This window comes from Sorex fumeus, unplaced genomic scaffold (assembly GCF_029834395.1).
Source record: "Sorex fumeus unplaced genomic scaffold, SorFum_2.1 ptg000030l, whole genome shotgun sequence".
Classification (NCBI taxonomy): domain Eukaryota; kingdom Metazoa; phylum Chordata; class Mammalia; order Eulipotyphla; family Soricidae; genus Sorex; species Sorex fumeus.
In genome coordinates this window covers 19,230,973-19,347,552 of record NW_026606087.1, presented here as the reverse complement: position 1 = coordinate 19,347,552, position 116,580 = coordinate 19,230,973, and the positions used below count along the sequence as shown (strand labels likewise).

The following is a 116,580-nucleotide window of genomic DNA, read 5'->3' as shown; positions in this document are numbered from 1 at the left end:
ATTAATAAGTTTTCAGCTCTGGAATCTGAAGTATATTGCATCGCATTTTTTATTTGGATCACGCCTTACTTGTCATTAATAAAACTTTTTTTTTTAACCTTTTGGGTCACACCCAGCAATGCTCAGGGGTCACTCCTGGCTCTGCACTCAGGAATCACTCCTGGCGGTGCTTGGGGGACCATATGGGACGCCAGGGATGGAACCCAGGTCGGCCGCGTGCAAGGCAAATGCCCTACCCGCCGTGCTATCGCTCTGTCCCTAAAACTTTTAAAGAAATTCTGAGCTAATATACTTTGGAGTTTATATAAAATTGGTAAGGCCTACATATACAAATTCTCCCCCCTATACTTTATATAAACTCTGTGGTTTGCAAAGTTGTTCATAATGATTTGTTACAGGCATTCAGTATTCTAACACCAATCTCACCACCATTGTTCTCCATTTTCCCAACCACTCCTCAATTCTGCCTTTATTGCAGATCCACAATAACTTATTTTATATTGTTTTTTATCAATAAACTGCTAACACTCTAGCACTGTCCTCCTGTTGTTCATCGATTAGCTCGAGCGGGTACCATAATGTCTCCATTGTGAGATTGTTGTTACTGTTTTTGGCATATTGAATATGCCACGGGGAGCTGCCAGGCTCTGCCATGCAGGTGGGATACTCTCGTAGCTTGCCGGGGTCTCCAAGAGGGAAGGAGGAATCGAACCCAGGTCTGTTGCTCCAGCCCAAATTGTTAACAATGATTAAAAAATATTTCTTTAGAAGAAAATTAATGTAAATTGTCTTATCTTACCATGGAGACATTAAGTCCTTGTCTGAGGGATTCTTAAGCTGTTGTTACAAGTTAATCCTTCTCTGTTACTATTTGGTTAGTTGAGATTGGTTGCCTTCTCTGTTACATCTCATCCAATTTGGTGTTCTACTACTGGATTATCAGTGTAGTTTGGAGATGTCACTCCAGGAAATCCAGAATTGTTAGGTAAAGGTAAAGGCCCTCCCGTTGATCGTCGATTTGCTCGAGCGGGCCCAGTAACGTCTCCATTGGAGACTTTGTTGTTACTGTGTCTGGCATATCGAATACTCTCGGTAGCTTGCCGGGCTCTCCGAGAGAGGCGGAGGAATCGAACTCAGGTCGGCCATGTTGGCCGCTTGTAAGGCAAACGTCCTACCCACTGTGCTATCGCTCCAGCCCAGAATTGTTAACTGGGTAATAAAGCTGGAGTTAAATTTTTAACTGGGCAGTGGCTTTGGGGGTGGATGTGACTGCTGGGGCTTCCAGAAGTACAGGAAAGTGGGAGTGGATGGGGAGGTAGCCCATCCCAACTCTGACAAGGCCCGAAGATTTCAGTCACAAAGACCTGCATGCCTGAATTTTCAGCAGTTCGGTTTCTGGGTGAGGCTTGGTCTCCAGACAGCAGAATCCGGCAGAGGCATGGCACTGATAATTCAGTGTGGAAGAGAGGGGCAGCTAGGGCTCTGCTTGGGCGGGTGCTGGGCTAGCCCCTTCAGGGTGCACAGCCATGAGTGGGTGTCCGAAGATTTTTGGTGGATGGTTGATCTCTTTCAGGAGTTATTTATGAGTCTCTGGAAGAAGGCCAATAGATGATCTTACATGGGGCCAGAGGTGGTTCCTGGGCATGACTAGCGGGGCTTCTGGGAGTACAGGGAGGTGGGGGGAGGTAGCCCGTTCCGACTAGGATGAGGTATTTTGGATTTCACAGTGCCTCATATGTAAGGAGGCAGAGATGCCGGATGGAAATTGACAGGGAACATAAGCTGTGTATTTGTTCAGCAAACACCAGTCCTCAGGGGTTTCAGCCAACAGCCAACCTTGTAGGCAAGTGGCCTGTGCAGATGTGTTCCCTTATTATGCAAGTTATTTAATAAGACAAATAGAAGAAAATGACAGGGCCAGGATAGTGCAGCGGGTAGGGCATTTGCCTTGCAAGTGGTCGACCTGGCTTCAACCCCCAGCATCCCATATAATCCCTCAACCACCGCCAGGAGTAATTCCTTAGTGCAGAGCCAGGAGTAACCCCTGAGCATCACTGGGTGTGACCCAAAAAGCAAAAGAAAAAAGAAAAGAAAATGAATGACTCTGGGGCCACAGAGATAGCTCAGTGGTCAGGGGCATGTTTCTGGCATGCACTGGGACCCTGTCACCACATGGTCCCCCCAACACACAGCTGGGTTTGGACCTGGAAGCCCCCAAGTAGTCCTAGGCCCAAAGAGCATCACATTTCTGGGTCTGAGCATTGAGCTATCTGGTTGGGCCCCTGAGCACTGTTTGGGAGCACCCCTAAAACGATTAACGTGATCAAAAAGAGAAGAAAATGGCATCGTCACTGGAACTCAGTGCAAAACAAACTCAGGTTTGTTTTGAGGAAGACAGCCTTGGCTTGGGGAGAACCTGAGTGGTAACTCAGGACTGTTAGCATCTCAGGAATCTCCACGAAGGCGTCTGGAACATCTCCCAAGGTTCTTAGAGGGCAATATGAGGGGCCAGTAGTGGTGCCTGAGGGGACTCCAGGCTGCTGGGGGAGCTGGGAAGAGAATTGACGGAGGGGTGGGTGTGGAGCAGCCTGAAGGACAGACGAGCACCCCCTGTGGGGCTCAGCGCTCCATGTTTCGCTCAGTCTGGTGTATTTTCGAAGAATTGGGATGAAGTCACATAAAATGTGTGTCTAGATGGGTGCAAAAGATAATGGCGTCTGACGACAGGATTGGGTTCCACAATGACTTATTCTGGCGTGACCTCGAGCTGACATCACAGGTTCAAGTTCTTGATACTGATGGGGCTCAGGCTGGGAAGGAAGAGGGAACTCTAAGCACAGAGTGGACCCCGGGCCTTTGCACGGGAGAGCCCTTTTGCATGTAAACTCTAAGAGGGCAGCTTCTTCTTTATGGAGGTGACACCAAGGCCCCAAAGAGCTGAGTATTGGTCGCAGGTCCCCTAGTTCAGGAGAGGCAGATGCCAGATCCAAACAGTGCTCAGGACTGGAGAGGCAGTTCAGCAGTTGGGCGCTTTCCTTGCCTGCAACCGACACGGGTTCCATCCCCAGCATTACGTCTAGTCCCTGAGCCCCGCCAAGAGAGATCCCTGAGCACAGAGATAGGAATAAGCCCTGAGCAGTGCCAGGTGTGAGCCACCCCCGTCCCCCACCCCGCTCCCCAACAAACAAAAACCAGAAGATGGTCAGGCCTAGGGCAGCTCCTCTGCAAGTGTTCAGGGCCAAGCTGAGCAGAAGTGAGGGGGTGGGGAAAACCTCCTGAGCCTCTTTTGGGTCATTCTTGAGCCAACTCTGGATGCAGTGACAAAAACATTGGGTTCCAGAGCACAAAACACAACTAAGAATCAAGCTACGCTCCTGGTCTGGGCGATGAAGCTTAAGGGCTCAGGGCCATTGGCAGGGCGGCAGGGGGCCCTGGCAGGACATGCTTTGGGAAGTCCTGGAAGCTGCAGGAGGCAGTGTCTGGCCCCAGGCCCTGGAGCTTGGGGAACATGTGGGCTGCAGGTCCAGGCAGTGCACACCAGCTGGGCCCTGCAACTGTCAGGCCCAGCGGGGAAGGTTGGGGCAGCGGTCAGCCTCTACCCCCAGGCCCTAGACAGTCCTGGAAGGAGAGCAGGTGAACAGTGGGGAGGGCTTTCCTGGACCGCCCCTGGGAGCCAGACCAGGACCAGCTGCTTGGACCCCTGGGTAGCTCTGGGACCTTGGCTATGGACATGCAGTTACTCTGATATCACCAGCGCTACTGTCCTGCAGGAGAAAGGCCAGAGTTTTCAGTGAAGTAAGTTTGCAGCACCCCCAGTGGGGGAATCATGCTCAAAAGGCACAAAGCTCACTGAGGTTAGGGGTCCTGACTGTAGGTCAGAGAGGTGATGCTGAGAGATGTGTGTGTAGGACACTTGCCTTGCACATGGCCGACCTGGGTTCGATCCCTGGCACCATATTGTCCCTTGAGTCTTGCTGGGATCGATCCTTTTGCACAGAGCCAGGAGTAGGCTCTGAACACTGCTGGAAGTGGCTCAAAAACCAAAACCAAAAAGAGATGGAGGAAGGGGGAGCTGGGATGCAGCAGCTGAGCTGGGTGGCCCACCTCTGCCTCAGAACTGAAATCCCATCCCAAGGCCAGGAGTAGCCCCTGCTAGGTTTTAAGGAGACCGACGAGGATGGCCTGGCCTTTCAGAAACATCACTGTCCCTGCAAGACGGATGGGGACGGGGTGGGAGGAGACAAGAGGTGCTTGGAGGCAGGAGTTTGGGTGGGTGTGGAGGAGGTGGAAGACGAATCCGTCTGTGGCCATGGATGGGCTGGGTAGGCGAGGGACTAGGATGACTTGGGGGTGTCTGACCCTCTGGAAGGGGGTCCCTGTCGCTGAGACAAGCGACCTGGTGTGGGGGGGTAGGCCAAGAGGTGGGCATGGCTTCGCTCTGGATGAGTCAGGGGTGCCAAGAGCTGCAGATGCTGGAATTGATGTTGAGGGTCCGGAAGCTACTCAGGGCTGGAGATGACGAACAAGGAGTTGAGGGGGCCTGGGGTTCTCCAGCTGCCCCTGGGCTCCCAAGAGCTCCCTGTGGCTGTGAGTGGGCAGCATCTGATCCCCTTTAGGTGTTCCAGCAGGGCCAAGACCCCAGTGGTGGCTGAGAGGGTCAGTGGCGGGGTGCCTTAGGAAGACAGGAGTTTCCTGTCCCAGAAGGAATAGCGTGGGGCCCTGTGGCCTGTGGGGTGGGTCCAAGTACCCAGCAGATACATCCGGGCACCCCCTTCCAGCACCTTTCTGGGACCCGTATCACTGCCCGTCAGCGGGAGCGAATGAATGTCACTTCCTCCCTCCAGGCTCCAGTCTCTGGGGCCTCATCCTCCCTTGCAAGAGTTTCTGGAGGCTGTGCTGACCTCAGCAGCTGCCACCGCCCCCACGGGCTCCCGCTTTGCTCCCAGGCTGCCTCCCTGGCGCAGATGCCTTGCTAGAGTTTCGCAGAAGCTGCTGAGGTAGCTTTGGCCTGAACTGGGTTTGGCCGCGTGCCCTGCCCACCTCCGCGGGCGACCTGGGTCCAGGCCTCCGCCCGCCCGCCTGCCCGCCCGGCCTTGCAGCAGCTGTCCCCCCCCCCCCCTCCCCCCGACCCCTCCACAGCTGACTGCAGCGGCGAAAAGGGGCCTGCAGGGTGGAGCCTGAGGGCCTGGCAGGAAGGAGGAGGAGAAGGAGCAGGCGCTGGAGGTGCTGGGGAGGCAGAGGGAGGCAGGAGATCTGAAAGGGACCTCAGAAGGGTGGAGGACGCCCCGGGTATCTGACTCCCTGGATTTTCCACGGGGAATTGGAGAAACAGACACACAAGCCCAAGAAACCCGGATGCTTTTTTTGGGGGGGGGGGCGGGCAGCAGGCCTAGAGGGCAGGGGAGACCATGACCGAGATGGGGGAGGTTCGGAATCCAGGCTGGCTGAGTCTGGTTTCTTCCCAGAGGAAACCAAGAGGGCCCCTGGCCCCCCCGTCTCCAGCCCCACCCCATTTCCCATGCCTTTACTCCTGTCATTGGGAGCTCCTGGAAAGTGGAGGCTGCCTCCTCCATCAGATTGGCACATTCCCAGGGGAGTGGAGCATCTGGAGGCTCCTGGGGGCCGCAGCATGGATGGTGTCTCCAGTCTGTGTCCAGCCACAGTGCTGGGCATCGGGGCAGCGCAGGGATAGAGGCCCCGGGCCTGGCCCTTGGATCAGGAGATACAGAAAGTCCTCTCAGAGGGGCTTCATGTTCATGCCACTGGGCAGCCTTCGCCTGTCCCCAGTACCTGGGGGACGTGTGGCCAAGCGGCTAGGGAGGAGTGTTGGTGCCCTGGCAGAGTCATGAGCCCAATAACCCACACACTGTAGCAGAGGCGGGAACAGAGCTATTGTTCCCTTCAGCCTGAGATCAGCAGTGACTAACCCATGGCAGCTCTGCCAGGGCACTCTGTGGGGAGCCCAGGCTCCCCTGACGGTCCCCATTCACCTTTGCCGCCGAGCTAGTTGGGGACACAGCTTTCCCAGGCGTCACCGTTGCTTTCTTAGAATCATCTCTATGTTTGGGGGTATTTCTTTGGGGGTGCACACAGCAGTGCTCTGGGGTCATGCTGGCCATTCTTGGAGACCCCTGTGCAGTGCCAGAGATGGGGGGGGGGTCAGCTGGGTCCCAAGCAAGTGCCCTGCCCTGTACTATCTCTCCTGTCCTATGTCTGGTTTGAGGATTGGGCCATGCCTGGCGGTTCTCAGGGCTTGCTCGTGGGTCTGTGCTCAGGGATCACTCCTGGCAGACTCGGGGGGTCATGTGGGGTGCCAGGAATTAAACCCAGGTCAGTTGTATGCAAGGCAAGTCCTTTCTTTACTTGCTGTGCTATCTCTCTGGACCCCTATGGCATGTTTCAAAAGGAGACTTGACAAAGGGTCTGTGTTTCATTATAAAATTTTTAAAAAATAGGCCGACAGGCTGAGTGCAGGCTTGGCATGTTGGAGGCCAGGTTCGGTCCTAGGCATCAGCTGGTCTCCTAAGCATGGCTGGAAGCACCCCCCGAACACAGCCAGGAGCAGCCCCCAAGCACTGCCAGGTGTGTCTCCCCACCAACCCAAAAATGAAAGAAAAGTTGGAAAGTAGAAGTTGAAAGAAAATTAAACACTTCTGCAGACTCAGGCTTCGAGAGCTTCCTTGTCTTTTGTCTAGGCCTGTTTTCTCCAAGGTTGCCATAACAATTGTGCTAATCTTTTAAATTGTTTTATTTGTTTTTTTCCTAATGATCATTAAGGTGATAAGGTGATGCATGCTCATTTTTTTAAAAAGGAAAGTACAGTAAGATATAAAAAATTACTTATAATCCCACTATTCTGTCAAATGTTCATTGACGACATTGCAATCTTTGCTTCTGGTCATTTTTCTGAATCTCACACCTCTCTTTTTTTTGGTTTATTTTTGGCTTTTAGGCCATACCTGGTGATGCTCAGGGGTTACTCCTGGCTCTGCATTCAGGAACAACTCCTGGCAGTGCTTGGGGGACCATATGGGATGCTGCAGATTGCGCCTGGGTTGGCAGCATGCAAGGCAAGTGCCTTCCCCGCTGTACTAGCTCAGCCTCCATGAACCTCATGCTTAAAAAAAAAGCCTTTCCAGGTCTCTGCATGCAGCACTCTGTGCTTACAATCTAGGAGACAAGATTATGTGCTTTTAGCAACAAAACCTCCACGTCCTCCTGGCTCTGTCAGGGACTAACAGAGCCGCTTTGGAGTGTGACTTCCCCTCAGTTTCTCATAAGACCTTAATTCCCTCCACGGCAAGTGGATCAACCACCACGCAGCCTTGAGAGCCGCTGTGCACTCAGGGCACCCCACCCTCAGTTCATGGAAGCCAGTGGGCATTCTCACTTTAGGGGGCTGCCCCCAAAGAACCCATTGCTCTATATTTGGGGCGACTCTCCCACTTGGTGAGTGCTTAATGGGCTCTAGGACAGTTCCTTTTGCCTCAAAGTCAAAGGAATTCGGTTCCTTTCCTCCCCCTCTGCTGGCAGTGTGGCCCACCACTCCAGCTCAGGACCAATGTGACAGTCCTCAGCCTTCATCTGGTCCTGTGTGATGAAGCTGGACCCCGAGTGGGACTGCAGGGAGGTGGGGACATTTAAAGGCTGTATTGGCAGAGGGGCTAGAGCCAACCTGACCTTCTCTGCAAGTCCAGCTGCCCACTCATTGGCTTCTCCAGTTTTCTCAATCATTTGAAACTGCCCAGTGGAATATCCCCCCTCTCTCCTCCCTTCCTCTCCCTCCCTCCCTCCCTCCCTCCCTCCCTCCCTCCCTCCCTCCCTCCCTCCCTCCCTCCCCTTCCTCCCTCCCTCCCTCCCTCCCTCCCCCCCCCCTTCCTCTTTCTCTTAGTTTTCTTTCCTGGCGCCTCTGCAGACTCTAGCTTGGCATGGGTGAATGTACATCCTGGAGCTCTTGGTGGCAGGGCCTGAGTCTGCCCCTGGTTTCCATCCCCTCATCTCCTGTCACCTTTCCAACACACACTGGGTCCTGCACAGGGGCTGGGAACATGGATTGATCTGAGAGTCTAGAATCATTGCCTCGACCTTTCTTGGCATTCCCTCAAAACCAGACCCAAACCTGTCTCCCTCTCCTGCCTTATCTCCCCCATTTCAGCTTCTCACATTGGGCTCCCACCACCTAGCTCCCCAAGTGTGTGCCAGGCGACCTCCCTGCCACACTTTGTATGAGCTGTTCCCCCTCTGGAGAGGCAGACGATGCCTCCCACCAATCCCTCCTTCCTGTGGGGTTCAGTGACACCAACAAATCCTGCATTCCCTGGGCCTCCTTGGAGCCCCTCTCTTGGGGGTCCCTGCTGGGTCTGCCTACTGCAGGCACAGGGACAGTAGCATGTGCCCCCTCCTTAGGTGGTGCTCCCTACGGACCTGGTCTCCTGCTTTCTGTACCTGCCATGGTTGGCGCATTTCTGCTCCAGGGGGAGAGCCGGGACCTGTTTAATTCTCTGTTCTACCCTGCCCAGCCACTCCCATCCCACCGCCGAGAGCTTGCAGGGCCTCCAGTGCCAGACCAGCAGGGAGACTTGCTCAGATTCTCACCGCTGAAAGTTCCTGTTGGCTGGGAACACGTTTACTGTGGGGAAAGAAGGCTGCTTTTTGTTGTTGTCGTTATTTCCTTTTTATTGATGTAATTTAGAGTCTTATTTTATATGATCTAACTATTTTCTTTTGTTGCTGTTGTTGCTTTTTGGGTCACACCCGGCGATGCTCAGGAGTTACTCCTGGCTCTGCACTCAGGAATTACTCCTGGGGCCGGAGAGATAGCACAGCGGGTAGGGCGTTGGCCTTACACCTGGCGGACCTGGGTTTGATTCCCAGCATCCCATATGGTCCCCTGAGCACTGCCAGGAGTAATTTCTGAGTGCACGAGCCAGGAGTAACCCCTGTGCATCGCCAGGTGTGACCCGAAAAGAAAAAAAAAAAAGAATTACTCCTGGTGGTGCTCAGGGGACCATATGGGATGCTGGGAATTGAACCCGACTTGGCCGTGTGCAAGGCAAATGCCTTGCCCACTGTACTATTGCTCCAGCCCCAGAAGACTGCTTTTTCTCTCCTCTTTAACTGTTTCCCAAGGTCAGAGAATGGGGATTTGGTTCTCAGCAGGGCAATGGGAGATAAACATTGGCCCCCGGCCCCTCCAGCCCGCTTTCCCCTTCTGTGTTCTGGCCCACGTTCTGAAGTCTCCACTCCCAAGGCGCCAGGCCTGGGATCCATCCCCTCTTTTGAAGGCCATGTCCAAACCTTAATCCCTTGTTACATAAGTGAATTATCTACTGTTCCCAACCAGCAGCCAGGTTCCCCCTGCCCCCCACTGCCGCCGCCTCCTTCTCCTCCTCCTCCTAATTGATTTAATCTTCTCATACCAGAGAGGCGGGTGGGGTTGGGAAATGGTGCGGATCAGAAGCCAACACATCAGTGACGTAGGCTCATTAATTATGGGGAATCTAGGTCACCGATTGGCTCCGGGTGACTGATCCGCCCCATCCCCGGTCATTGAGGCTCCTGAAAGGTCGTGTTCGGCCCTTTTTGGTTCCTCAAGCCCCCATCCCTGCCTCAGAACAGGCTGTATGTCCCCAGAGACCCTATCTATCCCACAAATCTCCCCAGCTCCTTAGCTCCGGACAGAAATTCTTTACATGCAGTCGGAGCGGGAGTACGGTGAAACCTGGTCTACTGAGGAACAGAGGGGGGGAGCAGATGTTGTCATTTGGGGGTCGGGAGCGGCCCCAGCATTCCTTGTATTTATTAACTCAGTCTCTGATAGAGGATGAGTGTGGGTCTGACTTGTGCTCCTCCCACCCCCTTCACTCCTCTCATGCTCTTCTCCTGTGTGAGTTTCCTGTGGGACTGAGACATCAGCCGTGTGACTTCTCTGGAACCCATCTCTGCCACCAGAGATCCAGGACATGCCCAAAGGCCCCCCAGCTAGATTCTGGGACAGGGTGATTGTCACCCCAGCCTCGGCTCTGGAGACTGAAGCCCCTGGTTCTCTCAGCATCTCCTCAGACTTGCAGATTCTGCCTCGCTGGATTGCCCACATGACACACCATGGTTTCCTCATCCCTCCAGAGGCAGAGAGCAGGGCATATATTCCATGACAGGGCCAGCACACAGGTCAGGCTAAGGCCATATCCTTTTAGCAAAAGAAATCTTGATTTTTGTTTGTTTGTTTGGGGGCCACACCCCGCAATGCTGAGGGCTTACTCCTGATTCTGCACTCAGGAATTACTCTGGTGCTTAGGGGACCCTGCGGGGATGCTGAGGGTTGAACTCCAGTTAGTCACATGCAAAGCAAATGCCCTACCTGCTGTGCTATCATCCCAGCTCCCCAAACTTGCTATTAGGCTTTCACCGTACAGCCTGCAGTTCCCTGAGATCTCCTGGGGCCTTCAAACACTTAGATCCAGCATTATCTCACCCCACAGCCATTTCTATGATGTTAGCATCGGGAGACCTCCATGAAAATTAGCTTTGTGATAGTCGAAACATCTCCATGTTGGTTCTTTTGCTTTTTTTTTTTTTTTGCCTATAACTCTTCTGACATTCATCTTCCCTGACATTCATCTTTCCATAAAATCATGCAATTATCCATCTATTCACCCACACAACTATCTAATTATATCTAAACCCATTTATTCACGAGCCCCACCACCCACCTCTGTGTTCTTCCATTCATCTGTCCATGGAGTCACCGTGGACTCATTCAGCTGGCCAGCCTCAGCTAACCTGCCTGCTAACTCATTTACCTTACATGATTATTTGTCCATTCCATCATTTAGATATCATCCACTCGCTGAACTATGTATCCACTCACATATTTATAGCTTCATTTATTCCCTTTCTCAGTTGCATATACATTTGTATGTATCATCCATCCATCCATCCATCCATCCATCCATCCATCCACAACTTACTACGTTCATATTACATTAAAAATATTGTGCTCAGGATTTTTTAAATTTTGGATCACACCCAGCAGTGCTCGGGGTGTATTCCTGCCTATGCACTCAGGAATAATTCCTGACTATCTCAGGGGATCATATAAGATGCCAGGGATCGAACTGGGTTGGCCGTGTGCAGGGCAAGTACCCTACCCCCATACTATTGCTCTGTCCCCATTGTGTAGTATTCTGATTCTAATGTGAATAAAATAGAAGATTTTCCTTCCTTCTTCCCTCCCTCCCTTCCTTCCTCCCTCACTCCCTCCCTCTCCTCTTTCTTCTTATGAGGAAATGGGACCAGCAGATTCTGTTGAGTACTATAAAATAGGAATAAGGAAAATGCTCTGAGATGCATTGGAAGTAATTCCATGGAGATGAAGTAGTGCATTAAAGATATGGGAAGAAGAAACAGTATTTAAAAATGTCTTTATAGAAGGGCCAAGTGGAGAGAGCTGGAGGCATTCTAGAAACCTACTATCTACTTGCTATTTGACATTTTCTCTTCTTTTTTTTTTTGTGACAGCCCTTGATTATGACAAGAGTTCACTTTTTTTTTCCCTTGAAGGAGATTCTGTTATTGCCTTGCTGGATGACTGAGGGCAAGTCACAAAATCTTTCTGGGCTTCTCTCAGTTTGCTGTTGAATTTCTGTCCCTATTGGTCCATCTTTTCCCCAACTTTTAAGTATTTCTCCTATGTTCTCATAGAGAGACCAACATTTCCTCATATTTTTAAATGTTATTTTCTTTTGTTGGCACTCATTAGCTCAGTCCCACCGGTCTTCAGCTTCCTAAGCCCCATCTTCAAGGAAGAAATGTTGTGATATTGGGACTTGAAGGATAGTACAGTGGGCAGGGTGCTTGCCTTGCATGCGGCTGACCTGGGCTCTGTCCCCATCATTCCATATGGTCCCCTGAGCCCACCAGGAGTAATTTCTGAGTGCTGAGTCAGTCACCTCTGAGCACTTCAGAGTATAGCCTCCTCAAAAGAAAGAAGAAATTTTGTTATGTGGATGAAAGATTCAGTAAGAGGGGCGTAGCACTGAGGTAGGAACCAGTAGCCTGTGGATTCAAACCCAGTTTTGCCATGAACTAGTTACATAACCTCAGGCAAATCACAATACCTCTCTGCCTTAGAACCCCCCGCATCATTAGATTATTAGCATTGGACACAGAGTTTGAGATCGTCTAGTCCAAGGTCCTCCCCATCCTCACTGGATAAATGGGAAAAAAGGCTCTTGAAGGGCACGCAGCCTGCTCCAAGGACAAAGTCAGAACTAAACTTCAAGTGTTGACGTCTTCCCTTATCCTACCACCACATTTCCATTTCTTTTCACAGCCCCTGTATCTAACAGGGAGAGCTTTCTCTCCCACTTCCATTTTCCAGGAAGGAATGTGTGCATCTCCCAACTGTTCTGTGTTACTGTTTTTTGCCAGGGTGGGGGCTGGGTGAGTGTTTAAGAGCAAGTATTCCCAGCCTGACGGAGTTAATTATGTTCATCAGGAAGAGAGGAGAGAAAGGAACAAGGCGCTCTGGCTATCTACTGGGCTTTAATCAAATTGAGAAACGAGGAAATCCATCACCCAGAGAGGCTGAGGGAGCTGGTGAGCTCGGCTCCTGCAGGCGCAGCTCTGTAATGGTCTGGGAGCTATCCAAGGTGCTGACATCTTCACTTACTGCTCCCAGTTTCAGCAAGGAGGAGAGGGTCCTCTCCAGGACAGGATAAAACAAGAAGGGTTCTGGGCACACTGGGTCAATCTTGAAATCCTGGTCTGGACCCTAAATCATTACTTTTCTATTTATCTATCTGATTTAGGGAATATATCGTTTCTTAAGTCCAGAATTCAGGATTGGTATTGAATAGAAAGAGGGGAGAACCCTAGACCCTTTGCCCTCAGGAAGATTATCCATCCCACCCCATAAAATTGGAAGCATAGGGGGCTGGAGAAATAGCACAGCGGGTAGGGCGTTTGCCTTGCATGCAGCCAACCTGGGTTCTATTCCCAGCATCCCATATGGTCCCCTGAGCACCGCCAGGGGTAATTCCTGAGTGCAGAGCCAGGAGCAACCCCTGTGCATCACCAGGTGTGACCCAAAAAGCAAAAGCAAAAAAAATTGTAAGCATAGTTACTGACTTTGGGAATTTACTTGTCTTAGGGGAGTATAAGTGGTTTCTGATTTTTAAAAAGTAGCTAATAAGCTTTATTAAACAAGTCATAAATTGGGCGTTCGCCCCTCAAGCACATAAAAAGTCACTGTCACTAGATTTTTGCTTTTAATTCCGACTCAGAAATTCAGAGGTAAATATGGTATCAGAAGACATGACCTGTGTCTATATGGAGCCCTTACTTTGATTGGGAAAACATGTTATTCTGGAAGGTTCCCAGTCTGTATCAACTAAGGTAAAATATTAACTGTGATTAGGGGGTCAGGTTTACAGATATCCCACTAATAAAGCAACGAACTCACATCTTTGAGCTTGTTGAGGTTATTGGTGCTAGGTATTTAGTGTCAATCAAGGAAGTTTTCCTGGTAAAGAGATGTTTGTGCTGAGCTTAAGGAAAAGCAATAATCCTTCCCCAAATTCCCTAGATCTTAAGACCCCCGAGGTCAAGTTCAGAGCTATGCCTTCTCAATCCCTTATATTTATTTATTTAGAAATGGTACAACCCTGGGCAAAGGGAAAGCTATTCTTTGAGGAACGATCTCAGGTAGAGAGTGGATGGATGACTGCAGAATGAGGATGGGGTAAGGATCAGATGGGGTCCTGAGTCTGGGGTTGGGGAAGATGCCAATGGAATGGTAACAGCACAGAGGGAAGATGCTAATGAATCCCCAAGCTACTGATACACAGTATTTGATTCATATCCATCTTTTTTTGGGAACTGGTAAGAGACATTTTATTGAATCTTGGACTGTTCAAGCAAGAGACTATCAAATTACAAGCTCAGAGACCGCTCGGCTTCTACAGTCACATAATCATAGAAGGTCAGGGTATTAAAATCTTATCATTGAGCAGAGCAGAACCACCATGTGTTGAAACGACAGAACTGAAGAACATTAGAGCACCTTTAACTCTTTATCCAAAAGTCCATTTTCAAGGGTCTTAAGATCCAAGTAGTCCAGCATCAGCATGGGAAGGAAACACAGTTTACTGAACCCCCTGACATACTGATATATACTGTTCATATCCAGTGCAGTGCTAGAAGTATTCTCATATATAATCCATTTAATTCCTACCATGAGTTCTGAGCAGTTGCTCTTCATGCCTATTCAACATGCACAAAGGCTTATTAAACACACACTTGCCTGAACTTTGTCATGGGGAGGGCCTGACTCTGGCAGCCTATGTGGCAGCTTGAAAATTTTCCTCTGTGTCAGCCACACTCTGTCCCTGAGGGTCCCCATATTCGTTCACATCCTTTGAGCTGCACGCAGTCTAATCTCATACTAATATGCAACTTTTCTGATGGCTAAAGAGTGCTTTCTTCTCTTGGATAAGCTGGTTGGTCCTTCGTGTAGCTGAAAATGGGCCAACCACTCTGACGATATATATTCTGGAATGGCCTGTAGAGGTCATCTTGCTCAGAGACTCCTTTCCCCAATGGTCAGTAGAGCATTATGGCTGGGACTTGTTCGGCGTCCAGAGACCCAGCACTCACTGGCTGTATAATTCTGGGCAAATTAGCTCCTGTCTCTGGGCACTCATGTCTGCATCCATAAACTAAAGAGACCGATGATACTGTCATAGCAGAACTGACACGATGATTGAAAGAGATAATAAAAGAGAATTCCTTAGCAGAGTGCTTGGCACACAATAAGCAGTCGATAAATATTAGCTATAATTGTTGGAGGCCCAGAAGCGTGAGACTTGCTGGAGAGCACAGAGTCACTCAGAGACAGAGCAGAGGTCAGACCAAGGACTCCTGTCTCCTAGACGGGGAGGGGGTTATCTGCCTTAGAGTAGCTTCAATCCCTTATTTCCTTAATGAGGAGGTCTGAGCCATGCAGATCCAGGATTTTACCAGGATCCTACACTATTTCATGACAGGCTTTTCCCGTTATAAATGTTATGTATTTATTTTTGGGGGCCATACCTGGCAGTGCTGAGGGTTTGTTTCTGGTTCTGTGCCAGGAGTCACTCCTGGTAGGGCTCAGGGGAGCATTATGGATTGCTAGGGGATGAACCAGGTTTTCTGCATGCAAGGCAAGTACCCCACCTGCTCTACTCCCTTTCTGCCCTGGACATTCTGAGTTTTTTAGGAGACTCCTGTGCCCCTAAAAAGCACTGATATAATCTCCAGCACAAGCTCCTCCCAGGAAGAAAGAAGGGTTTAGGGAATGAAATGCATCTTGTATTTTTATGTGTCTGATCCAGGAGGGAAGCTTCTCAAACAGACCAAACCAGTGTGAAACCACCTCCCCATTCTTAGACCAGCCTGGAGCGATAGCACAGCGGTAGGGCGTTTGCCTTGCACGCAGCCAACATGGCTGGCCCGAGTTCGATTCCTCCGCCCCTCTCGGAGAGCCCGGCAAGCTACTGAGAGTATCTCGCCCGCATAGCAGAGCCTGGCAAGCTCCCCGTGACATATTCGATATGCCAAACACAGTAACAACAAGGCCTCCAATAGAGACGTTACTGGGCCCGCTCGAGCAAATCGATGATCAACGGGAGGGCCTTTACTTTACTTTTTCTCTTAGACCACTGGCAAAAAGGAAGGCATTTGTGGGTAACTTGGACTCGTGACTGAGTCTGACCATCTCTGGGGCTGGGCATCTATGTCAGGATGAGGAGAGGAGAATTGGCTCTGGGAAGAAGATGAGCTTCCCCCATGTCACCCCACTGCACCTCTGCCAGGGAACCTCACAGTGCACCCACCTCTATCACGTGATTGGGCATAGTCCAATTCAAGTCACAGTTGACTTTGCCAAACCCTCCCATCTTTTCCTGTTGCTGTGTTAACATTGGGAGAATAAAGGTGACTGTTAATAAAAAAGCACCTATTGAATAAGAAGCAACATGGGGACAAGGGTCAAGATACATCTGTGGTGTAATACATGGTAAAGCTAAATATCCAAACCGGAGTCAACAACACCAAAATCATGAGAACCACAACTTAAATAAAAAAACTTGCAGAAGTGCCTGTTTAGATGGTAGGCTGGGCTGGGGTGGGCTAGGAGGGGAAACCTGGGAACACAGTGGAGGGAGGATGAAATGGGGTGCGGAGTGGGATCAGTGAGGAACATGGCTATGTCTAATAGCTTTGTAAATCACAGTCCCTTTATACAACAAAATTTGGAGTGGGGGAAGTAAAAGGAGAAGTACCTATGGGTCAGCATTGTTCTGGACACTATGGTAACCAGCTTCTGTTGGACTTTCAACATTCCATACCTCTTGGACACATCATGTGTCAGGGCATATCTGTGAAAATGATGGTGCGTCCCTTCTGCATTAAATTGTAAATGACCCTATTGGCTCTCATCTTGGTAGTACATGTTGGGTTATCGCTCTTGAACCACCCATTTGATGGGGAGAGACACCATATAAGGAGTTCTGTTATGGACAGGTTCATGGCAGGAGGATCCAAACCTGTCCACACACCTGCCTCAAAGACCAGAGTTCTGACTACAGAGTGAGCTTGGAGGTGGCGTCTCCAGCCCCATTCGAACCGGCTGATGAATATTCTGGCTGCTATTCAATGGCAACCCCATGGCATGTTCTAGGCTATGACGTAACTCCAGTTACTAACCCTGGAGTCCTGCTCATCGGAGTGTCATCATGTTCCCATCAGAGAGCACTGGAATTGTTTTCCACTGGAGTCAGAAGTAGAATGAGTGCCACTGTCTCTCTCAGTCGGAACGCCCTATCTTCAGCTCTCCAGAGATGGCTGAGTCATAAGGGCCAGAGGAGGAAGGCTCTCTCTGATGTGTTGTTTCCTTTAAAATTCATTTTTTTTAGCAAGTAGGCTGTTTGCCTTATACACAGCAAACCAGGTTCAGTGCCCGGCACTCGATATGGTCCCCTGAACCCCATCATGAATAATTCCTGAGCTCAGAGCCAGGAATAACCCCTGAGCATTGTTGGATGTGCACCAAAAAGAAAGAAACAAAACACTTAAAAAAAATTCCAACCAAATTAGTATCTACATTTTTTTTTTCTTTCTTGGTGCCAGTGATCAAACCTAGAGCCTCATACATACAAGATATATGTTGGTGCTTTATCACTGAGACATATCCTTTTATTTTTTTTGGCTATTTTTGGGGGGGATCATGCTTAGGGGTTACTCCTGGCTCTGCACTCAGGAATTACTCCTGGCAGTGTTTGGGGGACCATATGGGAGACGGGGCTGGAACTCAGGTCGACCATACATGTGCAAGGCAAATGTCCTCCCTGCTTTGCTGTCACTCTAGCCCATATCCGATTTTTTTTGGTGTTTTTTGAATTTGACTCTATTTTATGTATTTGTGAGTCAGGAACAAGTAGGTTTATTAGAAAATGCATCGGGCATTTTTAGAAGAGGGCGCTTTCCTCTTGAGCGGCCTTGGACTGGTTTCCTGTCCTCTCATAGGCCCCGTTTTCTCTCTCCACTCTCGGGGATAATAATGGCCCCTGCATTCCTTTCCAGGAAGCCAGGAGGAGCGGTGAAGGGGTTTTTGTTAAAGGCGCAGGGCTGTGATCACGGAAGGCTGGTTTGGAGAGTCCCTCATCCAGGGCTCACACAGTTCCTCTATCCAAGTGCTCCCTGACTTCTCCTGCCTAGGCACGGCTCAGGAGTCAGAGCAGAGGGAGGGACACGGGAGGCCCCAGCCCACTTCTCCAGCCCCCACCTCCCTGTGGCTCTCGGGCCATCCAGCAGCCCTGCTGAACTTGGTGGAAATTTCCTAAGCCTACCAGGCGCGTTCTGCCGGCCGAGCCTTATCTGTGCCGCTGCTTGCCCTCTGACACTGCTCCCACCTTCTCCACCTGGCATGGCCCTCCTCATCTTTCAGGACTCAGCTTAGATGTCCCCACTTCCAGGGCGGCTCCGCTGACCTGGTTCCGGGCCTCCCCACAGCTCAGGGGGCCCCCCGGCTCTCCTCCCCTGCTCAGAGAGACCACGGCACAGCCAGCAGCTTTCCGAAAACCCAAACCGTGTCAAGTCGTGCCCGGCTCAAAATAACCGGTCAATGGAATCATCCATCAATCAATGTTTCAAGGGCTTCTCCGCGCCCTCCGGAAGACATCCAGAACTGGAACTCGAGGCTTGCTCCCGGCCATGGCCTTCAGCTGGAGTTCCCCTCTCTCTCCTGACCCCCTGCGCCCACTGTGCTTTCCAGCCTGGGGACACACCTTGCTCCCCTGGGCCTTCCCCTGCTGTCCTTTCTCGTGTCCATCCCCACGTCCACCCGGGACTGCTGCTCCACCGGTCAGCCCGGTTCTGCCTCCTCTGGGAATCCTTTCCCAGTGCCCTTGGGGAAACCCACGGCTTCCTCTTTCCTCTGTGGCTGCTCTGGCTTCTGTGACTGCACCGCTGGCTGGCCGCCGGCTCATCTGGGGACTTCCTGTGTCTCTCTGTCTCAGCAGCACAGGCGCCCGGAGTGCCCACACAGCGCCGGGTGGCTGGGTGGGTGGTGGAGGGAATGAATGAGGGAATGAATGAATGGCAAATGAATCCATCCCGGCAGCATCACTTCTGGGCCAGACCCAGACGTGCTGCCTCCCTGGGGTAATTCCATTTTGTAGCAAAAGGGAAAGCTGAAGGAAGGGACTGCTCAGAAGGGAGAGAGAAAAATCAATAAAAATGTAAATCTGGTTGAGAAAAGCTGGTCCCACGCTGGCTGGTGGGAGAGATAAGACGGGGCTGACGGAGCCCGGCTGACAGTGGAGGAGAGATTAGGGACCAGCAGGGCTGCAGCGAGGGCAGGGCAGAGGAGTCCTGTCCCCTCCGTGCTGCCTCCGCCCTGTCCTCCCTCAACCCCGGCCAGCCCCGTGCTACCTGCTCATTCGTCTTCCAGGGGCAGGAAAAGAACCTACCAATGCCGGTCTGGTCGGGGTGCTGATGGGGGAGGGAGGGATGTACTGCCTTTATTTGGTCCTCACAACTTTGGGGGGGGCAAGAGACAGCCATAATCAACCTCACTTTCCAGGCGAAAAAACTGAGATGCTAAGTGGAATCCTTCGGCTGAGTCACACCTGAGTGGCAGAGTCAAGATTCGAACTCAAACCTACGGGACTCTCCAACTCAGCCCTGATGGCAGACAGCCCGTCTATGGTGACCCCCCCAAGTTCTGAACTCACAGACACTGTTGTGCATATGTCTGTGTGCATTTCTCTGGGGTGGGGATTCGGGTGCTCTCAGGGCCTCCGACTAAACATTTGCTCTACGACTAGGTTATATTTCTGGTTGTGTGTGTGTGTTTGCAGGGCCAGGAATCAAACTCAGGCCTCACACGTACAAAGTACTTTCTCTGTCACTAAGTTACATCCTTATCTCTTGGGTAGGTTGATGGATGGGAGGGTGAACTGGACCTGGGCTCAGAGTCAGGGCAAGTTCCTGGGCCACTTTCCCAGCCCCCCCCCCTTTTTTAATGAAGGGCCTTCATAAAAAGTTTTGCCTGGTTCCCATTTCTCTGTACCGTATTACCTTCCTGGAGGGGATGGCCTTAGAGCTAGGCCTGAGGGATTTGTGGGTCTGCACAGGTCAGCTGGAAAGGCAAGCAGGGGGCTCAGGAAGGGTGTCTTAGAGGGAAGAACCAGCACGCCTGAAGGGTAGAGAGGTTGCCAGGGGTTCGCTCTGTTCATTTATATATGTTCTTATCACAGCTCCTGGCTCTCCAGGGGCTGACTTCTCTGGAACTTTTGGCATAGAAGGACAGGGCAAAGGGCAGTAGGCCAGGCGTTGGGACATCTCTGCTGGTGTGGGATTTTACCACCTGGGGCCAGATCTAGCCTCCCCCCAATGCCCAGGTACAGGGGGCAAAGGTCACAGTGGCAGGTACTTGTGACTTCTCAGGGTTGGAAGCCAGATGGGAGAAGCCCCTTCCAGGCCCACATCTCCACACGCCCTCCCTCCGGAGGGGGGTTTCAAGCACAGGCCTGGAGAATCAGGCGGGTCCTCATCCTCTCTGTCAGCCGCAGACCCGCAGTGAGCGAGGGCTCCTCGAACACAAGGCTCACTCCCCAGCCCGGGAAGGGGCCTCCCCCTGCACGCCCCACTCGCATTTCTGTGTTTTTGTGCAATCAGCAGAGGAAGGACACTTGAGTCACCATCAGGGAAGATAGTTAAGTTTGTTTCTTCTCTCCACCGGGCTTCCCCTGGGTCCTGATTTCCTGTATGTGGTCGGCGTGACCCCGGGGCCTTTCTGAGATCCGGCTAAAGGGAAAACGGTGGTGGGGTGGGGAGAGGTTTAATTTGGGCTAGTTCGATCTTGTGCGCTGGTCCTTGGGTTCGCTCTGATCATAGGTCAGCGCAGCGAGCCACACACGTCTCAGAGGGACAAGCATGGGGGCCCCTCCCTCTTCATGCGCGTGGTCATGCAAAGGGCTCCGCGTTATCAAGGTGTCACATCTAGGGGGTCGCTCAGGCCTTGCCCTTCTCCCCGTCTCTGCCCTTTGTTACCGTTGTGGAAATGGCTAGGGGCTGCCTATGCTGGGTGGCGGGCTCACGGGGTCCCTACTTTGGCTGCTGTTTGTGCACTGAGCTCCCTGAGGCCTTCTCCTTGGGTTGTGAAGCTCCAGCCTGTCCTGGCCAGAGCATTGCTGGGGCTGACGCTCGTGGCTCACATGTCTTCCATGGATGCACTGTACACATCCAGCAGCAAAACGGGGTCCTCAGAGGCGAACAGGGCAAAGGGCAGTAGGCCAGGTATTGGGACGTCTCTGCTGGTGTGGGATTTTACCACCCGGGGGACAGGGCTGTCAGGACCATGTGTGATGTCTGTGGCCGGCAGCAGGGCTACACACACAACTACATGCTGCACGCACATACTTCCTGCCACAGAACCAGCCCCAGGGCCCCAGCAATGTTGTGCTCTGTGTCGTCTGCAACACAATACATGGGTTGTTGGGGGGGGAGAAAGGGGCTTGAAACATACGGCGCCTGAGCCTAGGCCAGCAAGATTTCTGGGTGTGGTGGAGAATGCACTTTGGGAGTGAGCGAGGAGCTGTGAGGGTCTGATGTGCAAGGCTGGGGGACACCCGGGCTATACCTGGCGATGCTCGAGTGTGCGTGTGGGGGTCCAGGGAGTGCAGGGGATCGAGCTCGGGGCCTGGTGGCTGCCAGACACATGCTCCAGCATGCTGAGCTAACTTCCGGTCCTGTGTTCTCTGAGGGCCCTGCAAATGACATAATTTTAATTTCCCACAAAATTTCGACCTCACCCTGCTTAAAACCAGGCCCTGCTACTGATTTTAACTCTGCTCTTTGTCTGGAGTGTGGAGCCAGGGGCAGAAGCAGGTCCCTCCTTGCAGGAAGGAACCACATCAGCTAAGAAGGTTCTTCTTCTCATTGTGCTTTTGGGCAAGTCCGTTGTCATTTCAGGACTGTTTTCTCACCTGTAAAGTGAGATTGACAATTTGGACAGGTGAGGATTGAGTAAACCCATGACTTCGCGCCAGCCCCCAGGCTATTTTGAAAGGAAGTGGTCCAGCCAGATGAAAATTAGACCAGAATCTAGAGAAGGGGCTAGATGTCACGGCCAGAAAATAATGGTGAGCGACGAATCCAGTAAAACTTGAATCTAAATAGCTGGAAATAATGTGGTTGCTACAAGCCCTAATGCAGTTTATAAGAAAGGATTTTTCCAATTGAGGAGACATTATGCAAGAATAAATTTAATAATAAGCTATATCGATAACTCCAGCATATTTCTGCAAAGTCTGGGAGGGAGAAAGAATTATAAATTTACAAGCAGCCTCATCTCGTTGGAGAGGAGTTTGAAATTCTTGTCATTGATAAATACGGGCTCAGATATTTGTTCAACATTATCAGGCATCGCATCGAGCGAGAGAATAAAAATAGGAACGAGAACTTCTGTACTGCCCTCATCTTTCATGTGAGAGCCTCAAAGTCTTCTTGGAGCCCGAGTCATGTGGACCCCAGCCCCCATCCCACCAGTTTCTCCCCAAGTTCCCTGCTCAGGCCTGTGTCCTGCCTCTTGACTGGAGGACCCCAGCCAGGTGTGATACATGGTAGCCATAGAACAGTCTAGAAGCAGGTCCCTCCTTGCAGGGAAGGAACCACATCGGCTAAGACTGGCTACAGAACAAGACCAAGTCTGATGCAGGAAAAGAACCGAGAGGGTTCAGAGCCAAGAGCCCTGCCCATCTGCTCAGCGCCCAGAGCTGGAACTGCTACCCCCAGCCTCCCAGGTCTCCCAGGGGACACAGCCTCACCCACAGGCATCCTGGAGATCCCCAAGCTCAAGAGACATGGAGCCACGCTTCCTGGAGACTCAGCCCCCAGCCGCCGGGAGGAGGGAATGGTGAAATCGGGGTTCGAGGAACAGAAGTCACTGTGATGTGAATGGGCCTCGTCACTCATAGGAGAGCTTTTATTTACTTTATGTATTTTTGGTGTGGGGTCACACCCGGTGATGCTCAGGGGTAACTCCTGGCTCTGCACTCAGGGATCACTCCTGGTGGTGCTCGGGGGACCATATGGGAGGCCGGGAAGCCAGCCCAGGTCGGCTGTGAGCAAGGCAAACACTCAACCCGCTGTCCTCTGGCTCTGGTCCCCGCTCCGTGTGAGATCTCTTGAGTGTATATCTTGGGCTTGGGGCCACACCTAGCAATGCTCAGGACTTCACCTGGCTTGCACTCAGGATGCTCTTGGTGGGGCTCAAGGCCCTCCATGGTGCTGGGGGTTGAAGGCAGGTTGAAGCCTGCTGTGCTCTCCTTGGCCCTACTGTGAGAACTTGACCGTGATGATCCTGGCTAATGTTTGCACCCACATTTGGTCCTCAATGGTAGGAAAAGCCCCCGTGGGGGCCCAGTTTCCCTCCTCACCAGAGCCTGGGGCGGAGACCCTGACGTGGCCACAGAAGGGTGGGATTGGTCACACCCCTCTGCTGGGGGTAGGGAGAGACCCGCCTTCCTCCTCACCTGCCACCTCTCAGAACCGTGCACACCCCCACCTCCAGGGGGCGCCAAGTGGCTGGTTCTGGACTGAGGACCTGTGGCCCCGGCTCCTCTGGGAGGCGTCGCAGGGGAGGGGACCTGAGTCCGCCAGGTGGACATACGCCGCCGGTGGACTCAAGCTAAAGCAGGCAAGCCCATTTCTGCCGCACTGAGGAGGCGACTGACATCAGGGCTGGGCAGGGCAGTCCACTCCTATGTCCACTTCTCCAGCTTTAGGCAGACCTGATTCCCCGGTCGCCTGTGCGGCGGGGAGAAACTCTTGTTTCAGAAGCAGCCGCCATGGCAATTTGGCTTGAGTTTCCTAGCAAAGGCCCAGAGAGGGTCAGTGACTTGTCCGAAGTCACCCAGCAAGTCAGTGGAGGGCTGAGAATGGGAGCACAGGCCTCCACTGCCAAGGGCTCAGACAGAGGCCGTCCTGCAGGTAGCTGCTGCCCTGGGTTCCATTCACACCCGGGACTCTTGTGTCTTCTTCTTCGTTTCCGACGCCTGCTGCAGCAGGGCTGGGGTGGGGCTGTTCTCCGGGGCGTCCTCCTTCTGGTCCTGCTGCCGGAGGATGGCCCAGATCAGGACGAAGCAGATCAGGCAGCCCGACTTGAAGAAGAACTGGAGGCCGATGAACCTGGAGAGTGACGGGATGGTGGGAGGGAGGCCCCGGCCCGTCTGCACTGGTGCGGGGTGAGGGGGGGGGAGCAGGCCTGGCCGTGGCCACTCACTGACCCGTCAGAGGCACCCAGGCCTCCAGCCACAGGGCCGTGGGAGTTCGGGGGAGCCCTGGAGTCGAGCCCAGGGACTCTGCGCAGGGCCTGGGGAGCAAAACCCCGGTTCCCTCCTGCCTGCCTCCAAGAACAGGGGGCCCACGCCAGCTGGCTGCTCTCAAGGCTGATTATCACGAAGGGGCTTCCCTCTGCCCTGCCGGCCAAAGCCCTGGATTGACCTTCTCTCTCTGGAAGACCCCAAACCCCAGAGGGAGACCCCTCTGCTCTGGACTCTGGCTGGCCAGCGCCCACTCACCCACCCCAGGAGCAGCTGTGGATATGGGGAGCCCGTCCTCATCCACATCCACAGCATCACATTTCTTTGAGCTCCCAGCTGAGCAGAAGGGGAGACCGAGTCCCAGGAAAGGCAGGTCATACCATGCAAAGTGGGGTGCCTTCTCGCCGCTGCACCCCAGCTTCCTTCCTTCCTTCCCTCCCTCCCTCCCTTCCTTCCTTCTTTCCTTCCTTCCTTCCTTCCTTCCTTCCTTCCTTCCTTCCTTCCTCCCTCCCTCCTTCCCTCCCTCCCTCTGAGCTAGGCCATTCCTGCTCCCTCCAGGCTCAGCCCTGCAAACACACCTCTTGCAGACAGTGACCAGGAGCTGGGATTTGGGTGGGGGTGGCCAGCTCTTGGCTTTCTTCCTCCCTGAGAATTCCTGCACCTCTCCTCCCCCCGCCCCGCCCAGCTGCCCCCTCATCCTCACCGGTTCCGGAGCAGGTCCAGGTCATAGTAGCGGCAGACAGCGCCGCGGCCACAGCTCTGGGCCCAGTGCACACAGGTGGTGTCGATGGCGCTGCCGTGGATCACGGGGCTGGGCATCCAGGCTGGAGGAGGAGGCACTGAGACGGGGCCCGGACCCCCCAAACACCCCTGCCCTAAAAGCCACTGATCCCATGCCCACCTCCAGACACCCAGCCTGGCCTGCTGCCCTGTGCTTAGCCCTGTGCCCCATCAGGACCCTGCACTCCCCGGAACCCCGGATCAACAGGTTCTTTACCCAGAACTCTCAGGAGCATGAACTGGATCCCCACGGCCAGGGACTTGTCTTCCTTCTTCACGCCCCTAGCAAGAGGAATGGTCACTTGAGGATGGGGTCGCCACCTTCAGGGCTCCAGACCCCCTGTCCCCCATTGCTCAGTGAGTCTCCTAGTCTGAAAGTCTAGGGGTCAGACCCTACCCCCACTCTCTACAACCTGCCCAGCCGGCACCCCTGTCCCAGCACACCTGTGACCAGGAGACTCTGCGCTCAGCCCAGGAAGGCCCTGGACACCTCCCTTCTCCCTCTCTGCACCCCGGGCCTCTCCTCCACAGCCCCCACCCACTGCAGTGTCACAGTGAGTGGGGGGCTTGCACCTTAGTCAGTGACTCCCCCCTGCTAGCAGTGGCGTTGGGCATTTCTGGGTCACTCGTGGATGGTCCGGTCCTGCTTCCTGCCCCCCACGAGATGGGCATGTAATACACCCCACTTCATGAAGGGAGACTGGCCAAGGTGGCAGAGCTGTGGGGTGTCCAATCCTGAACTCAGGCATTCTTGCGTCCATTCACCCCTATCCATGTTGCCCACGGGCCAGCTGCCCCCTCACCCCCTTTTCTGTGGGCCAGCACCCCCTCACCCCTGTGGTCGGCCTCTGGGATGCTGCCGTCTCTCTCTGACATTAGCGTGGGGCTCTACTGCCCTTCTGGGTTTTTTAGAAAGTGGATAGGGAATAATCACATAATCATGCAATAAGCAAATACATAAAATTGTTGATAGAAATGTGAACATTAATAACCAGCACAGCAAAAGCTTGGAGCCATCCTCCTCTAGGCTCCCCTCCATGCCCCAACCCAGACACTGGCTTGAGCATCCTCAGGTGACAGTCATTGGTCAGGCACCGTGGCTCTCCTGGGGACAAAGGCAGAAGCTCTCAGAGCAGAAGACAACACTCAGCCTGGGCTGAGGGACACTCTGAATCACGGGCCACACCCACCTGGTGAGGCTGGCTTCTGCATGCACTTCCTGGGCCCTCTTCCTGCTTCCCTAACTAGGGCAGTGGGGTGGATGGAGACCACTTCTTCCTCCCCGTCCTAGGAAGGTCCAGCCAGGACCAACCCAAGCACCACTGCCCCTGACCTTGGCTGCTCTAACACAGGAGAAGTGTCCTGCCCTGGATCATGCCAGAAGGGCCTATGGCACCCAGGATACCCAGGTCACCCTTTCTCTGGCTTCTCCTCCCTTTGAGACCCGCCAGCCAGCCCCTGCATTCACCTGAGAATGAGCATGAAGGATGGGGTGTGAGTGAGGCTGGCCAGCGCTGCGGCCACGCTGGTCAGGAGCATGTAGGGCAGCAGCAGGTGGCCACAGGCCGAGTCGCAGGAGCCCGCCAGCACGTGGCCGCCTCCAGCCACGCAGCTGCAGTTGGTGTAGTAGACCTGGACGCAGAGGGAGAATGACATCAGTTGCGGAGGCCTGGGGTGCAGAGCAGCGGGGGGCAGGGGCTGAGCAGGGCGGCTCAGGGAGTCCTGCAGGTGGGGGACACGCAGGGTAGAGCCTGTTGGGATGGGAGGAAAGTGAAGAAAGAAGGGAGAGAGGCTCTGAGGGGACCCGCCCTCAACACACACTCACACACACACAGACTCAACCACACCTATACAAACACAAATCACACATACTCACACACATACAAACATACACTATTGCACACACATATATATATTCACACACACACAACCACACCTATACAAACACACAAATCACACACACATACACATGCACACATTTACACTGCTTAGGCATGCACACTCACGTAAACACTCAACATATACAAACATACACAATCACACACATACACAATCACACATATACAAACATACACAAATCACACACATACACACATTCACACACAATCACATACACACATGCACACATTTGCACTCATATACAGTCTCACACATATACAATTCACATACACAGGTGTATGTGAATTACACTCACACATACACGCGCACACACGTACATGCACACACTTCACAAAAATCACACACTCACAGATATATACAAACACAAACACAAAGTCATACATACACACATACACACATACACACTCTCACTCCTATTCACTCTCACACCTACACATGTATACAAACTCTCGCAGACAAATACACACATACACAAATTCTCACACATGGGCGCACACATACACACACTCACACATATACTCAAATACATACAGACACACAGGTATACATACACCCACACATATACACACATAATACACATTTTCGCGCACATGCACACAAATTCGCACACATGCATATGCATACATATACACCATCCAAACCACATGCACCACATACACTTTTGTCTACTGACAGCAGTGTTCCAAATTTCTGATCATCCTTGTAAGGAATCAAAGGAACAAAGAGTGCTTTGAGGAGGAAATGTATAGGGAACCCTCTCTTTCCTCTCTCTCTCTCCCCCCCCATCTCTCTCCCCTCCTCCCCCCCTTGAGACTCAACCCCAGGCTCCCACATGCAGGTGTATGCAGGGCAGGAGCTCCCTGGCCCTGGCTCTGTGTGTCACGGATGTCAAGGACAGCTGTGGCACTGGACAGAGTGTAGACAGCACCAAAAACTTGGTGACACTGGGAAGAAAGCGGAAGGAGGGAAGCATCACCAAAGAGGGTTCCTGGACCAGGCTTGGAGAGTGGACAGGAGTCTGCCCAGGGAAATGGGAAGATGTGGAGGAAGGGTCAAGCTTAAAATCTCTGGCCCCCAGGAATCCAACAAACCTTTCCCTCCGCCTGCAGCAGGGAGCACAAGGGCGGGGGGGGGGGGGGCTCTTAGTGGGGGCTGGCCGATACTGAGGCGCTTGGGAAACAACACAGGAACCTGGAATGCAGCTCCCAGAGGCGCCCTGCCGACCAGCTGACCCGAGTGTGGGAAGGGATTGAAAGCCTATTCTGGAAGCTTCCACAGGTTGGCTGCTGCATTCACCGGCCAGTGCGGTGGGGACCAGAGAGGCCGGCGGGGCCCGGGAAGGAGTTCTGACCCAGGCACAGACTCTGCAGAGCTGCAGTCATGCAGGTGGGCCTAGTCTTCTGGGTGTTGGGGGCCAGAGGGCGAGGTCTGGCTTTCCTTCATATCAGCAAACGGAGCTCCAAGAAATCTAGGACCCCTTAAAGGACTGAAATATGAGAAAAGGCTGACCCTATTCCAGGCTGCAAGTAGACATCTGTCTGGGGTGGGCTGGTGGCAGGAAACCTCCAGCAAGGACCCTACCAGAATGGTCTGGACAGCCTGTGTTCCCCCACACCCCCTGGAGCCAACTGGCCCGGAAACTCAAACTTTCCATTTCTCCCGTAGGTAGAACTTCTTTTGGCCAGCGTGCCCCAAGAACTTCAGGTGTGCCCAGGAGGATGCTGGAGACAGGTGTGCCCAGGAGGATGCTGGAAGACTTGTAAAGCTCTATGCATGAGAGACAGACTGACAGACAGGATGGAGTGACTCCAGCCTTTGCACGAAGGCAGAGGAGATGGGGGAGCAGGTGAAGAGGCCCCAGGAAAGACACATCTGGAGGCAGGAAGGGGAGGGAGGAGGATGGGTCAAAGCAGGGGAACATGCAGGGGGCAGGGACTGAGGGTCCCAAACAAATAGCTCCACAGCCTGGGAGGTGCCTGCCCCAGCTTCTTTTCAGGTACCAGCCCGGGGGCCCCCTGCTCTCCTGCTGATTGCAGCCTGTGTGAATGTGGGGTCTCTGCAGGGGGAAGCTCTGGGGAGGGCGTCTGGACAACCTGCCTGAGACCAAACCACCGCCCATCCCACTTCCTCTGGGCCTGAGGGAGGTGAGGGCCATCCTGAGCGATTCTGGGAACTGAGGAGGGTGTGGAGAAGCCCATGGGTTCCAGTGCCCTTCCAGAGCTCACAGCAGATACCCTGCTGGTTCCAGCCTCTCTCCACCCCACAGGCAGAACCACTGAGAGAAGAGCCCGTAGCTCTGAGTTCTTAGCACCCTGCAAAGAGGGTCTTTTCCACATGGGGGTGCTTGAAGGCTGCTGCCTGGCTTTGGGCAGAATGCAACCACTGCTGCCCCCCAGGCCACCTGATCTCCTGGCCTGCTCACTCCGGCCACAGAGCACCTCCACTGTGATCACACACAGATGTGACCCCATCACTCTGCAGCTGAAACCCACCCCTGGCTCCCCACGCTTGGCCCCGCACTCAGTCCGGTCCCTTCTGACCTCACCGTTCCTCCTCCAGGAACCCTCGTGCTCTGCTCCAGCAAGTTCTCTGCAGCTTCCTAAGATACCATGTGTGAGTATATGTGACTGTGCCCATGTCTGCACTCACATGTGTGCCCTTGTGTCAGTGCGTTTCACACGTGTATCTACATGTGCACCCACATGTGTGCCTGTGTGTTCATGATTGTGCACATGTTTCATGTGGGTGTCTGCGTGTGTCTCTGTGTGTCCCCTTGTGTTTATGAGTGTTCATGCCTCTGTGCCCACATGTGCATGCATGTGTACGTGTACCCACATGTGTTGAATGCATCTGTGCCCATGCGCGCATATGTTGTGTGCTGGCATGTGTTCACACGTGTGAGTGCATCTGTGCCCACAAGTGCATGTTATGTGCCCACATGTGCCCGTGTGTTCCGTGCACATGTGCTGGCCTCCAGGCCCTGCTTCTGCTGCCTCTCTTCCTGGAAAGCCCTTTCCTGGCAGGCATCTCCCCTGGAAAATTCTGGCTGTTTCCCTGGCAGACCCAGCACAGATGCCCTGGGGGCCCTCCCGGGCAGGCTGTGTTGGTCCATCCTTCTGTGTATGCAGGGGGACTGCTGCTCCTGCCCGTCAGCACCCCTGCAATTCCTGAGATAGTTTCTCTGCCTTTGCCCAGCTCAGGTTCCTCTAGGCTCCCTGGCATGAGGCTGTACCCAGGCCAGAGAGAAAGGCATACTGAGAGAACAACGCCCTACACCTGCCAGCAAGGGAGAGAGTGAGAGGCGGGAGAGGAAGAGGAATGAGTGAGAGAAAATAAATAAGAAAAAGTGGAAGAAAAAATTGAAAGTGAGAGGAAAATGAGAAAGTAAGAGTGAGAAAAAGTGAGATGTGGTAGAGAAAATGAGAGAAAACAGCGAAAGTGAGAGAATGATAGAGAAAGTAAGAGAGAAAGAGAGAAAATGATAGAGAAAGTGAGGGAGAAAATGAGAAAGTGAGACAAAATGATAGAGAAAGGGAGGGAGAAAATGAGAAAGCGAGAGAGAAAATAAGCGAAAGTGAGGAAGAGAAAAGAGAAAGTGAACGGGGGATGAGACAGTGAAAGTGAGAGAGCACTGTGAGGGGAGGTGGGAGGATGCAGAGGCGGGTGTGGCAGGCCCTGGACTGCCCTGGCCTCACACCCACCTGGTCTTTGTCCGGGTCGACCTTTGTGACCCGGGCTGTGCAGCCTGCGTGGCACGGTGTGAGGTACTCCACGCGTGTGCTGGTATCACAGGTTGGGTTAAAGTCCCCTGAGGGGCAGGCGCAGACCTCCTTGCAGCTTGGATATAGCTCCAGCCCTGGAGGGGCCCTGCGGAGAGAAAGGCCTGTCGGGATGGTCTGCTTCCACCCCGTGGGGCTCCCCGCCTGAGAACAGGAGCAGAGGCCTCTGCTCCCTGCATGGTGCTCAGTGCCCAGAGGAGTGTGCGGGGCACAGGGCCAGAGCTGGGAGCCCCACCCAAGGCTAGGGGCCTCCATCTGCTGTGCAGATCCCTCTGCTCCTCCATGGCCCTTCTTAGGGAGCATAAGTGAAATTCCTCTCAGGACTTAGTTCTGGAAGAAAAGAACCATTTCTGGGTGAACCAGATTGCTCCGTATTTTTTTGTTTGTTTGTTTGTTTGGGGACCACATCCAGTGGTGCTCAGGGCTCACTTCTGGCTCTGCGCTCATGTGTTGTGCTCCTGGTGGTGCTTGGAATCCATGTGAGGTACCAGGCATCAAACCTGGATCTGCTGCATACAAACAACAGCCGTACCTGCTGCACTATCTCCTGGCCCCTGGGGTGCTCCCTTTCATCAGAAAATTTGAGCTCTGAGTGTGGCCAGGGAAGCCTCTCGCTGGGCCCTCCCCCCACACCTCTTCCTTCTGGCTCTGGGTCTCAGATTCTCAGTCTGTCATTGCTGTCTGGGGAATCTCATGATCTCCCGGGGCTGTCTCATTCCTTGGCTCACTGAGTCCTGCCTGGGATGTGGTCAGTAGAGAACTCTAGTCTCACGGACCAGAACAAGGTTCAGCCAGGCCCCCTCCCCCCCAAAGAGAGGCAGAGAGGGGCCGGAGCAACAGTAGAATGGGGAGGGCATTTGCCTTGCACTTGGCGGACCCAGGTTCAATCCCCGGCACCCCATAGGGTCCCCTGAGCACCAACCGGAGTGATTCCTGAGTGCAGAGCCAGGAATAATCCCTGAGCATCTCTGGGTGTGATCCAAACACAAAACAAAACAAACAAAAAGGAGAGGCACAGAGTTGGCCCCTGGGGCTCTGAGTATGACCTGGCTTAAGGATTGGGCAAACTGATTAGGAACCCAAGGGTCAGGCTGCAGGGTGGAGACCAGAGAGGAAGCTAAGAGTCCCTGGGCATGGGGATGTCTCTGGGTAAAGGTCCTGTGCCCCCACGGAAGAGAATGATCAGGATGGGGAGGCGGGAGGTGGGGCCAGGAGCAAAGGGGAGACTCTTCCTCCCTTAGGTGGGAGGCTTTTGGGGACGGGGGCATTGGTCTGACACTGTCTCTGCAGGAGGGAACAGTCCCCATCTGAGCCCAGCAGGTCCCTGTCCAAGGCCACCGGACCCCCCTCCACCCTCCTGCACAAGGGGCCCTGGGTGTCCACACACTCACCCCAGCCTGTCGGTGACGTCCGCGATCCGGTGGGTGGAGCAGCCCATGAAGAAGAGGGGCAGGCTGAAAAGCAGGCAGAACAGCGCCCCCAGTAGGCACAGGACGGTGCTGTGCCTGGGGCCCAGGCGCAGACGCTTGACCAGGACTCCGCCCACCACGACGCCCAGGATGGCCGAGGGGATGGAGAGGCAGCCGATGAGCATGTTGGCGTAGGACGCGGTGATGGAGAACTGGCGCTCCAGGAACTTGGGCAGGAAGGTGGCCATGCCCGCCACCGTGCAGGACATGCACACCTGAGACAGCACCACCAGCAGGAAGATGGGGTGACGCAGGGTCCGCAGCAGCACCCTGGGGAAGACTGTTGGGGCAAACGGAATTGGGGGGTGCCAGTCAACCCCTCTGTTTCTTGTCCCCCGACTGTGCTGTTCCCCTGAACTGCTGAATTCCGTCCTTGCCCATTTATTGCATCTAATTCTACTTTGCGGGGCTGTGCTCAAGGCTGACTCCTGGCTCTGTGCTCAGATCACTCGTGGTGGTGCTCAGGCAATCCAGTGGGGGTATTGGGGATCAAACCTGGGTGTCCCACGTGCCAGGAAAGCACCCGATCCACTGTACTATCTCTCTGTCCGCCCTGCCCGGCACCTAATTCTATCCCTTTCCATGACATTTCCCGTGTCCCGTGACGTTTGATTCCTTTTCATTCAGTGCCAATTCATTTCTGAAATTCTTCTGCTTCCTTCCCTTGCCTTAGCTTGCATTTCATTGTGTTGTGTGTGTGTGTGTGTGTGTGTGTGTGTTTTTATCGCCTCCCATCTCATTTCATTTCTTTAGTTCTCCTTATTCAATCCAAGTTTTCTCCTCTAGCCTCTGTTCTTTGGGGCCACACTCAACGATGCTGGGAGGTTACTCCTGGCTCTGCACTCAGGGATCACTCCTGGCAGGGCTTGGGGGACCATATGGGGTCTAGGGATCGAACCCGGGTCAGCTGTGTGCCAGGCAAGCACCCTCCCCGCTGTGCTAGCGATCCGGTGGGTGGAGCAGCCCATGAAGAAGAGGCCCGTCCTCTAGTCCTTTTCATCCCATCCCTCCACAGCATTTTCCCATCTTGTGGCGTTCCTTCGTTCCCCAGCATGGTCCTGCACTCCTGCCTCTCCTCCCTAACCCTGCTTTATGTTTCACTATTGTACTTTACCCAAAAGACTGCACACTGGACTTTTGTTGTCTGTTTGTCCTTTGCCTCCCCCCCCTCCCCCATGAGAGTAGAACTGCTTTAAGACAGGAATTTTTGTCTATTGTGCTCATTGCTGAATTTCTAGAATCTGGGCTACAGTGGACAGAAAACCAGCACTGCATAGAATGAGTAGCCCTGTAGTCCTGTAGCACTGTCCTCCCATTGTTCATCGATTTGCTCGAGCGGGCACCAGTAACGTCGCCATTGTGAGACTTCTTGTTACTGTTTTTGGCATATCGAATACACCAGCCACGGGAGCTTGCCAGGCTCTGCCGTGTGGCCAGGATACTTTCGGTAGCTAGAGTATCTGAGCCACACAGCAGAGAATGAGTAAAGGAAGGAAGGAAGGAAGGAAGGAAGGAATGGCCAGACCAACTAAATGAAGCAAAGATGAAACTTTGAGACTCTAAGACCTCCAGAGAGGGTCTGTGAGACAGCTCGAGGAGCAGAACATCCACCTAGTGTGTGTGAGGCCCTGAATGTGGTCCCAGCCCTGCCTGCCCTCCCTCTCCCCACTAGCACTGGGTTTTAAAACAAAAAAACTAAGACCTCCAGGGTAGGTGAAGCCTGAGCAGGCCGGATGCTGAGGGTCTTCATAGGGGGCCTTGGGGGGACAGGGTGAAAGAATGGAAGGGCCTGGAGAACGGGAACACAGAGAAGGAATTCCTGGCAGGGCCAAAAGCCTGGAGAGAGGGAGAGAAGTTAACCGTCCTGGGGTTGAGGGCAGGGTCCCCCCACTCCCCCGCCTCCTGCTAGCTGCCTTGTTTAGACATTTCCTCATTAGAGTTGGCTCCTCTGAAGGGCATGTAATGGAGAGTAGGTGCCAGTTTGGGGCTCTGGGCCATCAGCACCAGGGCGACCAGAGACCTCCTAGATGCGTCAGCTCTGCCATGTGCGCGCCCCCCCCCCCCCATCCCCTGTATTAGTAAGAGGAGGAGCAGCAGGAGGCGAAGGGAGAGGGGCGTGGGGCAGGGCCTTCGGAACAGCAAAGGATGAGGATCACTTTCATGCTGGGGGTGGTGGTGGCCTGGCCAAGGGGTCCTATGACTCAGTGGGGACGTCCCTGTGTTCCCACTCCGTCAGGGGAGATGCTGTGGCCAACGTGTTGCCAAGCCCAAGGATTTCCTAAGACCAGCAGCTGTTTCCATGGGAGCCAGAAGATAAAGACAAACACTGCAGGCAGGGGTGGGGTGGAACTTCCCCTCCTCAGGCCCAAGTCGGCTTCCTGGCTCTGGTTACTTGCCACAAGTGGATGCTTTGGGCGGGGTGTGAGGTGGGCACACATGTGCCTGGGTTCTGTGAACCACAGGGAGCGGTGCTGGTTGCCCTCCCGCTACCAGGACCCTGGCCAGGAGAGGCCTGGGTTGCACCAGGCTGTCCAGGTGCCTCTTTGTAGGGTCCAGGCAGAGGTGGGAGCTCATCCAAGGCCAGGGCAAGGACTGGAGCCTCTGACTCCCCGGCTCCTTTCTGTTCTCACTTTCTGCACCCACCACCCCTTGGTCCTGTGCCCGATGCCTGAGGGTCCCCTCATCCCATCTTCACGCCCTTCTCCTGTGCTAGTCTTGGAACTGTGCTGTCTTTAGCAGGGCAGTCTCACCCTGGGACAGAGAAAGGGGGTTACTGAATGGCATGCCAGGGGGATTTCCAGGGCAAAGCGAGTCTGCCCATAGCTGAATACAGTGCCCCCCTAGCGCCCCCTCAGTCTGTCTCCTTCCTCAGAAGACCCTCCTCTGGGAACCTCTGGGATTCCTCCACTCAGCGGCTGTCTCCCCCATCAGACAGGGACCTCCCCCAGCTCAGGGGTTGTGTCTCCCTCATCAGACTGGCTTCCCCCAGGCCTCCTCCTCCAGCTGACAACCCATGACTTCTCCTCCCTCCCTCTGCCCGTGCCTTCTCTCCCCCAACATACACACACACACACACACACACACACACACACACACACACACACACACACAGCGTTCCAGAGGCCTTAGGGCCAAGCCTCAAGACTCAAGGTCAGACTGGTCCCTCTGGAGTTGGGCAGGAAGTGTGAGGGACTGTCTCCAGCTCTGCCCAGGTGTGCTCCAGACTCAGGTAGAAGCTGCAATCACCAGAGGCAATCTGGCCCCCGCACCCCACCCCAGGTTCCAATCGGAGCAGCTGCCCCAGGTTCCCTCTGGGCAGGAGCCCAAGCAGTGATGAATAAAGTCTCCTCCGGAGCAGCACAGCACATAGGGCTGTTCCAGCAGCTGGGGTCACCTGAGGTCAGAGAGCGCAAGGCAAACGCCCTCTCCGCCGTGGGCCCCAGGAGACGAATCTTACACCCTTGGGTCCAGCCCTCACTATGCAAAAGGGAAAATAAAGGCCCAGAGGAGGGCCAGGACCCACAGCCGAGCTGAGGCTGTTGGGTTTGGCTCCAAAGAGCCCTTCACCCAGGCCGCAGCCTAGAGATGGAGTAAATATTTACTGCAGCCTCCTGTTTGGGGCAAGGAGAAGGGCCTAGCGGAGTCAGCACAGGCCCTGACCTGTGGGAACTCGCTGCTTCCGAGAAGGGCTGGACAAGGGCTGGGCAGTCTGAGGGTTGGGGTAGAGGAGAGGCCGGAGAGTGAAGAGGAAGGAGAGAGAGTCCCTGAGCTGGGCCTACCAGGATGAGGGAGATTGGGATCGATCGCAATAAAAAATGATGTGGCAGACATAGAGCATCGTGGGAGCAAATATGCTGGGGAATGAACCAAGAGGCCATCAGCTGGGAAGAAGGATGGAGAAGGCAGGAAAGGCTTGGGGCTGGCCTGGCCTCCTGTGTCCCATAGCCCCGCCGCGCTCACCGACCTTTGATGAACTGGACCACAGTCAGGTCAGGCGCCATCTGGGCTAAGCCCTCTCGCTTCTCTGGGACCTCTCCAGGGCTCTGCTCACGGGGAAGGTCCTCATCCTGGAGAAACACGGAACCGACGCTGTCAGCCAGACAAAGGCACTCTGCACTGCCCTGTTGTTTGTGGGCAGGGGTTAAGGACCGTGGGAAAGGAAGGTTCTGGGCGAGGGGCAGGGCCCCCATCAGGAGCCATTATCCCTCCAGCCCCAACCCCCCACCTACAGTGTTCCAGATACTTAGATACTTGTTCTGATGCTTGTTCTGAGATACTTAAGCCAGTATTTACAAAGACTGAACAGAATTCCTCTGATTCAACTTTTGACATTCTTCACATTCTAATAATCACCCCCAGTTCTCCTGGAAATGAACCCTACAACCACCATCATCATTGTTTCTCCCGAGAGAGCACTCCCTCCACCTCCCGGATATGATATGAATAAAAAGACTGATACTGTGCTTTTCTGTTTGTTTTCTTTTCTACTCTGGAGCCACACCCAGAAGTGCTCAGGGCTGACCCCGGACAGGGCTCCGGTGACCATATGGGGTGCCCGGAATTGAGTCCAGGTTGGCCACGTTGAGGTATGCGTCCTGGCCGCTGTGCTGTCTCTACAGCTCTGACACAGCCCTTCCTATTCGCGTGGTCTGTCATGTTGCCAACCCCAGTGCAATTCTTCACTGCCACCCCACCTCCAAAATCACCAGCCCCTCGTGGCGCTCAGGGTGACCCCAGCCATGATCACCGCCTCTAACACCACGACGGCTGTCCCTACCACAGGCCTCACCACCCCCTGCAACACAGCCTCTGTCCTAGCTTGTCACTCGGCCACCATGGCAGGGATGGGCAGGAAGCTCTCAGTGTGGAGTTTCCAGTCACCATTGCATTGATTTCCTGAAAGAGTGAAGCTCTCTGGGTCTTACACAAGCTTTCATGTGTGCTCCCCGACTGGGCCTGGCTCTCCAAAAGCAGGGTTCGTGCTCTCTTTCGAAACCCTGGCGCCTAGCACAGGACCTGCAGCAACGCAACCGCTGTCTGATAAATATCAATAAATATCGAAGAAAGAAAGTGCGGAAGAGACGGTTCCCACTGGCTGACCGCATCCAGGTCTGACTCACAGGGGGGAAAGTGAGAACTTCATCCCCATGGGCATCGCTCCCGAGAGGCAGATGTGCTCTTAGATTGCGCTGGCCCAGAGCTGGCGGACGTTTTCCCTGGGCGAGCAGGTAGAAGAGAGGGTCTGGGAACGCCTGGCTGGGGGCTCTGCCTGCAGGGACCTGGTCCTCCTCGCTGGCCCTTATACAGGAGCCAGCTCAGAGGTCAATGTCCGGCTTCGCAAGACTCGGATGGGATCTCAAACTCGACTGAGGAGGAAACTCCTGCTTTATCGGCAAAACCCTGCGAGTTGAAGGTTTGGCCGAACAAGGAGTCACCTTTGTGGTTCGGTATGTAGGGGCCTGCCATCAGCACTTGGCGCCTCAGTTGTGTGTGAGAGGCCCCGGAGCTGGGCTAGCTGAGGCAGGAGCCACCAGCCCCATGTGGACCCAGAGCTCTGGAACCGTGATGGTGCAAAGCACACATGGGGTTTCTAAGGGTTAGTTAGCAAAATGCATTAGAAAACAGCTCATTGTTCATATTTAGGATAGGCTAACAGAATATCTTTGGTCTAGTGGGTTAAGTAAAATAAATATAGTTTCCCCAATTAATTCTATTTTCTTTGAATATGGCTCCTAGAACACTTAGAATGATATGTACGCCCCTGCCTTAAAGAGAATCAGTCTATCTGACCCCCTAAAATAGGCATTGTTATTTCACTGCAAAATGGAATAGAAGAGCCTGTTACAAAGGATAAAAATGAGATTTGTAAGGATTATAAGTATTAAAAAATTTAAAAATAATTCGTCAAGCGTGGGGGTGGGGAAGAGATAGATAGAGAGAAAGAGAGAGAGAAAGAGAGAGAGAAAGAGAGAGACTCTTCTTGTTCCTTTCCCAGTCCAGAAGAGAGTGTGGAGTGTGTGGGTGGCAGGAAGGTCCCAGATTCCCTCCCTTGCTCCCCGAGGCAGAGGGCATCTGCAGTGGCACTGCTCCCCAGAGCAGGGTAGCCCCCCTCCCACCCCCTGCCCCACCAACTTGAGCATTTATCTAAGGGCGGGGCAGGCTCACCCACAATACACACCTGCAGGATTCAACGGAACACAAGATAAGTGCAATCTCTGTTCTTGGAGGAGAGAAGCACCAAACAGGGCTTGATTCAAATCTAAGAGAGAGAGAGAGAGACAGAGAGAGAGAGAGAGAGAGAGTGAGAGAGAGAGAGAGACACAGAGAGAGAGAGAGTGAGAGAGAGAGAGAGACAGAGACAGAGAGACAGAGACAGAGAGACAGAGACAGAGAGACACAGAGACAGAGAGACAGGAAGCTCTTTATCTCTTGAGTTTTGCTTCTGCCTGGGGTTCCTTGGCTCATGTAAACAGGAAAGCCAGCACGTGGTCATCTGTTGTCATCTTTATCCCCCAAGCCAGCCACACCGCACTTTCCCATGCTCATCATGCCACCACCGTGCCCACAACCTCTCGTGTAGGGATGTGGGGACTCCGACTTTTCAAAAGTAGATATTCGATTTCCTAAGATTTTGTAGGGTTTTCATTGTGGGGGTGGTGGGAACATTATTACTGTTTATATTGCAAAACTTTTCAGCATTCTCAGCCCCCAGAATAAACTACCACATCATACCCACATTCAGCTTTCAAATCATGGAGGGATAGCTTCATTCCTGCACCTTTTTAACAGAAGGGAAAACTGAGGCCCTAACTGGGTCACCAAGGAGTCACCAGTAGAGCAGATTCGGAAAGCCGATTTCGTGTCCTGAAAAACAGCAGAGGGGGTCAAAATGATGGTACAGAGGGTAAGGCACAGCCAGGTTCCATCCCTGGCATCCCATAGGGTCCCCTGAGCACCACCAAGAGTAATTCCTGAGTGTCGAGCCAGGAGTAACCCCTGAGCATGGCCAGGTTTGACGCCAAAACTCAAGAACAAACAGCAGAGGGGAGCAGAAGCACAGACTTTCAGGGGCTGAGGGTTCAGGGAAGACATCAGGGAGAAACTGAGGTTTGGGATTAGGAAGGAAGGAAGAGGATATCTGGAGGGGGGGTCACACCCCACGGTACTCGGGGGATACTCCTGCTTTAGTGCTTGGGGTTGCTCCGGAGTAGGTTTGCGAACTGAACCGGGGCCTCTGGCAGCCAGAGCAATGTCTCAACCTTTTGCATCATCTCTCTCTTGGGAGCAGGGAGGGAGCAGAGCCAATCAGGGGCACTGAGAGCAGGCAGAGGTGGGAGGGAGAGAGCCTGGAGACGGGGTGGGGGGCCAGCGTGTTGGGGCAGGAGCCTGAGGGCCCAGCTCCATCAGTGGACTCAGCTCTGACCCTGCCCGCTCCCATCTCTGCCCGTGGCAGGTGTCTGTCCACAGCCTGATCTGTGGTGAACTTCTGACTAATAGTGGGCTCAGGAACAGGAAGTGGTGGCCTGGGCTCCAAGGGGGCTCTGCTGTGGCCCATCTGGCTGGGCTTTGTCCAGGTCAGCAGCCCCACCAGGGAGCGGAGGGAACTTCCCCTCCAGCATGCAGCAAGCCTGCCTCAGGCATTGCTGGCCTGGGGCACTGAGGGTGGGCTCCATCCTGCTGGTCTGTAGCACCCAGGAGCTGTCATCCACCCAGGAAGTGGGTCCTTGAGGGCTCCGTCCTGGGCTCTGTCTCCAGGCCTATGGTGGAACCTCTCCAGCCCTCAGGTCCGGTCACTCACCCGGAATCAGTGCAAGGAAAAAGCAGCCCTGGGCGGGCCGTGTTTAGCTTCCTCTCCCCAAGGCAAGGGCGGTCCTATTTCTAGCTACTTGATCAAAAGCCAACCGGAGCTAGCATCTGTGAGCAAAGGATCCACTTCCTTCTGTGAGCAGCTCCCGTGCCCAGGGGCCCCAGGCCCTGTGGCCAGGTTCCCTCAGCCAGAGAACTCAGAAGCCCAGAAGCATCTCTCAACACACCCTGACTTCGCTCCAACAGCATTCACCCTCCTTTCTCTCTTTCTGTTGTAGGATCCTGTCTTATCGGGTTTGTTTTGGGCCACTCCTGGTGGTGCCTAGGGCTGGCTTCTGGCTCTGTGCTCAGGCTGGGCCCTTCTGGGGTGCTGGGCATGGAGTTGGGATGGCACATGCCTTGACTGAGAGAGGCAGCACGGGTCCTGCAGAGGCTCTGCCAGCCACAAGTCCTACGATCAGGGTGTTTAATCTCCAGACTCACTCAGCTGTGAGCCCCTCTATTTCGGGACAGGGGGTGGGAGTGGTCTGAGTAGTCATTGAGATGGTTCCTGCAAAGGGCTTAGAACAACCTATGGTTCCCTGAGGGCATCAATGGAGAGTCTCTCCTGCTCTTTCTCTCGGTGTGAGCTACCGTAAAACTTCTATAGAATGTACTGGAAGGAGGCTAGAGGAAAGCTGGCAGCTCTTGGCTCATCTTCAGCCCATTCTCCAGACAAGGAGATTGAGGCCAGAGACTGCTGAGTCAGACATTCTGCTCTAACATTCCAGCAACACCTCTAGAGTCAGAGAGTTAGTACAAGGGTAAGGGGCTTGCAGACAGCTACTCCCAAACAAAAACAAACCAATCAGAATAATTCCAGCAGCTCCTGGCTACCATGGAAAATGGCTTCCACTGTGTGTGACCACCAGAAGTGAGATCCGGGGCTGTGTCGGTGAAACAAACACACCCCACCAAGTAGCGTCCCAGCTCCCCAGACTGCGTTTACTCTAGGGTGCCGAGAGGGACTGTCTCGAGCTTCCTCTTCTACCTTCTCTGTCTACCTGCAGAAGGTAGAGATGTATCCCTTGTCCCGGGACCCGGGACCCCAACATGGAGGGAAGCTGATTCCACCTCACGGGGCTGGTCCTCTGAGCGCCCACCCTACCCCTCCAGCGGCCTTGGTGAGCAGGGCAAGCCTGGCCCGGGGACAGTCCCTCCCCACATCAATATTTATGGCCTCAAAGCTGCTGCAAGCAGAGCATGGTATTCTCAGCCCCCAGTTCTTTTTTAAGCACCTCTCGCCCCCTTCCCTCCTCACTCCCTCTCCATGCCGCTGATGGATGAATTCAGACAGCCAGACAGGCTCACAGCTGAGAGCCAGAGTACTGACGCATCACTGTACGGGGTGTCACTATCCGAGGCATCACTGTCTGGGCATCACTGTATGGGGCATCACTGTACGGGGCATCACTGTATAGGGTGTCACTGTACGGGGTGTCACTATACGGGGCATCACTGTATGGGGCCGTGGGATCCCTGCCGGGAACTGCTGGGGTCAGGGGTGATGCAGGTCCTCAGACCCCACAGGCAGAGACGTGGTCCCAGGAATCCAACCCCCACACCAGCCAGGGTTGGACAGGAGAGGCAAATGGCTTGACCCCTCAGGGTCACGGGGCTGACCTGTGACCAAGTCCCCTGGAGGCAAACATTGCATGCCCTCCCCACTCGATCCATCCAAATCCCAGGGGCTGCCCTTCTCGTTCAAACTTTGGCCCCAACATCGGGACGATTTGTGACCCCCCGAGATGACCCAGGCTCTCTCCTTCCTCCGTGTCCACTTCCACTTCTACCTGCTCTTCCCCGAGTTCCAGAAACCCTGTTTCCTCCAGATGCTGCCCAAGGCCAAGCTAGACATTGCCGAGAGGGGCTGTCTGTTCCCAGTCATCTTCCCTCCTCACGCTGCTTCCCCTGCTGGGCCTTGCTAGGCCTTGCTGGGCCCCCACTGTCTCTGGGAAGTCCCCAAGCAGGGACCTGCACTGTCTCCCTCCTGCTGGACTCAGGCCCCCACCCCTAGCACCCACCTCCCCGCTGTGGCTCTCCTCCCTGGCCAGCTTTTCTCTGCCTGAGCCAGAGCGACAGCCCTGGGCAGCCTGCTCCCCTCTCCCCAGGCTGCCTGCTGGGCCCCGGGTGGTGGCGGAGAGGGCTAGCTGGCCCCCGGTCCCTGCTGACAGTATGAAGCTTCTGTTCTTTGGCTCTTCCCAGCCATGGGTCCTCTGCTCCCACAGGGCCGAGCTCAGGAGGGCAGCCTAGTCTGGGGTCAGGAGAGGGATGCCAGCTTTTCTGGGCAGAGCTACTTTCAGCCCTTCCTCTGAGCCCCAAAAATCTCTAGTTCACAGTCCAGGAAACCTACTCCAATGTACCAACCTGCCATTGAACTTTTTTTTTTTTTTTTTTTTTGCCTTTTGGGTCACACCCGGCGATGCTCAGGGGTTACTCCTGGTTCTGTACTCAGGAATTACTCCTGGCTCGGGGGACCATGTGGGGTGCTGGGGATTGAACTTGGGTCGACCGTGTGTGTGCAAGGCAAATGCCCTACCCTCTGTACATTGCTCCAGTCCTGGAACTAGAATTATTTTTTGCTGCAAATATTTGACAAGAGTTTTAGAAACTGCCCTTTCAAAATTCTAATTACTTCAGGAAAACAAAACAAAACAAAACCCAAAACCAAGAAAATTAGAATGACTCAGCATTAATGGATGATGTTTTTAAACCAATCACCTCCCTAATGAAAGAAGAAATAAATATCGATTTTTCCCTAAACATAAAGAAATATATATTCATAAAGACCCTGCTACAAGTTCTGCCTCAGTCCTCTAAAAATCTCATGGTTAGGTGTGCTGTGGGGGACTCTTGTTCTAATATTTAGTCTTTGACCCCTGTTCCTGGCACAAAACACTCTAGCCCTTTGCAATTTCGTAAACTCCCAGCATCTGACAGTAAGCTCCTAAATCTAAATCCCTAGTATTTCCTGGGTGATCGGAGATAACAGCTTGCTTATCTGCCTGTTTATGGTGCTGGGGGGCCAAGGGCCACCCCCCACTGCTTCTCCTGCAGTCAGGCCAGATGGCTCCCAGGACCAGCCCGAACCGAGCTCTGGGGATGCCAGCATACATGCACCCTAACTCCTGTGCCATCCCCAACCCGGACAGGGTGACTGTGGTGTAATGGAGGCACAGGAGTGGGCGCCATGATTAGAAGCTGTCACTCTCGAGCCTTGCCCGTTCTCCAAAGAGGGCAGAGTGGAGGGAGCAGCTGATGACTGAGGCCCTCACCCCACCCCTGTTCACAGTTCTAGGAGGGTCCAGATTGGTCAATGCTCCTTTCATGGGGCTCAGGTGTCTGCTCAGGTATGGATTCATTGTTAATCTATGTGCATGAATGAATGAATGCATGTAAACGTCCCTAGCGTCTGGGAGGTGTTCTAGCGAGGGATCAGATGCCAGGAGGGAACAGGCAGGGCTGCTTCTCGTTCGTGTTCTGACTAGAAGTGTGGGGCAACCTGGGAACCACTTGGATTGATGTCTGAAGTTGGGGGGCGGGGTAGTGAGGCCTATGGGGCCAGAGACAGTCTCCAACGGGATTCTGTCTGAATTGAGCTGACTCGTAGGAGGCCGGCCTGATTTCCAAGAGAAGTGGTCACCCCACAGATCTGCTTGCTCACAGAAGAACTGGGGTGAGGAAAAGGGAACTTTCTCTCTACACTCCCGCACATGGGGAAAAAGAATGTCCAGGGCATGGTGGCAGGCCAGGGTGGCACGTGCCTGAGTTGTCAAGGACATTGAATGTCATAGGATCGGGCTTTTATAGAATATTTTATTTCTCTCTTTCTCCTTCCTTCCTTCCTTCCTTCCTTCCTTCCTTCCTTCCTTCCTTCCTTCCTTCCCTCCTTCCTCCCTTTCCTTTCATCTTCCCTCCCTCCCTCCCTCCCTCCCTCCCTCTCTCTTTTTTTCTTTCTTCCTCTCTTTATTTGGGCCCACACCTGGTGGTTCTCAGAGGTTACTCCTGGTTTTGCACTCAGGAATCACTATTGGATGTGCTTGAGGGACCATATGGGATTCCAAGAATTGAACCTGGGTCAGCTGTGTGCAAGGTAAATGCTCTACCTATTGTACTATCACTCCGGCCCCAAGTTTTTATGGAATATTTTCTACTGGGTCATTTTCCTTTGTATTTAGGAGCAAATACAGATATTGTGGCTCAGGCCTCGGGTTTGTGGGTCCCTGAGACACTTGGAGCCCCCCTGCCTGGAGTCATTTTTTCTGTTCAGTGTAGTGGTCCTGGTCTGTCCCAGCACCTGCTGGGCCTCAGTCCTCCTCCGAGGAGCCTCCTGTCCCACTAGGAAGTGGGGGCTAGGAAGGGGCCAGAGAGACATCTTAATGGGTTGAGTCCATGCTGTGCATGTGGAAGGTTTGGGTTTGATCCCCAGTACTGCGCTGTCCCCGAGCACTGCCGAGAAGTCCCTGAGCACTGCCAGCTATGGTCCCAATCAGCCCCCCATCAAGGAAAAGCTAGCCCTAAGCACCTGGACAATTGCTCCTTACCAGGAAGTCCTTGTGCCGATGCGAGTCTCTGCAGACTCAGAGCAGCAGTGCCCCGCATGCCACTGGCTCCAGGACACTCTGTACTCCCCCATCCCCCTATGGCCGCTGAGAAAGCCCCATTCATTTCTTAGTTTTGTTTCTGGCCAACATCCAGTGGTGCTCAGGGCTCACTCATCATTCTGCACTCAGGCATCACTCCTGGCAGTGCTTAAGGGGCCATACTAGGTTCCGGGGATTGAACCGGGGTCGGCCACGTGCATGGTAAGTGCCCTATCCTCTTGCTGTACTATGACTCCAACCCCAGGCCACATCCATTTCTATAGCTGACAGCTTTGCCCAAGCTCTTTCCACGCCTGGAATGTTCCTCCTGCTCCTGTACATATTTCCAGCCCAGATCTCTTCTCTTTTTTTTTTTTAATTTTTTTTTTGTAGGAGTACTGCTATTTATTCAGCCACTGATTAGCTGATTGAATTGTGCATAAACTCCACCTTACTTTTTTTTTCTTTTTCCATTTTTTTATAATTTTATTTATTGAATCACCGTGAGAGCAGTTACAAAGCTTTTGGGTCTAAGTCTCAGTCATACAATGAAACACCCGTACCTTCACCAGTGCCCATTCTCCACCACCAAAAATCCCAGTATACCCCCATCCCACACCCTCCCCCTGCCTGTGGGGCAGATGATCTCCACATTACTCTCTCTCTCTCTCTACTTTGATCACATTCAATATTTCGACACCAGGCCCACCATTATTATTTGAGATTTACCCCAACACTCAGATATGCTGAAAAGGCAGCAATAGACAATTTGTGTTCTATTGCTGGTTATGAATAACATATGATGTCGTGTGGCTACAGTAGGGCCATGTGGTTTTGAAATTCCGAAATTTTAACACTTAAATCTGGAGGGATTTCTGCCAAAAGCCGCTGGGTTTAGAGATCTGCTCCTGAGTCTCTGGGATCATGGCCGTTGAGCAGCTTGATGAGGAGCCAAAGAGGCCATTCACGGGCGATGACTTGGGGTCTCATTGGGGTGGGGAAGACAGGCCCGGCTCCACCTCCCCCCCATCCCGTGAGACCCAACAAGTTTCGTCACTGTGGGCCCAAGCCCGACTGTCCAATGGCCTCTGGAGGATGACAGCCACCAAGTCGCCAGAGAGGCTCCTCATCAAGCTGCTCAATGGCCTTGATCCCAGAGACTCAGAAACAAATCTCGAAACCCAGAGGCTTTTGTCAGAAATGTGTCCGGACCCCGCAGTAGGTTACTGTCGCCGGGCCACCCCAGGGGGAATGGGTGCTGTCCCTCCGCCTGCTCCCTCTTGGCGACTTGGTGGCTGTCATCCTCCAGAGGCCATTGGACAGTCAGGCTTGGGCCCGCAGTGACAAAACTTGTTGGGTCTCACGGGATAGGGGGGAGATGGAGCCGGGCCTGTCCTCCCCACCCTAACAAGACCCCAAGTCATCGCCCACAGATCTCTTCTCTTGACGTCAATCCGACAGTCCCTCCTGCCTGCTCCCGTCCTCCCAGTTTCCACCAGGGCTATAGCACGCCTACAGCTACAGCCTTCACGGTGAAGCATGGGGGTTGCACCCCATCTCCCACTAGGATGAACAGCCTGCTCCAGCAGGCTCGGGGAACCCTGCACTGCCCTGGCTGGCTCTGGAGCGGGGGCCTGGCACACAGTGGGTCCAGGGGTCTTACATTGTTAGATGGTGAGGCGGCCACTGCCAAGCCCCGGCGCCGGAAGCGGAGCTCATGCTTCTCCTTGGGCATCTCCCTGGGGAAGAAGAAGTAGGGGGTGGCAGCCAGGGCCACTGCACTGGCAGCGATGAGGAAGCCCAGCCACCAGGCACCCACCCATCGGGGGTCCTTCGAAGTCAGGCTGATCCCACCTAGAAGAGAAGACGATGGGCACATGAGGGGCAGGATGGGCTGTGGGTCCTCAGCCACCATCACAGGACAGGTTCTGACATAGGAGATGGTCTGGGCCAGTACACAGGGTACTGGTGTGGCCTTGTAGCCTATGAGACCCTTGTGACCTAATGCAAGTGTCTGAACCTTTCCTGATTTATTTTTTCTCCCCCCACCTCTCTCTCTCTCTCTCTCTCTCTCTCTCTCTCTGTCTCTCTCTCTCTCTCTCTCTCTGTCTCTGTCTTTCTCTTTGGGCCTTGCTGGGGTTGCTTAGGGTTTACTCCTGGCTCTGTACTCTGGAAGTCACTCCTGGTGGAGCTCACGGGACCATATGGGATACTGGGGATTGAACCCCAATTGGCCGTGTATAAAACAAGTGCCTTACCCGCTGTATTATCTCTCTGGCCCCTCTCCTTTTTCTTTCTATCTTCCCACACCTGGTGGTGCTCAAGGCTTCCTCCAGGTTCTGTGTTCAGGAGTCAATCCTGGCGGTGCTGGGGATTCAGCGGGGCTTGGCGCATACCAGGCAGGTGCCTTAAAGCCTGGGCTATCTTTCTGGCCTTTATGTTTTCTCAAGTACTTTTTTTTTTTTTTTGCTTTTTGGGTCACACCCGGCAATGCACAGGGGTTACTCCTGGCTCTGAACTCAGGAATTACTCCTGGCGGTGCTCGGGGGACCATATGGGATGCTGGGAATCGAACCTGGGTCAGCCGCGTGTAAGGCAAACACCCTACCCGCTGTGCTATTGTTCCAGCCCGTTTTCTCAACTACTAAAAGCAATATGTGTAGTGGCCAAGGTCACAGAATTGGCGGGGTCTGAATTTCCTTCCTACCCAAGACTTGGGTAAGTCGCTTAACCTCTGTGTCTCAGCTTCTTCCTCTATAACATACAGAAAGTGGCACCTCATCCGTAGGGTCAAGGAGAACATTCTAGAAATGAACACAGGCAGAACAGCCAGACCTAGCTCAGCAGGCTTCTGCCTTTCTTCCCATCACTGTGACTGTCGTATTGTGATATGTCGTATCATCGATGTGAGCTTCAGCTCACCCTGGCTGCCACCCACATCAGGGACCTGATTGGTGTCTTTGACCCTGGCCCCAGACTCTGAGGAGGCCAGAAGCAGCATGTCTCATATCAGCTGGGTCTGACTCCTCCTAGTCACAGGGAGCTGGTGGTGCCCTTCCCACGAAGAACCTAACAGGGCCCCGGGAGACAGGGAGAGAGCAACAAAAAGCTAGTTTCTCCCGTCACTTCACGGGAACAGCTGTGGAAGGCCAGCAGGACTGAGGATGGCCGAGACCCAGAGAGGCTAAGAGGCCTGTCCTCGAGGCCAGGATGATAGCATAGTGGGGAGGGCGCTTGCCTTGCATGCGGCTGACCTGAGTTCGACCCCCGGCATTCCATATGGTCCCTTCAGCACCACCAGGAGTAATTCCTGAGCACAGAACCAGGAGTAACCCCTGAGCATCGCTGGGTATGCCCCCCACTGCCAAATAAAAGAGGCCTGTCCAGGGTCTGGGGTTACTGCCTTTGCTTCAGGCCGGTAAATGTCAGAGGGTGCGGGGACAGCTGTGTGTCTCGAGGCTCACCTGGTGGCATGCGGTCAATGTCCACGTAGAGACGCAGCATGAGGCCTCCCAGCCCGTAGGCCAGGCCAGGCCCCATCATGGTGATCGCAAACAGCACTCCTGCAATGGGGAGCTTGGTCACATCTCTGCAGTCCACTTCCCTCTGCCAGTTGGTGCCCCAACTTCCCACAACCCGGTCCACCTGCCTGGACCTGGGAGGTGGCCCAGAGTCCTCCCAAGCTTTCCTGCCCATGCAGGGCAGAGAACAGAGACTCAGGCCCCTTGCCCCCGTTGCCCCAGGGCCTCCCGTTCAGCTGCCCAAGGGGCGGCCCATCCTCACCCAGGTAGAGGGGCGAGTTGCTCTGGTGGGCAAAGTCATCGATGTAGGAGATGCCGAAGGGCTGGATGGGCACTCCGCCCACGCCCAGCAGGGTCTGCGCCACGAACATGATGGCCACGACTGTCAGGTGCTTCGTCTCAGCGCGGCTGGAGCAGCTGCTGTTGGAGGGGGTGGACGCAAAGGCGGGCCCCGTGGTGGTGGGCACACACAGGGAGTCCTCCGCGTCCTGCAGTGCGCTCTCTGAGAAGAAAAGCAGACGTGCACTGCTGACAAGGCTGGGGCTCTGCATGTCTGCGTTCTTATTGGACAAAGAGTGCAGTGGAGGATGCTCTTGCCATGCATGTGGCTGAGCTGGGTTCTACCCCTGAGTCCCTCCAGGAGTTATTCCTGAGTCAGGGTCCAGCCCTGAGTACTGCTGAATGTGGCACCCCCAGTTTTTATTGAGGGGCTCACGCCAGTGGTGCTCAGAGTTTACTCCCAGCTCTGTATTTGGGGGACTGTGAGTTGCTGGCGATCCAAGCTGGTCCTCTATAGGCACTGCCCCATGACTCAGTGCTCCCTCAATGTGTGGCTGCAGGTGCTTTGCCAAGGTTGGTGTAACTAAGAGTTTGATGACTCCTCTCCCCATCTCCCCCAAGAACTTAGGGCCTGGGTGCTCTCAGCCCCCCTTTCACTGATGCAGAAGCTGATGCTCAGACTGACAAGGGTACGATCGGGATGGGAACTGGCAGGGTAGCTTCCAGGCCATGCTCTGAAAGCCCCCAAGTATCCTGCTGAGTGGAGGCATGGGGAATAGTTGAGGGGTTCCAGGGGGTCGGGTGTCACAAGAGGTAGAGTCTAGACTGGGCCAAGAAGAATAAACAAGATTTCCCAGAGGGAGAGTGAGGAGGCAGTTCCAGAGAGAGGACCCAGCACATACAAAGTGAGGGACCTGAGGGTTCTGCTCAGCGGCATCACAGGCCAGGCTGAGGGCTGAGCCGGACAGAAAGGACAGTGGCAGCTGGATTAGGGAGGGATGAACCTTTGTTTTGGTGTTGCTCAGGGCACAAAGGCAGAGAGCAGTTAAGAAGTGTGTGTGTGTGTGTGTGTGTGTGTGGTGTGTGGTGTATGTGTGTGTGGTGTGTATGGTGTGTGTGGTGGTGGTGGTAGTGGTGGTGGTGGGGTATGTGTGTGTGCGTGTGCGTGTGCGTGTGTGTGTGTGTGTGTGTGTGTGTGTGTGGTTTCTACATTTAGTTCCAGATGCTTATTCCCTGAAAGTCACAAATATTTGGTGAGCAAATTCTAGGAACTCTTAATCCTATCATTATCATCCCAAATATAGTTGTTGAAGAGGCTGACCCTTTCCTGGAGACCTGACTATGAACTGCGTCCTCCCAGAGCTGACTGCCTAGAAAATTCCACAGGACCTAGGTCAAGGCCCAGACCTGGCTCCCATACTACCTGGACTGACAGCCTTGATAATGACAACGGCCACTGAGAAAGGAAGTTCTATAGGATGTGGGATAGGTCAGTTGTTCTGAACCAGGGCCCTGGGCAGGGCATGGCACCAAGATCTTGGGCAGAGGCTTCCTTCTCTGGGCCTCAATTTCTTTGCTCCTCTAAGGGGGTCACGATGCATTTGCCTTGCTGACTGGTCAACGTGAGGGTGTGAGAGATGCTCCCAAAGTGTACCACTAGTGGATGGATAGACAGATAGGTGGATGAATGGGTGGGGGGGTGGATGGATGAATGAATAGATGGGTGGGTGGATGATGGGTGGGTGATGGGTGGAGAGAGATGGACAGATGAGTGGTTGTGAGATGGTGGAGAGGCAGTTAAGTAGGTGGATGGGTAGGTGAATGGGGTTTGGAAGAGAGAAGAAATAAAGGGAATAGTCAGGCTGGTTGGGTCAACAAAATCCCAATGAGATAGACAGGGTCTTCACAATTCTTTCATTATTTTGATTTGTTCATCCACACATTCATTCTTTCTTTCACCAGTATCTTTTATTAACGGCATGACACACACAGTGCTTAGAACAGGGTCTGGCACATGGGAAGTGGTGTGTGACACTTTTATTAGAACTCCACAAATATTCCCAGAAGATCTACTCCATTTAAGACCCTACAGTAGGCTGGATGTCATTTAAAACCCAGCGACAGGGACCAGAGCAATAGTACAGTGGGTTGGATGCTGATCTTGCACACGGCCAACCTGGGTTTGATCCCTGGCACCCTACATGGTCCCCTGAGCCCAGCAGAAATGATCCCTGAGAACAGAGCCCTGAAACCACCAGGTGTGGCCCCCAAAACAAATGAAACGAAACAAAATGAAACTAAGAAACAAAACCAAAGCAAAACAAATAAAAATACAGCCACATACAAGCAGACCCTCAACCAGTGAGACCCCGTGGGGCTCCCTCCTCTGCCTCAGACGGCCCTGTACCCCACCCCCCATGACCCCCGGGTCTGAAGGAAGGGTGTAGTGAGACTGGGAGGAAGAGCAGGTGATGTGGGGAACTTGTCCCATCCTGGCCAATGAAACCTGGGGCTCCCACCCTGCCCTCCCCTCCCCCCCCACCCCCACGCACAGCGTGTCTCCTGTACTTACCGGGGCTGGCGCCCTCATAGCGGTAGGGATCTGAGATGAAGTGGGGCAGACTCATGAGCAAGCCTGCTAGGGCTACCAGGATAGCCCCACAGCCAATGAATCGGGGCCGATGGACCCGGCTGCCGAAGTAGCTCACAAAGACGATCAGGGTGGTGTTCCCCACCTGCGAAGGAACACGGAAACCCGTTAGAGGGGCGTCAGGCTGGGGCCGCCTCGGTCTTTCCCCTGCTCCAACCTCAGCGTTCCCACCTGTGTAATGAACCGACCTTCTACAGAAAACTCACCCAGGTTCCTTTCTTAAATACAGACCCCAAGAGATAGCAAAGGGACCCCCACTGCAGCAGGGCAGAGGGGAGGGCAGAGTTGATGGGTCTAGAAGTTCCTTCGGATGTGGGTTGGACCCCATGTGAGGACACGGAGAGGGACCTTCTGAGACCCCAAGTGTGAGTGAAACTAAGTTCTAAAGCAAGAGGACCAAGGCTTGGACCTTTAACTTTATTTTGTTTGTTTGTTTTTAAGTCATGCTTGCTGGTGCTTTGGGGGCGACTCCTGGCTTGGTTGTTCAGGGGACCGTGTGATATGGGCTGGGAATCAAACCCGCAAAGCAAGTGCTCAGTGCCTAAACCCCAAGGCTTGGAATTTTGAGCCTTCAAATTAAAAAAGCCTTTGAAGGGGTCGGAGGATAGTACAGCAGGTAAGGCCCTTGCCTTGCCTGTGGCTGACCTGGGTTCGATCCACAGCATCCCCTATGGTACCCAGACCTCTGTCAGGAGTGAGCCCTGAGTGTGGAGGCAAGAATAAGCCCCGAGAGATGCTGGGCGTGGCCCCCAAACCAACAAAACAAAATGCTCCAGGAATGGGTGCTAGGGTGACTTTTGAACTTGTGGACCCTGGGACGGCAGCTACCATATGCACAGGCACCCTGCTGCTCTGGAGTGGCCACACCCTAGCTGGCCAGTGTTCTCTGCACAGGGGTGGGGTGGCGTGGGGCCCTTGAGGGAAGGACAGTCCTAGCTAGGGCCCAGATCCCAGGGGCACAGCTGCCCTGCGGTCCCAGAGCTGGGTCACAGAACTCCTTTTCCACCCCCTGACATTTAGACAGTGTGTTTCAGGGCCAGGACAGTCTGGAAGGGGCTGTTGAGGAGAGGAGAGCTGCAATGGGGTCACGTGTACCTCGTTGAAGGAGGCCAGCAGCCCCGAGATCTGACTGGAGAGGCCGAAGCGCTTCTCCACGGTGGAGATGGAGCTCTTGAGGTAGCCGGAGATCATGAGCTGGGCCAGCTGCAGCAGGCTGTGGCACAGCAGGAAGAACTGCAGGGGTGTGAGTAGGGAGCAGGGCAGGAGACGGGATGGGGAGAGAGGGGGGAGGGGGGGGAGGGAGAGGGGGGCAGAGAGAGGAAGGGCAGAAGAAGAGAGATGGAGAGAGAGGGAGGGAGGGAAACGGGGGGAGAGAAAGAGAGAGAGAGAAAGGGAGAGATAGAGGGAGAGAGAGAGAGTCATTGACTAGCCAACAACTTTGCACACTGCTAAGAACCAGAGAGCTGCTTTGGGTACCCTTAGGGCCCCGAGACCTGCTTGACGGTCAGGGGGGTTGTCTTCCCAGGCCAAGCCAGGCCAGGGGCATCTAGGACCCACCCTGGCCTGCAGAGTCAGGGTGTCTGCAGCGGGTCAGGACAGTGGCCCTGTCCTGGGAGATGGCCATGGGCACAGCCCCCTGCAACAGCAACTACAGGGCGCCTGAGGAGGCAGGGGTGGTAGGAGCATCCCTTGGTAGAGCCGAGGTCAGGGTTCATAGGTCATGGGAGCACGAAGATGGCCCCTCGTGGCCCCGAGCAGACCCCCTTCCCAGGGAGGGAGAGAGCGTGACCTGGGCACTTGCCCTGAGAGCTGGGGGGACTCAGAGCGGGGGAGCTACCCTCCCAGCCACAGCCCCTGTCACTTCCCAGCAGACTCAGAGCCCAGCCCGCTCTCCTTAGCCCGCCTGCTCTAGCCTCAGTGGTACCTTGATGTTGTGGAAAAGACTTGGCCGCTTGTCCTGCGGCTCAGGGTTGGCCCCGTGTCCAGTCGTGTCTTCCGCCCCCAGTGCGGCCTTGGCATCGTGGTCTGGCATCTGGGGCTCCTCACCCACTGACCCTGCAGGGTGGACAGCAGGGTGAGGGGTGAGGAAGCCCACTAAGGGCCTGGGAGGAGGCTGAGTGGCCTGGAGTCGGCTCCCCTGCCTTTCACAGTCACTGTCATGGTCACAGCCATGGTCACAGCCATAGTCACTCTGTTCCTATCATGTACTGCGGCAGCTGCTGGCCCTTTCACACCGACCTGGAACAGCTGACTGCCCCCCTCCAGGGCCTTCGTCTGCCACATGAAGGAGCAGGGCTGAGACTGACTTGACTTGTCCTGGGTGCAGGGTCAAGGCTTGGGCCGTAGCCAACCCGAGGACATCGCCGCTTGTCGTCCTCATGCCAACCAGCCTAAGCCCCCCAACGTGCCACAAAACAGCCCCAAACCAGGTTGCCAGTGGGTTCAAAAAGGGCCAGCAGCACTGGGTTACCCCTTCTATTTTTTTTTAAATAGTTACAAGCTTTCATGTTTGAGTTACAATTACACAATGATTAAACACCCATCCCTCCACCAGTGCACATTCCCGACCACCAATCTCCCCAGTATACCCCCACCTTTCCCACCCTCCCACTGCCTCCATGGCAGGCAATATTCCCCATACTCTCTCTCTCTACTTTTGGGTGTTATGGTTTGCAATGCAGATACTGAGAGGTTATCATTTTTGGTCCTTTATCGACTTTCGGCCCACATCTCCCATCCTTATTTTTTTTTTTTTGAGTTTTGTTAAAAACACTGTGATTTACAAACATTAGACAGTTTCAAACATTTAGTGTTCCAACACCACCAGTGTGACATTCCCTCCACCAATATCCCCAATTTCCCTTCCAATCCTAACCTGGCCCCTTTTAGTTACCCCATTTTAATGCCCACTTCTGGGACAATCGGGACCTGAGACCCACGCAGGGTGTTGCTGACTTGTGGGGCAGAGTTTTTGCAGGACCTGGATTGTCCTCTGGCCCGGGCAGTGAGAGGTTAGCAGGCCCGCTCAGAGGCATGTCCCATTCTTCTCTGATGTTTAATCTCAGTGGGGAGCCCGGAAGTCTGGCATGGGGAAAACAAGGCCCCTCCCCTTGAGAGGGAAACCACCTGAGTGTCCCAGCAGCCAAGCTCCCAGCCTTCCTGGCCTCCTGGAGCCCCACTTCCTGCGGAAGTCTCCCCCATTGTCTTGTGCACCTCTCAAGTCTGCTTGGAGTTTCCCCCCATTCAATGGGCTCCTGGAACCTGAACACTGTTTTCGGGGTTCCTCTGACCCCGAACGACTCCAACTCCACCTCAGGACTGGAAGGCAAATGCCGAGAACTGTGGCTGAACCCGAAACTCACACAAGGGAACTCACACAGCTTCTTAAGCTGGGTGTCCCGGAGGCCAAGGAATTCTTAAACTCTGGATCGCTGTATCACTGTCATCCCGTTGATCATCGAATTACTCGAGTGGCCGCCAATAACGTCTCTATTCCTCCCAGCCCTGAGATTTCAACAGCCTCTTCTTACTCGTCTTTTCCCAACGACTGGAGGCTCTTTCAGGGTCAGGGGAATGAGACCTATTGTTGTTACTATATTTGGCGTATCGAATACGCCACGGGGAGCTTGCCAGGCTCTGCCCATGCGGGCAGGATACTCTCACTAGCTTGCTGGGTTCTCCAAGAGGCATAAATGGGTAGGAAGTGTCTTATAATGTGTCCTGGAAACATTATAAAAAAGAGTTATAAAAAACATTATAAGAATTCTGGATATATAAATTCTGGATACATTTCACCAAATTCACTCTTTGGAGGGCTACAATTCAATGTGCGTGCGAATGTGTGTGTGTGTGTGTGTGTGTGTGTGTGTGTGTGTGTGTGTGTGTTGTACCTCCCCTCACCATGATTTAATTCTACAACATTTTTTTTTTAACCCCCATAAGAAACCCCATCGGCATTGCAGTCCCTTCCATTCTGCCCCTGCCCCGATCCTGGTAACCCCCTCATCAACTTTCGGGCTCTCTGGCTCTGCCTTTGCTGGAAGGAGACAGTCACGGGGAAAGGGGGTGGGGGGAAGCTTGGCAGCACATTTCCCAGAGCCATTAACACCCAGAGATGTTTGGAGAGACAAGATCTGTTCTGAAAGGAATCAGCCTGCTGCCAGCTCAGGATGAAGGCTGCATTTGCCTGGAGATGGACAGCCACGATGCCCTGATAAGACTGAGGAAGGGAAGAAATCTCCGCGGCCAACAGCCCTGTTCCTCCAGGCTCACCAGCAGTGACCCTTAGCTTCAGGAAAGGCAGCCTGGGAGGAAAGCCTGTATAATCAGTTTCCTAAAGCCGTTGGCAGCTTTCTTTGAAGGATGCAACGACATTTCTTTTACGTTCGGGGCTCAGCTCTCCTCTCTGGAGAAGCCCACGCTCTCCTTGGAATGAGTAAATAAAGTGTGTCTTCATAAAACGATATTGCTTCTGTCTCTGTCTTCTCTCCTAAAATTCATTTCTGCAATGAAGGACGAGAACGGAGGACCCAGATGGAGTTGGGGCTGACTTCTCCCTTCCCTGCAGAGAACATAACCTTGCCTCAGTCTGAAAGCCTCCATTGCCTAAACCTGGGCGATAGGAACCAGGTGCCATGCTGGGTAGACCAGGCGGGCCTCAGGTGCAGCCTGACAGCTGCGTTGGCGAGACGGGCAGGATGTGAGTGCCCACGCTGTGCAGGAATTCTTGCGACATTATCAGTCCTGACCTCTCCAGGCATGGCCCCAAGGGCAGAATCTATATTTCTATATAAATTCTTGACAGGAATTCTATAGTATGTGGTCTTTTGCATATGGCTTCTTTCTTTTTTTGTGGGGAGGGGCATAGTTATTGGGTCACATCCAGGGATGCTCAGGGGTCAGGGGTTATTCCTGGCTCTGCACTCAGGAATTTCTCCAAGTGGTGCTCAGAGGACCATATGGGATGTGGGTGTTTGAATCTGCGTCATTCATGTGCAAGGCAAATGCCCGACCCGCTGTACTATTGCTCCTGCCCCCGTATCTGGCTTCTTTCATAGGCATAATTGTGGTTATTATGGGCATATGTGTGGTTCTGGGGTTTGAACCCAGGGCTTCATATATGCAAGACAAGTTCTCTACCACTGAACTGCCTCCCTGGCTCCTAGCATAATATCGGTAAGTTAGTACATGTAGTCTCAGTTAGTAGAACAGTAGAAGTTCATTTATTTTTATGGATGAATATATAAATGTCTACTATATAAATGTCTAGATGGATTGTATTTTGTTAGTTGGTGTGCATTGGCGTTGTTTATGGCATCATGAACTTTCATTCATGTATGAATTTCTGTGCCCCCAGTTCTCTTGTGTGTAGAGCCAATATTTGTTACTTTTTAGGTAGCTGCAAAACTGTTTTCCAAAGTTACTATACCTCTTGGGGGCTGGAGCGGGGGATGGGAGGCGGGGTTCGGTCTCCCAAGCAGAGCACTGCTTTGTACACCTGCCAGCGATGTATCCTGGTTCCAGTTTCTCCACATTTTTTTTGCTGACACTGTCTTTTGATTATAGCCATCCCAGAGGGCAAAAGGATGCTTTCCTGTGGTTTTTGACTTTCCTTTCCCTAATGACTAATGATGTTGAGCATGTTCCCATGTTCTTATTGGTCATTTGTATATCTTATTTGGGGGGGAAAAACCTGTTCAAATAACCAAAGGTATTTAAGGAAATGGAAGTGCGTATGACTGGGGACAAGTCCCCTGGGCGAGGTCGGGGGCATAAACACTCAGAGGAAACCAGGAGAGTTTGAAACAAAAGTGACACCTGACAGGGAGAGATAAGGGGTGCAGAGTTGGGGTGTGTGTGTAACTCTATGGAGGTCACTTTGAAGAAGAGGAGACGAAGGAGTTCAAAGTGACTGGCCCACCCGAGACTGCTGGGCTCCCCCTGAGCCCTGGCGTCTTCACAGCTGAGGTCCGTCACGTACTTGCCACCTCCACCTCTGAGCTTACATGTGACGCCTCTCCACAGCTCCGTGCCTCATTACTGTGCCCGATGGGACACCTCGGCTAAGAGGAACCGGGTCTCCTGGCTAACATTGCTGCAGGGATTCAAGCCCGAACATCAACCTTCACATTACTCCATGCTCCCGCACTGCTCTGACAGAGGGAAGAGCATCGTCCCCAGAACCTGCCGTGCTAGTGGAAGCAACAGTGTCTGTGCCCCCATGATGGGACTCCATTCTGGGCCTGGCAAGCCAGAATTCCCTGACCAGCTTTGGGAGAAATCCAGGGATTGGGTGAGGGAGAGGGGCAGGAAGGCCAGTGAACCGAGACTCAGAAGCTCCTGCCGACTCAGGACCCAGTCTGCTGGGGGGCAGGTTCAACTTGAACCCCAGGCCAGATCCTGGGCACCCCTTGGAGTTCCCCCTGCCTCTGCTGTAGTTCCCCTTGCCTCTCCTCTCCCTTGTCCCAGTGTGGCCCCTGCAGCCTGACCTCTAGCCTCGTGTTTCCCTGAGGGGTGGGGGGGGGGGCACTGAAGCGACCCAGAGGGGCAGTAGTAGCCTTGGGTGCCTCTGGGGATGCTTCCTGTCTGTTCACTCCAAGAAGGTAGATTTCCTGGGTGCGCTTGGGAAGCTCTGTCCTAGGCCTTCCTGAAGTTTCCATCTCAGCCTCCTCTCCCAAGGCTCTTCCTGGGATTTTTCCCAAGATCGATCTATCTATCTATCTATCTATCTATCTATCTATCTATCTATCTATCTATTTTTGGTTTCCAGGCCACAAACCTTGTTGATATTCGGGAATTACTCCTGGTGGGCTCTGGGGACCATACGGTATGCTAGGAGTCTGATTCTGTCTCTCTGGCCCATGTTTCGGGGGGGGGGTAGGGAGTGGGGTGGTGATGGAACCCAGGGTCTCACACAGCCCCTTCTCTCTCAAGACACAGCTCTGCTGGCCATCTGGGAGGGAGAAAGCCCGTGAAGGCTCTAGGTGGGAGAGGGAAGCACTGCCCCTGCCCGCCCCCAGCTCTGAGAGCCTCAGTGGGGCAATGCATGATGGGGGCGGCGGGGGGGGGGGGGGGCGGGGTCCTTCCATCCCAGGCTTTTCAGTGGCCGAGGACGCTGATGAGGTGGCAAAGCCTTGTGAGCCAGAAGCGTCTGGGGCTGCAGCTTGTCCTCCACAGACATGTGACTTAGACCTCCTCATTCTCTTGGCCATGCACCCCACCCCACCCCAGCTCTAGGGACAGTCTCAGGTATCGTGTGTTTGATGCTAAACCAGGTCCAGTTAGGGATGGAGGCAGAGAGCAAACCCCAGGAGGTTTGTCCTGTAGCCCAGAAGGGGGCCACTGTTGGTCATGAGATCTCCAAGTCCTGCAAGGAACAGACCAGCCACCCTCCAGGAGTCATTAAACCACTGACACTAGATGGGCTAGTGACAGGAGCCCCCCGGCCCCCTTCACCCGCTAACAGTTTCCATTCTTGCTAAGTCGCCCTTGTCTCTGGAGTCTGCACCTCTGACCTGGGAGTAAGATGGTTTGGGGAGACAAACCCCTCATCTTCGGTTGCTAACGCCTGAATCAAGCTGCAATTTCACACCGACCCTTGTCTCCCGAGAACGAGTGCAGACTCAGCTTCCCTCCTGAGGGAGGCAGCTCCTGAGGCCTGGTTGTCCTCCCCTGGACAACCAAGCTTTCTCAAGGCGACAACTGGGGACCCACCTGGGCCAGACCAGGGGGTTTGTGGGAGTGAGGGGCGGGCATCAGCCAACAACCCCAGCCCCTTCTTTCCCGGGTGGGCAGCCATGCTATGGGCCCCAGGAAACCAGTCTGTTCTGATGGCCGTAGCAGGCAGCGGGGCTGCACGCCTATTCCCCAGTTAGTGTGGGTCAGGCTCACCAGCTGACCTGCGTGTCCTTCTGACAGAGTGGTTGGTCCCTCTAAGTTTCAGGAAACTTCTCTGTGCAGCAGGCCAGTGGGCTCAAGCCCCCTTTCAGAGGAGGCGCTTGGGGTCTGTGGGACCTTCGGCCCTCACTGCACTGGTGCTGGGCAAGGTTTCTGGAGCACAGCTCCTCCTTCCTCCCTCCCCCCTTCTTCCTCCTCCTCCTCATTCCTTCCTCCTCCTTCCTCCTTCCTCCTTTCTCCTTCCTCCTTCCTATCTCCTTGCTCCACCCCCCACCCCATTTTTTTTTTTTTTTTTTTTTTTTTTAGTTATTCGTGGTTCTACCTCAGGCTGTGCTAGAGCCACAGGCAGCGGTGCTCAGGGGCCAGGAGTGTAGGGATCAAACTCACACATACGGTCACATGCTCCAGTACTTGAGCTTCTGGCTGGACTCTGCTGTTAATCTCTAAGCACCTCCGAGGCCATCAAAGTCCATTTTCTCCCACAGATACCTGCCTCCTCCAGGTTAATGGCATGACTTTGTTCTTTCTCTCTTTCTCCCTTTATTTTATTTTATTTTATTTTATTTTATTTTATCTTATTTTTTTGGACCACACCCAGCATGCTCAGAGCTTACTCCTGGCTCTGCACTGAGGAATTACTCCAGGTGGCGATCGGGGGGACCATATGGAATGCTGGGGAACGAACCCAGATTGACTGGATGCCAGACAAGTGCCCCCTACTGCTGTATGATCGCTCCAGCCCCTCTCCTGTTAGTGACAATTGCCCAGCTGTGAATCCCATCTGTTTTTGCAATCACACTGATAATGGCTCCTTGGCATCATCCACAAAGCATGGGTAGGGGGTCCCTGACTTCCCAGTATAGAAAACACCCGCTGAGAGCCAGAGCCCCCTCCTGTGACCTCCCAATCCCTTCCCCCCCGACACACATGCACACACACATGCACACACACATGCACACACACACGTGTGCGCACACAGACACACAGACACATTGAACCTTGGCATTCAAAGCTTGAACCCATGCCTTACTGTCTGTGTTAACTCGATTTTGCTATTGCACGACTTCATTAGTCATTTCCCTTCTGAATCTTCCTAGATGAACCAGCCCCAGTGAATGGCCTGAGTACTCACTGCAGGACTTGCCTGAGGACTGACAGACTTCCAGAAAGACCGTCCGCAGAAGGTGCACCTCAGAGTCTCTGCTTCTCTTCCCACCACACCCACAAATCTTCACCTTCCTGTTTCTACCAGCAAACCTTGGCCTGTGAACCTATCATGAGTCTTGCCCAATGCAAGCCAGGCTCCTTCGCCTGTTACTCTCCTTGAACTCAAGGACTGGCCCTCAAAGCGCAAATTCTCAATAAATATTGACCTTTCCTCCTCCTCGCCTTGGAGCGGGGCCAAATTGAGAACTTGTTGTGGCAAGACAATGGACTTTGTCAGACTGTGTCAATAACCCCTGGGGGAAGCTGGCAGCCTTCTGTCAGCCTCTGTCTTGCTGTCAGCTCTCCGTCTTGACATCCAAGACCTGTCTTTCTGTCAGCTGTCTGTCCTGTCACCCTGTCAGCTTTTGTCTGTCAGCTGTCGGTCCTGCCATCCTGTCAGCCTCTGTCTTTCTGTCAGCTGTCTGTCCTGCCATCCACAATCTGTCTGCCTTCAGGCTTGCTTGACTCCTTGTAGAATCTGAGAATGTAGGGAAATCGGTGACCAGGGTAGGGGGGAAGCTGGGGATGGAGCTCTTCACCTTCAGCCCTGCAGGAAGGAACCCTGAAGAGAGGCCTGACCTAGGGTAGATTGAGACCTTGGTGAGAGAAATCTCTTCCAGTTCAGACAGGCCTTGTCCAGTAAGTGCTGCCTCAAAGGTCAATGGAAGCCTGTGGTGAAGGGAGTCTGAGCATTTGAGCTCAGGAAGACCCTAGAGGTCAGAGGTTGAAGAGACTCTGCTCCTCTCAGCCCTTTGTCCGGTTTTTTTCCTCCCTCACTGGAAGGGAGGTCATTGCTCTCTAAGCTGCCTTTTACCCTAAGGAAGATATTATCAGCTGCCCCACACCCCCCTTCTTGTTTTAAATTTTATTGAATTACAGTGAGATAGTTACAAGCTTTCATGTTTGGGTTACAATCACACAATGATCAAACACCCATCCCTCCACCAGTGCACATTCCCCACCACCAATATCCCTGGTATACCCCCCCTTTCTCACTCTCCCCCTGCCTCCATGGCAGACATGATTCCCACAATCTGTCTCTACTTTTGGGCATTATGGTTTGCAATACAGACACTGAGAGGTTATCATGTTTGGTCCTTTATCTACTTTCTGCACACATCTCCCATCCTGACTGATTCTTCCAGCCATCTTTTTCTTAGTGATCCCTTCTCTATTCCAGCTGCCTTGTCCCCTTTGCTCATGAGGCAGGCTTTCAGCTATGGAGCAATCTATCTGTCCCATGTATCGACTATCCTTAGGTGTCAGCTTCATGTTATGTTGTTTTATACTCCACAAATGAATGCAGTTCTTCTTCGTCTGTCCCTCTCTTTCTGACTCATTTTACTTAGCATGATACTTTCAATGTCTATCCATTTATAAGCAAAGTTTATGACTTCATCTCTCCTGAAAGCTGCATAGTATTCCATTGTATAGATGTACCAAAATTTCTTTAACCAGTCATCTGTTCTAGGGCACTTGGGTTGTTTCCAGATTTTGGCTATTGTGAACAGTGCTGCAATGAACATATACAGGTACAGATGTAATTTCTACTGTGCTCTTTTGCATCCTTGGGATATATTCCTAGAAGTGGTATTGCGGGGTCATATGGAAGCTCAATTTCTAGTTTTTGTTCCCCACTCGTTTTAAATGACTTAGGGTAATGACATTTGAGGAGGTCCTTGCAGGTGTGGGTTTCTCAGTGAAGAGTTCCTGAGAAACTCATCTTTCTCCTCTCGGGGTAGAGACAAACTTCTCTCCTCTCTGTTGGGTGAAATCTTCCCCTTTCTCTCTTCTGGCTGCCCTCGGTCCCTTTGCACATACTAGAAATCCCACCTGTCCCGTTTTACTTCAGGATACAGAGCCACATATGTTCTGCATGCAAACACCCTTACATTTTGAAGATCTGAGCCTTGGCTTTGGTTCCTGGTCCACAGGAAGAAACACAGGCCGAGAAGCCAGAGGTAAATCTCATCTCCTCAGGAGGGATGAGTATGTCTGGGGGCAACTCTGTTCCCCCACATCCCCTCAGTCCCGAGCACACAGAGCAGATCCCGTCTCAGTCTAGCCACTGGGCCTGTGGACAGCAGACACCCCTCAGGGCCTCTCCAACCTTGCGGGGTCCAGAGCTTCCTGCCCTTTCTCAATCCTGAAATGCCTCATGGGAGCAGTGTGGTGGCCCCTGTCCACACTCCCCAGGGTGTCTCCTCCCGCCTGCTGACCAGGCCCACCACAACCTCCGCTCCGTGCCTGGGAGACTCAGCCCACAATTCCAGGCACGGTTTCTGGGTGCCTCTTAGATCCTCTGGGCACTCCCCTCAGCTGTCTCTTGTCCCCTCTTCCTGCTCTGTCCCCACCAGCGGGTGCTCTAAGGTCTTGCTCTTTATGAAGAATTTCTCTGAGTCAGAGAACGACGCCTTGCACCCCCCCCCCCCCCCCATTTTTGGCCAGGAGACCATGGAGTAAGCAGCAAGGAGAACAAAGGAGGCAGAGGCTACCCCAAAAGCAAGGGGCAATGTGGCAATGTACAGTTTCCCAGTCTAGGCAGTGCCAGGTGAGAGGGGGCCCCCTGGAGGTGTTCACAGCAATGGGGCCCACCTGGGGCCACAGCTGACCCTGAGGCGGGGAGAGAGAAGTGTGTGTACAGTGCTGGCATGCTGAGTATTTTTCATTTGTTTTTGTCTTAGGGCATGCCAGGGTTCAAACCTAAGATGTCAGCCGTGTGCAAGGCAAATGCTCTGCCTATGGTGCTCCCGCTCCGACCCCTTGCTGAGTATTTTTCAGTTAGTTGCCAGTGTTTAAAACTCAGATAAAAACAAAACTTAAGATCATTGTTTATTTTTTTTCTTAAGAGATGAGCCAGTGTGGCAACACTGAGTCCACATTCCTGCCTGGGACACTCAGCTGACCCAAGGCCTGGCCTCTCAGAGTCTCTCCTTGACCTGTGTCACTGACCCCCCCTCACCGGCCATGAGCCTCCCCCTTCCCCACGCTGGAGAGGACCCAGAGAGAGAGAGAGAGACAGAGACAGAGACCAGACCATAAAGATGTGTGTCGTCCCCCCTCACCCCCACTGATAATGCCCCAAAGTAAGTTGCTGAGGACCCTGGGGCAGCCAGCCAATTAGTCCCTACCCTAGTGTGTGTGTCTGGGGTGGGGGGGAGGTAAAATCTTAGTACCAGCTCATAAGGACATGTGCTTTGAGTGGGCTGATGTGCTAGAAACAGCTAGAAACAGCGCACGGGCTCTTGTCTGGACAGGCAGATACTGGAAGGCTTCCTGGATGAAGGAACACCAGGCAGAGGAAGGCGGAACACGCAGGTTCTGCTCAGGGAACAGGGGAGCTGGGCACCAGGTGGAGCGCTAGGGAGCCAGGCCAAGTCCAGGGCAGGGTCCGATGCGAGATGCCCTGGGCTGAGGGTTGGAGCAGGGCAAGTCCTGCCAATATGGAAGAAGCAGAGAGAGGGCAGCGTCCTGCCTTGGCTGAGTGAGTTCTGGAGTCAGAGGGCCCCCAGGAGAGATGCCAGGGAAGGTCTGCGCACCAGAGCCAGAGTAGCCTGGGCAGCCGCGCTGAGAAGGAGCGAGAAGCCGCCGGCAGGCAAATGTGCCCGCATGAGTGGGGAGCCGCTGCCCCGTGTCTAGGCCAGAAGAAAAGAGCCCTCAGAATTCTGTCAGATGCCCGGGGGTGGGGGAGGCGTGTCGTAAAGGGGCCAAGGTGGTTCTGGAAACTCCCCAGCCTCCAACACTTGGAGTCGCAGCCAGGAAGGAGCGTAGGAGAGGCAGGTCCAAGGAAGGCAAAGCACCCGGGAGGTGCCAGGATGGGGGAGGGTCATCCCGGCCAGCCTGCTGCCCCCGGCCTCCTGCCCCACTTAGAGATCCCTGCCTGTCCCTGTCCGATCCTTCTACCCCAACTTTGGCTCCCAGTGAGATAGCCCACCACGCTCCTCCCTGGACCTCCCCCGGGTCACAGGGCCGCTCTCCTATCTGCAGGGTCAGGCTGGGATAGGAAGGGAGTAGCCGAGACAGATTGTCCCACGTCCTGATGGCCAGGGAACCGGGACCCACTGATTCTCCCCACAATGGAGACGGGGGCCCTGACCCGTTGATTATCCCTGCAGTGTAGATGGAATCCTGACCCGCTGGCCCCTCTGCAGTGGATGGGGACCCTGGCCCGGTGGTCCCTGCAGTGGAGACTATATATTCCAGTGGAGACTGTCTTTGATTTGCTGCTTGTTGCAGTGTGACCCAGAGAGTCTGCTTCAGCCTTGGTTCTCTTTGGTAGGAAAGAGAGAGGCCTGGGGTGATCGTGGGTGGGGAAATGCCAGCTCCAGGGTCCGAGTGGGGAGTCATCCTCCTCCACCATGCTGGGGACTCTCACTCCTACGCCACTGCAGCACTGAGGTCCTGCCTCGGCCACCATGGCCTAGGAAGACCCCCGCCTGTCCTGAGCCAGCCCCCAGGTTCCAGCTTCCTTCTCTGTCCTGCACACATTGTTCTAGGGGCTGGTGCAGCCCTTTCTCCCCAGCAAACAGTTTCGCATCTCTTTAGGCCTGACCCAGCTTGCAAGGACCCCGGCCATTGGGGCCAGAGCGATATTACAATGGGTGGAGCCTTGCATGCGGCTGACCCCCGTTTGACCCCAGCATCCCATATGGTCCCCCGAACACCACCAGAGGTAACTCCTGAGTGCAGAGCCAGGAGTAAGTCCTGAGCAACACAAAGTGTGAACCCACCCCCCTCAAAAAAAAGCCAAAAAAAATTTTTAAAAAAAGAACCCCAGCAGCTGAGCTGAGAACTAGGCGGAAGCTAAGGTGGGTGCTTGGGAGGGGTCTGGGGTGAGGGCTGCAGGGGTGGTGCCTAGGATGAGGGGCAGTTGGGGGTGGTCCTGCTGCAGTTCCCAGCAGGGACTAGGAGACAAGTTAAAGACCAAAGGAGGGGGTGGGGGGCAGGGTGTGTGTGGGGTGGGGGTGGGGTTGGTCTTGGCTGTCCTTTGGGGGAAATTCCTCTTGCAAGACCCTTGTGGGAATGTGCTGAAAGGACCGTCGTTGCCTGCTTGAGGTCCAGCTGCTGCTCGTCTCCCAGCTGTGGCCTCTGGAAGGTCCGTGCAGGGTGGGGGCAGGGCCCAGCACTGTGTGGTGGTTTCCAAACAGGGTCAGAGACCCTGAGTTTGGACTTTCTGTTCCTGATTCTAGCCTTGGCTACCCTGTCTGGGCTCAGGATTGTCCAGAAAACAACACGGGCTTGAGGGGGGCTGAGCCCTGAGCTCACCAGGATCCACAGCAGGGGGAGGGAGAAGGGGGAGCCAGGCCAGCCACCTCCCCTCCCCCAAGTCCCAGCTGACTGTCACTTAGTCCAAATGGCCCTGGCACACCCGTGCCATCCCCTTGACAGGTGAGCACTCTTGAAAGAGCTGCTTTCAAAACAGGCTCCAGGAGGGAAGGAATGTGGGGGTGGGGGGGGGAAGGGGCAGGTGATCAGATGCTTTCCCTGCACCCACCTCTGCCTCCCAGAGGTCTCTGCTCAGCTGCCTCCTCCTGACACAGATTACGGTGCTGGTCAGCGCAGAAAGGGACTCTGTGGCCATCTCGGTCATCGCCTGCACACTGATGGAACGGAACCAGCACTGATAGTGGGGTCCAGGCGAGCCCCCCTCTGTTGCCCCAGCCCTGAGATCTGGTGGAGTAGGCAAGGCCCAGCCTGAGAGGAAGGAATGTGCCCCACCCGCCCTTCCCATGGTCTCAGGGGAACCGTGTAAGAGCCCTGGGAGGGCAGAGGAGGCCCAGAGGGCCAGGGGGTGAAGGGGGAGCAGGGTGAGGGGAGGTGGGCAGGAGGAGGGGGAGGAGGGGGACAGGGAGCAGGGTGGAGGGAGCAGTTTGGGGAGGAGCAGGATGAGGCAAGCAGGGTAAGGAGGTGCAGAGGTGAGGTGGGCAGGGTGAGGTGGGCAAGGTCAGGCAAGCAGAGGTGAGGTGAACAGGGTTAGGTGGGCAGGGTGAGGTGGGCAGGAGGAGGGAAGGAGGGTGATGGGGGCAGGGTGAGGGGAGGAGGGTGAGGGGGGCAGGGTGAGACCAGGCATGAGGTGAGAGGGGCAAAGGTGAGGTGAGCAGGACTAAGAGGGCGTCGAACTCAGCAGCAGGCGGCCCCCGTCTCTGGCTCCCTTTTGCTCTTGCTCACTGACGGGTGCCCTCAGGCAGGTCACCCCCTCTTTGCGCCTGGGTCCCCGTAGAACTGGGGAGAGCCTCTCTGCATCCTCCAGCCTGGACTCGGCGCAGAGACTGGAGCCGAGGATTGCCGGGTCCTCTCCAGAGCCCAGTCTGTCTGCCAGGGATCCACTCTCAGCGAGAGCCAAGACACCAGCCAGGAAGGGGGAAGGACCGAGGTGAAGAGAGGGGCTAGAGGGGAGAGAGAGGACCCCCCCACCCTCGGGAAGGTATCCTGGGGGAAGTGGGAGGCAGGTAAATGTTGGACTGGGAGGATGAGCGGGAAGGAAGGGCTTCTCCGAATCAGCAAAAGGGACAGGCCTTTGGGGAGCATCTGTGTGGGACCTCCCCACCGGCAGGAGAGGGTACTCGCACCTAGCGGGAGCCAGCGGGAGTCTGTCCTGGGCTGGAACACCCAGCCCATCACTTCACAGGCTCTAGGCTCTCTACATGCACTCCCACTTCCCCCCTGCCGGCTGAGTGCCCCCTGAGCAAAAAAAAGAGCATGGGTGGAGGGAGCCCAGCCCAGAGTGTGGCTTAGGAAGCCAGTTAGCAGTTACGCTGGAATCGGAAGCTGAAGGTATAGTACAGAGGGTAGGGCACTTGCCTTGCACGTGGCTGGCCCAGGCTCAAACCCTGGTCCCCTAAGCATGGCCAGGAGTGATGCCTGTGCGCAGAGCCAGGAGTAAGCCCTGATCATCGCTGGGTGTGGCCCCCAAACAAAACAAAGCAAAATAAGACACTGGATGGGTCGGATCAACGGTACAGTGGGTAGGGCATTTGTTTTGCACCAGCCAGTCTGGGTTCAGTCCTTGACATCCCATACGGTCCCTGAGCTTTGCCAGGAGTGATTTCTGAGCGCAGAGTCAGGAGTAACCCCTGAGCATCTCCAGGTGTGGCCCCAAACCCACACCAAAACACAGACACTGGAATCTCTGTGTGTGCCTGTGCAGGAAGGGGCAGCCAGAGAACATTCCAGAGATGAATCTCGTCTGGGTCAGACCAACAGTGTGGACACGAGGATGGCAGGGGTGTGGACAACCCAACCCAAACCTCTAGGTCCTCCCCACGTGGGTCACCCCCTAGCCCACCTCACCTGGAACTTGACCAGGCCCGTGGGAAATTTCGGTTGTCAATGGCCCGTCTCCAGATGAGCTCACCCCAAACCTGAGTCCATTGTCATCTCTCCTGCAGGGGCCCCAAAGGAAGCCTCTGCCCTCACCCTCCTTCCTGCCTTGCTTGCCCCCTGCTGAGGTCAGCCAGCCCCAGGAGCCCTGAGAGGGGGCCTGACACTCCCCCGAGTAAGTCGGACTTAGAAGGGGCACCCCGAGGGAACAGTCAGCTAAGACCTTGGTTGTCTACCTCGGTTGCTTCCTTGCACAAGAAATGCTGGGTGCAGAGCTGGGGTGTGTGCCCCAGAGCCAGCCCCTCTCCCCACTTGGTGCTCCTGCCAAACCAGGGTTCATTTCTGGAGATTTTCACACATTCCCCTCAGTTCCTCCCCACAGCCATGGCACACTCTCTGCATCAGTTTCTCCATCTCTATCTGTCAGATTGTCCAGCTGGCTGTCTGTCTCTCCACCTGGGACACAGTACAGCGTTCTCCCCATCAGTCTGTCCTCTCAGCCTTGCTCTGGCCCCAGTTCTCATCTCTTTCTCTGCTGCTCCTTCTGAGAGGGAGACCAGGGTTTAGTGTGAGGTCAGCCCCTTTCTCGCTGTCCTTGTTCTGTGGCTCATCAGAGAGGTCACCTGGGTCCCTGCCTCAGCTGAGTAAACAGCATCCCTTCCTGGCCTTGGTCACCCTCCCTTTGCTCTGCACGTCCTCACTCAGTGCAGCAACGTGCCTGGCCCCACAGAAGGGCCTGCGTGCCCCCTGGCAGCCTCCACTCTACACCACGCTGCCCCTGCGTCATCTGAACTTACCTATCCGGGGTCCCATGGTTTCCGGGGTGCAGTGTGTTCCAGTCCCGATTCCGGGCTCAGGATCTGGGTTTGGCCAGGGAAAAGGGGTGTGCCGTCACTGGAGACAGCCGGGTGGGAGCCCCGGCAGGATGTGCCAACAATGAGGGACACCCAGGTCTCTGGCCCACGGCCACCGCTTCCAGGTCTGGACTGAGAATTCTACTGCACTCAACCCTGTTCTGCAAGTGCACGGCTGCGTCTGCTCGGAATCCTTCTGATCTCTGCCTGGGGTGTTCTTGGCCTGCATGGGAGGCTGGATCTGCTCAGATCCAACCCCTGCGTGGGAAGTGGCCACAGGCGGGCCACCCCCTCTGCTGGTCCCCGCCTCCTGCCAGCTCTTGGACACTTTCTCCTACTCTTTTGGCCTCAGAGGGAGCAGGGGCAGAGGGGTTAGGGTGAGTTTCCCCAGGCCCCTGGGTCAATTCATCTGACCTCTTTAGTACCCCCCCTCTGGGACCCATTTTTCTATCTGAACCCCCTCCCCACCAATCTTGAATTCCTGTCCTCGAATATTGGTCACTCTCATGAGCCTGTTACTCCGCTGTCTTCCTCCACTGAACCCCCTGTCTCTTGCTTCTCTTACTGCCTCACCTCCTCCCTCTTAATTCTCACCTCCTTCGATGAGCTCCAGGACCCAGAGCAGCGAGGGGCCTGCTCTTCCCTATGGCCTCCAGTGTCCAGCCTGCCGAGGGGGGTGTGGCCTGTGGCTGCAGCTCCTTCAAAGGCAGCCAACTCATGCGTGGTGCCAGCAGAGGGCAAATAAGAGGTTTCCAGAGTTTTCCAGAATGAAGCACAAGGAACCAGACAGCCGGACCTTCTCCCAGGTCTGCCGCTTGCTTGTCAGGTGATTTTAGACAAGATCTTAGACAAGATCCTGCACATCAGATTCCCTGATCCCTTGGGAAGAGACAGGATTCTTGGATGCTGATTGGGCAGGAAACTCAGTGACAGTAAAAAAAAAAAAAAGTCAAGTTCAAAGGCTGCAAGAAGAAAAACAAAGCTGGTGACCTGTTCTCTTATTTTTTATTTTTTAATTTTAATCAGACGTTCTATTATCTCATTCTTGCTTTGGAACAACCTGGCAGGCTACCGAATGTAACCTGCCCACACGGCAGAGTCTGGCAAACTCCCCGTGGCGTACCCAATATGCCAAATACCAGTAACAATGATGGATCTCATTCTCCTAGCCCTGAAAGAGCCTTGAATATGGCACTTCTTTAAATCTCAGGGCTAGGACGAAGGAGACGTTACTGGTGCCCGCTAGAGGCAATCCACGAACAACAGGATGATCTTGATCGTGTGAAATTTAGTCATTGTGAATTACAAAGCTGTTCAGGATTAGGTTTCAGGCGTGGATGTTCCAACACCCACCCCCTCACCAGTGTCCACTTCCCTCCACCAATCTAGCCAGTTCCCTCCCTGCACCCCAAAGACTGCCTCCGTAGCAGGCACTTTTTAAAAGTAATTGTGGGGTGCTGGGGTTACGGTGCTGTTACGTTAGGGTTTCACGACGACTTGTGTTCACGCATGACTCTTCACCCCCTTTAGCAACCCCCCCAGACTGAATACTTCCCTCTGCCGTGTGCAGTGTTCTCTTCCCTATTCTATTCCCCTCCCCCCTCTTCCTGACATACTTCCTACTGAAGACCAGTTCTCATATTCTTTGATTCTCTTGCCTTTGGATACTTGTTATTTCCCTACCATGTTTCTTTATACACCACATATAAAAGAGATGGTTCTGTGTTGGTCTCTCTCCCTCTGACACTTGCTCTCTCTTACCTTGCTCTCTCTTACCTTACCCAGAGGTGCCTCCTCCTGACCCCAAACACCAGGTACTTACTCACCCATTTTGCAGATTGGGAAAATGTCTCATCCACAGTCCAGGGGATTTCCAGTCAGTAGGTGGGGGAGCCAGGTCATCAACCCTGGAGGCTAAAACCAGACTTTCCCCTCCTCCCAGGCCAGACTACCCCATCTGAGGAGGACCCTTAGGTCTCCCAGATATAGGCAACTGAAATCCTTCTGACCCCATTCCAGGTCTTTCTATGGGCCAGAGCTGAGGGGTTGGGGGGGGGTCTCCCTTTTAGCATGAAATGAGGGAACTATTCATGTACCCCGCTGAACCCCCAGTACCTATGTGAAGGTTCTAGTAGAACGCAAATGACTTTGGAAATAATCACAGATGTTCTGGGTTCATCACAGGCTGCTTCATACAGACTTGCTGCAGAAGGAATGAATTGGAGGAAGAAGGAATGTGATTGGCAGAGCATGAACTGGGAAAGGTCTTAGGTTGGAGTGACAGGAAGATTCTGTTTGAGGAACCCCAGTTGGGTCTATGTCGCTAGGCCCTTATCTGTGCATGAATGTCATGGATGTGCGTCGTCTGTCTGTCTGTCTGTCTGTCTGTCTGTCTGTCTGCTGGATCCTCCCAAGCAGTGCTCAGGAGGGACAGCAATGCAATGCAGTGCTTTTCATGCTCTGAGGTCCACCAGCAATGCCTGGGGGATTGTGTGGGGTCAGGATTAAACCCACTGGGATTGGTTACATGCCAGGCAAGTGCCTTGACACCTCTCCAGCCCTCTTCAACACACGCTGAAATTGATGCTAATTAAACCACACTCAAGTGTGAGCCACCTGTGGTAAGATGGAACCTTCCAGTGGCAATGTTAAACCCATGTGAATCTTTGTGTCGCAGAGTTGGGGAGGGTTTGGGTGGGGGCAGCTCTTCAGACTCCAGACGGCAGGTGCAGATTGGGGGTTTGGGGAGGGATCTAAACCTTTTAGACGTCTGAAAGCTCAGTTGTCCTATCTCGGACCCCCCATAGCTGAAGAAGTTCTGCACATGCGTGGGTCTGGGCACAGGCCAGGACCAGTGCGGCTACCAAGTTCATCTCCTCAAACACCTACATGAAGCTCAGAGCGCTCCAGAGTATGGAACACACAGCGCCCACAGGCATGGAAGTCTTTACTCATCACCTTCGTTCATCTGGGAGTGAGGGAGAAAATGTCAGCGACTGGGATTTCCGGGGGTTCAGCGAACAAGACTTCACATGCACTAGGGCTAATCCTGCAAGGAGATCTCCCCAGAGGGTGCCAAAGGCTTGAGGTTCACCCGGCCTGGCTAGCACCCAGGCCTTGCCACTTGTCAGCCTGGTGCCACATAGCTGAGCCTTATGCATTTCACAGACACCCGCGGGAGACGCAGATCCCCGCACCATCTGCAGATCCCCACAGTTGGCACAGCGGGGTGCCATTTTCACAAGCTTGTGCAGTTGGCACAACCTGGCATGACCTGTAGAGCTCTGCAGTCTCCAGGGCCCTGATGTCCACCCAGTGCCATGTCCAGGCCAACTTCATATTTCTCCTCCATTCCTGGGCTGTTTGCATAACCCAGGCCCCTTTCCCTCTTGGAACCAACCCATTATAGGAAGGGTCTTTTTTCCCCCTCTCAAAAGCCAGGGAAAGTGGAGATGCTTTATTTCATAGAATATCAGGGGTTTGTCTCTCAGGGAAGAGTTCTGGGTTGCCGATCAAAGACCTTCCTTAGGAACCTAGCCTGAGCACTCTCTGGTGGTGGGGCTATGTCCTGTTTGGGTCTCAGTGTTCCCGTCTATCAAATGGGGATGAGGGCCACCTACTTTGGCAAGGCCACCCAGAAGATGGGGTGGGGGTGGAGGTGTGAATGGCAGTGCAGGAAGGGGAAGAGTGGCCAGAGAAGACTCTTTCCTGAAATAGTCTCTAAACTGTGTGCCCTCAGCACTGAGCTGGTACTTCCCCTCTAGCCCCACAGCTAGGGACCGGATATCTATAATGGGATCCACACAGAACGGCCTCCAAGCCGAGTCTGGGAGTACTTGCCCCAGCCCAGATGCCTCTGGGGGCGTCAACCCCAAGCTGTGCGGACCGCTAGCACGCAACCCTCAACCATCAGTCGGGCCGTCCCCATTCCAGCCCCCAGCACCCTGCATCTCACAGGCCATGGCACTTGTCCCGGGTGTCTGAGTGTCAATGGGGGAGGGGGGCGCTGTGGGGGTCTCTTGGAGAGCAGGGCTGGATGCATGGGACTCAGAAGGCAGAGTGGGGACACGCCGAGGGCCGGTCAGTGCCACCTTCCTCTGATCAGGACAGGGACCTGAGGGCGGCTCTGCTGGGATGTTGCCCCCACGATGTCTCTGCCAGACTTTCCCTGGGCCTCAGTTTCTTTCGGTAGCCCAGAGTCAGAGACCCCCATCCTGCTGGAGGGGGGGGGGGTCAGGCCCCTCCGGTTCTTGTTGGCATGGCTCCTGGGTCACACCAGGAAAACGCAGCTCTGCAGGTAGATGGGTATCAGGCCTGGGCACCCTCAGTCCGCGGTGCCACCCCCATCTCCCCTGGCACAGCCGTGCTGTACTCTGGAGTCTCACCTGGAGGTTGGTTCTGAGCCCAGCCCCTCTCCAAGGACATCTCACCCCAGCAGGGACCTTGCGCTGGCCACTACTGCCTGCCCCAGGCTGGAGAACACCACTGCTAGAAATTCTGCATCCCAGATCTCAATCCTGACCCATGAGGACAATCGCTGAGACTCAGTTCCCACTTGGCATAGGGGAAATGGCGGGGACTATCCCAGCGGGCTGCAGGAAACCCGCTGCTTGGCCTCTTTCGTTCACTCTGTCTCTGCTGCCTCGCCCGGAGGCCCAGCTGTGCGCTCACTCGCCCTCTCTGAGCCTCAGTGCCCTTGTCTGGGATACACCTTGTGGGGCCCATCTGGAGGCTGATGGATGGACGGCGCAGGTGGAGTTCTGAGCAGATGTGAGCCTTGATTAATCGGGGGTGCAACGATGAGGCCCCTCGACCTGCTGAGAGCAGAGGGCGAGGAGGAAGAAAATCTGGGGCAGGTGTGAGTCAGGTCCTGGGTCTGCATCACCAGGGAGACCCCCGAGGTGGGGGGAACCCCAGGGGGAAGCCAAGGCTTAGCTGGAGGCGGGTAGCCATCGATCGTCACCAGCAGCTCTGGCCCTGTGGGTGCCCCTGGCTGGCCCCTCTCGTGGGGCCCACCTTGGGCCCTGGGACTCTAGGCCCGGACACACAGGTATGGTCAGGGTTTATTTCCTACCCTTCCGCTGTGCTGCGGGCTTAGAGGGACAGTCACAGTCTGTTGGGCACACCCTCTACTCTGTAAGGTGTCACGCGGGGACACCCGGCCTGGAGCTAGGAATCATTTGGCTCTGGGAGAGACACGGGGGAACAGGGGTGCAAGAGAGGAGACTCAGGAAAAGCATCTCCCTGCTGCCCCCTGGGGGCCAGAGAGGTCCCTGCCACGGCCCTTTTCCCCGTGTAATCCCATCAACGGCCAAGACTCAGAGACTATAAAAACCAGCTCCCGGAACCGCGCGGCCGGGAATGACATCTTATTATCTCATTCCTACTTTGGACAAACTGGCAGGCTACCGAATGTAGCCTGCCCACATGGCAGAGTCTGGCAAACTCCCCGTGGCATACCCAATATGCCAAATACCAGTAACAATGATGGGTCTCATTCTCCTAAAGAGCCTTGAATATAATCTCAGGGCTAGGATGAAGGAGACGTTACTGGGGCCTGCTCGAGGCAATCGACGATTAACAGGATGATTTGTGATTTGTGATTTTTGTGATCCCCCCAAGCCTGGGGGCTGAGCGGGCTGAGCTCACTGTCTTTACTCCCCCCTGTACTCCTGCCCACACCCCTCCCGGTCTCCTAACCGGATCTTGTCCTGCTGCCTTCCTCCCTCCAGGTGGGAGCCCCAACCTCCCCACTACCTGTCTCACCTTCAGCCCCTCTTCCAGAGACCCAGAAGGAACCTTCTCATCCTTATATGTGGCCGCCCTCTCCCTGCCTAACCCTCTCTCCCAGCCCGCGCCCTCCCGACCCCCCCCCCCCGCCGTGTCCTCAGAATACCCCCCTGTTCTCAGCCCTGTCTCTCTTTCTGTCCTTCGCTTGCAAGCGCAAGTGATGCTATGGGGAATCAGGAAGTGGGGAGCACAGGGGATGCCCCGGACGACTGGACTGGATGGGAGCACATGCTTCATAGGTCAAAGACCCCTGATGTGAATCCGGGTTCCCCCGCACGGTCCCCCAAGCACAGAGCTGGGAGCAGCCCTCAAGCAGTCCTGTGTGATCCAAAACTGTGTGATCCCACCCTCCCCACAAAAAGATTTCAGCTCAGAGGCCGGTCTGCTAGGGCCTGACTCCTGATTTCTCCATTGACTCTCTGTGTCACTTCATTTTCTGTTGTGTGGCTAAAATACCCATGCATGGGAGCCTTGTGGACAGCAGGTATGAGCCGGGGGTGTGGGGGCGACTAAAACCTCATGGGAAGGGGGGCGTTTCAGTCCGCCCTTCACGCCCTACCGAGGCCACCAGTTGCCCTCCACGAGCGGCTCTCCAGCACGGCCACGACTCCAGAGCACAGAAACCAATTTCTTAACTATCTGACTTTCAGTAGAAATACTTCCAGGGTCAATAAGTAAAATAGCAGAAATCCAAAACCAACATTTAATTCTTGAACCCAGCTGTAGAAAGCAAATCACTTCACAATGCTTTTTCAGCATGTCTGATTTGGGGGGGGGGGTAAACTCTAAATAATAGTGGTGAATCTTTTATTGAAACAATGAATCTAATCAAAGCAGATAGAGTGTTAACTAGAATTCATCTGCCTCACAGGGACTGGGAGGGGTAGGGGGTGGGGTTTTATTGGGGTTTTTCATGGTAAAAAAATAAGTATTGGTAAAGGGAAATGTGTTTGATATTTGCATGACTGAGACCTAAACCTGAAAACTTTGTAACCTTTCCCACAGTGATTCAATAAAGAAAGAAAGAAAGAAAATAAATAAATAAAATAAAATAAAAAATAAATAAAATAAAATACCCATGCGAGGGGCTGGAGAGATAGTACAGCGGGTAGGGCGTTTGCCTTGCATGCGGCCGACGTGGGTTCAATCCCCGGCATCCCATATGGTCCCCCAGCACCACCAGGAGCGATTCCAGAGTACAGAGCCAGGAGTAATCCCTGAGCATCACCGGGTATGACCCAAAAAGCAAAAATAAGTAAACAAATTAAATCTGCCCAGCTTAAATTAATAAATAAAAAAAAATCCATGCGAGGATGCTGATGGCTTGAACCATTGGTCAGCCCATGGGTCAGTGGCGTTCGCCAGAGCCCATTGGGAGGTAAGCATCACTGCCTTTCAGCTCCAGAATCTTCCATCTGCCCAAACAGCAGTTCTGTGCCTCTGTGTGCTTTCTCTCTACCTTGCCTCTGTCCCCGCCTGGGAAGAAAGGGGCTCCTGGAGGGATCTGCTCTGTGCCTGCTGTGGGCAGGTGGGTGGGACTGTGACGCATTTCTTCGGGAGAGTGCAGCTTTCCAGATGCAAGTTGCCGGACTCATTCCTGTGGCTTCTGAGCCCATGGGAGGGGCCAGGGGTGTGTGGTGAGACCTGAGTCACCCTCCTCTCCACAAGGGGCCTGGAATGGGGAAGGCAGGCGGCAGAGGCTGTGCTGCCCCAGGGCCACAGGACAAGGAGAGACAGTCTGGCATCAGACTGGGGGGACGGGAGGCCCGCCTTTGCCTATGTTCTGACTCCCTCGGTGGGGGTTGGGGTTTCTGTCACTGGTTTCTGTCCTCACTGGTTTATCTTTTTGTTTTTTTGGGTCACAGGGGTTATTCCTGGTTCCGCACTCATGAATCACTCCTGGCAGTTCTTGGGGGACCACACGGGGTGCCGGGGATAGACCCAAGTTGTCTGCGTGCAAGACAAACACTCTCCCCTCTACTACTGCTCTGGCCGTGTCCTCACTGTTTATTCAAAGCGTCATCTGCGGTTTGCACCTGGCTTGAACTTCTCTTTCTTTCTGCCCCCACCCTCCGCACCTCCCCTGCAATCCCTGCCCCTCACACACCTTCCCCCGACACATTCTCTTTTCTTGTGCCTGCACTCAGGTCTGAAATAGTCTCGCCGTCAAAGTGGTATTTGTCCTCATTTAAATGACTTTCCCCCATTATTTTATTTATTTATTTATTTATTTATTATTCATCACACTCAGCTCCTGGGAGAGAACAAGGCAGAGTCTCCTACCCTATGCCTGACTGTCTCCACCAGGGCCCAACAGCTGAAGACCACCGAGGCCCAGCCAAGGCCTTGCTGGGAGCACTCTCCACACACTTGGATGAGCCTCACGCATAAAAGAACTGACAGAGGAACCCAGGTGTGTGGGACCCGGGGCTGAGATCTCCAAGCCTGTACAGTTTGGGACTGGACCTGCCAGTAACTAGACAGTTACACCCACCAACTGCCGTGTAACTCCAACAACGGCCAGGATCCAGAGATTATCACACTCAGCTCCCAGAAGCGCGCGGCCGCGCGACATCTTATCATCTCATTCCTAATTCGGTCAAACTGGCAGGCTACCAAATGTAACATGCCCACACGGCAGAGTCTGGCAAACTCCCCGTGGTATACCCAATATGCCAAATACCAGTAACAATGATGGGTCTCATTCTCCTAACCCTGAAAAAGCCTTGAATATGGCACTTTAAAAAAAAAAATCTCAGGGCTAGGACGAAGAAGACGTTACTGGCACCTGCTCGAGGCAATCGACGAACAACAGGGTGGTCGTGATCGTGATCGTGATTTATTTATTTATTTTTTGTGTGTAGGTGAAACACAGCCGTGTCCTCCTGAAGGAGGGGAGACCAGGACTGAGGGTTACAAGTAGAGCCAACTGGGTTTCCAGCTATTTCAGGGGGTCTCCCCAAGGCAGCAATTCTGACCTGGTAGCAGTCCTGTTCCAAGGCCACACAGGATACCCGTCCCCTCAGTTAAAGACATCAATCCTAGAAATAACCAGGAAGAGAAGGCTGTTTGGCACAGCAACACAATCCCATCTTTATTTGGGGGGCCACAGCTGGCGATGCTCGGAAGCTACTCCAGGTTCAGTGCTCGTGCCTGGGGGACCCTGTGGTGCTGGGGATTGAACATGGGCCTTCTACATGCACAGCCTGCACTCAGCCTGCTGAGCGGTCACTGGGCTCCCAAGCCCAATCTGGGTGTCATGGAGGGCAGAGGTCAGCCAATGCCTAGCTGTGTGTCCCTGGGCGCTGCTCATTGCTCTGTTTTCCGAAGGCCATGGTGGCTGCTGTCATAATGCTGACACTCACCATCCAAACCTTAGCTTTGAGACGCTCCAAGTTTCTTACAACACACCAGGACCCTGCGCTCTCCAGAAGGAAGTGACAGCCCACGTGTGTCATGGGGATGGGAAGAGACAGACCAGGACAACATCGTCTGTTCCCTGAGCCCCAAACCACACCACTGAACTGCCTCCCAAGGCTGGGCTGATGCTGTCCCCGACCCCCAGCCCCGTTCGCAGAACCTAGCTTTGAGCTGGGCACTGGCCCCCTCTGTGGATGGCTGCTGGGGGACCCAGGCTATGCCACTTCCGCTTAAAATCCCAGGAATGTCCTTCCCCAAACAGGAAGGGCTTGAACTCCAGCGGATGAATCCTGGTCCCTGCGCGCACCAAGCCAGACTGTGTCCAAAAGTACGCCTGTTCCTGGCTCCTCAGCCAGGGTGAGGTGGGGAGGGGTGTACCCCAGGAACTTATGGCTCAGCAGGGAATGATCACTGACCTGCGAACCTCTCCTGACTCCCCATCTCTCTGTGGGGTGCCCCACACCAGTGTCATTCCTCTCTCTGAGACCTTTGCACAGTCTCCTTACTCTGTTACCTGGCTCTGGCCCCACGTGCTGCCAAAGCCTTCTTTCCAGTCCCAGGCCTGTGTCTCTGAGCAATAAGGTTTTAGCCTCCCACTAAAGGGAGAGGCTGCCCTCTCCCGTGAGGACCCACACCCGCACCCCGCCACGGTTCCAGAGCGTCTGTGCACACTTGAGTCTTGGTGCCTTTACAGGGCTGGTTCTCCCTGATCACATGTCCTCTTCCTTCCCTTTGGGACCCGGTCAGTGCTCTTCCTTTCCCTTCCAGGAGCAACTCTCCCCACTCCCCCAAGCTCCCACTCCTCCAGAGAGGAAGCAGGTGTGGATAGGTCACATCTTAGTCCCTCCCTGCCCTCGGCCGGCGAGACCCTCAGACACCCTCTCTCTTGGCCAGCAGTCCTGTGGGTAAGACATCTCAAACGGGACAGGAACATTCCGGGAGCCCTGTATGTGCTGCGGAGACAAAAAAAAAAAAAATCACGGCGCTTCCTGGTGTGCAAACCAATCTCCCCCAGAAAACCTAAGCCGTCAAGCCAGGCGGCGTTGCTGGATGGACAGTTACCCCCCGTCCCAGTGGGGAGAGTCAGCAGAGAGAAGCAAAGGCCCAGGAGGAGCGGCATTTGGGGATCGTAGCTGGGATTCAGACCCAAGGGCCTTTGGCCCCCAAGCTGGGCTCACACTGCTGCCTGGTGGTGGTACAGACAGAGCCGGTGTGCCCTTGCGGGAGTCCCCAACCAAGACCCACTGCAGCCTCTGTCCCCGGCGTCCCCTGCCCAGGCTCTCCCAGCTCTTATTTATATCCTCTCTTCCCGCCTTGCACTTTCCCTTCCCAGCCGCTTGTCTGTCGGAACTGGTGCTGGTGACACAGAGGAGCAGAGGGGCGAGACAGAGAGAGACGGTGTCATCGCCCTTGTCAGGAGGGCAGAGTGGCACGAGGACAGGCAAGGGCAGGACCTGCTGGGTGGGCGCTCCGGCCTTCTGAGCCCCGGGACGCTGCTCCTGGGAGCAGAGAGTCCCCCGGAGTCTCTTCCGGAAGGCTCTGAGGCCTGGGGGACCCTTCTGAGGTCCCACCCCAGAGAGGTGCTCAAGACTGCGTCACTGGGAAAATGCTCGGGATACCAGCTGCCTTCTCTCCCCTCTTCCCAGGCTGACCTGTGCCTGCGGCACTGGCCCAGGACGGATGCAAGGACTGCCCTCCTCCTGCGGCACAGAGGGTAGAGTGACAGAGACCCATGCGCTGGCCTGTGTACAAATCTGCGGGCGCTGTAGTTGGCCAATGTCCCCGGATCCCCCACTGCCAGTTGGAGAGAAAACTCCACGCCCCCCCCCCCATCACTCTTACTCTAAACTCCACTCGCCCCCCCCCCCCAACCCCAACAAATCCCATCACAATTTGGCATTTCAGCCATTTTGTGTGTGTGTGTGTGTGGTGGGAAGAGGAGCCCCCGGGCAATACCCAGGGGTCCTGGAAGCAATCCTTGGTCCCCCAATCCAGTGATTTCAGCGCTAGGGCCAGACTAAATGGCGCTGCCTGGCCCAGGCAATGCTGGACGCTCCACAGCCAGGAACTGAGCCTGGTGATACTCAGGGATCACTCTTGGCAGGGCTTGGGGACCCAATGTGGTGCCGGGAATGACCACAGGCAAGGCAAGTGCCCTGCCCTGTCTCACCTCCCGACCCTCCTGCACCTCTCCCCATTCAGCAGGAGCTGCCAAGCCAAGTGTATCAGGCGGGTGGAAGCAAAGATGGGGCGAGGGATGCCAGTGCCCCAGGGGGCACATGTCAGGGAGCAATAGGAAAAGGAAGAGGGGAAAAGAGTTTCCCTAGATCCATAGGGATGCAGTCTCCAGCCAGCTGAGGGGGAACAAGGGTCACTAAGGGTTAGTAATGACTTGAGCCTTTGTCCATGGCTCTACCTATGCTTCAGCCTCTGCTCTATCGGTAAGGACTTGGACACTTGTGGCTGACAGCCAGTCCCACCTCAAGGGTGGTCCTGGCTGCCCAGTGCCTTTCTGCCGAGAACTGATTCCTCAGCCCCAAACTCAAGGAATCAGAACTGGTCCCTGCCAATCTCACAAACCACCTCCTTTGTGACTCCCCATCTCTCCCTATTCAGTGCAACAGTCACATATATCTCAGCATATCCTAACACAGCAGTAGGGCATTTGCCTTGTGCGCAGCCAGCCCGGCCGAGCTGGGTTCGATTCCTCCGCCCCTCTCGGAGAGCCCGGAAAGCTACTGAGAGTATCTCGGCCACACGGCAAAAACCTGGCAAGCTATCCATGACGTACTCTATATGCCAAACACAGTAACAAGTCTCACAATGGTGACATTACTGGGCCTGCTCGAGCAAATCGATGAACAATGGGAGGACAGTGCAGCGCAGTGCTACCCTAACACAGCGGTAGGGCATTTGCTTTACGCACAGCCAGCCCGGCCGAGCCAGGTTCGATTCCTCTGCCTCTCTTGGAGAGTCTGGCAAGCTACTGAGACTATCTTGCCCGCACGGCAAAAGCCTGGCAAGCTACCTGCGACATATTCAATATGCCAAACACAGTAACAACAAGTCTCAAAATGGAGAAGTTACTGGGCTGCTCCAGCAAATCAATGAACAACAGGAGGACAGTGTTTGTTTAGACCCTAACCCTAACCCTATCCCTAACCCATGACCCTAATACTAACCCCTAGCCTAACACTAACCCCCAACCATAATCCTAACCGCTAATTCTAACCCTAACTCTAAACCTAACCCTACCCTAACCCTAAACCCTAGCCCTAAAACTAATCCCCAACCGTAACCCTAACCCCTAACCCTAATCCTATCCCTAACCCTAACCCTAATCCTAACCCCTAGCCCTAACAATAATCCCCAACTGTAGCCCTAACCCCTAACCCTAACCCTAACCCTAACCCCTAACCCTAACCCCTAGCCCCGAACCCTAACCCAACCCTAACTCTAATCCTAATCCTAACCCTAGCCCTGGATGAGTGCTCTCTTCACCCCCACCCCTGCTGACTGATGGGGTTTCCTGCTGGAAGCTGCTTTGCCCCCTCCTGCACACACAGAGCACCACCAACAGCACTGGGCGTGACTGGCTGTCAGTGTTCTTTCTGACTCAACACCCTGCCAGCTTTTTGCACGGCAGAACGAGCCATCGTGGGCTTTGGTGATGGTAACCTTGGAAAGTGCCAGGCCACAGGAAGCCAGATGCAGAGCAAAAGGCACCCCCACCACCACCACTCCAGCCCCTGGATTTGGGGAAGAGGAAGTCCCAGAAAACTCTACACAAGGGGGCAACAATTTGCCACAAGATCTCTAAGGAGCACACTGGGGTTTGGGGAACTGAGAAGCTCCCTGATCACCACCCTGACTTTGTGTTTTGTGGTTGTTTTGGGGTCACTCTTGGTGGTGGTCAGGGGTCACTCCTGGTTTTGTGGTCAGGAATCACTCCTGGGGGTGCTCAGGGGAACAGATGGTTAGCCGGGGATCAAACCCAGGCAGTCAGCTTGCATGGCAAGCGCCCTACCCTCTGTACGATCACTCTTGCCCTTTATGCTGATTCAAGTAGCTTCAGACTAGATGAGAACTAAATTCAAAACTAGAGTTCTCTGGCCCCTGGTCCTAAACCCGGAACTTTCCAGGTACACAGAGAATTTTACAATCTTCTCTCCTTTGCGGTTGGTTGACTCAGAGTCTACACTGAAGATGAGCAAATCTGACATCTCAGGTCCTGCCTGGCCCTGGCCTTGCTGTGTGACTTTGAGCCATCCTTGTTGGGAGACAGACTTTGCCTGATATTTGAGAAAACCCTCAAGAGACTTGACGTTCTTTTTTTTTAAATTTTTAAATTAAAATTTTTTAATGAATCACTGTGAGATATAGTTACAGATTTACAAACTTTCGTGATTACCTCTCAGTCATACAATGATCAAGTACCCATGTCTCCACCAGTGCCCATTCTTCACCACCAATGCTCCCAGTGTCCCTCCCGCCACCTCCCTATCCCCCCACCTCTATGGCAGGCATATTTCCTTTTACTCTCTCTCTCTCTCTCTCTTTCTCTCTCTCTCTCTGTGTCCTTTTGGGTGTTATGGTTCCTTGATGTTCTAAGCCCCTCCCAGTAGACTCTCAATCATGTTCTCATCATTAGGAAACTTAGTGGTAGCTGCTGACTCACAAATCACAAATCATCCTGTTATTCGTCGATTGCCTCGAGCAGGCCCCAGTAACGTCTCTTTCATCCTAGCCCTGAGATTATATTCAAGGCTCTTTAGGAGAATGAGACCCATCATTGTTACTGGTATTTGGCATATTGGGCACACCACGGGGAGTTTGCCAGACTCTGCCGTGTGGGCAGGCTACATTCGTTAGCCTGCAAGTTTGTCCAAAGTAGGAATGAGATAATAAGAAGTCATAAAAAGATGTCCTGATAAGATGTCACGCAGTTCCGGGAGCTGGATTTTATAGTCTTGGCCGTTGATGGGATTACACGGCGCCAGGGGGCCAGGGGGCCAGTTGGTGGGTGTGACCCCCGCCTACTGGAGTTTGGAGGATCTGGGTGGAGGATGGTTGGCCCCAGCTGCTGACTAGCCACCTAGAAATCCCTAGAAAACGGTTTTGCCCTGGGCCCCCTTTGTAAGGGACCACAGGGGGCCAGGACCCCAGCAGGCGAGGGCAAGGAGAGGCTGCAGGGAGGTGCTTGATGGGGCCACACTCGGTCCCAACCTGGTGCTCCCGTTTAAGGTAGCATGGACTTGGGCGGAGAAGGGAGCAGCTGAAGTGGCCGGCAAGAGAGCTGGTACCGCACCCAGGAGGCCACAAAGGAAATGCCAATGTTGATTGTAACCCAGGTAGGGGCAGGACCCTGGGAATGAGGTTGAGGGACTGGGAAAGGTTGTTCAGGACTTCACCCCATTGAAAGAGGAGCTCTAGAGGTGCAGGAGATAGACTGAAATATTTCTGCACCCATGCATTGCAATCTGGGAAGACTGGTCCTGTGGCTCGTTTGCTGTGTGGCGTTGCCCAGGTGAGAGTTTCTCTCTGGACCTCTCCCACCCCATTAGCAGCAGTAAGGGATTCCAGCCAGAAGCTCCCTCTAGAGTCCAACATTGTCGGAATTTGCAGGAAGGTTGGAGAGAAAAATCCGAGGCGGTCAGGGCAACATTTTCCTGCAGAAACCCCAAGAAGTATCAGGCATAGCTGTGGAGATTTCAGTTTCATAGACAAGGAGTCAGAACCTGCCCTAAGGAAACCCCAGGTGGGAGACCTGGAAGGTCAGAATCGCGTGGGCTGGGTTGGAGCAGCCGGGTGTCTTCCACCATGGCCCTGAGGAGCCTGAGTAGAGGGCAGGGGTCAGCCATCAGTGATGCCAGCGATCTAACCCAGGCCTTCTGCATGCAGAGCCTGGGCTCAGCCCATCTCTCTGGCCCCAGGACCTTTGGCTTAATTTTTTTCCCAAGTGAAAACTGGAACTTCTGCATTCTCTGGGTGTTCTGTCTGCAGGGAATGTATTTCAAGATCTCAAGGCCAGGAGACTTGGTTTCCTCGACCGGAAACATTCTGGCATAAACTTGCTCCTAACCAGGGCCCACTCCTCAGCCCGACCCTTCATCTGTATGGATCAGGTTCTCAGCCCCCTGAAGAGCCCGTCCATGCTTACCTATCTGAGAAAAGGTTTGCACAAAGAGGGAGATGTGGGATGGTTCAGGAAAACAAAATGAACTGCTCTCGGGGCAATGAGAGGGAGAAGCGGCGATGTGACTGTTCGCACAATCACTCCAAGTCACTTAGTCAGGGGAAGTAGTGAGTCACTGCGTGTGGATTGGGAAGTCTTCCCCAGGGAGTCTTTGGTGCCAGGCCTGTGAGTTAACCCCCAGCAACCTCCAAGTAACTCTGCAAACCCTTGGTGTTCGCTCATGGCCCTGATTCTGAGCTCTGTTCTCTGTGGCACCCTCTGAACTGGAGCCAAGGCAGAAAGAATCCAGGCAGAGGGAAGAAATGACAGAATATTAACGATGGCAGCAGCTGGGAGGAAGGACCACATGTGGCGTGATCCAGGAAGTATCCTGGAGTCTCCTTGCCCAGTGGAGGGAGAATCCAATTTCAGCTTGGATTCCATTCAGGCTTTGACTCCTACTGAAGGCACTCACAAGGCCTCTCACCTTGCAGGCTTGTAGGGACTGAGGCAGTTCCCAAGGACCCGGGTCTTTCAATAGCAGAACTAGGTAGGAATGGACAATGAGGATGGCTAGTCCCTGGGTGAGGGGACAAGATGAAAGAACACAAAGGCAGGCCCCAGGGCAGCTGCTTGGAGGGACACAGAGCTCCAGTAGCAGGGACATAGGAAGGGGAGCTGTTTTGGGGTGAGTGGGAGCATTCTGTAGGGCTCCCTTGGGGGAAGCAGCTCCCCAAGTCATGCCACCATAGGATGTGCCAGAAAGGGAATGGAGCCCATGGGCACAGAGACAGAGAACACTGATTCACGAGACACAAGCCCCAAACTGGAGGGAGAGAGGTGACTTGAGTGGCACAGAAGTGGCCATTCCCAGAGGAGGTCTTAGTGCTTACGAGTGGGAAATCTTTCCCGGATGCCACAGACTCTAGGTTCACAGGTTCGTAAATTGAGTCAAAGAGACTTACACTGTGTAGGGCTTTCCCTCCAGAGTCTAGATTTGTCACTCTCAGTCAGAAGTCGTGTTGGTTGCTAGGTAAAGAACTCTATTCAGGGACTGTGGGGGGAGATAATTGGACTGCATGGATTTGTGCCAAATGATTGGCATCAAAATTCTGAGCCTGAAGTGGGCCAAATCCGGTAAGCGGCTCTATAGAACCATCCCCAGAACATTCTGTTACCTGTGTTAGAGGGAACTAGTTATCCATATCAGATAGCCTTAAAAGAACAACTTGAACGAATAAAGGAGTGATTTTTAAAAATTAACATTTGGAAGACATACATGAATGATTTTCAAGACTATTTCTCTCTAATGGAATAAAAATTTCCCCCTTTAATCTCACAATCTTATTGAAATAGTTTGTATTGCCTTTGGATTTTTTTTAAGAACTTATGGATTTCTACCACCCTCAACCCCTGCCCAGAATTAATTAGGGTTAGAAGGCTATATAAAGGATTCAGTCAAGTTCTTGTCTACTTATGAAATCAATCTTGGTAGCATTTCAGTCCAAAATCCCCCAGTCTCACCTCTCTCCAATTATGTGGCACTTACTAATTTCCAAGTGCACCATGGGATCACTTGATCACTTGACATCCCATTACTCATCAATTTGCTGAAGTGGGTGCCAGCAACATCTCCACTCGTCCCTGTTACGTGCTAATGTAGTCCAATGGCATCTGCTTGCTCCAGGAACATGAAGAGCTTCAAACCGTTTGTTCAGGGTCTTGACGAAGAAGTCTGACCATCTCGTAGGTGGGCAGCCACATGTTCTTTTGATGTCCCATGGAATCCAGTCCATAATGGCTCTAGTCCAGCGGTCGTCTCCAAATCTCATTACATGTCCGGCCCATCTGATTTTCGATGCCTTGGCAAACGAGACAGCGTCCCTGATTCTCAAACGCTGATGGAGGTCAGAACTCTGGGTTCCTTCTCTCACTTGAGTGAAGCGTGATACTCCAAGCATAGCTCTATTGAGTCCTCTTTGGGAGACCCTAATAGCGTTCTCATCCTGTTTTTGTAGGGCCCTGGTCTCTGAGACGTATGTTAATGAAGGAAGAACGGTGGAGTCAAAGAGATGTGCCTGGAACCAGAGGTTCTTTGTCCTCTTAGCTATTTCTTCGACGCTCTTGAAGGCATTCCATGCCGCTCTCTTCCTCCTGTGCAGCTCAGGTCATTTGTCATGTTGAGTTCTCGACCTAGGTACACATAACTGCTGCATTTGGAGATGTTCGTTCTGTTGAGAGCAAATGGAATGTCAGGAACCACCATGAGATAGCTGTGAGAAAGTTATCCCACATGTGCAGTTGAACTTGGGCCCCTTGGGCTCTGGCTCTTTATCAGCCTTGCTCCTTCGAGTGCTTGTGCCCATCTCTGCTCCCACCAGAGAATTCGCCTTTCACTCATGGTTTGTTAGGTGCCTCCCCACGTTGGGGATCTTAATTGTGCAAAGAAATGGTTGAGTCTGAAAATCATGGTAGGAAAGAATCCTGTGTGCGCTCTAGTTTCTTGGATTGTTCTCGCTTCTAGATGTGTCCTGATACCCTCGTAAAGGATCTGAGTAGTCTTCACCTGCATTCTACCTGCTTGGTCTTCCCTCTCCTCCCTGTCTGCCTCATTTTCCTCTCCCTCTTCCTGCCACCATGGTCTGGGCATGTGGTGCTGGAGCCTTGCCTCTACAAATCTATAGTCTTTGTTCTGAACCTCTCTGCTCTCTGCTCAATCCTCTCTGCTACCACCATTGCCCCCAACATGCTGTTCCTTCTCTTGCTTGGGGACCGCTTTCCCAGCTTCCCTGCCTGCTTCCTGCAGATGTACCTCTTCCACAGCTTCTCCTGCTCCAAAGCCTTCATCCTGGTGGTCATGGCCTATGACCGCTACTTGACTATCTGCCGCCCACTTTACTACCCTGCCCCCCTGTCCACATGACACCCCCCCAAAACAACATTCTCTGCCGGCCAGCGCCTGGCTCACGGCCCTCCTCCTGCCCGTCCCTGCCGTGGTGCAAATCTCCCACATGGCTTTTGACAGCATTGCCCACATCTACCACTGCTTCTGTGGCCACTTGGCTGTGGTCCAGGCCTCCTGCTCAGACACCACACCGCAGACCTTCATGGGCTTCTGCATCGCAATGACGGTGTCCTTCCTGCCCCTTCTCCTGGTGCTTCTCTCCTACGCCTGCATCCTGGCCTCAGTGCTTCACATCAACTCCCAAGAGAGATGCTCCAAAGCCTTCTCCACCTGCACCTCTCACCTCCTGGTGGTTGGCACCTACTACTCATCCATCGCCATCTCCTACATGGCCTACAGGGCTGACCTGCCGCTCGACTTCCACATCCTGGGCAACGTGGTGTATGCCATTCTCACATCTGTCCTCAACCCCCTCATCTACACCCTGAGGGACAAGGATGTCAAAGCAGCCATCACCAAAATGGCATGTCCCCGTGGCCCAGGGAATTATGGGGGCTTTTAATCCTGAGATATAATTCTATCCCTAGGATGTTAGTGTACTAAGACAAAGAACGTCGTCAAAAGTTTTTGGAAGGAAAGAATGACTTATAGAAGAGCTAAAAATATACCATCAGGCTTTCCATTTCAGTTAATGATAGGCTACATTTGAAATCAACTCTTCTGTGGGAAGATATAAAAATGCCTGATAAAAATAAAAAGTATCTTCTTAAGTATCTTCTTAACAGAAGCATAGATTTTTCTGTATGTTAAAGCTAAAATGGAAATAAAGATGAGAACAGAGAGTGAATTATTAAGACATGGGTAGACATATCGATCACTGTAACAAAATAGAGAGCTCTGAAATAACCCTTAAATGCATGTACAATAGATATATGAAGGAAATACCCTTGTGGATTAGGGTGGAGAATAGATATATGATAAATGGCATATGGACACTCAGGTACCCTAATGTCAAAAGTTATATTTGGCTCTTATCTCAAGATAACACAAATTAAGTCTCATAAAAACCTAACTAGATAGTATAACAGTAAGATGCTTGCCTTGCATGAAGTCAACCCTGGTTGGAACCCTGGCTTCCTATATGGTCCCCCAAACTTGCCAGAATTCCTGAGTGCAGAGACAGGATTTATCCTTCAGCATCAGTGCGTGTGGTCCAAAAACAAAAACAAAATAAAACAAAAGAATGACCTTAAAAATACTCAAAACTGTAAATAAGAAAGAATGAAACTTTAGGGGGACAGAATGATAGTACAGTGGATAGGGCATTTGCATGCAGCTGACGTGGGTTCAATCTCAGGTAACCCATATGGTCCCCAAGCCCTTCCAGGAGTGATTCCTGAGTACAGAGCCAGGAGTAAGCCCTGAGCACTACAGGGTGTGGTTCCAAAACAAAACAAGACACCCCCAAAATCAACAAACAAAAACGAATAAAACTATAGGAGACTATAGCTCTGATTTTGGGGTGAGAAGATCAAATATTAAATCATGATATTTTATTTTTTAAATTTATTTATTTATTTTTGCTCTATTTGGGGTCATACCCAGAGATGCACAGGGGTTACTCCTGGCTCTGCACTCAGGAATTACCCTTGGTGGTGCTCAGGGGGACCATATGGGATGCTGGGAATTGAACCCAGGTCAGCCGCATGCAAGGCAAACACCCTACCTGCTGTGCCATCTCTCCAGCCCCTAAATCATGATATTTTAAACAAGATTTAAAAATGACTCTAAGCTTGGAGAATATGGGAATTGACTTTAAAAGTAGAGTTTCTGCTTTAAAATACTCCAAAATACTAGAAATCCAAGCTCAGAATAAAAGATGTTATTTTCAGTGCATAGAAAAGATCCAGCATTCATAGCCAAAATATACAGAGAGTGACTTCAAATCAATATGAAAAAGGTAGTGAAGTCATTAGGAAAATAAAATAGGGTGAAACAATGTCCAATCAATATAAGAAAATGTGTTCAACCTCTTTAGCAATGCAAGTTCAAATAACATCAACAAATAGATATCACTAGGAACCATCCAGAGTGACTAATTGTGAGTGTCTGATACTATTCGGGATGGCAGATATGTGGATGAATGGTGTATGCATGTTTTGATAGTGGGGCCATTCATTACACTGAAAACCACTTAGGCAAATACCACTATATCTACCGCGACTTTCGCATGTGAGATATACATATGCTCCATGATCAAGCACTGCACCATTTTTCTGATTTGCAAATTATTCATATATGAATACTACAGAACAATACACCATGAGGTATTTCATATTCATGCAACAACATGAAGGAATCTCACATGGCACCGAGCAAAAGAATGAACACGAACAATCCATGTGATATTATTCCAGTTATTTTCAAAGTAATATAGAATTTAGACAAAGCTGCATTATATTTTTATTGAAACACACAGATATCAGAGATGATGCTTATTACCAAAAAATCCCTCAGAATCGTGATTACTTCAGTAGAGGAGGGAGAGGGTGATGATCTGAGTGTGCCACTCAGGGGGTTACAAAGTGATGTCAGTATTTTTTTCTCCCTCCCTGGCAGAAGCGGTTTACAATTAAATTGTATGTTTGTGATTTAGACATTTCTGTGCTGTCTAGCTATTATCTTTACAACAAACTCTTACAAGGCATCACTCTCATGGGGCAGGGGCTACCATGGTAACCTCAACATTGGGTCCAAATCTTCCCCTGCTCATAATGGATTATGCTGATTATGTTCACGGAGAGGATGGAAGAGTTGGAGACAATTTCCCCCATGCATGCATTCAAGAAGCCTTACTGAGAAATTGGGAGGTGCTAGACCCTGCAGTAAAAGCTAGAGACTCAAAGATAAACCAGGACATTCACTGCCCTCAATTTGCTCACAGTCTAGAGAGGGAGACAGACATGGCCAGAAATAGTGCAGTGTGGTTGGTGTTGCCTTAGAGGGGAACATGGGGGACGGTGGAGCACGGGGCAAAATGGAATTCAAGGTAAAAATGCCTTCCAATAACTTTACAGTGTCTGTGTTGCAAACCACAGTGCCTAAAAGGAGGGAGAGAGAGAGAGTGGGAAAGAGAGAGACAGAGAGCGAGAGAGAGCGCGCGCGCGAGAGAGAGAGAGAGAGAGAGAGAGAGAGAGAGAGAGAGAGAATCTGCCATAGAGGCAGGCTGTTGGTGGGGGTGGGGGGTTGTGGAGGAAAATGGGGATATTAGTGGTGGGAAATGTGCACTGGTGAAGGGACGGGTATTGAAACACTGTATGATTGAAATCCAATCACAACTGTGTATCCCACAGTGATTCAGTTAAAAGGGGGAAAAGTAAAAGAAAGCCCCCTCCCCCAGTGCTTTCCAGGGGCCAAAGCAATAGTACAGCAGGCAAGGAATTTGCCTTGCATGTGGCTGATGCGGGAAGGAACACCAGCTGAGAGAAGAATTTCAGCAAATAGTAATGAGTGTCCTCATATACAGCTTTTTGTTGTTGTTATCATTGTCGTTCATTGTTTTTCAGTCACGTCTGGCTGTGCTCAGGCCTTCTCCTGGGTGTGCACTCAGGGGTCACTCATATACAGCTAGGGCGTTTGCCTTGCACGCAGCCAACATGGCCGACCCAAGTTCGATTCCTCCGCCCCTCTCGGAGAGCCCAGCAAGCTACTGAGAGTATTCGATATGCCAGACACAGTAACAACACAGTCTCCAATGGAGACGTTACTGGGCCCGCTCGAGCAAATCAACAATCAACGGGAGGGCCTTTACTTTACTTTTAAGGTCATCACAATAACAGTTATAAGTCCAAAGGGTGAAACAAGGCCATTTTTGTTCATTCTAATCTTCACTTCTGCCACTTCTGCCTTTAAATAAATATCCCATTTAAGTTATATGCTACATTTAGGTTTTTCTTCCCAGTTCGAATATCAATCAAGGAGTGATAGCAGAGCGGGTAGGGCATTTGTGTTGCATACAGCCAACATGGCCGACCCGAGTTCGATTCCTCCGCCCCTCTTGGAGAGCCCGGCAAGCTACCGAGAGTATCTCACCCACACGGCAAAGCCTGGCAAGCTGCCCTTGGCATATTTGATATGCCAAACACAGTAACAAGTCTCACAATGGAGACGTTACTGGGCCCGCTCGAGCATATATTTGCATGTATTTATGTCTCAAATATAAACATGGGTGTTGTGCTCCAAACCCCAGCGCCACAGCCACGTTTCCACTCTTTGTGAGAGAAACGGTAGCATACTATCCTCCATTCTGCATCTTGATTTTAAAATCTAAGCAGAAGCTCACAGAGCTAGCTGTTCTTTCTTTCTTTTTTGGGTCACATCCAGCTATGCACAGGGGTTACTCCTGGCTCTGCACTCAGAAATTACTCTTGGTGGTGCTCAGGGGATCATATGGGATACTGGGAATCAAACCCGGGTTGGTCGAATGCAAGGCAAATGCCCTACCTGCTGTGCTATTGCTCCAGCCCCCAGAGCTAGCTTTTCTTAAATTGACTATTAAAATGATGTAATAGCCTGTGTGCTGGTAGAAAGAGTCAAAGTGGTGAGGCGGGAAGAGGCTGGGTGACGGGCTCCAGGCAGGAGCACACGAGTTCACCCCAGCGAACAGCAGAGAAGGCAGAGCGGGAGGGCACATGGCAGGCTTGGGGTGACTGTGGGAGACATGCCCTGGGACTTCTCTCCTGACTGATGAGTGTGACAACGGGAAGAGCTACTGATGGACTGAGGAGAGGTGAAGTGTGAACGTTATGTGGAGGAGAGAAGGGGACCAAACAGGGATGCACAGGCTTGCTCCTGCTGGCATTAAGGTGCAGTTATTGCCTGCAGAACCTCTTATGTTGAACTCAGATGAACATACATCGTACATTGAACACGCATCCATGAAATACCTCCTTAAAATTGATCTCACTTCCACCTAAGAGAACAAAGCTTGCCTCCACTAGTATGCATGATGGATAACTCTATGATCCTCTTGTTATTGATTCTCCCAAAAGGGGAGTTTTGTTATTTTTCTTTCAAATCAAGTATCGGTAGGGTGATCCGAACCAAGTTGGTTTATAGATAGCCAAACCTGATGACTTTACCTAATCATTTATCTATCCTCAGAAATGACTGTCTAAACTTCTTATCAAGAAGGTTAAAATTGTCAACATAATGATTCCAGGTACCATTCATGTATAAAGGACATATATCATAAGCCTACTAGTGCAGTGTTACTTGGAGGGGAGGGAAAAAGAAAAATTAAGCAATAAATCTCAAGATTTCAAAAGCTAGTTTTAAAATACCTCTGAAGACCAATATTGACTTTTTGGGTCACACCCAGGGATGCTCAGGGGTTACTCCTGACTCTGCACTCAGGAATTACTCCTGGCTGTGTTTGGAGGACCACATGGGTTTGGATGCTGGGGACTGAACCCGGGCTGGCCACGTGCAAGGTAAAAGCCCTACCCACTGTACTATCACTCCGGCCCCAGGAAGACCAATATCTAAGGACAGAAAAAACAGGGGCCAGGAAGACTGGTCCACAGTTGGAAACTTGCCACAAGTCTGTGGGGGGCAGAGGGCAGTTTGGATAGAGAAGAGAACACTATGACAATGATAGTTGGTAATTATCTCTGGATAAGAACTGAGTGCTGAAAGTAGGTAAAGGGACATGCATGATGACCTTTCAATATCTGTATCATTACAAGTCAGTATACCCCAAAAAAAGGAGGAGAGAGAGAGAGAGAAAGAAGGGGGGAAGTCTCTGAATAGAGGCAGGCAGGGAAAGGGTGGGGGGGCGGGAGGGAAACTATGGACATTGGTGGTGGAAAATGTACACTAGTTGGAACAGTGTACAACTGAAACCCAATCATGAACAACTTCATAACTGTGTATCTCATGGTGATTCTATTAAAAAATAAGTAAATTAACAAAAAATAAAATACCTCTAAAGCCAATTAAAATGTAGGACTTTAAAACGGACTTTGATCATCACACACTATGAAAAAATTTAGGCAGGGCCAGAGGAATAGTGCAGGGGCTAGAGCACCTTTCTCCCAGCATGTGGTCATGAGTTCAAACCATTGGTGTCCCACATGTGAAGCAGGGTCCTGGAAACTCTGCTGTCTGCCATCTCTGGCACCCCAGGCATTTGCAGCTGTACTACAGTCAGATGTGTATGAACAGCATAGAGAGGGGCATGGTCTCTGCCAAGCACCACGAATGAGTGTGCAAGTAGCACAAACTGATATGAGACCCTGGACAAGCACCCACAAAAATGTGGGAACCCCACAACCAGCATGTGTGACCACTGATCATCTCAACAGCAACTTTTGAAACAGTAACAACATAAAGGGAAGGATGAGAAGGGGAAAATTATTATTATTATTATTTTGGGGTCACACCAGGTGATGCACAGGAGTTACTCCTGGCTCTTCACTCAGGAATTGCTCCTGGCAGTGCTCAGGGGGACCATATGGGATGCTGGGAATCAAACCCGGGTCGGCCGCGTGCAAGGCAAATGCCCTACCTGCTGTGCTATTGCTCCAGCCCCGAAAATTATTTTTTTAAGAAAATACTTATATAGTCTTGAAATTATAGTTACATTATGAAAATATTATTGATGGTAATATGATTTTCTATACATTAATTTAATGGACTTTTTGGGTTTTATTTTTGAGCCACACCCAGCGGTACTCAGGGATTATCCTTGGTAGACTCATAGGACCATAAGGGATGCTGGATATTGAATCCAGGTTGGGCACATGCAAGGCAAATGACTTACCTGCTGTACTCTCATTCTGGTCCCAATTTAATGTACTCTTGATCATGTATAAACAACTTAAATTTAATTCTTTCCTTGTGCTATTTGTTTATATTTCAAATAACATGGCTCAAGTGTTTCCTCCTGTTATACTTTCTCCAATATGTTCCCAGAATTTTCCAAATAGCCTTTATCTATTTTTGCCTTCAAATATTCCAAACTTTCTATACTAATTCTTTTAAAATTGTTTCTAAGCAATATAAATTTTAAATAACTAGCTCACGATCACAATCATCCTGTTGTTCGTCGATTGCCTTGAGCAGGCCCCAGTAACGTCTCCTTCGTCCTAGCCCTGAGATTTTTTTTAAAAAGTGCCATATTCAAGCCTCTTTCAGGGTTAGGAGAATGAGCTCCATCGTTGTTACTGGTATTTGGCATATTGGGTACGCCATGGGGAGTTTGCCAGACTCTGCCATGTGGGCAGGTTATATTCGGTAGCCTGCCAGGTTGTCCAAAGTAAGAACAAGATAATAAGATGTTGTGCAGCTGCGAATGCGGCCATGCGCTTCCGGGAGTTGGGCTTTATAGTCTCTGGGTCATGGTCATTGATGGGATTACCTGGCGCCACGGGCAGTTGGTGGGTGTGACCCCTGCCTACTGGAAGATGGAGGATCTGGGTGGAAGATGCTCAGCCCTGATCCGAGCAGGCTTGGAGATCTCAGTCCTGGGACCCACATGCCTTTGTTCCTCTGCCGGTTCCTTCGTGTGTGTGGAGAGTGGTCTCAGCATGGTTGCGGCTGGTTTTGGAGGTCTTTGGCTGGTTCTGGAGGTCTTCGGCTGCCGGGGCTCTGCTCAGGGCGGGGAGGGAAACTCAATCCGCCCCCCTCCAAGGGGCCTAGTGAGGGAGGACAGCCAGGCGCAGGGGCAGGAGACTCTGTGCTATTCTCTTTTGGGAGCTGGGTTTTATAGTCTCTGGGTCTTGGCCGTTGATGGGATTGCCTGGCGCCAGGGGCAGTTGGTGGGTGTGACCCCTGCCTACTGGAAGATGAAGGATCTGGGTGGAGGATGCTCAGCCCCGATCCGAGCAGGCTTGAAGATCTCAGCCCCGGGACCCGCATGCCTGTGTTCCTCTGTCAGTTCCTTCCTGCATGTGGAGAGTGATCTCAGCATGGTTGTGGCTGGTTCTGGAGGTCTTCGGCTGCCATGGCTCTGCTTCGGGTGGGGAGGGAAACTCGACCCGTTCAAAAAAACTAGCTCAATTTTTTAAAATCATGTCTTCCAAATAATCAAAGTTTCATCACTGCGCACTATTTCCGTAGAGTATGAGGAAACTAAATAGCATACTCTGAAATCCACAAGGCCAAAAAACAAATCACAAAAGAAATCAGAAAATATTTTGAGATGGCTGAAAATAAAAACAGCAAGCCAGAGCTTTTGAAATAGGGATAACACAATGTTTAGAGAGAAATTGATAGCTGTAAATGTTTATATTGAGAAGAAGAAAGTATTTAATCAATAATCTCATTTTAACTTGAAGAAACTAGAAGAGGGAGCAAACAGAAAGGAAGTGGTAAACACAAAATAATAAAGATTAGAGTAAAAACAAGTGAATTTTTTTTAACCAGGTCTCAGAATAGGAAGAGGAATCATTCTTGTGATGCAAAAGCAAGAAATTTTATTGCTAGCTCGAGCTATGGTCCAAGTCCACACTGACACAGTGGCTTCCAAGACAAGAACCTTGACTCTAGTTTCCGAAGGTATTGTATAGCATATGGTTACATAAGCTACTCATTCTTTGTGGTTAACAAAAGACAATTTCTGGGGACTTGAGTGATAGCACAGCGGGTAGGGTGTTTGCCTTGCATGCGGCCAACTGAGGTTCAATTTCCAGCATCCCATATGGTCCCCTGAGCACCACCAGGGATAATTCCTGAGTGCAGAGCCAGGAGTGACCCCTGTGCATCCCCAGGTGTGACACTCCCCCCCCCCCCGCCCCCGCCAAACAAAAGCAAAAAAAAAAAAAAGACAATTTCTTGCATGTGGTGATTGGTTGATTGATTGAGCCAACTTGCTGGGCCCAAGGACTTTGCAAGTGGGGTCAGGTTGGCTAGTTACACATTGTTTGAGCCCAGCTTGCTGGGCCCAGGAACTTTCTAGCAGGGATCAGGTTGGCTAGTTACACATTGTTTGATTTCAGGAAAATGAAAGCTGTTTCAGTTCCAAGAACTGAAATCAATGCCTAGCTGGATTTTCTTATATTTTGCCGCCTGTTATGGCACTGCCATTGCTTATGGTGTGACTCATTTTTTCAAAAAGATTTTAGGGAAAAAGATAGCCAAAGTTGATAAAACTAACACTGGATTTTAGAAGTTGAGGATAAACCTTTCAGTAGATCGATCAAGAGGAAGGGAGTAGACCCATTTAACTGAATAGACAATGAATTCGGGGATGTTACTGCTGACCAGCTGGAAAGAAATAAAAAATGGCAAAGGACAAGAGTATCAGAAACTGAAGCCCGAGGTCACCTCTAGCTCCATCAGGGGATGACTTATGTTGCCAATGAATGACATAAGAAGCTGATTTTTCTTGGGGTAGAGAGTCAATGGGGGAAATAAAGGGTTGGGCTTTCAGGGGTGGGAGTAGCTAGGAACTGACTTGCCTTTAGGTGAGCAAAGGTGTCTCAGGGAGAGGAACTGCTGCTCGGTGGTGCCTTTCACCCTAGCCAGCTTTCGGGAAAGTGTGTGTACATGTTTGTGCATGCATATACACGTGTGTGCATGTATGCACAGTCCAGAGTGGTGTGAAACCAGTTCTGTGGATTATTTGTTACAGTGGACAAAGACCAACCGGCCATTTCCTAGAAGTATGAGGACATTTTTATTCTCAGAGGTAATAAAATAAATCCCATTTCCTCCCATAATGCTGTCATAGTAAGTTTTCGAATGCTGGCTTTCTGCACTGAAATCACAGCCAACAGTTTAGCTCTCCTTTTTAGGTTCATTTCCCTTAGCGAAATGGAATAAAATTAGAAACGTAAAAGGCACCAGAAGTCTGGGGTTTTTGTTTGTTTTCTCCTGCTTACTGCAATTCTTCCAACTGTTGCTCTCCATCTGGGCTCTTTTGGCCCAGCTACCCAAGTCTTTTAATTAGTTCCATTCAAAACATCCCAGAAAGCTGTTAGCCATTCTCAGGCTGCCAAAATCTGGTTCTGAATGTTTATGAAGAAGCATTGACTGAGAAACAGGAAACAAGGAAACAAAACTGCACCAAAACGCTGGTGATTCAGCAGGATTCTTCGGATGGACTTCAGCCTCTAGAATCGTTAACTCAATCTTTCCCAGAAATGGCTTCACCATTCATCTTGATAACACTGGAGCCAAGATCCAAATAGACAAATTTAAACCAAGGGAGAAAGTCCTGTCTCCTGTGGGAGAGGCTGGATCCGGAGTCAGCACAGTGGGGGTTCTCCAGGGCTGTTCAAAGAAGCTTCCCAGGCCATTTTTGTCTCCCCAGGGAAACGTGAGAGTCCAGAAGGAGCTGCAGCCTCTCTCTGCCGTGCCTTCTCGCTTGTTGGTTCTTTTCTTGAAGTCTGGTTCTCAGCTGGCAGGGGTTTCTTCTTCCCCCTCCTGCACTGTGATGTGTGGCTAGTAGAGATCTATTCCAGAAATCTCTCTGCGGGTGGCAAAAGATGCTCAGGCCCCACCTTCTCCTGGATCAGGACAGCTGCACCAGGTGCTGGTCGACCTGGGATGACTCGTAGCTGTGACTCAGGAGCTGCCCCCCCCCCATCTCCGCCCCCACAACCACATCTGGTTCCTGCATGTGGTGTGTGGCCCCATTCCGTGTTATTTATTTTTAAGTTTTATTGTAGTTAGGCAACATGGTTCCAATAGCGCCCGTGTATGGTTTTGATGTAGAGAGTTCTGCGCTTTCATCACCACTACCATATACAAGACCCTCCACCAATGTTCCTATGTCACTTCTTGACACCCCTCTTCCCTCCCCTCTCCCCATTTCCTCACTGCTTGTTAATCTCAGTTCTGCATTCAAGACCAAAGCTTTGTCATCATCCAAATACTGTCTATTCCCTTATTTCTTCTCTCCCTGTGCCACACTTGAGTGAGGCCATCTGTGATCTGTCCTTCTCTGTCTCACGTAAGTTGCTTAATATGATGTCCCCAGTTCTACCCAGTAACATCCTACAGTGTAGCAAGTCCCAGGAAGGGGATGCCAGTGATAGAACTCCAGCTATACATGTCACACTAGGAAAATGTACACTGGATAGAGAATGGTGGAAGAAAAAGAACAAGTCATTGCACACTGAAGGTGAGCAGACAGCAAGGGGCTGGACTTAGGCATCATATAGTGGACCAAGTATTGAGATATGGGATAAGTAACGTCATACACAGGTTGAAGGAGATATCTGGATATTGAGGAGAGATCCGGATCCATCTTAAACTTTCAGTAAACTCCAACTTTTTTGTTCATTTTGCTTAGGGGCTCTACTTGGCGATGCTCAGGGCTTATTCCTAGCTCTGCACTCAAGGATCACCCCTGGCGGTGCTCAGGGACCATAGTGGTGCCAGGGATCGAACATGGGTCAGCCACATGCAAGGCAAGCACCATACAAGGCAAGTACTATCTGCTGGTTTCTGAGTTTTGTATACTCTCTTTTTGTATTATTAGCATGATCCCATGAATTAAGGGATAAGTACACTTGTGTACTAACAACTAGTATTATTTTAATAGTAATACTTAGATATAACTTAAATAATCAATAGGTATATTATTAGAAATATGCGAAATTATAGTTTATTTCCTATCTACGACACAAATATCAAGTATCAGGCAAAAAGAATGAAGAGCATCAGGCCTTAGGAAGATTTCATCAAGGTAGAATATAAGGACAAAACAGTTCAATTTGTTAAAAGAGAAACAAAGCCACACCAAAGAAATTGTAGGCACACACATCCACCCTACTTTCACCGGCACACACACACACAACACACACACAACACACACACACACACACACACACTGCTCAAAAGCCTGCAAGGAGCACAGCAAACCTGGGAAAGGAGAGACATCACCGACAAAGTGCTGATTTGTTGAAAATTTTACAGCAAGGATCAATTTATTACTTGTGAAACTTGAAACACTGTGTGGTTGGTTCACATATGAAAGAAAGAGGGGTGGTGATGCTGGAGGGGTCCCTGGGTGACTTAAGTGAAGAGGGGAGGAGAGAGAGGGAAGTCTTCAGAAGGAAATCTGCCACTTTCTCTCTGTCCACCCTGGACCGACTAGGGGAATCCAGGACAGTTAAGAGTCTGCTGTGGGCCTTGCTCATCAAAGAGAGGGAAAGTCAGTCCTACACTACCCTGGCCTCTTTGGTCCTCACCTTTCCTTCACAGGAAAGAATCTCAGGAGGAGTTGAGCAGTGAAGTTAAAACAGGCTTTATTTTGAAGGAGCGAGAGAGATAGAGAGAGAAAGAGAGAGACAGAGACAGAGACAGAGAGACAGAGAGAACACTCAAGAAAGAACATGGATTTTCATGGTAAGAGGATTGGGTTCATACTTTGGTTTTTCCAAACCAGGGAAGCAAACAACAGTTAAAAACCAGTGAAACTACTGAATATATTAGAAAAATTTATTATATTTGTCAATATTTTATCAGTTGAAATGTTTTTGAGTTTCTATGAACAAATTTATTAAGAATGCCCATTTTTCAATTCCCAGATTAATTCATTTATGTATATGATCACTAATTCATTAATAAAATATAATGTTTATTCAAAAATAACATTAATTTCATTAATTTTTGTTGAAATTATGTAGCCTATATTCAATCCACAAATAATCCTTTGTACCTTTTCCGGTACAAAGTCTCCTGCGCCAGTGCCTGGCTGTCCTCACCGGGGCCCCTTGGAGGGGAGCGGGTTGAGTTTCCCTCCCCGCCCTGATCAGGGCTCTGGCAGCCGAAGACCTCTAGAACCAGCCACCACCATGCTGAGACCACTCTCCGCACACATGAAGGTACCGGCAGAGGAGAAAGGCATGTGGGTCCCGGGGCTGAGATCTCCAAGCCTGCTCAGATCTCCAAGCCTGCTGAGCATACTCCACCAGATCCTCCATGTTCCAGTAGGCAGGGGTCACACCCACCAACTGGCCCCCTGGCGCCGTGTAACCCCTTCAACGGCCAAGACCCAGAGACTATAAAACCCAGCTCCCAGAAGTGCGCAGCCACATTTGCGGCCGCACAACATCTTATTATCTCATTCCTATTTTGGACAGACTGGCAGGCTACCGAATGTAGCCTGCCCACACAGCAGAGTCTGGCAAACTCCCCGTGGCGTACCCTATATGCCAAATACCAGTAACAATGATGAATCTCATTCTCCTAACTCTGAAAGAGCCTTGAATATGGCACTTTTTTAAAAATCTCAGGGCTAGGACAAAGGAGACGTTACTGGGGCCTGCTCGAGGCAATGGACGAATAACAGGATGGTCGTGATTGTGACCTTTTCCGGCATTTGAAAAAGTTGTTGTTTTCACAGACAGTTTAATAAATTATATCACTGTAAAAAAAAAAAAAAGAAAGAAAGAAAACACATGGGCTTTTCCATAGTGGAGAGGGAGCCCCAGTACTTGTCTCAGCATTAGATATGTAAGTATGGAAATTCCCTTCTCAAGAGGGGAGATGCAGGGACACGTGTGCTTAGGCACCACATGAACTCAGCAGCAATACATAGGCTTGGGAAGCATGTACTCCTGCTTCCTTTGTTTTAGGTGGCTTTTGTGGGTTTTCCCAATCTGCCTCACAGTGGGGAGGGGGGCAGGAGGGGGTGCTCATGGTGGGGGTGGCTCTACCTAGGTGAGAGTCCATAGCTAGGGTGGCTGCCAAGGGGAAGAGTTGGGATTGGTTGATGGTCTTCTTTGAAATTTCTTTCTTGGTCTTTGTTCCTGCTGGAGCTTTGGGGGGTGGGGGTGGGGTGGGGAGGCCTTCTCTGAGTCTGTAAAGATCCTGGTTCCAGGTAAAGATCTTATCGACCTTAGTTCTTGATTTATTACTTCCCAGGTACTCATTGCCATGGGGGCTCATTCCTATCTACCTGCCTGCCTGCTTCAATAGCATCAGAGAGAGAAAGAGAGAGAAAGAGAAAGGGGGTGGGGGGGGAATGGTGTCCAAACCTTCACTGGTTCTGAAAGCTTATCACAATCACAGCCAGGGTTCTGCTATTTTGATTTATTAAAATAGTAACTCTCACTTCTTGATGTTTGCTATGTGGTAGCACTGGGCTAAAGCACCCAATCCTTCCTAGGAGCCTGTGCTGCAGTGCTGTATCCTTTGTGCAGAAAAGGAACTGAAGGATTTTCATTAACTTACATCTCTAATGCTGAGACAAGTACTTGGGCTCCCTCTCCACTATGGAGAAGCCCATGTGTTTTCTTTCTTTCTTTTTTTTTTTTTTTACAGTGATATATTATCTCATTCCTACTTTGGACAGACTGGCAGGCTGCTGAATGTAGCCTGCCCACATGGCAGAGTCTGGCAAACTCCCCGTGGCATACCCAATATGCCAAATACCAGTAACAATGATGGGGTTCATTCTCCTAACTCCGAAGGAGCCTTGAATATGGCACTTTTTAAAAAATCTCAGGGCTAGGACAAAGGAGATGTGACTGGGGCCTGCTCGAGGCAATCGGTGAATACAGTGATATAATTTATTAAACTGTCTGTGAAAACAACAACTTTTTCAAATGCTGGAAAAGGTACAAAGAATTATTTGCAGATTGAATATAGGCTACATAATTTCAACAAAACTTAATGTTATTTTTGAATAAACATCATATTTTGTTAATGAACTGTTCATAAAATGTTAATTCCATATAAATAAATGGATTAATCTGGGAATTGAAAAAACTGGGGGCAGGATTTTGTCTGAGGTGTTCTCACTGCAAAGAAGTCAGGTGTCAATCAAGAGACAAAGCGCTACTAAATCGAGCAGTCTGCTTTTCTTTTTTGGGGGGGAGTTAGGGTTGGGGGTTGGCTACACTGGCAGTGCTCATGGCTTATTTCTGGCTCTGGCTCAGGGATGCCCACTGGCAGGGCTTGGGGATGGCTTTGTGCAAGGAAAGCGCCCTACCCACTGTAGTTCAATACGATAGCAACTGTACAAAATGGCTAAAATAGATTTTAGACTCATAGAGTGTGTATTTTGGCATATCTTCAAAATCAGACTGATCTTTAAAACGAGTGGTTTTCAATCAAAGCTGACTATAAGATAGGAATAATGTGTGTGCTAGTCTTTAAGCAATTAGATTGAATGTGTGAGTGTGTTTTTGTATAACTGAGCCCATTCATCATAAGCCTAAACTAGTTAGAAATAATGTACAGATGTAGACTATCAGAATAGTATGTACATGTAATCAGTTGTAAACAGAAAAATCTAATTCAATCATCTGTATCAATCCCTCCTCCCCAAATAGAAAAATAAATAAATAAAAAATAAATTAAATCACTTTGAATTAAAGCCATGGGTCTAGGCCCACGACCTGCCGACAGCCACCATGGGACTTTGGACAAATCCTCCCTCTTCCCAGATCCTGGTTTTCTTCCAGATCAAATAGCAAAAACATTGAGACTCTGCCTCTCTCCCCAGACCAGAGGGAAAACGGGAATAAATCTGTTCCGTTGTAAGCAAGTTCTGAGACCCAGGAGGTTTGTTAATGATGCTATTTTCATTAACAGCACAGCCCAGAAAATTGTTCCAGGAGGTGGGTGTGGTGCCCCACAGGGGCGGGAGGGGGGGGGCTGAGGAAGGCACCAACTTGAGGAAGAGGTCCCAACAGGCCAAGGTTCCAGGATTTAAGGGGTGGGGCGCAGCCTCTGCATGGTCCTTCCCCCAGGGTCAAATGCCATTAACATAGAAGATTCAATAAAGATGAATGAGAAGGGGATCAACCACGCAGGTGAAAGGTTGGGTGAGTAGACAGTCAGGGAAGCCAGAATGTGTGTGTGTGTGTGTGTGTGTGTGTGTGTGTGTGTGTGTGTGTGTGTCTGTCTGTCTGTCTGTCTGTCTGTCTGTCTGTCTGTCTATGTAAAGGTGGTGCCCAAGTCCCAGCTGTGCACACTCTGTCTATAAGACCTGAAGACTTGAACCAAAGACCTGTCCCCTGACAGGCTGGTCATGGCATGGTGACAAGACAGAGGTGAATAATCTTGTCAGAGTGTCTCACAGACCTATGGTAATAAAAGAAACACGAATATTGAACATAGCACCTGTCAAAACTTGAGGTAGTGGAGCCAGAATGGAAACCAGACTGATGAACCTGAACTCGACCATTTCCACACACAAATCCTGCCTGTTTTCTAATGATGAGGAAAATAGACCTCTGCCCACATTTCAAACAGGCTAAGATCAGAGAGCAAGAGATGCCAAGGGGTAGCTGAGTCAGAGTGACATGACGGAACTGTGGAATGCGTTCAGGATGTCCTTGAGATGGTCCAAGTCTGACTTTGTAACAGTGAAATGCACTCCCAGTTCTTGAGATAGTCTCGCCCTTGTTCTTGCTATACAGATGACATGCTTGAGAATCTCTGCTTCTGTACTCTCCCACCAGCTGCCTGCAAAGACTCCGACACGCATCAGTATTCTCTAAGACGGAACTCTCTCTTGTTCAGGGACCATCCTTGGAACATGAGCTCAGCTGGGTCTGCTGGCATACAAAACCTCAAGTCTCAGAGCCTACCACTCAGTTTATCGCTGGCTCTTGGTAAGAATTTCCACAGCAATACGGGAGCAGCACAGGCATGGAAATATGACACAGTGACTATCAAGAACCAAGCAAGAACCTAATGGCATAAAGCAATAGGTGTTCTCTCTTCCATGAGGCATCCATCCTGAGGCCTCTCACTGGGCCCAATGAAGCGGACACAGATCATGATTACTGAGCTGGAAGAGATGACCTCCTACAAGGCCTTCATCTTACAAATGGGAAACCAGAGGCTTGGAAGTCAAAGCCACAGCAAGTGGACAATCCCGTTAGTCCAGGGGCCAGATTCCAGTAGCCAGGAAAACTCAGATCTCCAGAGCAGGCTGGCACCTGCCTTCAACAAGGCTCTGCCCGTTTCTAGTTTCTGCTTTCTCATTTGCTCAAGGATCAAAACCAACCTTCAGCAGGCTTGAATGTGAGAGATGATACACGTGAAATGCAGCATCTGCTTAGATATTCCAGCGGTTGCTTTCTGTCCTTCTAGGTCACTCACCTAAACTATAACTGACTGGTCAACAGCCCTCACGAGGAGAGGGTCACCTGTATCAAGAAAAAACACACTTTGATGAATATTCAAAATAAAACCACTTCATGCCTCAACCTGGGCCAAAGATCAGTGTTAGACGAAGCAACTGTCCTTGCCCCAAAACCTAAGGGCAGATTTGTCCTCAGTTTACCCTTCCGCCCCCACCCCCACCCCAGAGCCCAATCCTTGCTTTGCTTAGGTTTGCAGACAAGAGCTTAGCCTCAGAAGATCAGCCCTCAAGGGATTTTTTCTTTCTTTCTTTCTTTCTTTCTTTCTTCCTTTCTTTCTTTCTTTCATTTTTTGCTTTTTGGGTCACACCCATTGATGCACAGGGATCACTCCTGGCTCTGCACTCAGGAATTACCCCTGGTAGTTCTCAGGGACCATATGGGATGCTGGGAATTGAACCTGGGTTGACCGCGTGCATGGCAAACACCCTACTCGCTGTGCTTTTGCTACAGCCCCAAGGGATTTTATTTTTCATCCTGGCACCCGCTGGCCCATCAGCCACCCATTTTGAAAACTTCTCTATAAAAATCACTTCTTGTGATCTTGGAGACAAGATGAATCCACCATCCTCCAACCCGCAGGCTTGTTGCCAACAAAGCTCTACCTTGCCTTGTCCCCATGTCTCTCTTTCCAGCTCTCGAACAGCTGTGGAATCGGTTACAAAAATATATGCAGAGAAGTCTAGAAAGTTTCTGACATTTACCACCATGCAGCATAAGTGCTTTTCAAAAAAAGATCAAATACTAAAATTCCTCCAAAGACCTTTTGTGCAGCTTATCCAGCGGGCTCTCCAATGCATGCTTGGTCTGTTGCATAAACCCACAGCTGCCAAAACAGAAGTTTAGGGCAGGAAAATGCTTCAGTGCCTTGGGTTAAGCCCATCCATTCAACTGGTTGGTTTGGCTTGAGGCTCCAAGAAGGTGGGGCATCTTGGCTCAGTACAGAGAAACTCAGGCTCAGGGTAGGTTGGTGATCTAGCCCTCCAAGAGATTCGGGTTCCAGTCTGTACCCCTGCTAAAAATGCCCCTGGCCTTGGGCCAAACACAGCTCTTTCTGATGCCCTGCATCTGTATCATAAGTGGATTAGATTAAGATGATTTAATCACTAATGGCTCCTTCAGTCCAGTTTTTTGATTCTGTAGCAAAACAAAGCCAGCTGGGAAAGCCACTTTTGGCTTCCATCTGGAGCACAGAGCTCCTGCAGAGGGTGGTGGCACGTCGTTAAGTAGAAGCAATCAGCCCTTGCAAGTGCCACTGGTCTGGGAAAGCCACAGGCTTATAAATAACCTGGGACAGCCTAGTGCGATCTTGGCAATGACCAAGAGAAGCAAAGGAGCTATGACACCGCAGAAAAGAGGGCCTTGTTAGTCAAGGCCAGGCCAGACCTCTGGGAGGAGGGGATACCGGATCTGAGTGTGGCAGAAGAATTAGATGGCAGTTAGGCTTGCCAATTACCCAGGGATGGGAGAAAGAAGGCTGAATGAAGATGAACTTTGAATGGTCAACACCAATGTCATCTTCTCATCTGAGAAATCTTATGAAGGCTGGGTCCGATCCAAGACACCACATTGCATTGGACTGTCACTTCTATTTAGTTGTGGGAGTTTCTCGTTCATTCCTTATCTTTCATGACCGCAACACTTTTGATGAGCAATGGGAAGCCTAAACGCACATTACTGAGTAGAAGGAGCCAGTTTGAAAAGACTGCCTACTTTATTTTCTAATTATATGACATTCGGGAAAATGTAAAATTAAGGAAACAAAGTGTATCAATAGTTGCCAGGGGAGGAATAAATAGGTGGAACAAAAGATTTTTAGGGCCTTGGAAATACACTGTGTGATATTTTATAATGGTGTATACATGGGCATTAAATCCACAATTTACAAATGCCTTGCGTGCAGCCGCCCCGGCCAAGCCGGGTTCGATTCCTCCGCCCCTCTCGGAGAGCCTGGCAAACTATCGAGAGTATCTCGCCCGCACGGCAAAGCCTGGCAAGCTACCCATGATGTATTCAATATGCCAAACACAGTAACAACAAGTCTCAAAATGGAGATGTTATTGGGCCAGCTCGAGCAAATCGATTCAATAAACAAAAATGTAAAAACTAAAAAAAAAAAAAACCCTAGTCCAGTTAATTTGAAAAGATACATGCAGAATTATGTCCAAGGTAGAGATGTTTACAATAGAAAAGATCTAGAAATAGCCTAAGTACTGGACTGGAGAGATGGTAGAGCAGATAGAACATTTGCCTTGCATGCGGCCAACCTGGGTTCAATCCCCAGCACCCATATGGTGTTTTAAGCACCACCAGGAATGATTCTTGAGTGCAGAAACAAGGGTAAACCCTGAGCATTGCCAGGTGTGACATCAAAACCAAAAAAGGAAAAAAGGGACAACCCAAGTGCCAATGACAGATGGATGGATAAAGAAATTGTGGTATACTATCACAGTAGTATACTACTACTCAGTGGAATACTACTCAGTCTTTATGAAAACATTAAATATTTTTGTTTGTTTGTTTGAGTTAGCCTGCTGTACAATTATCTGGAAGAGAAAAAAATGAATCTTGCTTTTTGTTAAAACTTGGAAGGAACTAGAGAATGCCATGTTAGGTGAAATGAGTCAAAGAAAAATGACAAATATTGAACCAAGAACTGCCCTTAAAGCTTTTCTTTTCCTTTTTCTTTTCTTTTCCTTTTTCTTTTCTTTTCTTTTCCTTTTTTCTTGGACCACATCTGACTGTGTGCTCAGGGAACCGTACGGGGTGTCCTTCTTTCCATACTTTATCACTGATATCAATGTAATTTATTAATTGCTGGATGTGTTGATAGTGCATGTTTAACTAAATAAAAAATGATATACTATTTACGAAGTGGCTTTACCATTTTGAAGTTTTGGAGTTTGCACAAAATTTGCAATTCGGGGACCAGAGAGATAATAAAGCAGTAGGGCACTTGCCTTGCACACAGCCAAGCTGGGTTTGATCCCTCAGCATCCCATATGGTTCCCCACACACTGCCAGGAGTAATTGCTGAGCACAGAGCCAAGAGTAATCCCTGAGCTCTGCTGGCTGTGGACCCCAAATCAAAAAATAAATAAATAAAAGCAAAAAAAAAATCTTTTAAATTTTGTACCACGAGCAATGAAGAAGAATCCTTATCCCTGTTCTGTTTTCCATCTATTTTTCTCTTTTTGTACCCTTGTCAGATATTAGCACTGTCTATTTTAATGTTGTTGGTTTTTACATTTCGGTCGTTCTGTTGGGTATGTAGTTGTATTTCATCGCAATTGTAGTTTAACTTAATTACATTTCACTGTTCAGCATGTAATAATTTTTCACTTACATATTCTCTTTGGTGAGGCCTGTTCATATCTTTTTACACATTTTAATTGGATTGCTTGTTTGTCTGTTGAATCTTAAGTGTTATTTATATCTTTTAGGTACAAGTCTTTTATCAGTTATGTGATAGACAAACAGTATCTCCCAGTTGGTGACTGGTCTTTGCTCTCTCTTAATAGTGTAGCACTGTAGCACTGTCCTCCCATTATTCATCGATTTGCTCGAGGGGGTCCAGCAACATCTCCATTGTGAGACTTGTTGTTACTGCGTTTGGAATATTGAATACATCACAGGGAGTTTGCCAGGCTTTGCCGTGCGGGTGAGATACTCTCGGTAGTTTGCTGGGCTCCCCGAGAGGGGTGAAGGAATTGAACTCAGATCAGCTGGGTCGACTGCGTGCAAGGCAAACGTCCTACCCGCTGTGCTATGGCTCCAGTCCCTCTTAATAGTAGTGCTGTAGCACTGTCCACTGTCCTCCCGTTGTTCATTGATTTGTTCGAGCGGGCCCAGTAACGTCTCCATTGTGAGGCTTGTTACTATGTTTGGCATATCGAATACGTCATGGGGAGTTTGCCAGGCTTTGCCATGCGGGTGAGACACTCTCAGTAGCTTGCCGGGATCTCCGAGAGGGGCGGAAGAATCCAACTTGGGTTGGCCTGGTTGGCCACGTGTAAGGCAAATGCCCTACGTGCTGTGCTATCGCTCCAGCCCCCTTAATAATAAGGGAAAAATTAATTTAACTATATTAATGTATTTCACTTGCAAAATTTGATTTCCTAATTAGTTCAACAAACCAGTTTCACTTAATTTATTTAAAAATTGGGGATTAAGGGCAGGCCATACCCAGCAGTGGTCAGGGATTACTCTTGGCTCTGCACTCAAATTTCACTTCTGGAGGGGCTCAGGGAAGCTGGGGATTGAACCTGGGTCAGCTGCATGCAAGACAAGGGTACCTGCTGTAGTAACACCCTTTAAAAATGCCATGTAAATAAAAAATAAACTGGAAGTTTATTTTTCACCAACATTATTGAGGTAAAATTAATATTAGGATAAAAATACTTTTATTTAAGTATGTTTCAAAGACTTCTGACAGGAGCTGCAGCAATAATGCAGTGCCAACTCTGGTTCTATACCTGGCGTCTCATATGGTCCTGAACACAGCCGAGATAATTCCTGAATGCAAAGCCAGGAGTAATCTGTGAGCATTGTTGGGTGTCACACCAAAGCAAATAAACAAACAAACCCCAAAACAAAAATCAATCTATCGATCAAGATTTTTGACAAATGCTTCACTTTTGTAATTTCTATCTCAAATAAGAAATGAAAGATTCTACCACTCCCAAAAGATTTAATTGCATCTTTTCTAGGAAATCCTCCCCATTCCTGTATCAGGCAAATAGTCATCTGTAGATTAGTTTTATTTTTTCAAGACTTTCATGTAAATGGAATATATTTTACTTCTTTTGCTAATCATGACATATTCAATGTCCAATTTATTGTATATATTTATACCTCAGAGACCTGGGCCCTACAAAAACAGGATGAGAACGCTATTTGGATCTCCCAAAGAGGAATCGAAAGAGCTGTGCTTGGAGTATCACATTTCTCTCAAGTGAGAGAAGAAATCCAGAACTCCAACCTCTGTCAGCAATTGAGAATCAGGGACACTATTTCGTTTGCCAAGACGTTGAAAATCAGATGGGCTGGACACATAATGCAATTTGGAGACAACTGCTGGACTAGAGCCATTACCAACTGGATTCCACGGGATATCAAAATGCCTGGCTGCCACCTACGAGATGGTCAGACTTCTTCGTCAAGACCCTGAATGATGGGGGTATGGTGCCACCAGCAAGTCAGTCTGTACCTGTGAGGCGAGTGCATCAGCAGCCTGATGGCAATGTCAGACTTTCAGATACACAAAATTGCTGCTGTGCCTTTAGCCAGACCCCAAAAACTTGGGGCAAAGTTTACCAAAAAAGTAAATAGCCAGAAGTTAGGTATGTGGGAGACACACCCACAAACCACCTCCGGCTCAGCTATATAATTGGACGCATGGCCTCTCTGGTTCCTGATTGAACTGCTTAATGGCCATGATCCCAAAGACTCAGAAACGAATCTTGGAACCCAAAGGCTTTTGGCAGAAATGTGTCCTGTTCCTGCAGTAGGTTACTGGGGCTGGGCCACTTCAGGTGGGAATAGGTTTCGTGCCTTGGTCTGTTCCCCCTGCTGGCCCGGTGACTGCCATCCTCCAGAGGCCACTGGACAGTCAGGTTTGGGCCTGCAGTGACGAGACACACGGTGCCTCACCAGATGGGAGTGGAACTGGCCCTTTCCTCCCCATCCCAATGAGACCCCAAGTCGCTGCCTACAAACGGCCTCTCTGGCTCCTGATCAAGCTGATTAACGGCCATGATCCCAGAGACTCAGAAACAAATCTCAAAACCCAGAGGCTTTTGGCAGAAATGTATCTGGACCGCATACAAGGTGGCCACCACCTCAGAGCTTATTGGAAAGCCAGGTATGAGCCGGAGGTGATGGGGCAACTGCAGTCTCATAGGAAGAGGGGCAGTACCGGCTCATCCTTCATGCCCTACCAAAGTCACGAGTTGCTCCCCACGAGCGGCTCTTTGGCACGGCCATGGCTCCAGAGGCAAAAGGACTTAATCCAGAGCCCAACAGCTTGTGGCAGAAAGTGAATGGACCATGCGTTAAACTACAGCACCATGCCTCCCCGGGAGGGAAAGGGTGTTGCTCCCTTCTGCCTTTTCCCCCTCCCGGCAGCAAGGTGGCTGCTGCCTCAGTGTTTATAGGAAAGCCAGGTATGAACTGGAGGTGATGGGGCAACTGCAGTCTCATGGGAAGAGGGGCGGGTGTTGCTCCCTTCCGCCTTCCACTGCCCCCCTGCCTCCGGCAGCAAGGTGTCACGGCCATGGCTCCAGAGGCAAAAGGACTTAATCCAGAGCCCGGCAGCTTGAGGCAGAAAAGTGAATGGACCCATGCGTTAAAGTACAGCACAGTGCCTCCCCGGGAGGGAAAGGGTGTTGCTCCCTTCCGCCTTTTTCCCCCCTGGCAGCAAGGTGGTCGCCACCTCAGAGCTTATTGGAAAGCCAGGTATGAGCCGGCGGTGACGGGGCAACTGCAATCTCATGGGAAGGGGGGTGGTACCGGCTCGTCCTTCATGCCCTACCAAGGTCACAAGTTGCCCCCCACGAGTAGCTCTCTTGCACAGCCATAACACCAGACACACAGAAACCAATCTCATAATTATCTGGCTCTTTGAAGAAATCCAAAATCACGTGGCCACTATTGCGGCCACACAACATTATGTGACTCTCATAACTAGCTATAGAAAACAAAGTATTTCACAATGCCTTTTCAGCAATTCTGATTGTTGGGGGGGGGAATTCTAAACAATAATGGTGCATCTTTTTTTGAAATAATGAATGTAATCAATGTAGAGAAGAGTTAAGTAGAAATCATCTGCCTCACAGGCATTGGGAGGGGTGGGAGGGTATATTGTGGTTCTTGGTGGTGAAAAATGAGTACTGGTGAAGAGAAAGGTGTTTGATCATTGTATGACCGAGACTTAAACCTGAAAGCTTAGTAACGTTTCCCACAGTTATTCAATAAATAAATATAAGAAGAAAAATAAATAAATAAAATTATGAAAAAAAAGTAAGGTGGAGTTCGTGCCCAATTCAATCAGCTAATCAGTGGCTGAATAAATAGCAGTACTCCTACATTAAAAAAAAAAAAAGACCGTGAATGAACGGTTTGATGCTCTCAGTATTCCTGGAGCGAGCAGACGCCATTGGGCTATACTAACATGTGACAGGGATGAATGGAGATGTTACTGGCACCCGCTCGAGCAAATTGATGAGCAATGGGATGACAAGTGAAGTGATACAAGTGATATTTTATATACAATAGTCCTTACTACTCCTGAAGAATATTTCTTTTAATTTATTATTTAACTCTTGACTCTCTAATCAATATCCCTTAGCTTTTTATTTTTGCACTGACAAAAATTCCTAGTAGAATATTTTAGAAGTAGTGAAAGCAGATATCCAGGAATCATACATTGCTCCTATCTTAGAAGTATTCAGTCACTCCTCATTAAATATTAAAAATTAAATATTAAAAATTAAACCTCACCATTAAAAAGTTGAAGGCTTTTCATACAATGACTAGAAATCAAAATTTAAACATGCCACTTATACTACAATCCAAATTAGGGAAAAATGACAAATTTAACAAAAAAGTATGTAAGAACTGTTTTCTAAAACTACAAAACAGTGTTAAAGGGATTAAATAAGATTTAAATCACCCAATTTCAAACATCGCCATAAGTCTCCATTAATCAAGATAACACAGTATTGGCCTAAAATAGACATACAGATCAATGAGACAGAAGAAGTTAAGAAATCTATCCACGTAGTCAAAAATTCTCAGCTAGGATACCAAGAATATTTACTCAGTAATTTTTTAAAACCATTTTTATTGAGGTACCATGATTTATAATACTGTTAATTATGCTTTTTAGGCTTACATCATTCCACACCCATCACCAGAGAGTCAGGTTCCCTCCGCCCATACCCCAACGCTCTTCTTAGCCATACCCACTCCCAGGTAAACTCAATTCTGTAGCCAAAATCTCAAGTTCTGATGCTTTGGACCATTTGTTGTTTTCTTACTATGTTTATTTTTATCTCACATATGAGAGAGATTTATTTCTAATTGTGGAGACAGTAACACCTACATATTAAAAACTTTTCAAAAATTCTTTATTTTTCCATGTATATGTTTTAAAAAATTAATATTATGGATAACTGATAAATTCTACAAATATGTAACTTAGTAAGAGAGAATTATTTTAATACATTAATAACAATATAAATAAGAATATACATAAAATAAATATATCAAAAATATTAATAAGAATACAAAATTTTAAGAAAAATCTAAATAGGTCTATGAAAGTATAAAAGTGGGTTTTTTCTTGGGAGGGCCCACATATGGCGATGCTTTCTCCTGATTCTGCACTCAGGATTCACCCCTGGCGGTGCTCAGAGACAATGTAGGATCCTGGGGATCAAACCTGGGTTTGTGTGCAAGGCAAACGCCCTACCTGCTTTACTATCTCTCTGACTCTAGTATAGAAGTGTTTTAACTTAAAAGGTAAGATTGTTTTTATGTTATAAAATATTATATTACAGATAATATATATGTATCTGCATTAATAAGTAAAATATTGTAATAAAACTCTTGACTGAGTAGTCACAGAACATTTAATATAAATGAAATGTTAATTCACTAGTAAGAAATTGTTACAAACTTTTAGCAAGCTAGGACTAAATAGGCCTTCCTTAATCTAGGAGAGGGCAGCCATAAGTACCGTGAGTGTCACACTCGATGGAAAAGTGCTGAGAAGTTTGTCTTGTCTTTTAAAGAAGTTCCTTTAACACTTCTTACAAAACTGTTTTCAAGGCCATTGAGTTCCCTAAGCTGTTGCCTGACCACAAAGTCTTGTATTGTTCCTTCAGGTCTAAACGATAATCAAACTGGATGAGTATCCTTGGTGAGGTATTCATTTTATCAAGGTTTTATTTTTTTAAAACTACCTCTATATATTCCAACATTCTTCTGGCTCAGAGTCTCATTTGATAATCTGCTATAAATCTCATGAACTTTCCTTTGTAGTTACATTCTTGTATGTACTTTTTTGACTTTTTTGGTTTTCAATATTCTATCTCAATCTTTGGTTTTTGTCATTCTAAGCACAACATGTCTTGGAGTTTTTCAATTTTGTGTTATTTATTTATTTTTTTATTAAAATTTTTAAAATTGAATCACAGTTACTTACACAGTTACAAAGTTATTCATGCTTGGGTTTAATTCATATAATGTTCCAATGGCCAAGATCCAGAAACTATAAAACAAATCTCCCAGAAGAGAGAGCAACGCAGAATCTCCTGCCCCCGAGACAGGCTGTCTTCATGGGGCCCCTCAGAGCGGGGAGGGTTGAGTTTCCCTCCCTGCCCCAAGCAGAACCCTGGCAGCCAAAAACCTCCAGAACTCAGCCACAGCCATGCTCAAGGCCACTCTGCACACTCTTGGAAGAGCCTCACGCATGAAGGAACCGGCAGAAGAACCCAGGTGTGCGGGACCCAGGGCAGAGATCTCCAAGCCTGCTCGGATCGGGACTGGGCCTCCTCCATCCAGATCCCCCATTTTCCAGTAGCTTGGCAGTCACACCCACAAACTGCCCCCCTGGCAGCCATGTAATCCCATCAACGGCCAAGATACAGAGACTATAAAACAAATTTCCCGGAAGACCTCTTATAATCTAGCCTACTGATGTACCTAAAGCAGCACACATATGTTTGATTTTAACATACTTGTTTGTATTCTCTTATATACATTCTCTGTCCCTCTTGGAGAGCCCAGCAAGCTACCAAGAGTATCCCGCCCACACGGCAGAGCCTGGCAAGCTCCCTGTGGCATATTCGGTATGCCAAAAACAGTAACAATACTGGGTCTCATTCCCCTGGCCCTGAGAGAGCCTCCAATGTGGCACCTTTGGGAAGGATGAGTAAGGAGAGGCTTCTAAAATCTCAGGGACGAATGGAGACATTACTGGCACCCGCTCAAGCAAATCGATGAACAATGAGATGACAGTGATACAGTGAATGTTCCGACACCCGTCTCTTCACCAATGTACATTTCCCACCACAAATGGTCCCACCCCCCAACCCCCATCTGTCTCTCTTCTACTGGATATTCAGATTCCAAAAGCAAGATGGATAATTCTGAAATTAATGTTGACATTCTGTATTTGGGAAATGAACTCAGACTCTAATTTGAAAATGATTGTGATCATATTCTGGATTGAGCTTTCATTTTCCCTGTTATAATATTCCACAACAAGTTTGGAGTTTGTTATTTGTAGCCTGTTGGAGTTTCTCAATTAGCGTCTGAAAGAAATAATTAACTTTCCCTTTCATTATTTCCCTTTAAGTTTTCCCAGGCACAGCTACTACAAAATCAAAGTTTGGCCTTTGCTTCGTAAAAATATAATACCGATGACCGCAGAAAAGAGCCCATTAACATCTCTCATTACAACAAAGTCTTAACTTATTGGCCTTACAAGAAGGCCTCTGAAGTCTCATTCATAAATACTCAACAACCCAGTCCCAAAACACCCCTACTTCTTTATTTTACCTCCTCTCCCTATACAATACAGTTTTAAAAAATAAACATCAGGGACCAGAGAGATAATAGAAAGGGTAAAAGCCTTGCCTTGCATGCAGCTGACCCCAGTTCAATTCCAGGCATAGCACAGGGTCTCCTCATCACTGCCAAGAGTTCCCTGAGCCAGAAGATAGGAGTAAACCCTGAGCATAGCCAGGTGTGGCCCCAAAACAAGCAAAAATAATAAATAAGAATATCCTCTGCCCCTCTTGGAGAGCCCGGCAAGCTACCAAGAGTATCTCGCTCACATGACAAAGCCTGGCAAACTACCCATGACATATTCAATACGCCAAACACAGTAAAAAGTCTCAAAATGGAGATGTTACTGGACCTGCTTGAGCTAATCGATGAACAACAGGACAGTGACAGTGACAGTAAAACATCATCAATATTCGAACACCAAAATGCATCTATTTCAATATGTAGGTTGGCGAGTTTTAATACACAACGAAAAGCAAGAAATAGACTAATGGTCATCAATCCAGAAAGTCCATTTTGTCCATTTCTGGTCAGTCTACCTTTTCAATTCTTGCTCCAGGCCATCCTGATCTTATTCCTTTCTCTACAGGTTGTTGGTCTTAGAATTTATATAAGTTTAATCATACAGTACATATTTTTTAAAGATAAGTGAGTCCTGTAGCAAGTATATGCTTAATTTATATAATTGCATTCCAACCTGTTACGTTTCCACATACAGTATATTCTAGTTGCTCACTTGATATTATCAGTGTTTTAAATTCTAGTCATTGAGCTTATCTTGAGAACTCATCATAGATTTTGTTTGCACTTTCTTAGTGATTAACATTGTTCAGCATATTTTCATGTGCCTACAACCATTTATTTGTCATCAAAAATGTATCTGTTTGCATTCACTGTGCATTGAAAAGGGTCATTCATTTTGGGTTTATGAGTTCTTGACTTTCTTTTCTTTTTTTTTTTTTTTTACTTTTTGGGTCACACCCAGCGATGCACAGGGGTTACTCCTGGCTCATGCACTCAGGAATTACTTCTGGTAGTGCTCAGGGGAACCATATGGGATGCTGGGAATCGAATCCGGGTTAGTAGTGTGCAAGGCAAATGCCCTACCCACTGTGCTGTCGCTCCAGCCCCTTTACATATTTTGAATATGGATATTATTTGATACCCACAAAGTTCTCCCAGTTTCCAGCCTCCTTTTAATTTTTTTTTATGATGTCAATTGAAAATGGAAGTTTTAGATTTGGATATGATCTGGTTGGTTGTTTTTTTTTTTTTCTCTCGTTTCATGATCTTGAGATCTGAGGTCAGATATCTTTCCTCTACTTGCCATCCTATGTACTCCATGTGAGTACCGTACTCTTTACTGGTCTTGCTTTGAATCCCTGAGTGCCAGCTCTAGTCCCTCATGAATCCCCATTTCTCCTTCAACAAGATGAAAAAAATTGACTATGAGCCAGAAGAAACCTGCTAAACTTTATTTATTTTTTTCTTTTTATTTATTTATTTATTTATTGAATCACTGTGGGAAAGGTTACAAAGCTTTCAGGTTTAGGTCTCAGTCATGCAAATATCAAACACATTTCCCTTTACCAATACTTATTTTTTACCATGAAGAACCCCAATAAAACCCCACCCCCCACCCCTCCCAGTCCCTGTGAGGCAGATGAATTCTAGTTAACACTCTATCTGCTTTGATTAGATTCATTGTTTCAATAAAAGATTCACCACTATTATTGAGAGTTTACCCCCCCCCCAAATCAGACATGCTGAAAAAGCATTGTGAAGTGATTTGCTTTCTACAGCTGGGTTCAAGAATTAAATGTTGGTTTTGGATTTCTGCTATTTTACCTATTGACCCTGGAAGTATTTCTACTGAAAGTCAGATAGTTAAGAAATTGGTTTCTGTGTTCTGGAGTCATGGCCGTGCTGGAGAGCCACTCGTGGGGGGCAACTGGTGGCCTCGGTAGGGCGTGAAGGGCGGACCGAAACGCCCCCCTTCCCATGAGGTTTTAGTCGCCCCCACACCCCCGGCTCATACCTGCTGTCCACAAGGCTCCCATGCGGCCGCCATCTTTCTTTCCAGAGAGGAGAAGGCGACTGGGGCAACACCCTTTCCCCTCCGGCAGACTTGATGACCTGGATTAATGCATAGTCCGTACACTTTTCTGCTCCAAGCTGCCGGGTTCTGCATTAAGTCCTTGTGCTTCTGGGGCCGTGGCTGTGCTGGAGAGCCGCTCGTGGGGGGCAACTGGTGACCTCGGTAGGGCGTGAAGGACAGACCGGAACGCCCCCCGACCCATGAGGAAACCTGCTAAACTTTAGACACAAGAATTAGTGGGGAAAAAATTTCTTTCTTAGATAAAAAAAAATTGGTTCACAGAGATGATTGTTTTAAAACTACTTAACTGTGGCATATTAGAATAACAGAACAATGCAAGGTATCAAAAGGGTAATACTTAGTTATGCTGGGTCATTAGCTTATAGAACTGAGAAGGATGGGGAAGGAGAGATAGCAAGCAGGGGAGTAAAAAAGACGCAGACAGGAGGTAACAGATATGGGCACGTAGGTGGTATGGAGGTGTGGTACATGTTTATCTGAGCCACATTGCAAGCCTGAGACCCAAACTACAACAGTAAAAGTTAAAAATGTGCCTGT

The 116,580-nt window shown here is 51.2% G+C and overlaps 1 protein-coding gene and 1 pseudogene across 1 annotated transcript; one reads left to right on the top strand and one right to left on the bottom strand.

The window, feature by feature from the left end:
* Positions 1-21,816: 21,816 nt before the first annotated feature.
* On the bottom strand, positions 21,817-68,101 carry SLCO2B1 (solute carrier organic anion transporter family member 2B1). The gene is made up of 14 exons (XM_056115884.1): positions 67,892-68,101; positions 52,597-52,727; positions 51,768-51,905; positions 50,595-50,757; positions 48,006-48,245; positions 47,687-47,785; positions 45,886-46,076; positions 35,759-35,861; positions 31,717-32,074; positions 30,248-30,413; positions 26,116-26,279; positions 24,865-24,929; positions 24,571-24,691; positions 21,817-23,733 (listed from the first exon to the last, which is right to left on the bottom strand). The coding sequence occupies exons 1-14, from the start codon at positions 67,905-67,907 to the stop codon at positions 23,559-23,561; spliced, it is 2,130 nt and encodes a 709-aa protein (XP_055971859.1). The 5' UTR covers positions 67,908-68,101; the 3' UTR covers positions 21,817-23,558.
* Positions 68,102-85,989: 17,888 nt separating this feature from the next.
* On the top strand, positions 85,990-86,800 carry LOC130025498 (olfactory receptor 2AT4-like; annotated as a pseudogene).
* The last annotated feature ends 29,780 nt before the right edge of the window (positions 86,801-116,580 follow it).

Excerpts from the sequence above, each read along its gene's own strand:
- SLCO2B1 (XM_056115884.1), bottom strand. Across the intron at positions 48,246-50,594 it reads CTATGAGGGCGCCAGCCCCG|AGAGCGCACTGCAGGACGCG; the intron begins GTAAGTACAGGA and ends TTTTCTTCTCAG. Across the intron at positions 26,280-30,247 it reads TCGACCCGGACAAAGACCAG|GTCTACTACACCAACTGCAG; the intron begins GTGGGTGTGAGG and ends CTCTGCGTCCAG.